The sequence below is a fragment of the Arvicola amphibius genome, chromosome 2, assembly GCF_903992535.2.
Source record: "Arvicola amphibius chromosome 2, mArvAmp1.2, whole genome shotgun sequence".
NCBI classification, from domain to species: domain Eukaryota; kingdom Metazoa; phylum Chordata; class Mammalia; order Rodentia; family Cricetidae; genus Arvicola; species Arvicola amphibius.
This window is the reverse complement of record NC_052048.2, coordinates 144,358,133-144,501,656: the sequence shown is the minus strand read 5'-3', so window position 1 is coordinate 144,501,656 and position 143,524 is coordinate 144,358,133. Positions and strand designations below refer to the sequence as shown.

The 143,524-nt window shown below is 45.9% G+C and overlaps 1 protein-coding gene across 3 annotated transcripts; it reads left to right on the top strand.

Moving 5' to 3' along the window:
* Window positions 1-26,217: 26,217 nt before the first annotated feature.
* Dnajb6 (DnaJ heat shock protein family (Hsp40) member B6) lies at window positions 26,218-128,297 on the top strand. Of its 3 annotated transcripts, XM_038317946.2 has the most exons (10): window positions 68,100-68,237; window positions 86,673-86,763; window positions 92,143-92,252; window positions 93,893-93,952; window positions 94,998-95,108; window positions 105,671-105,802; window positions 107,321-107,462; window positions 108,526-108,596; window positions 123,135-123,419; window positions 126,964-128,297. In XM_038317946.2, the coding sequence occupies exons 2-10, from the start codon at window positions 86,699-86,701 to the stop codon at window positions 127,044-127,046; spliced, it is 1,059 nt and encodes a 352-aa protein (XP_038173874.1). In that variant the 5' UTR covers window positions 68,100-68,237; window positions 86,673-86,698; the 3' UTR covers window positions 127,047-128,297. The 3 variants fall into 3 exon arrangements, with proteins under 3 accessions (XP_038173873.1, XP_038173874.1, XP_038173872.1); XM_038317945.1 differs by lacking the exons at window positions 68,100-68,237; window positions 126,964-128,297 and adding an exon at window positions 26,218-26,731 and having other exon boundaries at window positions 123,135-123,673; XM_038317944.1 differs by lacking the exon at window positions 126,964-128,297 and having other exon boundaries at window positions 123,135-123,673.
* The last annotated feature ends 15,227 nt before the right edge of the window (window positions 128,298-143,524 follow it).

Below are 143,524 nucleotides of genomic sequence, written 5' to 3'. Positions count from 1 at the left end.
GCCCATCAGCATCTACGTCAGGCAGGAGGAGAGGAATGGACCATCACTGCCCACCCAGGAAGGAAACAGCTGTCACGTGAAATGGCAGCGTCGGTCTGGCACGCTCCACGAAAAGACACATCTTCGTGTGTGTGTGTGTGTGTGTGTGTGTGTGTGTGCAGGAAGGACAGTGATATTGGCATGCATATGTATGGAGAGCCACAGGGCTCTCCAGCCCAGCTAACTGGTCCACACCTGGAGAGGCCATTTGCAGGTCTCAGAGGAAGCTTGAGGTTCACAAGTTCTTGTGTTAGTACTCCCTAGGCCTAGGTCAATCACCTGTCTTCCCAGGTGTCCTCAGAAAGGGGCCTGTAGCAGCAGAGACAGAAAGGTCATAAGGAAGTGCTTAAGGCATAGGATGGCTACTGGGGACAGAGCCTGTAGCTCGCTGGGGCTGTGAGAGTTCTGGAAGTGCTTTGCTTTGCCCGGTGCCTAAGAGGGTTGGTGCAGGCTGGAGGCTCAACAGACTTAAGTTCTGACTCAGCCTTCACAGGCAGGGTGTGGCTGCTCATGGGGATTCCCAGACCCAACCCACAGAGCAGTCTTAGGCTGACTGAGGTGCCTCAGGGTATTTGCCTAGACGTCTTCAGCCAAGAAGACCATAAAGAGTGGCTCACCTCTTCCAGGAAGGCCAAGGGCCTTAAGGTTGGCTTTTTTTCTCAGGGGTTGTAGGTCCTAGAGCTGGCTAGCCCTGATCAACCTTGGACACAGGAGTGGGAGAGGCTGTGTGTTGTTGTGCCCCTCCCCCATCCCCCCCATGCACACTGTATTCTAAGTACACTGCACCAAGGCCGAGTGGGTTGGGGGAAGGGTGGATGATGAGCAGAGGAGACCAAGTGTCATTTCCTGCCTAGCACCCTATTGGTAACTCATTCTCCACAGCTGTACGTGATACCTCCTCACAGAAGAAGTACCTGCCCTGACTGACCCTCAGCCCAGCTCAGAAAACTTCCTGGGAGTTTGTCTTCTTAAGAAACTTCTTAAGAAGACAGGGCTGCCTGGCTTGGTGGCTCCTGCCTTTAGTCCCAGCATTGGAGAGGCAAAGGCAAGCAGATCTCCTAGTTCAAGGCCAGCCTGGTCTACAGGGTGAGTTCCAGGCTAGCCAGGGAAACACAGAGAAACCCTGTCTGGAAAAACCAAATGTATTTTAAACACACACACACACACACACACACACACACACACACACGTTATGAATGGTTTGGGCCAGATATAATACCACACACCTTTAATCTCAGCACTCAAGAGTCAGGCAGGCAGACAGAGGCAGATGGTTTCAGGCCTGATTTACATACCAAATTCTAGCCGGGCCTACACAGTGAGACGCTGACTCAAAAACTAACTAACTAACTAATTAATTAATGATAGGGACTGGAGAAATGGCTGAGCAGTTAAGAATACTAGCTGCTCTTGTAGAGGACCCAGGTTCAGTTCACAACACCACACTGTTGTTAAACGTGAGTGGGACTGCGCGGGTGGGAGACAAACAGATACGCCACAGTGTGTGAGCGTGGAGTTTATTGAGATAAAAGGAAATGGGAAGGGAAGAGAAAATGAGAGAGACAGGGCGGAGGGAGGGGGAGAGGGAGACAGAAAGCATCCTGCTGAGAGAGAATGACAGAAAGAAATGGAGAAGAGAGTGGCCGGAGCTTGTCTCTTAAAGGGACCTTTGCGCCTGTGTACAGACAAGGACCCTGAACTGGCCAACGTACTGCCTGGGTACATCCCGCCAGACAGGGCAGGCCAGCATAACGCCTGGATGCTAACACACATGGCGCTCACAGCTCTCTGACTCCAGTTCCAAGGGTCTGACGCCCTTCTCTGGCCTCTTTGAGCACTGCATGTATATGGTGCACAGACACGCAGGCAGGTAAAGACCCATACACAATAAATAAAAATAAACAATAAGCTGGGCAGTGGTGGTGGTGCACGCCTTTCATCCCTGCGTTTGGGAGGCAGAGGCAGGAGCCTGGTTTGCAAAGCAAATTCTACAACTGCCAGGGCTAGGCGGAGAAACCCGTCATAAAACAAACAAACGAACAAATGAATAAACAAATAAATAAGTAGGAGCTGGAGAGAGGGCTGAACAGTCAGGAGCACTAGATGTTCTTGCACAGGGGCTGGTTTGGTTCCCAGCACTCACATGCCAGCCTATAATCATCAGTAACTCCAGTTCCAGGGGATCTGACGCCTTCTTCTGGCCTCCATAAGCACTGCATAGACATACATATGGGCAAAACACACACACACACACACACACACACACACACACACAAAATAAATCTTAAAAATTAAGAGTTTGAAGCTAGCCTGGTCTACATAGTGAGTTTCAGGACAGCCAGAGCCTCACAGAGAGACCCTGACTCAAATAAATAAACAAACAAATATGATTTGGTGTAAACTCTGAAAAAGAAAGGGAAGCTAACTAGTGGGTGGGGTAAGCAAAAAGGGAGTCCCTGATGAAGGACACAGCCTATCCAGAAAAGGAGATGTATAGAAAGAAAGACAGAAGGCCGGGGTACCCAGGTAGGGTGAGCAGGCTTCTGCTTGCCTTGGGGTTCCCTGCCTGACAAATTGGAGTCTGCAGTGTTTTGAGCTGGAGTTCTGTGGCTGGAGATAGCTTGGTGGAGCGCTTGCCTGGCATACATGAACCCTACTGCCCATCTCCAACACTATAAACCAGGCATAGTGGCTCAGACCTGCAATGTGGTGCCGACCTACCTCAGAAAAAGAAAGAAAAGATTAGGAAAGTTGAAAAGTTTCTGCATCCCAATAAGCCTCTCTGCTGATGCAATAATCCAAATCAGACCAAATCAAACCAAGTTAGAAAAGCCCAGGTTTAATGGATACAAACACTCCAGAATGGCTTTTCAGCTCAGAGAAGAGGCAGGAAAGATTGGAAAACCATGTGTTTGTTCTCTGGGGGGGGCAGTTTAAATACCCTGTGGGAGTGGTCTTGAGCATCTCTGGGGAGGGGGGTAATCGTTTGGCAGGTTTTCTCAGGGGCAGAGTATAGATTTAGGAAACTCCCAGGGTAGGGGGCTTGAGGTGGAGCTTCCACGGGATCATTCCAGACTCTTAGGGGTGCTGGTTCATGTCTGGTTGCTTCCTGTGGACATGGGACATCGAGGGAGAGAGTTGGGAATGGATGGGCTCATGCTTAGCAGGAGGTGTGGCTAGAGAGGCATCTGGTTAACTGCCATCCTGGAGACCTCGGGCAGCTGTTCCTTGAGGGAAATGAGAAGACAGGTGGCTAAGAGAAAAAACAGAATTGTTCTTATTGGCCCTATGAACAGGGCTAGCCATGGGAAGGGTGATTAATTGCCACAGAATGGGACAGAGAAGTACCCTGGAGACATGAGAGCAGACATGCCCTTTAAAACCAGATTTCAGTTGCTGGGTAGGTGCCCATTTGAGCCTGGAGATGTGGTACCAGTGGTAAAGTCCCATAAGCCAGTGCAGATGCTGGCATTATCTGGAGGGCCCTCTGTAAGTTGGTCTTGGCCCAGACAGCAGGAGTGACCTGTAAAATATGCTTGAAAATGTGTGGGGTCAAAAAAGGCTCTGGAGACTTAGTTTTCATCAGACCAGATTTCTTGACACAGCAGCAGAACTTCTCCCAGAAACCTGCAGGTATCTGTACGACAGCTGGAACAGATTTACACCTTGGTGTCATAGCAAAAGGCATCTATGGCTTTAGGTTAAAAGGCATGAACATTTTAGAAGATAATGAAAGGAAAGTGGGAACTCTGAACCTCTGGAGATCCACCTGAAAGCTGTTAATTCTGGACTATGAAGCCTGTGAAAGAGGCACACCTGTCTGTACTTTTAGCAGAAAACAAATGAAGTAATGAGCTACCAGTACCCTAGTCATCATATACCGTCAGACAGATTTCAGAGGGATAAGTAAATGAGCAGAAGTGAGACAGCTTTTCCAGCTCTCCATGGTCTTTGGTGAACACTAGTCTCAGGAACAGTACTTACTGTTAGTTGATCAGTCCAGGAGACCTGACAGATTTTCCTGTGGGGTTCAGTCTACCTGTCCTGGCAGGATGGGACGATCAACTCCCCAGTGTACTGTCATCCATTCCAGGCAGGGTCCAGGCAGCTGATGAGGTGAAAGGCAGCTTTGTGCTGTGTGGGTGGCTTTGCCATATCCAAAGGCAAGCCTCCAGGAGGGAGGTCTTCTGCAGCCATTCATCTTCTTGAAGGTGATATAGGATGCTGCAGGAGCTGGCATGTCTCTCTGTCATAAGAAGCTCTTTTGTTAAATGCCATACTCTCAGATCTGTAAAGGCACTTACCTGTCAGTTGTACCTAAATTATTGGACAGGAATGTCTCATTGGTGGGGCCAGTACACGTAGGTGCCCTTACTAAAGACAGTGCTACAGTTTCTGTTTTGACCTCCACAAAAAAACGGCTGTTTACATTTTTCCAGAACTGTTGTAATCTGGAGTTACAAATGTTACAGATTTTAAAACAAGCAAACAAAAGTGAGGCCCAATCTTGCACTATGGTGACTATGGTATCCCCTCTTTTAGAGCCCAGCTCCAGGCGAAGTCCACCCATATGACCATGGGCCAGTGAGCCACACCCCAGACTTACAAAGGCAGAGGACCATGGGACAGGAGCCTCCCACCTGGATCTGGCCAGCCACTAATTGTCAGAGCTCAAATGACCCTGGGCTGACAAACCAAAGTAGGACACCTCTCTAGCTCTGAAACTTTAGTTCTCCTATCTGCAGAAGAACCCTTGGCAGGGAACCCCCCAGGTCTGGTGCCTGGCTTGGAGTCACCAGGACCCAGTCCTAGAGGCTAGTGTCACCCCTGGTGCTTGTAAGGAACAATGGATACTATGTACGAAGCACTTCCAGCTGAAGACCCCGGGAGAGGGGCTAGCTTGTGTTTTATTGCCACAGTGCTGGGATGGGATCCAGGGTCTCCTGTGGGCTAGAGCCCCCACCACTGTAGTGTGAATCTGCGGGGCTGCGTCCGGCCACCCGGCCACCGGCTAGCTTTACACCCAAAATAATTACACGGAAACTGTATTCTTTTAAAACACTGCCTGGCCCATAGTTTCAGCCTCTTATTGGTTAATTCTCACATCTTCCTTTACCCCATATTTAGTACTCTGTGTAGCACCACGAGGTGTGGCTTACCAGGAGAGATCTTAACCTGCGTCCATCTCGGAGAGGAGCAGCATGGAGACTCACTATGGTGACTGCCTGAAGCGTCTCTCCAACTCTACTTCCTTGTTCCCACAATTCTGTTCTGTCTACTCCACCTACCTAATTTTCTGTTCTTAAAGGGCCAAGGCAGTTTTCTTTATTAATTAACCAATGAAAGAAACATAGACAGATAACTCTCCTCCATCACACCACCACCATGGAGTTGTCCTGACACTACTGTGGGTTACCCAAGGGTGTCCTCAGACCTCACGCAACCCTTGGGAGAACCCTGGTGATGTGCGAGTCTTTTGATTTCCCTACTGAATGAGTTACTTATCATCAGGCTACGCATGGGAGGGAGCCATAACAGCCCCATCTCCCGCCAGCAAGGCTGCTCCACCAACCCCACACTCAGCCCCCACCCTCCCACACCACCCCCAGGGCCCAACTTCGGACTCTCCTGTGATAGCAGAGGAAATTTGCTGGACCAAAAACAGAGGTGCCAGTTCCTACAGAAAACCCCAATGGTTTGGCTGATGAGAATTTTCCCAGTGGCCCCACTGTAGTGACAGGCAGCCAGACCCAGCCTACTAAGGTCTCCTTCAGACCTCAGGGCAAGGAGAAGCCACCATCAGGATACACCAGGTCAGCAGAGGCCACATGGCAGGATGGGTGGCTACCTGTGGTCTTTGGCCCAGCCGACCTTGTTGGGGCATTGATTCACAACTGTTAGACAGTCTATGTAAACACTCCCTCATCCAAGTGTGAAAGTTCCATTTAACATCTATCCTGGTTAGCCATGTCAGCTTGACAGTCTAGAGTTATTGGAGAGAAACCTCAACTGAAGAATTACCTGGAGCAGATTGGCCGGTGGTCATGTATGTGGGGACCTGTATTGATCAGTACGTGATACAGGAGGACCCAGCTCATTGTGGGAGGTACCAGCCCTGGGCAAGAGGTCCTGGACTATGTAAAAAACCTAGCTAAGTGAGCCAGCGATTAAGTCAGAAAGCTATTTTCTGCTTCAGGTTTCTATCTTGCATTCCTGCTACTACTTCCTGCACATGTAAGCCAGACAAACCCTTTCCTTTCCTACTCTTTTTTTTTTTTTTTTTTTTTTTTTTTTTTTTTTTTTTGGTTTTTCGATACAGGGTTTCTCTGTAGCTTTGGAGCCTGTCCTGGAACTAGCTCTTGTAGACCAGGCTGGTCTCGAACTCACAGAGATCCACCTGCCTCTGCCTCCCGAGTGCTGGGATTAAAGGCGTGCGCCACCACCGCCCGGCCCCTTTCCTACTCTTAATATCTTTCAGTCATAGCATTTTATCACAGCTTTAGAACGGAAACTAGCACAACATTAAAAAATATTAAAAGGAGCTGGAGAGATGGCTCAGTGGTTAAGAGCACTAGCTGCTCATTCAGAGGACCTGGGTTCAATTCCCAGCATCCACATGGCAGTTCCCAACTGTGTAATTCTAATTCCAGGGAATCAGATGAGCTCTGTGGGCACTAGGCATACATGTGGTACAGAGACATATACACAAATAAAACACCTATATGCACTTATGCATAAATAAAAACAATTAAATCTCAAAACAGTCAGGTGTAGTGGGTGCATGTCTTTAATTAATTGAAAGGCAGAGGCAGGTGGATCTCTGTGAGTTCAAGGCCTGACTGGTTTACACAGTGTTACAAGACAGCCAGAGCTACATAGTGAGACCCTGTCGGGGGTGGGGGGGAATCAAAACAAAATTTTAATTAGTGTGCTCTTTCAATAATTTGATTATTTACTGAATGGGAAAATCCCCAGGGACCCAAAGTCCACAGTAAATTCGGTCATATTTTACTTCGCATTTTTGCCATCCTGAGGAAGGAACCCAGTAAGTCCCACGTGCCAGGCAAGCTCTGAACCACCAAGCTATGTTCCAACCCCCAGTAACAGTTCAAGTGAGTTTGTGCCTAATTAATTAGAACAGCCTAAGCATTCCTTGTCATGCATTTGTAAGCATCTATTATTCGCCCACAGTCCAAGTTTGCTACGTGTGTAAGCTTGTGAAGCCGCAGTGAGTCAGCTACGGGTCTCTAGGATTGCTGTGTTTAGTGAGGGTCTCTGTCTTCCTGGGACTGCAGCGTGTTGAACCCAGACAGCCCAGAGGGGCAGCAAGAGTCTTCATTAGGTGCAAACAAGCCTCTGGAACTGTGACCCCTAAACGCTGTGTTGACCTTCCAGTCTCATTGGGAAATGGGGCTTATGCCGAGTGGGTAGTTGGGATGAGGTCATGCTGGTAGCCCTGAGTACAATGACTGCTTTTCTTCTAGGTGGAGGGAAAGCTGGGGTGTGGCTCAGCAGGAAAATGCTTACCTAGCATATATGAGGGCTCTGACCCAGCTCTGAGTATTCGAGTTACTTTCTATTGTTGAGATAAAATATCATCGCCATGGCTGGAGAGATGGCTCGGTGGTTAAGAGCACTTGCTGCTTGTTTAGTTACCAGCACCGGTGTTCACAGTTCACAATCCCCTGCAAATCCAGCTCCAGGGGATGCGATCCCTCTTCTGGTCTCTGTGGGTAGCTGTACACAGACATATACATACACGCACAATTTTTTTAATGACTAATATCAACTTAAGGAAGAGTTATGGCTATTATTATTATAGTTTTTCAAGACACAGTATCTCTGTGTATCCCTGGCTGTCCTAGAACTTGTTCTGTAGATCAAACTGGACTCGAACTCAGAGATCTGCCTGCCTCTGCCTCCCAAGTGTGGCTATAATCTTTTGTTGAGTGTTTTGCCTGCATGTATGTATGTGTGCCATGTGCTCACAGAGTGTGTTGGGTCTCCCGGTGGAGGGTCTCTGTGTCCTTCACAAGGGAGGCAAGAAGGCAGGTTGCCATAATATAATTCAATAGGAACGAAATAAGCTAATACAGATCAAACGTGATGACATCGAACTCTTTGTAAAGTCCATAGAGCTGGGTTCTATAGACTGCCTGAGAAAAACTCATTTACAATAAGGGTCCCGAGCTAGAAAATTCTCTAGCCACACAGATAGCACAAAGGCCACCACACTAGAAAGCACATTTACTCCAGCTTTCTGGGCAGAAAACAGGTTTTGCATTCCTTCCTTTGAAGAAACAACCCTGTGTGCTTAATATCCCAGGCTCCCTTAGTACATGCCTGTGAGCACAAAGACCTCCTACACCCTGGAACTGGGTTACAGGTGGTCAGCAGCCATGTAGGTGCTGGGAACCAAATCTGGATCCTCTGCAAGACCAGTCAATGCTCTTAACTCCAAAGCCATCTCTCCAGCCCAGCTTAGAGCGTTTATTCTGCTGCTCCACAGAGCATAGCTTGTCTAGCACACATAAGGATGTACAAACTGGCATGATCACTGTGTGGTACGGTTAGGAGGAAGGTTTTTATAGATATGAGAGAAAGCGCAGCCAGAGGCATCTGGAAGAATCTAGAACAGAGAGAGAAAGTAGACTGAACATGGACAGAAGACTGGACATGGCCAGGGCTATCTGCAAGAGGGAGAGAATAGCAGGGGAGAGAGAACAGGGAAGAACATAGTGAGAGGAGCAGGAGAAAAGCAGAAAGAGAAAAAAACCATACCGAGACTAGCAGGTTCTAAGGAGAATGAGTAGCTAGCGGGAAGGAACCCATGAACTGGAGGAAGTTTAGGGTAGAGGTGGTGGTGAGCAGGGCTAGGGTGCTAGTGTAGACTCTGAAATGTAGAACAGGTTCTTGTCATACTGGGGGAGCCTGGAGATCAGCGTGAGCTTTGAAATGCTAATAGGCACCAGAGGTAGCCATATGTGGTGGTTTGAGTAGGAATGGTCCCCATAGGCTCATAAATTTGAATTCTTGGTAACAAGGGAATTTGAGAGGGATTAGGGGGTGTGATCTTGTGAGTGAGGCCTTATTGGAAGAAGTATGTCACTGGGGGGGGGCACTTTGGGGTTTTTGTTTGTTTGTTTGTTTTGTTTGTTTTCGAGACAGGCTTTCTCAGTGTAGCTTTTGGAACCTGTAGACCATGAACTCACTCTGTAGACCAGGCTGGCCTCAAACTCACAGAGATCCAGCTGTCTCTGCCTTCCAAGTGCAGGGATTAAAGGAGTGTGCCACCACCACCTGACTGGCTTTGAGGTTTTAAAAGCTCAGGCCAGGCCCAGTGTGTCTCTCTTCCTGTTGCCTGTGGATCTGGATACAGAACTTTCAGCTACAGATACAGAACTCTCAGAGGTAGGTACTCTCTAAGTCATGTCCCTACTAGCACTGGGGTATTTGTGAGGGGTGGGGACAGTGGTGGTGAAAAATATTTATTTCTATGTATGCGCTATATGTGTCTATGTGCATATACACACGTGCAGGTGCCGGAAGAAGCTAGAAGAGGTTGTCAGATCCCCTGAAACTAGAGTTACAGGTGGTTAGTACCTGCCTGTCAAGTGGGAGGTACTGTTTCCATCCCTAATACTGCATGTCCTAGCACATCCATTTTATCCTAGCACTCAGGAAGCGGAAGCAGGTGAATCTCTAGAGTCCAGCGTCAGCTGGTCTGTTTAGAGGGTTCCAGAGCAGTCAGGGCTGCATAGTAAAACTCTTTGTCGGTCTTCATTAGGGTTTCTATTACTATGACGAAACACCATGACCAAAGCAACTTAGTGGGGAGGGGTTTATTTGGGTTATGCTTCCACAGAACTGTGTGAAGGAAGTCAAGACAGGAATTGCAACTGGAGGTTGGAACTGATGCAGAGGCCATACAGGGGTGCTTATTACTGGCTTGCTCCCTAGTGGCTTATTTAGTCTGCTTTCTTATAGAATCCAAAAACACCGGCCCAGGGATAGCATCACCCACCATGGTCTGGGCCCTCCAACATCAACCATTAATTAAGAAAGTGCCTTACAGCGAGATCTCAAGAAGACATTTTCTCAGCTGAGGGTTCCTCCTTTCAGATGTCTTTAGCTTGTGTCAAGTTGACATAAAACTAGCCAGGACACTGTCCCAAAATAAAAACAAAAGCCTGGTTTGGGGTAACACCTTTAATCCCAGCCCTTGGGAAGCAGAGGCATCAGATCTTTGTATATCTGAGGGTAGTCTTGCCTTCAAAGCAAGTTCCTGGCCAGTCAGGGCTACACAAAATAGGGAAACAAATCAAAACCAAAACCAAAACCAAACCAAACAACAAAAATATCGTGTATACATCCTTCCAAGTTGGAACACATGATCTCTGGTTCTTCCTGGGGGCTTCTGTAATTTTTGTGACCCCGCTGGTGGGTCGACCTTACTACCTCCTGCCCTGGTCATAAGCACTTGGGCCAGAAGAGAGGGTTTTGCTCCATGACCAAAGCAGCAGAGACTCCAGCACCTGTCTAACACACCTAACTCTGCCCACTTGTGCAAATACATCCAAGACTAGCTTCCTCCTAGCTGGGTCAAAGGTCATGCCTGTTTTCCTCTTACATTAGTTGAAGTTCACACCTCACATTGACTCCATCACTGACCTCAGACATAGGCAGATACTGCTATGTCTGCTAAAACAAATCTAATTAAGAAAAAAGAAAGAGATTCCTTGCTTGAACACCGTGTAGACAGATGCCGCAGAAGGGCTAGGGCGGTGTAGGGAGGAGGTGGAATCCGACGGCTGAAGGGAGCAGATTTTGAGTGGTGGGAGCACTCTGGGTTTGGACAGTGAGGACCACTGTATAGATTACCCAACCTATAAAACACAGCAAATTGTATATTTAAGAGGGTGATTTTGAGCTGGGTGGTAGTGGCAAATACTTTTAACCCCAGCACTCAGGAGGCAGAGGCAGGCGATCTCTGTGAGTTCAAGACCAGCCTAGTCTACAGAGTGAGTTCTAGGACAGGCTCCAAAGCTACATAGAGAAATCCTGTGGGGGGAGGGGAGGTTTTTCTGCATGGGAATTGTTATGGTTTTGATCCCTGGTCCCGTTAAGAGGCAAGCCACGCCTACTCCTGGCCACCCCTGACCTCTTGTCACCATCTTAGATTCTGTCCTGTCCCCTCTTAGAGCACACGTCTCCCCACTTTTCTCTCTCTCTGTCTCTTTTCTCTTCTTCTTTTCTTCTCCTTCTTTCCCTACTCTCCTGCTCACACCTGCCCACTTGGGTGGCTCTCCCGGACCGGCCCCGAGCTGTCTCTGCCCGCTCACCACATGGTGGGACCAGCCTGCCCAGGATGAGCCACCACTTGTAAAACGCCCGGGGATCTTGCAGCTCCCAGAGCCCGCTACCTGCCTACTGCAGCCTGGGACCTGCAAGCATTTTTTAAAAATCATAATAGGAATTATATCTCAATTAAGAATTTTAAATAGGGCCGGCAGTTGTGGCACACAGCTTTAATCCCAGCACTTGGGAGGCAAAGGCAGGAGGATCTCTGTGATTTTTGAGGCCATCCAGGTCTACAAAGTGAGTTCTAGAACAGCCAGGGTAGTTCAGTTACACAGAGAAACCCTGCTTGAAAAACAAAAAACAAAACAAAACAAAAAAAAGCTGGGTGGTAATGGCTTACACCTTTAATCCCAGCACTTGGGAGGCAGAGGCAGGCAGGTTTAACACTAGAAGTGTTTGCTGCTTTTATAGAGAACCCGGGTTTAGTTTGCAGCACCCACATGGCAGCTCACAACCTTTTGCCCCTTCAGTATCAGGGAATCCAATACCTTCTGACCTCCATGGGCACCAGGAAAGCATGTGGTGCACATTCATACATGGAAGCAAAACACTCACACACATAAATGAACATTGTAAGAAATTTTAGCCAGGTGGTAGTGGTGTGCGTCTGTAATCCCAGCACTCAGGAGGCAGAAACAGGCAGATCTCCATGAGTTCCAGGCCAGCCTGATCTACAAAAGTGAGTTCCAGGACAGCTAGGACTGTTACACAGAGAAACCATATCTCAAAAACAAAAATAAAACAAAAACAAAAAATTAAAAGTAGAGCCCTGTGTAGTGTATATAATGGTCTATCCTGTCCCTTTAAGAGACAAGCCTCACCCACCCACCTCCAAGGCAGGCAGATCTTCCTCCTGCTTCAGGCCTGAGCTCTCTCCCTTTCCATCTCTCTCCCAAAAGAGGCAGCTTCTGCCTAGCTCCCTTCTCCCCACTTCCTCCTCCCCCTCCTCTGTTACTCTCTGTCTCTCTCTCTGCCTCTCTCTGCTCCTCTATAACCCACTAAATAAATATCCAACCTCTCTCTGCATAATATGCCTATCTGGCTCTCTCATCCGCCACGTGGCTCCCTGCTTCTCGTGGCCCACTGCCCGCTGCTGCCACTCAGGGACCTGCACTGTTTTAAGAGGCAGCTCCCTGCCTGAGACCCGGCTGCCTTCATGGCCGGCCATGGTCCCGTGCTTACTGTCCACTGCTGCCACTCGGGGATCCACAGGGTTTTATTTTTACCATTTCAGTGTGTACATTTTTAATTCTAGCACTCCCAGGCAGGAGGAGCAGGCTGATCTCTGAGTGTGAGGCCAGCCTGATCTACAAAGAGAGTTCTAGGACAGCCAGAGCCACATAGAGAAACCCTGACTCAAAGGAATGAAAGCCCATGGTAAGACTGTCTCAGAAAACAAGACTCTGGGCTGTGTGAGAGCCAACGTTATGTGTTCAGTTTTACTCACTGTGCCTAAGAGAACTGTGAAACAGAATGCCTCTGACTTCAAGCCCTTGCCCAAAGCAGACAGTTCCTGAAATGCTGGAGGCTGCGGTTTATGAGAGATAAAAGCCACATGTTTTCACTACCCTAAACAAGTTTCCTTGACCCAACTACACTGGTTGTGCTTGATTGCATACGTGTGGGAGGTACACAGGAAGAAAATACACCAGGATGTACCCTGGACCCCAGTTGGATGGGGATGGGAGGTACACAGGCAGGAAATACATTAGGATGTATGCTTGCCCCTGATTGGACCTGATGGGAAATGTGGTGCATTGTTTTCGCCTTTTTTTTTTAAGATTTATTTATTCGTAGTTTTCTGTCTTCATGTATGCCTACATGCCAGAAGAGGGTGCCAGATCTCATTACAGTTGCTTGTGAGCCACCATGTGGTTGCTGGGAATTGAATTCAGGACCTCTGGAAGAGCAACCAGTGCTTCTAACCACTGAGCCATCTCTCCAGCCCTGATTTTACCTGCAAACCATGACTTGGGGCCGTTTTCTGGAAACCCAGAGCTGCACCTGGCTAGCGTCCATCAACCTGGCCAGTATTTAATTAAGGTTTGCTTCAAATGTGGCTTTAAGCTGTCTTCTTTTTGATGGATGGAATTAACAGCTGGAGAAATGTCTCAGTGGTTAAGAGCTTTGACTGTTCTTGGAGAGAACCCAAGATTGATTCCCAGCATCCTCACGACTGTATCTCCAGTTCCTGAGGTTCTGATGCCCTTTTCTGGCCTCTAAGCATGTGATGCACATATATACACACATGCAGGCAAAACAACCATACACATAAAAAAAAAAAAGGCAACAACAGAATGAAAAAATAGACAAAATAGACATGGCATGAATTTCCCCTAAAGGCTGTTCCCACCACAGGGCTGTTCCCACCACAGGGCTGTTCCCACCACAGGGCTGTGGCAGAGCTCAGGGCTGTCCTTCTCAAAGTCTAGTACTTTAATATTTACACTGTTTCCTTCCTTCCTTCAATAAATAAATAAATAACAAATACGAATCTCTTCTATTGAATACTACAAAACTTGTGTTTAGGACGAGGAATTCAAACATTGTTTTGTTTGAGACAGGATCTCCCTATGTAGACCAGGCTGGCCTGAACTCAAAGTACTGCCTGCCTCTACCTCCCAAGGGTTGTGATTAAAGGAATTCAACTCCAGGACAGGCTCTAAAGCTGCAGAGAAACCCTGTCTCGAAAAAAACAAAAAAAAACAACAAAAAAAGGAATTCAAATATTTTATCTCCCCTATCTTGTAAGACTTTTATTTAAACATTTACAAATAATTTAATCCTTCCCCATGCATACACAGTAAAACCTTTGCTTACACAAGGCCCAGGGCTCTATTCCAGGAATTTGTTGACCTGAGGCAGTGAGCCCATCTCCCCTGCCTCCTTCATTTCCTGTGCATCAGGTTTTGTTTTCCAGACTAGCCAGTTGAATCAGATTGTGAGGTTGAACCCTGGCCAATGGGGAAAAGACACAGGCACCACTTAACTTGGAATGAAAATCAGAGGTACTTCTCTGTCTCTGTACCATCTTCCAAATACACCCTCTTGCTCGAGAGGAAAGTTTGCTTTTTCCAGATTCTTCAGTTGGAGTAGTGGTCTCTCTCTTTGCAACACTGAACATATTTTGAACCTACATCCCTTCCTCTCTCCCTTCCTCCCTCCCTCCTTCTCTCTCTCCCTTCTTTCCTTCATACTGGGGAGCAAAGGCAGGGACAATCACAGCCTGCATGCTAAGAACGACCCCTACAGGCTGGGCCATGGTGAGGCATTCCCTTAATCCTAGCACGCTGGTGAGGGGCACAGAGGCTGATGGATCTCTGAGGTTGAGTTCCAGAACAGCCAGGGATACACAGAGAAACCCTGTCTTGAACGAGAAAGAAACACTCCCCCCACACACCACTGAACTTCACTCCAGTCAAGTGTTACAGCTGTTGTCCACCTCTTCAGTAAAAACTTCCACATTTATAGGCACGTCTATGATTCCTGATGGAGTAGAACGTATGTTTGTGAAGTTTTTATTACATTTTTTTATTTACTGCTTGAGGAAACAATATACATTTTTATTTGTATTTTTTTTATGTATGTGTGGCGTGTATGCCATGCATGCAGTAGAGGTCAGAGGCTTGGTAGCAAGTGCCTTTGCCTGCTAAGCCATCTTGCCAGCCCTACATACTTCTTTCTATACAGCCAGGGCTACACAGGGCTATGTATGATGTGTATGAGTGAGGTTTTGTATTTTGGAGATAGGGTTTCTCTGTGTAATTGCCTTGGCTGACCTAGAACTCACTTGGTAGACCAGCTGGCCTTAAATTCAGACATCCACCTACCTCTACCTCCCAAGAGAGCTGGGATTAAAGGCCTACACCACCACCACCCAGTAAGCTCTTGATGTTGTTCTGTGAGGACTGCATGGTTATTGTTCTGGTGGAAGCTCCACCCCAAGCCCCTCCCCATCTCTCTCCAAACCCTGCTGCATCTCAGAAAGTCCACCAAATGACGACCCCCCCCCCACAAAGATACTCAAGACCACTCCCACAGGTTATTTAAACTGCCCCCCAGAAAACAGACGTGGTTTTTCCGTCTCTCTTTTCCATCTCCTCTCTGGGGGGCTGGAAAATCATCTAGGAGCGTTTTACCCATTAAACCTGGGCTTTTAGGCCAGGCGGTGGTGGCGCACGCCTTTAATCCCAGCACTCAGGAGGCAGAGGCAGGTGGATCTCTGTGAGTTCGAGACCAGCCTGGTCTACAAGAGCTAGTTCCAGGACAGGCTCTAAAAAAGCTGCAGAGAAACCCTGTCAAAAAAAAAAAAAAACAAAAAACAAAAAACAAAAAGAAAAAGAAAAAGAAAAGAAAGAAACCTGGGCTTTTTCTAATCCGGTTTGATTTGGTCTGATTGGCGGAGAGGCTTAGCGGCTTGATTTGGTCTGATTGGCGGAGAGGCTTCGCTGGGCAGAACTTTTCAGCTACCACAGCTGCTTGGCAGTCCCAGCATCTTGACTTGGCAGACCCCAATTCTCCAGCACCCTTTACTGTCATTTCAAATGGTTCTCACTATTACATCTTTCCCTTCCCATGGGCTTCTATGGAGGATAAGGATGTGTATATTGGCAGCCTCTTCAAACAAAATAATTCTTTTGGAAAAAAATCCCCGCCACCATAGAATCATATAGCGTGCTAATTCTGCCTACTCCCACACAAGTTAACACCAAGCTGCCAGACAATTTAGGTAAGTAACATATGCTTAATAAATAAGTTATATTTACTGTTAAGTTTCTACTGCAAAAGGGATTTTTTTTCTTTACTTTTTTTGTCTGTCACAAGTATAAATCTGGCTAAGTTAAAACTGGTTACAGTCAAGCTGGAGGACTCTGGGTAAACCACTCAGCTTGGCTCCAGCTCTCCAGGCAGATCCTGTACTAATGTCATTGTAGTCATAACTCAGACCAAATAAACAGCCCTCAAGTGCTCAGAGATCTGGGGAATATGGCACTTAAAATTATTAATTAAAAAGTCTTTTTATAATAGAGAGACATGGGTTGGCTCCTGGCACCACCCCGATCTCCTCCAAAGGAGATGGATGGGAACAGAAGAACCTTGCTTCACAAGCGGCAGCACTAGCCACTGAGCAAAACTACCTTTCACCCCAACTGCTGCAGAGACCTCTTCAGACGGTGGATGCCAGGACACTGGGGAATCCACTGCCTCAAGTTGCCTAAGACAAAAGTAAAGTCCTCCCATGAATTCTTACTCCACAGAAGCCTGTGGGATCTTCTGGAGCCTTGCAGGCCTTCCTCTTTCAGGCAGGAGACAGATGTTGTCCTGAGACCTGCCCTCAGTGACCATGGAGGAACCTGGGGAGTGGCTGTCCAGGCGGACATCAAGTAAGTCTCTGTCATTGTTTAAGCAATAACCCAGGTAAAATTTATCCTTCTCAAGATTTCTGATGCATTCTGACAACTGGTAGCTTTGCCAGCTGTCTTCTCAGTCCTCTGTGTAAAATTCAGGCCCCAGGCCTCCCTCTCCTAGAGCCAATAATACTAAGACTCAGGAAGAGACAGACTCACAAGACAGAGGTCTCCTGATGCCCTGATGGTGGGGAAGGAACAGGTACTTTGAGGGTGGCTTACGTGAAAAGCTTGAGGATCTAAGGATGCTTTAGGGTCTGAGAAGATGTTTTAAGGTGTGTAAATGCAAACTGGTGAGGTGTGTAAATACAAGTTATAGAAGTCTGAGGAAAAGACTTAAGTGCTGATAATCTTTTTTTTTTTTTTTTTTTTTTTTTGGTTTTTCGAGACAGGGTTTCTCTGTAGCTTTGGAGCCTGTCCTGGAACTAGCTCTTGTAGACCAGGCTGGTCTCGAACTCACAGAGATCCGCCTGCCTCTGCCTCCCGAGTGCTGGGATTAAAGGCGTGCACCACTGCCGCCCGGCAAGTGCTGATAATCTTAACATTAATCAATAAAATTCTGATAAGCCATTAATCTAGCTTTAGTAGAATACTACCAGATTTAAAATTCCCTTTGGTGGTTTCCAGATGACAGACCTCAAAGATACTTTTTATGGGGCAAAAGACATCGGTCACGGTCATTTCTGGAATGGGTATACTGCCATTTATACAACATCCATTTCAATACAGATTACAAACAGTAAAAATGCTAATGTGTCTAACGCTTTCACAAACTCAAAGAATTCTAAGTTTCAAAAAGCTGACTTGGATGCCCTTCGAAAAGATCAGACATACTCAAGATAAGTACTGTCAATCAACAGCCAAAGCCCTCACCACTGTTCCCCAGTCTTGATACCCCTGTCCCTCAATTACCAGGACCTAAGGAAAAAAAAATTTTCCTAAACTTAACCTTGTCCTCTGCTCTGCCAACATCTTGCCAGGTCCAAGAGTTGCCAGGCTGTTCCACAAGCCTGGCCGGCAGAGTGAAACACCCAGTTACCCTAAGATGTGGCCAGCATCCCAGCTTTCTCAGGTCCCCAAAGATGGTCCATGCCCTAGATCAGCAGGAAGCAGTCTTGAAAACAAGGCCTCCCTATCTCCATCCCACCTGCTATCCCCTTTAATCTTCTCACCTTTTTATAATAAGAAAAGGGTGGAGATGTTAGGATTCAGGCATGATGCTGGCCCCTGTCAGCTAGCAAGATGCACCCAGGCAGTACCCTGGCCAGCCCAGGATCCTATGGCTGCTACATCACTATGTAGTCTGCATGCAGGTGCAAAAGAGACAAGTTCTACACACTCCCACTCTCTGCCTGCTGTTCTTCTGAAGAGGCAAGCAGGTCTCTGCCTCTCTCTCTCTCTTTCTCTCTCTCTCTCTCTCTCTCTCTCTCGCCTCAATAAACGTGACACTCAAGCTCTGTCTGCATGGCATATTTGTGTCTCTCCTGCTGTGAGGCCTCTGATGCTCACCTGCCAAGGTCTCTCTCGCCGAATCATTATACTCCTGCCTCTGCCTCTGGGAATGCTGGGATTTAAAGCATGTGCCACAGTGTTGTTCTGCACATGGAGGTTAGAATACAACTCTTCAGGCCTTGTTCCATCCTTCTACCATGTGGGATACGGAAATGGAAGACGCTCATCAGGCTCGGTGGCAACGCCCTTGATGCACTCTAGGTGAAGATGTGTCGCCATTTTACCTTGCCTTCCTAAGATCCTTCTAGTCAGTTTAATAAAAAGATGAGTGTCTAATAGTTAGTCAGGCAAGAATAGGTGGGACTTCTGGGGGGAGAGAGGAATTCAGGGTTAGAATCTAGGGGTGAAGATTTTGCCAGCAAGACACCGAGGAAACCTGTAACCCCCACTTGGCGGGATCAGCTATTCAGGGTCCTCTGAAGGGGCGCTAACCTGCAAGACATGGGCTGAAGAAGAGGAAGGAAACCAAGCAAGATTCTATTGTCAAGGTCTCCGTTTATTGGGGTGAAAGTTACAGCTTATATACCCTTGAATGGGGTGGAGGTAGGCAGGCAGGAACTCTGTCAGGGTAACTGAAGGTCATTAGCCAGCACCTGGAGTAAGCCGAAGCATGTGATCCAGTAACACTGGAGTAAGGGGTGGGTTCTGTTAACAGATAGCTCTCAAGATAGTTGGGATGAGGGGTGGGTTCTCCGTAAACATCTTTAGGGCAATGACCTCTACTATCCTTTAGGACAATGGTCCCTGACAAATCTATCCTTTAGGAAAATGGTCCCTGACAGAAACCAGACATATGGAATGGAGGAAAGGTAAACAGTCATGTGACAGAACGTAGATTAATGATAATGGGTTAATTTAAGTTATAAGAGTCACCAGGACAAGCCTAAGCTAAGGCCAAGCTTTCATAATTAATAATAAGTCTCTGTGTCGTTATTTGGGGGCTGGCAGTTCAAAGAAAATCCTACAAGAAAGACTAGCAACACACCCTTACTCACTAAGCCTTCTCGCATGCTCCAGAGGTGTTTCATATTGCAACACTGAAACTTTTTTTATGTGTATGGGTGTTTTGCCTACATGTATGTCTGTGTACTGTATGTGTGCCTTTATGCCTGCAGAAGCCAGAAAAGGGAGTCGGATAACTTGGAACTGGAATTACAGATGGTTGTGAGCCACCATGCGAGAGCTGGGAATGAACCTGGGTCCTCTGGAAGAGTAGCCAGTGCTCTTAACTGCTGAGCCACCTCTCCCGTCCAGATATTGAAACTTTTTTATTTTTTTATATGCACTGATATTTTGCTTGCACACATGTCTGTGTGAGGACGTTGGATCCTCTGGAACTGGAGTTACAGACAGTAGTGAGTTGTCACGTGGGTTCTGGAAATTGAATCAGAAACCAGGGTCCTCTGAAAGAGCAGCCAGTGCTCTTAACCTCCGAGCCATCTCTCCAGCCCAGACAGTGAAACTTTAACCTACTGTATACCAATCCTCCTTGCTGCTCCCTGACCCTTGGTCACCTTTTAGTTTCTGTTTCGTTATCCCAACTACCTTTGAAACTAATTTGACACAAGTGTCAGAAGAGGTCACCGGCCGGCCGCAACCCAACCGGCCTCAGTGCCTTTACCCCCACTTTGCCGAGAAGGGTGTGCTCCCCAGCTGTAGCCTTGCCCTTGCACCTTGAACACCTGCAGCTGCCTCCTGGCCTCCTTCCAAGCCCAGGTAGAATGACTGGAGCTGATGAAGCCAGGGCTCCTAACCCCAAGGAAGTCAGCCCTGGAGTAGATAGATCAGTGAGTCTTCAATCAGAACTTAGCCTCTCATATCCTGCACCTGAGACTGAAGACAAACCCATCCTAGTGCTGCTGTGATCCGAGAAGGCCCGCCTCCTTCCAGCAGCCATGACCCTGTCTGTGACCCCAGCAGAGCCTGTTGTCCTACACACACTCCCAGAGACAGGGGCAGAATTTACTGAGTAACAAATTCGCCAGCTAGGTCAGTTTCTTTGGTGGCTGTCATTCACTGGTTACTACTGATTTTGATAGGCGTGGCCTGGGCCATCACAGGCTCTTATTGGTGCTCAGTCTCACTTCGCACGTTATACCTCAGAGACTGCATTTATGAATGCTACAGAACAGCTGCAAGAGGGCTAAGGAGGCCGTGCCGGAGGGAGAGGCAGAAAGCAGGTGCAAGATGGAACGGGCAGCGCAGGTGGGCAGATAAAGGATCCCTTAAGGCTGTAAGGGATCCAGTGGAAAACTGTTGGAGGACTGGAGCCCAGAGCAAACTGCGGACAGAGCTGGCATGAAGTGAGGCGCAGGGAAAGTCTGACGTTTCAGGTGGGGATCGTGCCTAACTGAAACACACACACCGCGCGCGCACGGACACACACATAAACCACACACACACAAACACACACACACACACACACACACACACACACACACACACACACACACACACACACACACCGCCAACAGAGTCAGGAGCTGCCTGACTCTTGCTCTGGTCTGATGAGTCCAGCAGGTGCCCCTGTGTCCAGTAGGAGGCGGCACTGCTTGTATGTGGTGTGTGAGAGACGGTTGTTTCTTCTGTTAGTCTGGGGTCTTCAGTAAATCAGAGGTCTTTTTTTTTTATGGTTTTTATCCACCCATGTATCCCTGTGTTCCTGATACAATTTGATAAGTTCGTATGTGACAAAACTTAGTGTGAACCAATTAGCTAACAGTTTGAGCCGCGGCTGCTTCCTGCACACCGCAGAGCCATCTGCTGCAGTATTGGCACTCAAAATAGAGGGAAATGGGGCTGGAGAGGTGGCTCAGCAGTTAAGAGCACAGGCTGCTCTTCCAGAGGACCCCGATTTCATTCCCACCACCCACATGGCAGCTCACAACAGTCCTGGGGGATCTGACACCATACCACTGCACATGAAATAAAATTTAAAATTAAAAAACAATTTTTTTGAGGCAGGGTTTCTCTGTGTAACAGCCCTGGCCTGGCCTGGCAAAATGAATTATTTTTTTTAATGAATTATTTTTAAAAATAGAGTGAAGAGCTGCTTTCTAAAATGTAGTCATTCTGGACACAACATATCCTGTAAGATGTTGTCCTAAACAAAATGGAGAAACTTGAAGCAGGGTACAATCAGGTCATCTCACCCACCATGCAGCCTCAGGGTGGTAAAGGGTGAAGTCTGGAGTCTTCAGATAAGCGCCACTGGTGGTTGGGCCGCATTCTGTGCCCCCAGGATGGTGTAGAAGGACTTTGTTTCACCTTCACTAACTGGCGAGAAGGGGAGCCAGTTCCCCAGACATTGTGGTTTTTCTTTCGGTCCATACTCTCCTGTTCTCTTCCTCCGGTGTGGCTAGAGACTGACATTGGTGGCAATAAAATACAGTTTCACCCTACAAGTTCCAGTGGGTCCCCATGAGAGCTCAAATTCTGTGTGTTCACTGCTGCCCTGTTCCTTCCCAGGAGCTGTCTTAGGTTGGTCAGCCTCTAGCTTCTCAAAGTGGGACACAGGAAAATTTGCTAGAAAGGGGGGGGGGAAGGCAAAATTCAGTGAGAAACTCCAGAAATGGCCCCATAATTCTGTTTCCACATCCCTACAGAGACCCACAGACAAATGCCCTGAATGCACTCTGCTATTGGATCCAGGAAGATTCTCACTCACGCTTAGCAGGAATAAATCCATCCCCTGGGGGTATGTCTTAGAGACTTTACTCCAGCGTGAGTTCTCTCGGTCAGCCTGGTTTACACAGAGAATTTTGGACCAGCCAGGGTGGCATAGTAAGATCCTATCTAAAGGGGGGAAAATGAATGAATTAATCATGGAAACTGTCATGTGAGTGGCATTTGTCGCCTACCAGGCTGCCTGAGCTTGAGAGGAACTGAGTGGTGTTGAGAAGTGAGGCTACCCTGAACTGGAGAGCAGTTTTAGGAAGCAGACCACACATATCCCAATATAAATGGAGGGCCAGGCTCAGGCTGCCATGGGTCATTTGCTCCACAGCAAAGAGGGGCCACCAATATCTCTACAGGGCAGAGAGAGTAACAGCGTACTTAGCAAACACTTTTTTTTTTTTTTTTTTTTTTTTTTTTTTTTTTTTTTGCAAGTGGCCACGCAGCCCGTAGGAAATCTCTTCCTTGGGAATTAGATGTGATAGCCTACCTCAGCCCCAGCTTTAGGACTGGAGGTGTGCGAGATCCCTGGAACACCCAGTTGTCAGAGGACTTGGGTCAGATCCTGTGGGAGACAGCGAAGGGCAATAAGAGGACTTTCTGGGTGCAGTGGCTCATGACTGTAATAATCTCTGCACTCAGAGAACTGGGCAAGACTGCCTGGAGCTCAACAGCTGTGAAACAAGACCCTGTCTCAGAAACAGAAAGGACCACTACACAGGGTGGCACAGGCCTTTAATCTCAGCCCTCGGAGGCAGAGGCAAGTGGATCTCTGAGTTCAAGACCAGCTTGGTCTACCAAGTGGGTTCCAAGCACAGCCAAGGATACACACACACACACACACACACACACACAAACCCATCTTGAAACACAAAAGACAAAACAAACAAACAAAAAAACAGAAAGGACTAAGACCGCTCAAGATGGAGATGACAGAAGATGAATCCACCCTGCAGCTTCACCTTCTTCATGCCCATTAGATTCTCATGAGCACTGTAACCCTGGAGGATCTTCAACACAGATGTGGCCTCTGCAGAGAATCTCTAGTCCCCATATCTTTCTTGACCCCTGAGGGTCAGATCACCTAGAGTGTCCTGATCCCAGGATTGCTGCATTGGATGGAGTAGGAAAGATACAGTACTGGTTTGAAGAATGTTTCCTTCCATGCAAGAGATGCTCAGTGGTTGTTGCTCTAGTGGAGGGCCTGGATTTGTTTCCTGGTACCCACACAGTGGCTCACAACCATCTCCTGGAACTCAGAGATCTGATGCCCTCTTCAGACATCCTCAGACACCAGGCATGTACATGGTATGCAAACATACATGCATCATACATAAAATAAAGAAATCTTTAAAATAGTTGGGTGGTGGTGGCGCATGCCTTTAATCCCAGCACTCAGGAGGCAGAGGCGGGTGAATCTCTGTGAGTTCGAAGCCACTCTGGTCTACAGAGTAAGCTCCAGTACAGCCAGGACTGTTTCACAGTGAAATCCTGTCTTGAAAAACTAGAAACAAACAAACAAACAAATAAAGCCAGGCACGGTGGCACATACCTTTAATCAGAACACATGGAGGCAGAAACAGGTGAATATCTGTGAGTTCAAGGCCAGCCTGACCCACAAAGGGAGTTCCAGAATAGCCAGGGCTGTACAGAGAAACTGTCTTTAACTCCCCCTCCCCCATCCCACAAAATATCCCTGCTTGGAAATGGGATCTTTCATATATAATGAGTTAGAATTAGATGATAACCAGGCATGGGGGGGTTATATCTGCAATCCCAGCACTTGGGAGGCTAAAGCCAGATGGTGGCCATGAGCAAAGCCAGCCTAAGCTACAGTGTAAAACTAGTAGAAAAAAAGACAAAAACAAAAGCGAAAAACTCTGGGCTAGAGAGACGGACCAGTAAGTTATAGTCCTTTGCGTGCATGCCCGAGGACCAGGTTCCATCCTCTGACTCCACAAGGTGACAGGAGAGGAAGCTGACCTCCACATTCCCATGCATGTGAATAATAAACAAATAAATAAATAGGGATGGGCCGTGGTGGTGCACACATTTAATCCTAGCACCTGGGAGGCAGAGGCAGGTGGAGCTCTGTGAGTTCGAGGCCAGCCTGTCCCTACAGAGCTAGTTCCAGACCAGGCAGAGTCACATTATAAATAAATAAAACCAAAGAAGGAAAAAATGATGTCATGCTGCCTCAGGGTAACCCTAAACTCCAAGGCCATGTGCATCCTGTGACTTGAAGGAACGTTTAGAAGGAAGGGGGTGCAGACAGACAGAACAAAATAGACTGCTACACCTGTGAGTCAAGAGTGATACCAGGGCTGGAGAGATGGCTCAGCGGTTAAGAGCATTGCCTGCTCTTCCTAAGGTCCTGAGTTCAATTCCCGGCAACCACATGGTGGCTCACAACCATCTGTAATGGGGTCTGGTACCCTCTTCTGGCCTGCAGGCATACACACAGACAGAATATTGTATACATAATAAATAAATATTAAAAAAAGAGTGACACCAGAGGCACCACAGAGAGGGTAATGCAAACTGGACTGGCAGGAAAGGGGAGTTCGCAGTGGCATGTGAGTCTAGGACACTGGGGGTGGGGAGGGGAGTACATAGACGAGAATAGAGACGGAGCATGCATCGATAGAATGGAAGTGACTCCCAGGAAAGACAGAGAGAATGTAGGATAGTTTTTTGGGGTTTTTTTTTTTGTTGTTTGTTTTTTCGAGACACTAGCGCCTGTCCTGGAACTAGCTCTTGTAGACCAGGCTGGCCTCGAACTCAGAGATCCGAATGCCTCTGCCTCCCGAGTGCTGGGATTAAAGGCGTGCGCCACCACCGCCCGGCAGGATAGTTTTAAGGAAGGGAAACCTTTTCTTCTCCAAGTTGTTTTGGTCATGGTGTTTACCACAGCGACAGAAAGCAAACTAGAACACACACACACACACACACACACACGGTTGTGCTATACACCCAGGCAGGGGATGGTGTGCTCTGCAGATGGTAATAGTGTGTTAACGAGAGTATAATGTTTTCTCTTCTTTTGATTATTGCTTGAGTAAATATTTTGCAAGATTGTTTTCAGGAGGAGGGTTGAGACAAGTTTTCTCTATGTAGTTGTGGCTGTCCTAGAACTTACTCTGTAGACCATGCTTGCCTCGGACTCAGAGATCAGTACCTGTAGTACTGGGGTTAAAGGCCTGTGGCCCCCTATTATTTTCATTTTTTGTTTGTTTTTTAAGATAGGGTTCCTCTGTAGCTTTGGAGCCTGTCCTGGAACCAGCTCTTGTGGACCAGACTGGTCTCAGACTCACAAAGATCGGTCTGCCTCTGCCTCCAGAGTGCTGGGATTAAAGGCATGTGCCACCACCGCCCGGCTATTTTGATCATTTTTAATTATGTGTATTTGCGTAAGCCTGTGTATAAATATGTGCATGGGAGTGCGGGTGCCTGCAGAAGCCACAGGCTCTGGCTCTCCCTGGAGCTGGAGTTACAGGCAGTTGTGCGTCACCTGACATTGGTTCTGAGAATCAAACTCAGGTCCTTTTCAAGAGCTCTGAACCAACTCACCAGCCCCATACCCATCTATAAAGAGTGCTGGTAAGGGAAGATGAGAGATGCCGTTCAATGGTAGAGACACTTGCCAAGCTTGCACAGGGCCCTGGGTTCTGTCCTCAGCACTGCAAGAAAAGGGAAAGAAACCGGGAGGTGATGGCGCATGCCTTTAAGCCCAGCACTTGGGAGGCATAGGCAGGCAGATCTCTGTGAGTTCGAGGCTAGCCTGGTCTACAATAGCTAGTTCCAGGACAGGCTCCAAAGCTACAGAGAAACCCTGGAAAGAAAAGTGACTATTGTACGTGAAAGGACACTCATTTCTGGCAATGACAATATTATTTGAGGGGTCAAAGGTGCTCACCTCTGCCAGGCCTTTTATTCATGCTAGCTCCCTTAATCCCTAGTCAACACAGTTCCCACCTTGTATGTTTTTGTTTGTTTGTTTCTGAACAAATTTTAGTCCCTTTAATGAGCTTATTAGATGAAACTTCTTGGAAGCTATTATTCTACAGTGGGCTTCTATAACATGCTCAATAGACCTGCCCAAACCTAATGCAAAGTCACTCCTGCAGGACAGGTGCCAGGACAGCAAACTCAACTTTGAACCAGGCCAGGTTGCCAAATATCAGAGATTGCAACAACAGATGTAAAGGGACTGGTGGTTTCCAGTCACTGGGATAAGGAAGCACCTGCATTGGATGCCCTGGAGGAGAAAAGTTTTTCCTACAGTCCTCACACCGCTGTGCTTCTGAAGCTGCTGTCTGCTCTGCTCTACTCACTAGGCCCCTTCCTGAGTCTTCAAACGAGAGGAGCCTGGCTGCAGAATCCTTTCAGTCAGTTTCAGGGCTGGGTATGGCTCAGCAGCAGACCCTTTGCCCAGTGTTTAGGGAATGGATGTGCCTCCAGCATGACCAGAATGAAGGAATGGCAGGCATTTATCCTGTGGCACTATTGAGTCCAAAATTGTGGAATGGAGGAGGTACATAAAGCTCTGGCCCCTGAAGCTCTGGGAGGGTCTCTCCTGCTCTGCCTGCCAGGCAGAACTGCTATCTGACAATTCTCAGCTGCCTGGCTTCAAAGCCCTTCTGTTCTAAGGATGGAGTCACACTGAGATAGACCTCATACTGCTCCAGGATGGCCCTGTCTTTGAACAAAGGTCACCACAATCTGAGGTGCTGAAGGTAGGACCCCCACTTATCTTTTTGGGCTACACTTATCAGCTTTTGCTGCCAGCCTGAGGGTCTTCTTAAAGATGTCTCCTGCCCAAGCTGGGGAACTCCCAGAAGTCATCTCCTGGTGAGCCTCCACGATGCTGGCTGGAGAGTATTGATCATCATTCCTGGAACTTTGGGTTTAGGCAGAAGGATGTGTCTGCAGTTGTTATTCATATAGCTGGGGGTAAGAAAGTCCTATGTAAGGCAGGGACAGCCACAGGACCAGAGAGCACTGTGTCCTTTCACCTGTTTAAGCTATCCCCCACCCTGGTGTGTGTGTGTGTGTGTGTGTGTGTGTGTGTGTGTGTGTGATTCTGCTCCATCCCTTCCCAGGAGCAAAAATTTTTCCCCATTATTTCCCCCGCTCCTTCAATCTAGGGTTCTGCTTCAGTGACCACGCTTCGTGTAACCCTGAGACCTTGCTCCTCAGGTTCATGCTCTCTCTCATGTTGCCTCCCTTCGTCCAGCTCCAGCCTGCACTGCTGCATCTGCCAGGGGTCCTCAACTGTAGCTTTTTCACCAAGCTGACCGCTCAGCGTTGCTGGATCTCTATCTAAACAACATGGACGTTGGAAGGGTCTCCAGACCTCTTCTACCTCCTCACACCCTACTCTGCCTACCCTCAGGACAGTGTTGACCTTTAACGTGTATAGCTAGACGGTGGGTGGGACCAGGTGGAAATATCTAGTATTGAGCTTTGTTATTTGCACAGGTTTCCCGCTTGTATGTGCTTAAAAGGGGCATCTGGGAGCTCTCAGTACTAGAAAGCATTGGCTCTTCCTGCGGGGCTCCGCGCTGACTGAGCTCTCTGTCTCATGTATGTCTCATGTATGTCCACCCCTGTCAATTTGGCTGAAGACAAACAGGATCCTTAGCTTTTTTTTTCTTGAGTCACCCTAGAGTATCCGAACATGAAAACCTTTAAGGCAGACTACCCTCCAGGCTAGACCACATCCTGGAGCAGAAGGAATCATCTGTTGAGAGCCAGAGATCCCTTCGAGAAGCTGAGACAGTTTAGAGAGACAGGAAAAATGAGAAGGGAGACAAGGAACAGGCCCTAGTCTACCTTTCCTGCTGGCAGAGAGTCAAGGAACTTCACACAGCTGATAAAGCCAAATTTGCCTGCAAGGCTAATGTGTGTTTCCCAAAGACATCTCAAACATGGATGGTACAGACAGCATTAAACTATGCTTACTTAGACTGTGGTTAGAACCTTGAGTTTAACAATATGATTCAGCTGAACTGTGGTGGCACAGACCTTTAATCCCAGCATTTAGGAGGCAGAGGTAGGTGAATCTCTGAGTTCAAGGCTACCCTGGTCTACAGAGTGAGTTCCCAGACACAGAGGGCTAGACAGAGAAACCTTGTCTTGAAAAACAAAAACAAACAAACAAACAAACAAAAAACAAAGGAAAAATCAGTATCCCTCCCTCCCTCGCTCCTTCCCTCTTTCCTTTTCCTTCCTTCCTTCCTTCCTACCTTCCTTCCTTCCTTCCTTTTTTCTTCCTTCCTTCCGTTTTTCTTTCTTTGAGACAGGGTCTCTCAACATAGAACTCCCTATATAGATGGAGAGCTGCCTGCCTCTGTCTCCAGTGCTGGGATTAAAGGCATTTGCCACCACCGCCCAACAAAAAAAAAAAAAAAAAAAGAAAGAAAGAAAAAAAAAAAAAACAAACAAAACCCCCCAAAGCCCCAGAAGGTCTACCCATAAGATGTAGTGTGGGATGTTCCAGGAGAAAAGTCATCAATGGCCGTACTCACTAGGGGCCCCTGCATTCAACAATACTGATGTACCCGCTGGTTGGTGCAATCCTGACCTGACTGTTGCGGGGCAGCCACATGCTTTGTGACTGGATTTGAGGCTTGCTCCACAGAAGGAATTTTACACCCGGTACTGTAAACTTCATCCAAAGTCCAGGGCTAGGGAGACCGTAGACTCTAGGTGGGAAACTCACTGTTGTTGACTTGCTAAATGGACATGTTATCAAACTGCCTTCTAAATGGTTCTATTTACATGCCCAGACCAGTGCTGCCTTCAGCATTGGTCAAAGAAGCTTCTGTCCTGCTGTGGGAAGCCATGGATGCAGAGACTCACACCTGGTCAGTGTGCTGCAAGTGACTGTGAGTAGCTCCAAGTGGGAGATGTCAACCTTCTCCACACCAAGGCTCAGGAGCATTTTAGACCAAGAGACAAGAAGAAAAGTGGCTCTTGGGGATGGAGAAGTGGTTTAGTGTTTAAGAGTGCTTACTGCAGCCAGGCGTGGTTGGTAATCCGCAGGTGAGAATAACATCACTACCACAAGTTAAAGTCAAGTTTGGTATTTTGAGACAGGATTTCTCCGTGTAATAGCCCTAGCTGTCCTGGAATTCTCTCTGTAGACAAGGCTGTCCTTGAACTCAACAGAGATCTGCCTGCTTCTGCCCACAGAGAGCTGGGAATTAAGGCAAGCACCACCACCACCACCCAGCTGAGACAGAATCTCTCTGTGTAGCTTTGGAAATTGTCCTGGAACTAGCTCTGTGGCCTAGGCTAGCCTCGAACTCACAGAGATCTGCCTGCCCCTGCCTCCCGAGTCCTGGGATTAAAGGTGTGTGTCACCATGCCTGGCTTGAAGCAAGCTTTAATTAAATACTGATCGAGTGGATGGGCTCTGGCCAGGTCCATACCTAGATTCCTGTGAAATGGCCCAGAATCAAGTTTGGCAATGGTTTAAGAAGGAGAACCCATAATGCATTGTGTTTACCATAGGTTCAATCAGGGGCAAGCATACATCAGAAGTACCTCCAGCCTGTGAACCTCCAGCCCACATGTGATTAATCACATCTAGTGCATATGGGTCAAACTTGTCTAGGGAAATGAAAAACATGTGGCTTGTTATCTTCCATAAACAATAGCCTCCAACATTTCAGGAACTTGGGCCAAGGGGTTGTAGATCAGAGGCATTTCTGTTTCATGGATCTCTGAGGTGTAGTAATTAAAATTTAAAATGTAACTTTGGCTCTCACAGTGGTGTACTTTAATACCAGCATACAGGAGGTAGAGGCAGGTGGATATTTGAGTTCAAGGCCAGCCTGGTCTACAGAGCTAATTCCAGGACTACCAGGGTTACACAGAGAAACCCTGTCTTGAAAAGCCAAAAAGAGGGGACTGGAGAGATGGCTCAGCAGTTAAGAGCACTAGCTGTTCTTCCAGGGGACCCAGATTTGATTCCCAGCACCCACATGGCAGCTCACAACTGTCTGTAACCCCTGTTCCAGGGGATCAGATTCCCTCACACAGATATATGTGTAAAAAAGTGTTGGGCAGTGGTAGCCCACGCATTAATCCCAGCACTAGGGAGGCAAAGTCAGGTGGAACTCTGTGAGTTCAAGGCCAGCCTGGTCTACAAGGTGAGTTCCAGGACAGCCAAAGAAATGCAGAGAAACCCTGCCTGGAAAAACCAAACCAACTAACCAAACAAATAAACAAAAACAACATATAGAAAAAACAGCAATGTACATTAAACAAAAAGAAAAAGAGATTTTTATGTATATGAGTGTTTTGCCTACATGTATGGATGTACAACATATCCTTCTAATGCCCAAGGTAAGGAGGCCATGTTAGGATTTATGTGGCAGGTGTGTTATGTCCAAATCCGCAAAGTTCCCCAAAAGCCAACAAAGGAGACGGAGTCCCGTGTATATAAAAGCAAAGAGCCTTTATTTTATGCAAGTTTGCAAACTCGGTCTCTCTGCAAGCCCAATGTATTGGAGTAAACGGAGAGCCCCGAGCTCAGTTAGAGTTGGGTTTTTATAGTAGTAAAGGTGGGGCTGAGGGGTTTCTGAGGTTCAGGACCCCTGATTGGCTGACATTGGCTGGGTGTCCTGGTGAGTGTGTGCTGGCAGGTAGTCCTATCTACAGCAGTTGGAACGTTAGACATTTCCTTTGGATCATCTGTTCTTGGGTGGTGCTCAGGTAATCTTAGTTTATGGTCCTTCTTGCAACCAGGCACTGCTTCAGGTTAAACTACTGAGACTCAGGCCTCCATTAACCTTATCGATGGCTGAGTCCTACTGTGGCAGGTATTTGCAAGTATTTATTTATTTATTTATTTACTCATATTGGTTTTTCGAGACAAGGTTTCTTTGTGTGGCTTTGACTATTCTGGAAGTAGCTCTGTAAACCAGGTTGTTTACAGAGCCTTTCTTGAGCTCATAGATATTTTCTTGCCTCTGCCTCCTGAATGCTGGGATATAAAGCTTATACTGCCGCTCTCTGGTTTTGCAAGTTTTTTCTTATAATAAACTTCATACAATTAAAGTTTTATACACACTCACACACACACACAACACAACTCAATGAACTTCTCTACAGCTAGAATGATCATTCAGAGTACAAGCTATGGAACTACACATTAAATTATATATTATATATATTATATATGTATATATATATATATATATAAAATGTTCTTTTCTTATCTTAATAAAATAGCCAGCATCAGGAGCATAGTTCACTTATAAAGTGTTTACTTGTATATGGAAGGCCTTGAGTTCAATACCCAGGACTGCCAAAGTAAAAAGGAGAAAAGAAATAAACTAGACAATATTGCTTCACTCTGCTTGCCCTGAAAATTTCTTTCTGCATCTTAGCCAGGGATCCCTGAGGGCCTAGGAAGGTTGGGTGTGTGTGGGTCCTGGACTGTGGTTGGCAGAGCTGGGACTATATCTTCCCAGCATTCATTGGCCATCTATGGATAGAGGCCTTCTCTCCCTTCCTCCTTTGAAATACCCAAGGTCCTTTCCAGATGTGTGCACTTGTCTAGGGCCAAGGAGAAGGTTGCTCAGCTGTCTGGGAACCTGTCTTTAAAACAAATCAAGATGAAGTGAAGTTCTAGAGGAGAGTCACCCTGTGCAGTGTCCCACAAAGCCATTGGCCAATGAGAACTCCAGTCGCATGGAGAGTTGGAATCGTGTTACAGGTTTGGAGCTATCTTTGGCTCACCTAGTAGTCCTTCAGTGACCACCTAGGTGTGCCTGCCGCCTAGCATCCTTATGAAATGTACAATCAAGACCACTAGCTATGTATCATCAGCTACGAGGCCTATGACAGTCTTCTGGCTTTGCTGTGTCTGGCCTACCTGATGTCCCCACCCATGGATCTTATTTATTTTTGCTGTTTTTGTTTTTGAGATAGTGTTTCTCTGTGTATCAACCCTAACTGTCCTAGAACTTGCTCTGTAGACTAGGCTGGCCTCAAATTCAGATATTCTCCTACTTCTGCATTCAAACTCTGGGATTAGAGGTGTGAGCTACCACCACTAGGCTACCATGCACGTGTTTCAAAGTGTCCTAATTTATGATTTCTTTTTTTCTGTTACTATGAAAACATCTTGAAACTGTTACTCCATCAAAACTTAGTATTTGGGGAAATAAATTGAATGTGTATTCCTAGCCACATTCACTAATTATTTGACTTTAGAAACTTTTATCCCTTTGAACAAGCTGTGTTTTCTGTGTAGACAAAGAAATCCTCACCATTTCTATAGGGGGAGGCAGCCAAGAACCATTGCCTTCCCTAGAGCAGGGGCTGAGGGAGGGGCTGTGCCCACGGGGCCCTAAGGAATGGTGAGATTTTTTTTTCTGTTCTTGAAGCCTCAGATTGTTCCCGTTTTTGAGTGACATTTCAACATAAGGCTTATTTATTTATTTACATATTTGCCGTGTGTGTGTGTGTGTGTGTGTGTGTGTGTGTGTGTGTGTGTGTGTGTGATACCTGTGAATGCAGTTCTGAGTGTGCAGGTCAGAGGACAACTTTAGGTTGTTGGTTCTGTCCTTCCACGGTGTGGTTCAGAGACTGAACTCAGATTGTCAGCCGCAAGTGATTAGAGACCGAACCATTTCTCCAGCCCTTAAGACTTATTTGAAAGTAAATGTGTCTTCTTTCCCATTACCCCTCCGCGGTTGTGAGTATTGTTGCCCCTCCCCCAATACACAGCTCTTGGAGCGGCGTCACACCTGACCTGGTCTCTCCAGAGCCCCGGTGAAAGGTGCCCGGCTGTTGGGCAGTCTGCACCTTTATCAATGGGTGTTCTTGCCTCCGGAAATGCTCCAGGTGATTTTATGGTCCTGCAGCTTCAATCTGCATAACAAGACATCCTTTATTCGCGCCTTAATCCCTTCCCTCCGTTTCCCCACGCCTCTTTCAGCAGCACCCCCAGCATTCTCTAGACCTCCACTGGAAGGATTCTGAACCTCAACCTCCGGCCCTGCTTTGCAATGGTTTTTGTGGGATTCTGCATATGCGCATAATTAAACTGTTTTTCTCCTGTTAAATAGGTTGTATCAATTGACCCCAAGACTAAAGGCAAGGGTTCTGGTGGAGCCGGATGCTTTAACTGGTTGCTTTTCTTCCTTTGTAACCAGTGACCATCACTGAAGCCCGATGGTTTGGCCGACCTCTAGAGTTTGAGTTCTCCTCGTGACTTAATTCTCCCTGGGGCTGACTCCCTGGTATTTTCTGTCGTATGGGTGAGTCAGTACTGAGCCAGCCAGAGGCAGAGACCTGATACACTCAAGACCTGAAATTTGCTGAAAAGTGACACTTGTTTAGAAGATTCTGGAGATTGGGGATGAGTAGAATTTCCTGACTGTGGAGAGATTAAAAAGCTGCAAATCCAGAGGCAAAATTGTCATTCCTGAATAGCCAGTTGTCACTCACCCTCGTCTCTTGACTTTACATTCTAAGACTGTGTGACTGGAGGCTGGATGTAGTGGCACACGCCTTTTTTCCAGGTCCCAGAAGGCAGAGGCAGGTGGACCTCTTGAGTTCAAGGCCGGCCTGGTCTACAGTCAGCTCCAAGACAGGCAGGGCTACGTCAGAGACCCTGTCTCAAAACAAACAAACAAGATTTTCCTGTAATTTTTAGGACAAAAGCACAGGCTCAGCATCCTCTACAAGCTAGGCTGGAACAGTCCTACACACCAGTTAAAGCCGGATGCAGTTTGTACAGTGTGGCCACAGAAACAAGAGGAGCAGAGAGGGATCCAATGACCTACAAGTTTATCTTAAAGGTACTGACATGGGTTTTAGGTTTAAGTGGAACAGAAATTGGAGCACAGGGAAGAGTCTGCACATTAAGCAGTTCCAGTCACAGTGGAGTGACCCCACACATCACCGCCCCAGTTCTCCAAGGTGCTCCCCACAAGCTTTTTCCTGTCTTCAATTGGGAAAGCTCACCTAGCTCCGACAAAAAGATGGCTTTTGCTCTAGGGGGCAGCCTTACAGTCTTACCCTTGTGGGAAAATTGTCCTCCCCAAAGTGGCCTCAGCTTTAGGACATGTTTATCTGTTTATTTGTCCCTTCAGCCCAAGTAAAAGACATGAACACAAAAAATGAAGAGATGGCTCACAGTTTTGTTTTAGGTCCAGCCATGGTCTAGCTGTTGGCACACGCCGTTAATCCCAACTGCCAGCCAACAGAGACAGCTCCCTTATCCTGTCTGCTCTGGAATCATGATACCCTCCCACCCCCACACCTCTACAGAGGCCTCTGTAACTCATGCATCTCCAGTTCTTTTGGTCCTTCCCTGCCACACTACAGGCTGGAGTGATGTTGACTGACAGTTTGGGGGAGCCTGATCAGATGGTGTAAGGCTGGTGTGGGGTGGCAGTGACGCTCTGTGCCGAGGTGGCCAGGAGAGTCAGTCACGTGAGCCTAACAGGAGATCTTACGACTTAGGTGTTCTTTTCAGGATCCTTAGTCCTGGGTTGGGATCACCAGAGGCGGAGAAGATGAGAGGCATTGTTGGACTTCATCACTTGTCACCTTGGCACCCTAACAATGAGACCATTGTGACTTCATTCTCATGAGTGAACAACACGGGCTGCTGTAATTTTCCCACTTTAAAACAATTTTTACTCTGAATTAAGGGAAGTGGAACTTTTCTGTTCTCAGGCTCCATTTGAACCTGGCTGTCCTACCGTACAATTCTTTCTTTTCTTCTTTTTCTTTCTTTCTTTTTTCTTTTTCTTTTTGAGAAAATATTTCTTTGTAGAGCCTTAGCTGTCCTGAAACTTACTCTCTAGACCAGGCTGGCCTTAAACTCACAGATCTAGGAGCCTCTCCCTTCTGAGTACTGGGATTAAAGGCGTGTGTCACCACCGCCTGGTGCTCTCTCTTTCTTTTAAATGACTTATTATTTTTGCTTTACATTCATTGGTGTTTTGCCTACATGACTGCATGCTTATATGTATGTCTGTGTGAAGGTATTAAATCTCCTGGACCTAGAGTTGTAGACAGTTGTGAGCTGCCATGGAGGTGTTAGAATAGAACCCAGGTCCTCTGGAAGAGCAGCCAGTGTTGTTAACCTCTGAGCTATCTCTCTAGCTCCTACTGAGATAGAATTGTTTTGTTTTGCTTTGCCTTTTTATTTGTTTGTTTGTTTTTGTTTTTTTGTAAAGGTTTATTCTAACCGGGCAGTAGTGGCACACACTTTTAATCCCAGCACTCTGGAGGCAGAGGCAGGTGGATCTCTGTGAGTTCAAGGCCAGCCTGGCTTACAGAGCAAATTCCAGGACAGCCAGGACTACGACTACACAGAGAAAGCCTGCCTTGAAAAACCAAAGGAAGGAAGGAAAGAAGGAAGAAAGGAAGGAAGGAAAAGGTCACACACAAAACTATAAAAAACAAAACAAAGCAAATAGCCGTGAACCACACTTAAGGCCATGAAGCATATGTGACCAGCAAACTTCTAGGAATTTCACAACGAAACTGTAAACTCTGCTTCTCAGTTAAACCACCTGACTAGGGACTGGCGAGCTGGCTCCACGGTGAAGAGCACTGACTGCAGGTGGTAGTGCGTGGTGCGCACGCCTTTAATCCCAGCACTTGGGAGGCAGAGGTGTGCAAATCTCTGAGTTCAAGGCCAGTCTGGTCTACAAAGCAAGTTCTAGAACACCTAGGACTGTTACACAGAGAAATCCTGTCTTGAAAAACAAACAACAACAACAAAAAGTCAAGAATCCAGCCTTGCCTGGGTAGAGGTCTCTTAAAAAAAAAAACAAAAAACAAACAAAAACTTTTATTCTTAAAGACTTAGTAGCTGGGCAGCTGCGCGTAGCTGTGCGGAGACCTGCGGAACACGTGTGACCAGGGCGGCGGGTGAACAGGCGGTGCAGCGGCGGGTTAACGGCACAGACACAGAAAATAGACATAAAAGCTTTATTAAAGGAGAGAGGGAGAGAGAGAGAGAGAGAAAGAAAGAGAGAGAGAGAAAGAGAGGGGGGCGCGTGTGCACACGCAAAAGGGGGGCCGTGAGGAGAGAGGGAAAAGATTGAGGATGACTCCAAGAGACCAGAGGTCGCTGGGAGTGGGCGTGGAAAGGGGCGGGGACCAAAAGAATAACATTCCCGGGTATTTCTTACAATAAAAAGCAAAAATTAGACATCACAGTTTGAAGGAATTGGGGCGGCGAATTGTCAAGATTGCTTCCGGCTGATTGTAGGCGTCGTCTTTGGGGGGGAACCCGACAGAAGGCTGGGTGCTGGTCACATCCTGGCATAGCTGGTCTCTTTGCTTCTGACCGGTGTCTGTGGCATGGAAATGTCTGGTGTCTCTAAGGTACTGGCAGAACAAAGAACAAAGTTAAGGAGAAAAAATTTTTGGACCAGGGAATTGAGCGGGTATCTGACCTGTTTACGATGGATTTCTTAATTCAACTCCCTGGAACTCACAAGAACTCCTTGGGTTTGTAAAAACAGAAGTTTTAAGAGATAAATTTGTTTTGAAATTTGTTTGGTGAGGTGACCTAGTAAAACCTCAACCTGGTAAAACCTCTCAGCTGTCAAACTGTCAGAGATCTTTGAGAAGGATAAGATTTTACTTGAGTTACCGATTAAAAAATGACAGAGAACTTACTTGGTTGGCACCCAGAGCTACTCTTTTTGGGTCCTCCATGGTCGCTGAAGGTTGTGTTTGACCTTTGTTATTTAGCGCAGTCCTGTCAGGTTCCAGAAGACTCTGTGGGCTAAGAAATCTGTAGGAAGACAGGCCTACCTTGACCTGAGAAGCTAGGCTTGTCAATTCCAGTGATTCTGTCCACGTCTGGAGGTCTTTGGATGAAAGGCAGTTTTGCCTAATGGTCAGCACTCGGCAGTCGAAGCAAACTGCAGGACGTTGTTCTGCCGCGTCTGTCTTCTTTGGAGGGAATAGAGAGCTGCTGCTAGGAGCCAACCTGTCTCTTTTTGTTATGAAAAGTTTTTAATAATTAAATATTTAAATATCACATTCCCCAGATCTCTGAACAGTTGAGGGCTGGATTAAATATAGCTGTAGTATATTGGCTCTTAACAGGTAAGATCCAGACTTGTAAAAAGGCAGAAAGAAACTGCTGGCAATGGAAGGTTAATGTCAGAATTGACAATGGTAGAGAACAGCTTAAGGCATTTTTGTAAGAGACTTAAAAGTACATACCAGTTTAAAATATGAGATTTAGGATTTTGTAATCTGAAATGAGATGTAATGAACAATTATTATACATAGAGTGAACAGGAATTAAGCAACGTGGATGACTCTGATGGGCCCTATCAGAGACATACCATTTGCACAAAACACATGTAGCAGAGTTAACAGGAGAATTTTAGTGAAGACCTGGTGAAGAGGCAGGGTGAAATTGGGAGAGCTTGGTCACCTGACCTGGCTCTCAGCCAAGATGGTGGCAGCCACGTGTTGCGGGGGGGGGGGGGGAAAGTTACAATTTTTGAGCCGTGGGGACTTTAAGTTTAATGAGAGGGACCTAAAGGCATGATCTGCTCTGTTGCTGAGCCGCCATGATATAACAGAAGCCGCAGAGGGGAGGGGCAAAAGGCTGAAACCGAAAAAAAAAAAAAAAAAAAAAAAACAAAAAACTGCACCACGCCACGGCTGGAATTAAAAAAGCCGGCTGGAAGTTTAAAAGCCGGAGAGCCGGTTGCTATCCAGAGCCAAAATCGTGAAAACCCGCGGGAAGCACCCAGGCCTATATCAGAACGTCTTCTGAAAGAAATATAGGCGGGATGCAGAGCCGTGCGAACACCCGGGTCCTGTGACCTGAGTGCTATGACCTAGCTGGATTCTGGCGACCCAGAACCCAGAGAGGTCAGAGGGAGCCGCTCCGAGTGGCGGTTAACCGTTGAGAGAAGAAAAAAGTAAAGAAAAGAAGTGGAAAAAAAGATAAAACTGAGGACCCGGTCCTCAGTCGAATGCACCACACGGAAAGCGTGCAGTGCTAAAGCACGGGCGGACTGGGCCCCGGGACCAATCCACAGGACCCTGGCAAAGGAAGCAACCGTGGGGGCGGGGTGGGGGGGACACTCACCGAGTGAGCCGGGAAGTCGGTGGCGAGAGTGGAAAAGCAACCTGGTTCGGGGGTCACGTGGCACCAATTTTATTCTTAAAGACTTAGTAGCTGGGCAGCTGTGTGTATCTGCGCGGAGACTCACGGAACACGTGTGACCAGGGTGGCGGGTGAACAGGCGGTGTAGTGGCGGGTTAATGGCACAGACACAGAAAATAGACATAAAGCTTTATTAAAGGAGAGAGGGAGAGAGAGAGGGAGGGAGGGAAGGAGGGGGAGAGAGAGAGAGAGAAAGAGAGGGGGGGCGCGTGTGCACACGCAAAAGGGGGGCAGTGAAAAGAGAGAGAGAGGGAAAAGATTCAGGATGACTCCAAGAGACCAGAGGTCGCTGGGAGTGGGCGTGGAAAGGGGCGGGGACCAAAAGAATAACAAAAACAAAACAAAATAATAACCCACAAAGACTCAGGCCATTTCAGGAAGCAGTGTAAAGCTATTCTTCTGGCCTGTGCCCTCCATCACTGCCTCTGACAAAACAAGTGACTCTAAAGAATTAAAAATTTCCCAGTAATTCCATAAGAGAAAGGGATGGCTGGCGCCCTGGCACATGCCTGAGGAGAACCTGTCTCTAGGCAGAGACTTCACTCAGTCCTGACAGCTGAGATGATGGGTCAGTGATGGGCGGGACCACACTACAGCAGGACTGCTCAGTGCTCATCGTTCACCGTTGCCCTGTACTTTAACCCAAACCTCAATGGGTGTGGTACTCAGGCCTTTAATCCCGGTACTGAGGAGGGGGCGTGGATCTCCGTGAGTTTGAGTTCACCTTGGCCTATGTAGCTAGTTACAGAATAGTCAGAGCTATGAGACCCTGTCTCAAGCAAAGAAGCCCTAAACCATACAACCATACCTTAGCACCCTGAAAACAGTTTTGGGAGGGGTGTCGTAGGATCCCTCTGTTTGTCCTTCTTCCCATTGTGGCCACACTAAGTTAATCTTTCCCTGCTTTCTGCTAATAATTGCCTGTTTAATTGTTATATGGAGGATGACACCAGCTTGCCAGAGCTGCTAGGGCCCAGGCTTTAACCTTCACATCTCTGAGTGACAAGACACAACATTCGAAACAGGAAGTGAATCAGGGCTGGGTGCTGTTCAGAGATAGGCCTTACATCCTGCTTAGAGTGCCAGAGGCCCTGGGATCTAACCTCAGCCAACATAACCCCTCTAATAATAATTAATAAAATATAATACAAAGAGAAAAACAAATTGGAGGGAATTATGTGCCATCATACACAAGGAACTGATTGTATGTTTTATTCCCTAGTGCTCGGGAGGCAGAGGCCGATAGACCTCTGAGTTCAAGGCCAGCCTGGTCTACACAATGAGTTCTAGGAAAGGCAGGAAAACACAGAGAGACCCTGTATCAAAAAAACCTACAATAAAATAAGATACACTGATAGAAACATCAGAGGACTCCCGGCTGCATGTCTCCGCTGCTGTATAGAAGCATTCCTAAACCTTTGATTAGTACAGAATAGGGTTAGGGTTTTCTTAAGACGTCCCAAAGGGCTTTATCTGTTCATCATGTCAGGGATGTGACAAAGGGGTCAAGGAATGGCTAAAGATAGCCCGAGATAATTGTAATTAGGCCCTGTCCTGCAGCATCCCACATGCTGCCCAGTTGTGGAGGTTTTAATTAATCAGTTGCTCCAGACATAGTTTCTTCCCAGGATTCTCTCGCTCCTGCTATAAAAGGACACACACCTATTAGGGATAAGGAAAGAGGCCTCCCCCCACATCCCCTCCGAATCCAACTCTATCAGCAGTCTGAGTTCTCCTGGTCTATGAGGATGTGCACCAGGGCACATGCCGAGCAAGCCAAACATCAAGGTGCAGTCCATGTGTGAGAAACCAGAGTGGAAAGTGCTTGAGTCCCCAGTGTGAGGGCAGACAGCCTGGGCAGCAGAAGCCTAAACCGAGTCTAGTGTCTGCAGTTTTAAGTCTTGATCTACCATGTCTCTTCCCATTGCCCACCCTGGGGTGATCTCTGTTAGGTACCAAACCTGGGAGGAGTGACTGAGGTGTCTATTTAACATATCAAAGCAGATGCTGGCCACCAGGTTCTCCCTGCAACCCTCAGTCTCCACTTGCTATAGGGCCCTCCTGGCTAGCATAGCCAACCTCTTACCCTGAATTCTCCAGCCCAGGGGGCTGGGCTTCTCTTCCTGATGTAGATGTAATCCAACCATTTTGGCTACCCGCTGTCCTTTTGGTTTTTTTGTTTTTTTTTTTTTTTCTGTTTTTGTTTTTTCAAGTCAAGGTTTTTCTGTGTAACAGCCCTAGTTCTTGAGGACCAAGCTGGCCTCAAACTCACAAAGTTCCACCTCCCGAGTGCTGCTGGGATTAAAGGTGTGCGCCACTGCAGGGCTCTACCTGCTGTCTTTGTACCTTTGGACTCCTGACTGCTGCACCTGGATTCGCCTCTCTCTTCTCTCCCTTCCCCTCCCCCTCTCCCCACATGGCACAGCTCAGTCCTGTCCACTATGGACTCTCCCAGACGTCCCTGCCTCTGGTTATGCTCTCCCACATGCAAACCTTCTCCACCATACCTAGGAGCCATCACGTTTTCTTTCCTTTCCTTTTTTTTTTCTTTCTTTTTTCCCTCCAGACAAGGTTACTCTGTAGTTTTGGAGCCTGTCCTGGAATTAGCTCTTGTAGGCCAGGTTGGCCTTGAACTCCCAGAGATCTGCCTGCCCCTGCCTCCCGAGTGCTGGGATTAAAGGCGTGCGCCACCACCACCCACCACTGGGCCTTTATCTTCCTTTTCATTTGGTCTTCTTCCCTGAAGAGGGAGAAGCTCTCCCAGGAGTCATCCACGTTTACGGCTCCGGCTGCTGCAGGTGGATGAATAATCATGAGAAAGCAGTCGACAGGGGCTGTATGGGGGACACTCCACAAGGTGACTTGTCTGGACTATGACTGGGGCTAGAGAGGACTGGGCAGTGAAAACAGATCAGGGAGGCGGCGAGCGAGCCCCGACCAGGGGAAAGATCACCACCGACACAGGATTCTTCTCTGATCACACTTTATTGAAGCGCTGCTTGGTTGAGGGAGAGCTGGAAGCAGGGGGGCCCCCCCGAGCGGGCTGGGTGGCGGCTTATATACAGGAGGACGGGGCGTGTCTATGATTAGGTGACGTGGCAGAAAAGGATTGGTGGAAACCTGTTGCTAGGCAGATGTGGCGCGAAAAGTTCGCGCCACATACTGTTTACTTTAGCCCTCGGCGCCATCTGTAATGGCGAAATGTAAGTGCGGCCGCCACAGTTCCCCCTTTTAATTTATGACATTTAAAGACAGTCAAGGCTGAGGTCAGAGGACCTTACCCTGAAAATGTAGACATGTCCCGTTTTTCTCAGGGATGGGAAAATAAGCGGGACTACCCATATGCATAAGGTCATGATCTCCTGAGTGGATCTACTCAGTGCACTCTTAGGTGCAAAACCTCCTGTCCAGGACAACACCCCCAGATTCAGGGGAACCTCATCGATCCCTCTTTCGAGTGCAATGGCTCAATGGCCTTCGGGTGCAAAAGCAGGGATCAGGGTCAGGAGTCCTGTAAGATGCTGATCCAAGCTTGGGGGGAGTTGCCGGCCTCCAAGGCTGCGAGGGCACGTGCAATGGCCACCTTTTCCCGTTTCCTTACCCGAATCAGCCTTAGAATCAGAAACAACGCCAATATCACTCCCGAAGTTAATATTAATCCTAGCACGCCAACCCCTGCCCATTCCTTAATATATGAAAAGGTATCTACCAGCCAATCTGTAAATTCCCCCAGCGAAACCATAGTCGCCTGGTTTGATTCAAAGCCAAAATCTTCAAACTAAAATTGGCTTGCAATTGTTCCAATTCCCTTGTCCAATTGCCATTTAGATATTGAGAAATCGCTCGGGATTCATTAAGGGTAGCAGTATAGGGGGTAACACACAAGTGCTTAGTACGATCCACACAACCAAAGGTAACTATATCAAACATTTCTAACATATTTTTCCACCAAATCAACTCTCTTATTTAACAATAAAATACCTGACATTAATTGATGGTTAATCTTTTCTGTATATACATAGCGTCCGAGGTTTTTTGTACCACGGAATTGATAATAGTAACTGTCTGAACTTGATTGGCCATAGCTACTCCTGCAGTAACAGCCGCAGCAGCAGACACTGCAATAGCCATCACAATAGTTGCTGTAATGCCAAAATCCCTTTTCCGGCGAACCAGGGTGGCTAATGGGAAGTTCTTAGGATTGGCTTTTACAGGCAAAAACACAAAGGTAGGGATGCGCAAACAATCGCACCTGAATGGTAGAAATTCCAACATTGTGACAGAGAGCAATTATCCTTCTTGCAATCAACTGCAGTATTATTTGAACTCCCTGTAGTATTAAACAAAAGCCAGACAAAGGGAGGATCCAGGCAAACTCTGGTTTGCCGTAGAGTAGTATTATGTTTTTTCTCTACACTAGTTATATTAATTTCTTTAGAAGTGTGATTCATAATCCCTGTATAATTATTTAACATAATTATTCCAGAGCGAACAAATGTAGCAAATGGAGACAACTCAGTTATAGCTCCTCTGGAATTCATAAGTATCTATGGTGTAAAGGGTGATCCAACCTTTATTATAAGTTTTCTTTTAACCTTAAAATGGTTAAGATTCCTAAGAACCCATCCAGAATTATTGTAAAACTTATCATATCGTCCTCTGCAATCCACAAATTCAGGGGGATAGCTCAAATCATTACCAGAGCATCTAGGGACAGACCAAGAAAAAATATTATTACTAGTATGATTACTATTGCCAACCTGTGAATCACTATTATTAACCTTGCTAACCTGTACCCAATTGGGCGTTGTAAGGTTGCAACTGATCCCATAAGTGGTAACATTAACAGTATCATTGGAACCGGAATAGGAGCCAGATCCAGATTTAGCTCCAGATCTGACCTGAGGCAGGGCTACGCTAATGGCTTTTACTCAAAAAATTGGGGGTATCTTCTAAAATGGATCTCTAGCTACAGTAAGATTCATGGCATCTAGCAGATGCAGTCTGAGATAGAAGTGCTCTGATTTGTGGTAAAACATAAAGTTCCTGCTAGGGGGCACTACAGTTTGATTAAATTTTTGTTCCTGTTCATCCACCTTTTTGCAAACTAAGTTCATTGGCAACTATCAACAAAAAATTGTGGCATATTGTGGACTCATTGTGAACAGGAATTGGAATGGGCCATGTACGGGCCACAGCCTAGAAATAAGATTCTTCAGATTCAACGGGAACCGGCAGGTTCACCAACAGGATCAGGAGCAGCAACATCTCCTTGCTCTTCGTCAGGACTGTTCCAGTGTTGTCACGATTCTTGTCAGTCTGGTAGTGGATCCCACCCCGGATCTGGCCGATTCTGAGGAAAGACACAAACAGCTCCCCTGGACCTCTGTATCACAGGGTCCGGTCCATACCATTTGTTATCAATTACATCCTTCCATTTTACTAATTCTGTATTTCTGTGTCTGTGGTCCATATGTCTTTCCGCGGCTGAACAGCCATTGGAATCCAAGGTCAGAAAATTAAATGTAAAGAGAGCGAGAGAGGGCTGGAGAGATGGCTCAGCGGTTAAGAGCACTGACTGCTCTTCCAGAGGTACTGAGTTCAATTCCCAGCAACCACATGGTGGCTCACAGCCGTCTGTAATGAGGTCTGGCGCCCTCTTCTGGCCTACAAGAAATGTTGTATACATAATAAATAAATAAAAAAAAAAAAAAAAAAAAAGAGAGCGAGAGATATTCTATCTCGCGGGGATGCGCCCTCGGCTATTCCCCCTTTTTGTTTTTGAAGCAATTCCTTAATGGTGCGGTTAGCCCTTTCCACGATGCCTTGTCCTTGTGGATTATAGGGCAAACCAGTAATATGATTAATTTCAAAAATAGAGCAGAACTGTTGAAAACTTTTAGAGGCATATGCCGGGCCATTATCAGTTTTTAAAGAATAAGGCTTGCCCCAAGCAGCCCAGGCTTCTAGGCAATGGGTCCTTACATTAAGGACCTTTTCACCACATAACGGGGTGGCATGTATAAACCTGAACAAGTGTCCACGGAAACATGCAAATATTTTTGTTTGCCAAATTCTGAAACATGAGTAACATCCATCTGCCAAAGGGTAAGTGGCTTTAACCCACGTGGATTAACCCCAATATGAGGCGGATGATGAAAAACCACACAGGAGGAACATTGTTTAACTATCTCACGCGCTTGTCGCGAGTAATATTAAAACTTAAGGCGAAGGGTATTTGCAGGCACATGAAACTTTCTATGAAATTGTTCAGCCGATTGCATAGGATCCAGGGCAACTAAAGCCATTTCCCTGGTAGCCCTATCAACCATATCATTAGCTTCAGTCATAGGTCCAGGAAGACCGGAATGAGCTCTAATATGACCGATAAAAAATGGTTTAGCACGTTGAACTATACAACTCTGAATTTGTAATAACAAAGATGCAACCATGCTACTAGGTTTAACATATGCAGCCACTTCCAGATGTTTTACAGCATTAACTACATAGCATGAATCAGAATACAAATTAAAAGGCTGATGGGGAAAGGCCTTAAAGACCTCCAACACTACTTGACACTCCACGACTTGGGGTGCTCCAGAGCGAAATTTCAGAGTAACAGGCGGGGAGCCATATACCATATAGGCTCCAATTCCAGTTTTGGACCCATCAGTAAAAATAGTCAAGCCATTATTCAAAGGAGAAGCACTGGTAATCTTTGGAAAATATACAACATTCTGTGCCATAAAGGACAGCAATTTATCAGACGGATAATGATTATCAATAACGCCTGAATATGAGGAAATCAATACGGCCCAATCATCAGTAGTCCCTGTCAAAACCTCAATTTGATCTTTTGTATAGGGCAATATTAACTTCTCTGGCATTTTTCCAAAGGACGTCAAGCTGAACCTCACTCCCAATAATGCCTGTTGTGCCACTAAATCAGGATAATAGCTTAACGTGCGCGAACCAAGTGTATGACCATGTATCCACCAAATCGGGCCTGTCTGCCACAATACTCCAGTAGGATGACCAACAGTGCGCAGAATGCAAAGCAATAATGGTTGTTCTGGATCAAACCGAAGAACCTGCGCTTGTTCTATGGCCTTTTCCACTATCTTTAATGCTTCTTTTCCTTTGGGTGTAAGCTCTCTAGGTGACGTTACATCAGGATTTCCTTCTAATATTGAGAACAACGGCTGCAAAGCTTCATGGGTAATGGGGAGATATCCTCTCAGCCAATTTATATCTCCGAGCAACTTTTGAAAATCATTTAAAGTGCGTAAATGTGATGTACGAATGCAAATTTTTTGTGGAAAAATCTGTTTTGGGGTAACACGGGCTCCTAAAAACTCTACAATACTTGTCTTTTGAATCTTATCGGCGGCAATAATCAGCCCCTTTTGTTTTAAGGATGCCTCCAGGGCAACTAATGCCCGTTCTAGCATATGCTCTTGTTTTGCTGCCAATAGGATATCATCCATGTAATGGATCAGCCTAACTTTGGGAAAACTACGTCTCACTGGTTGTAATGCCTGATCCACGTATAGCTGGCACATGGTGGGACTGTTGGCCATACCCTGTGGTAAGACCTTCCATTGATAGCGTTCATCAGGCTGTTCGTGATTTATAGAGGGAACAGTAAATGCAAAACGATGTTTATCTAAAACATGCAAGGGTATAGAAAAGAAGCAATCCTTAACATCTATGGCAAAAACAGGCCAATCTCTTGGTAAAGCACTTAAAAGAGGCAACCCTCTTTGGACAGATCCCATGAGTTGCATCTGTGCATTAACTGCTCTAAGGTCATGCAGCAGCCTCCATTTTCCTGATTTCTTTTTATGATGAAAAATAGGGGAATTCCAAGGAGACACAGAAGGTTTCAATATGACCAAGCTGAGTTGTTCTTTAACTAATATGTGTGCGGCCTGGAGCTTTTCCATAGACAGGGGCCACTGAGGCACCCAAACGGGTGTATCTGTGCCCCCAGGGGATGCGTAACGCATCATCAGTGGCCCCTAGGAAAAACCCAAGCCCTTCCGATCAGATTTGGGAGTGGGCAACACGGGGTCACTTCGTCCTTGAAGGCGAGCCCCCAGCCCTTTTCCTGGCACAAAGCCTTGTGCCTTCATGACATCTTTACTCACTTGAGAATAATCATTGGTAATTATCAATTTTAATTGTTGTTGTACATCCCTTCCCCATAAATTTAAAGGGAGGTCTATGACAAAAGGCTGAAAAGTGCCTTGACTGTGTTCCATCCTCCAATGCAATTGCTTAGCACTCATATCTGGAGTATTTTGATATCCTAGACCCTGTAAGGTTTGTGCAGCCGTCTGTAACGGCCACCCTCTTCGGCCAATCCTGTTTACGCATCACACTTCTGTCCGCTCCGGTATCCAATAGGCCCGTAAAGAGCTTTCCTTCTATTTCTAGGGTACACATGGGCGATCATCAAGTCCTATAGACAAGCATGCTAGCTCAACCCCAGAGGAGCCGAACCCTCGCTCGCCCCTCTCTTTCTCACATGCGGGAAATTTTTCATGGTCTGATCGAAGAATTAACAATTGTGCAATACGATCTCCGGGTGCAATCGAAATGATGCCAAACGGAAAATGACACATTACCTTAATAATGCCTTTGTAGTCAGGGTCGATCACTCCAGGTAGCACTAATAACCCTCTAAGAGTACTGGAGGATCTTCCTAAGACTAGTCCCACTGTTCCTTCCTCTAGAGGTCCTGACATATCTGTGTCTATAGCTTGAACACCCATACTCTGAGTCAGTACCAATCCGGTGGTGGCACGGAGGTCCAACCCTGCGGAGCCTGTGGTGGCCCTTCTGATGACTGGGGTGGTCTCATGTTTGGCTCCTGAATTGCCCCATAAATTCTCGGGCCCTGGGGTAGTGGGCCCTTCTGCCCGTTTTTTGACATGGCTGATGTGGCATTGGGTATGGGCTGTCCATTGATATCCTTTACGGATCGACACTCATTCGCCCAGTGTTTTCCCTTTTTGCACCGCGGGCATGTGCCCGGCTGTCTCTGACCTTGGCTCTTTTTATGTGTGCCTTGGGGGCAATTTTTTCGTACATGCCCCGGCTTCCCGCAATTAAAGCAGGTACCTGATCTTCCCTGCCTCCTGGAGACTGCTAGCATAGCAGCCGCTAGACCAGCATTAGTTAGAGGGCCGCCTATCTCTCGGCAGGCCTTAAGCCAAGCATCCAGTCCTTTATTTTTCCACGGCATGATGGCTCTCTTACATTCTTTAGTAGCCTGTTCAAACACTAACTGCTGAACCAAAGGCATGGCCTCTTCGGCTTCACCAAACACCTTCCCTGCGGCTTCCATCATGCGAGCTACGAACTCCGAAAATGGTTCAGTAGGGCCTTGAATAATCTTCGTAAGATTGCCCGTTACTTCACCTCTTTTTGGTATCATTTTCCATGCTCTTGTATAGATTTCATTAATTTGTTGATAAACCTCCACTGGATAGGCTGTTTGATTAGCCGTCCATTGCCCTTGCCCTAATAACATGTCTGCATTCCAGGGAGCTCGATTTGGCGTTTGCGCATTTACTCGAGCCTGAGTGTGAGCAGCTTCTACTACTATAGATCTATAATCTAGATATTGACCTGTAGAAAGGCATGCTCTAGCAATTTCCCACCAATCTGTTGGTGTCATAGCTCTGGTGGTCAACCGAGTCAGTAATGTGCGGGTATACTGCGCATTAGCTCCATAAGTCTTTGCCGCTTCCACTAAATCTTTTAACTCTTTATAAGGGACTGGCTCATGATATCTTTGTTGATTTTGATCCTCAAAAACAGGAAATACCACCACTGAAGGTGGATAATGCACAGCTAACTGCGCAAGAGTGCCCCTGTCAATGAAATGGCAGCTACTCTTGGGCTGCACGTAAGGAGGGGGAAACTCTCTAGTGGGCACTTTTAGAGCTGGCCCATATCTCTCCTCCTCATAATGTGCATCTTCCTCCTCTAAGCTCTCCTCCTCTGCCTCTACCAGCTCCTCTTCAGCCAGCTGCAAGGCTGCGAATTCATCCAGCACCGGATACAGGGGAGGTGCTGAAGGTTTATTTATCTTAGGATCCTCCTTTTCTATCTTTCTTTTCCCCTTTTTTGTTCCTTATTACCGTGCACTTTTCTTCAGTATCCTCCTCTGTCTTTGAACCTGCTTCTGAAAGGCTGTCCTGGTGTCTTGCCAACATTTTCCTTCCTTCTCTTAACTCCTCTACATTTTTTCCGTCTTTCAAACAGGAGTGTACTAATCTCCAAAAAGGATAAGTTCCCTTCCTTAATTGCCCCTGTTCCTTTGCTGCCTCCAAATCTTTGCCTAGCTTTCTCCAGCAATGCAGATTTAGATCCCCAGACACCGCAAACCACGGCGCCATGCGATCAATATCCCCGACAATCACCTTTATGGTGGATTTCGAGATTTTCAATCCTCTCTCCTGTAGTAACCGCTGTATGGGATCTACAAAATCGCATGCACTGGAGACAGACTGATCGTTGCCCATCTTTGCTTACTTTTCTACAAGAGGCTTACAAAAGGGCAGAAAAATCGCCTTATCTGCCACGGACTTACTTTCGCTTTAGATGTTGCAGCAGCGACACTCCTCTCCTGGTCTATGACAACGGATAAAAATGCAAAAGGCATAAACCACTACAGCAAAAACAACCACTGCTAATGCAAACCACAAAGGACTAATTCCTCCAAGAAGCATACCTGAGGATACTTACCGGCGCCGACCGCTTCGTGTGTAGAGTTCTGAATCCTCTTCCCCCCCGTGTGTGTCCGCCGAAGTTCCCGGGTTTCGGCACCAGCTGCGGCGAGCGAGCCCCGACCAGCGGGGAAAGATCACCACCGACACAGGATCCTTCTCTGATCACACTTTATTGAAGCGCTGCTTGGTTGAGGGAGAGCTGGAAGCAGGAGGCCCCGAGCCGGGCTGGGTGGCGGCTTATATACAGGAGGACGGGGCGTGTCTACTGATTAGGTGACGTGGCAGAAAAGGATTGGTGGAAACCTGTTGCTAGGCAGATGTGGCGCGAAAAGTTCGCGCCACATACTTGTTTACTTTAGCCCTCGGCGCCATCTTGTAATGGCGAAATGTAAGTGCGGCCGCCACAAGGGAGGGCCGGGGACATGGCTCTCAGCAGGAAAAGGAGTTTGTTGTGTAACCTTGAGGACCTGAGCTGACTCTCCAGAGCCCACACAAAGCAGATGCCATGGCATGTGTCTAGATCCTCAGCACTCTTACATTGAGATGGGAGGTGGAGACCCCAGAATTTCCCAGAAGCTCACAGGCCAGCTACTCTGGAGAATACAGAGTGGCAGAACAGCAGGAGAGGTCCTGTTTCTATGAGGTGAAAGAAAGCAGATTCTTAAAAGTTGTCCTCTGAGTCGGGCGGTGGTAGCGCAGGCTTTAATCCCAGCATGCAGGAGGCAGAGGCAGGCACATCTCTGTGAGTTCAAGGCCAGCCTGGTCTGTCTACAGAGTTAGTTCCAGGACAGCTAGGGCTAAACAGAGAAACCCTGTCTCATAAAAAAAAGTTGTCCTCTGTCCTTCCTAGGAATGTTGTGGCTCACACAGGCTCACACACAGACAAAACAAACCAAAACGACAGCTGGGCATGGTGTTCCATGTCTTTAACCTTGAACCCCAAGACTCAGGAAACAGAAGCAGGTGGATCTCTGTGAATCAAGCCAGCCAAGGCTTCATAATAAGACCCTGTTTCAATGTCAGGTGGTGGTGGTGCGCACCTTTTATCCCAGCCCTTGCGAGACAGAGGCAGGCAAATTTACGAGTTTGAGGCCAGCCTGGTCTACAGAGCTAGTTCTAGGATAGCTAGGGCTATACAGAGAAACCCTGTCTCAAAAATAATAAATAAATAAATAAATAAATAAATAAACAAACTGTTTCAAAACAACTGAACTAGGAATGTCCAAGCTGGTGTCAACTGACTGACTACATCCTATGAATGAGAATAAAGCGAGCCTTTAATGCCAGCACTTGGGAGTTCAAGGCCAGGGCTGTATAGTGAGACCCTGTCTCAAAAAAAGGAAAAGGAGAGAGAAGAAAGGAAGGACGAAAAAGAAAGAAAGAAAGAAAGAAAGAAAGAAAGAAAGGAAGGAAGGAAGGAAGGAAGGAAGGAAGGAAGGAAGAAAAAAAGAGGGCGGGGAGGGAGGGAGGAGGAAGAAAAGAAAGAAAAAAGAAGAAAAGGAAGGAAGGAAGGAAGAAAGAAAGAAAGAAAGAAAGAAAGAAAGAAAGAAAGAAAGAAAGAAGCAAGCTGGGTGTAGGGGCTGTCATCTCAAAACTTGAGATACCGGAGGTTTGCTGGGAGTTTTAGCAACATCCTACAGGGTGAGACCCTGTCTGGAGAAAAGCCCCCAATAGCCACTGCAATCTCAGCAGTTGGAATTGAAAGCAGGACTATCAGGAGGTCGTCATCTGGGTGCATGGGTATTGTAGCTACCCTGGGAAACACATGCCTCAGAGCACGGGATCCCCCATTCACTGGCCCAGCTGGAGGCAAAGGCCCTGTTTTCTAGTCCACTTGGGGCTCCATCACTATAGTTCATCTTTGCGGCATTTGCTATGATTTACTCTGCTGGGGTCCCATGCAGAAGCTCAGCCCAAGAGCTAGCAGTGAGGTCACAGAGGACCCCCCACACCTGTAGCTAAGTTATATGATAAATACTTGGGAGGGAAAGATCACACCTATACCCTGATCTCAGTGTTCTCACTTCTTTTTTCTTTTTCTCTTCTTTCTGTTTTTGGAATTTAGGAGAATTTTTTTAACTTTTTTTTTTTTTTTTTGGTTTTTTGAGACAGGGTTTCTCTGCAGCTTTTAGAGCCTGTCCTGGAGCTAGCTCTTGTAGACCAGGCTGGTCTCGAACTCACAGAGATCCGCCTGTCTCTGCCTCCCGAGTGGCACCACCGCCCGGCTTAACTTTTTTTTTTAAAATACAATCTTTTCTCATTTTACATAGCTATCCTGGTCCCACTCCGTCTCCTCCTCCCCCACCATCCACTCTTCAGAAAGGGTAAGGTGTCCTATGGGGAGTCAACAAAGTCTGACACATCCCTTCGAGGCAGGACCAAGAGCCTCTCCCCTCTATCTAGGCTGAGTAAGGTATCCCTCCGAGGAGAATGTGCTCCAAGATGCCAGTTCAAGCACTAGGGATAAATCCTGGTCCCACTGCCAGTGGCCTCACAGACTGCCCCAGCCACACATTCAGAGGGCCTAGTTTGATCCTATGCAGGTTCCCCTGCTGTCAGTCCAGAGTCAGTGAGCTCCCACTAGCTCAGGTCAGTTTCTGTGGGTATCACCATCATGGTCTTGACCCCTTTGCTCATATTATTGCTCCTCCCTCTCTTGGGCTGGTCTCCAGAAGTTCGGCCCAGTGCTTCACTGTGGATCTCTGTATCTGCTTCCATCAGTTGCTGAATGAAGGTTTTACGATGATAATTAAAGTAGTCATCAATCTGATTACAGGGGAAGGACAGTTTAGGCATCCTCTCCTCTGTTGGTTAGAGTCTTAGCTGGGGTCATCCTTGTGGACTCCTGGGAATTTCCCTAGTGCCATGTTTCACACCACCCCTTTAATGGCTCCTTCAGTCAAGGTATCTCTTTCCTATCTCTCCCTCTCTGTCCTTCCCCCTTCTTGAGCATCCCAGCCCTTCATGTTCTCCTCATCCCTTTGCTTCTCCCCCACCCCTGCTCCCAAGTTTCTCATGAGATCTTGTCTGTTTCCTTTTCCCAGGGGGAATCCATGTATGTCTCTTAGTGTTCTCCTTCTTTCCTAGCTTCTCTGGGATCGTGGACTACAGGCTGCTTTTCCTTTGCTTTAAGTCTAATATCCACTTAATAGTGAGTCCGTACCATGTTTGTCTACCTGGGGATTTAGGAGAATTTGCTTTATTTTGTTTCCTATCGAAGATAGTTAGCCTGCTAAGGGCCGGTATTCCAAGAATCTTTCCCACCTTGTGAAACCTTTCTCAGCATCTTTTAATCTCTCCAACCTGGTAAAACTTTACACACAAGTACTGCTCCCTTCCTGGAAGGAAGGCCCAGAGTGGCCAACCCTTTCCCACTTCCTCTTTGTACTAATTCTTTTAAAACTAGCCAGTCACAAGACTGTGAGGTCAGATTGTTCCAGCCAATGGAAAAGACACAGGCCGCACCTGTGGTAGGATGAAAACCTAGTGAGCTTCCTAGCCTGGTGTACTTGCTATCCTGGTTTGGGTCATGTTTCAAGACAGGGTTCCTCTGTGTAACAGCCCTGACTGTCCTGGAACTCTCTCTGTAGACCAGGCTGGCCTCCAATTCACACAGATCCACCTGCCTTTGCCTCCTGAGTGCCGGGATTAAAGATGTGCCCCACCACCACCAGCTTGGCACACCATTTTTGTAAAGAGAAATTAGCTCTGCTCTTGTGTCTTTGTTGGTTCAGGATATTGAGGCTGAACTCAGGAGCTTATGCACACTGGGCTCACCTGCATGTTTGATTTATGCTAACAGATCCATGAGCCCCCTTTTCCCCAAGTTTGGTCATGGGCTGTTGAGTATGGTGGTTAACACCTGTACTCTCAGAACTAGGGAGGCCAGGACAAGAGGGAAGAGGGTTACTGTTGTTCTTTTCTAAATGCTATGAAGTCCCAGGTGGCAGCTGTAGGCAGGCAGCGGACTCTGCGAGCAGCCAGTCCCAAGGCAGAGATGGCTGCCTGTCCCATAGCGAGTCGCCCAAGATCACCAGGCAGGTCACAGGGGGTCCCAAGCAGGCGAGCTGGTCCCGCCACGTGGCGAGTGGGAAAGACAGCTCACAGCGGGTTTGGGAGAGCTGGCGGCGGGTGTGGACATGCAGCGGGTAAGAGGCACATAGACACAGTAGGCAGACATAAAAGTAGACATTTTTACTTAGAGGAGAGGGGGAGAGAGAGAAAGAGAGGGAGGGAGTGAGGGAGGGAGGGAGAGACAGAGACAGAGAGAGGGAGGGAGGGAAGGAGGGAGGGAGGGAGAGAGAGAGAGAGACAGAGAGAGGTAGGGAGGGAAGGAGGGAGGGAGGGAGAGAGAGAGAGAGAGAGAGAGAGAGAGAGGGAGGGAGGGAGGGAGGGAGGGAGAAGAGAAAGGGAAGAGGGGAGAAGCGGAGAAGTTGGGAGAGAGGCAGAAGCGAAGCTGCCTCTCCAAGAGAAAGATGGGAAAGAGAGTGAGCTCAGGCCAGAAGCTGAAGATCAGCCTGCCTCAGCAGATGGGGAGGGAGTGGGCATGGCTTGTCTCTTAAAGGGACCAGGGACAAAAACCATAACAGTTATCTCTTCCAGGACTACATAGCAAGATAGCAGCACCCTGTCTCAAAAAATAAAAATAAATAAATAAAATGGAGGCGACAGTACCAGTGAGGTCTGTCTTTACACTGCCTCCCACAACAGCCTAGGATTTCTTCTCAGAGACCTCTATTCAAGTGAAGCTGGGAATCCTTTTTCTTTCTTTTTATTGATATTTATTGAGCTCTACTCTGCTCCCCTCCCTGCCTCTCCCTTTCCCCCTTCAATCCTCCCCCCAAGGTCCCCATGCTCCCAATTTACTCAGGAGATCTTGTCTTTTTCTACTTTCTACTTCCCATGTAGATTAGATCTATGTGAGTCTCTCTTAGTGTCTGCATTGTTGTCTAAATTCTCTGGGATTGTGGTTTGTAGGCTGGCTTTCTTTGCTTTATGTTTAAAAACCACCTATGAGTGGGTACATGTGATAACTGTCTTTCTGTGTCTGGGTTTCTTCACTCAAAATAATGTTTTCTAGCTCCATCCATTTTTCCTGCAAAATTCAAGCTGTCTTTATTTTTTTCTTCTGTGTAGTACTCCATTGTGTAAATGTACCACATTTTCCTTATCCATTCTTCAATCACAGGGCATTTAGGTTGTTTTCAGGTTATGACTATGACAAACTTTTTTTTAAAAGACAGGGTCTCATTATACAGTCTTGAATGGACTGAACTCAACAAAGATCCTCCTGCCTCTGCCTCTGTCTCTCCAATTCTGGGAGCAAAGACTTTAATGTAGATTTGAAAACTTGGGGTTTTTGAAAGAGAGGCACGCAGGGGCAGGATAAGCCATGTTTATGTGAGGCAGGTGTAGAAAAATGTCTCACATCCCTTGGATGCTGGAGCTACAGGCAGCTTGTGAATCGCCTGATGTGGGGAGTTGGGACTTGAACCCAGGTCTGTATGGAAGAGCAACAAATGTTCTTAATCACTGAGCCATCTCTTCAGACCTTGTGCTAGGATTCTGTTTTTGTTGCTGTTGTTTATATTTTATGTGCTTTGGTGTTTTACCTGCATGAATGTCTGTGTGAGTATGTTGAATCCTCTGGAACTGGAGTTACAGACAGTTGTGAGCTGCCTCGTGTGGGTTGGGAATTGAACCCGGGTCCTCTGGAAGAGCAGTCAGAGCTCTTAACGGCTGAGCCATCTCTCCAGACCCTGTGCTAGAATTCTTAACTATCAGCTGGCAAAAGGCTTCAACCAGATTCTGGGGTGAGGGGCTTCTCTGCCTTCTCACCGCCTCATTTTGTCTTTTTGTGCTGCCTCGGTGTTAATGGGCAGTCAGTAGTAGAGGGGCCTCTTGTGTTGACGGGCAGCCAGGAGGAGAGTGGGGTGCCCTTGCTGCGCCCTGCAGTGTACCAGAACACACAGATATTCCACTTGTCACTAGGTCCGGCTCTTTGGTTCCTGCTAGTGGTGGGGAATTGAGAAATGGGAAGGCAGGAGAGGTGGAAGGGGTAAGGGAAGGATGGGAACTCTTGTGTCTGCAGGTTTCATTTCAGTCCCGCACAGCCATTTCCCAGGGCTGAAAGTCAACTAGAAAACAGAACTGTCCAAATTCCACCTTTCACAAAAGGGGAAGTGTAGTGTTTGGGAGCCCTGGGGTAGAACAAAAGCAAGGAGACAAGGGGCCATTCTGGAGTGTTCTGGCTGGTGAAGTGTATCTTGCATGTGCAGAAGCAGCCTAGGGTCTGTGAATTCAGGGCACAGACCCACATTTTCTCTCTGCTTGTCACTCTCAGGGGGTGAGAAGGTGGCCACCCTTAGTGTTCTGGGGACAGTGTATCACTTTCTTTCCTGTTCTTCGGAGCAATATCAGCTAACTCTGCTACGCAACTTCTCATCCTTTTGGGTGCTGAGCAAGTGGGGGATGGGGTGAGAATCCAGAACTGTGAAGCCATTGACATTATCTTGGAAGCTCTTCTCTGGTCTGGATGATGGAGTCTGGTTCTGCCAATCTCCGGGGCCCCGTTTGCCTCAGAGTCTGGTTTATTTCATGCCGAATGAGTATCACTATAGAATGGACTCTGCTTAGAACCCTATGAGAAGAAAGAAAGAAAGAAAGAAAGAAAGAAAGGAAGGAAGGAAGGAAGGAAGGAAGGAAGGAAGGAAGGAAAGGGACTGCGCTTGGGAATTTCCCACAGTCTCAGAGCTTTAACTAAATCCTGGACTGTCTAGAATTGTGTGGATTTGAAATTTTCCCTCAAGAGGTATTCAAGAGATGTATGGTCTGTGCCTGAAATCTTGACTTGTGAGGTGGAGGCAGGAAGATCAGGAGTTCAAGGTCATCTTCTGCCACAAAGGGAGGCTGGGGTCTACCTGGGATGTGTGGAACTCTGTCCCAAAGAAACCCAAGTCAGGCTTGGTCATTCATCCAGGCTGTTGCTGGAGGATCCTTAAGAGGCAGTCAGAATGCTTTGTTGTCTGACATAGCGTTCTGCTGGGGGCTCTGTGTGGTTAGTCCAAATTTAAGTGTTTTCTGGGAAGCCGCTGACAGCTCTGATAGATGAATGTGAACAATTTTCCCACAAGCTTAAAAAGAGACAAGGGCTTCCACTGTGAGCCTGTCTTGGGCCACTCCAGTTCTGCTGGTCCTTCGTGCTGAGCCTCTCACATTCATGAGTGTGTGTTGGATGAATAAGTGCACAGATAGCGAAAGCGAAGGAAGTCAAGGTTGATGGACTCTGGACTTTGGGGACATGTTATCCACAATAATCTTTGCTTGAACAGCTCTGGCAACAGGACTCTCATAACTTTCTGACTCATTTTGAAAATTTTGTTTGCTCAGAGGCGCACGCACACATGTATGTGTGTGTTGCAGGGGATTGAGTCCAGGGCCTTGAGCATGCTAGGACTGGGCTCCAGGGCCTCTAGCATACTAACACTGGGCTCTAGAGTGTTGTGTGAAGTTTTACTTCTTTGTCTTTCTGGGGGCCCACCACCCAGCCCCTCAGCTATACAGCAAGCCATGGAGTAAGAATGAAAGTAAGATTTACAGAAATAAGAAAAGGAATGAGCCCAGAGATAAAAGGTAGATGGGATAATTTAAGTTAGAAAAGCTGGCAAGAAAGAAGCCAAGCTAAGGCTGGGAGATTATAAGAAAGAATAAGACTCCCTGTGTGATTTATTTGAGAGCTGGGTGGTGGGCCCCCAAAAAACAAAAGAGTAAAGAATAAAATAACCAACAACATTTTGGCGTACCAACGTGGGCCGTATTTCCATGTAGGGCCTGAGAAAGCTGAAAAAGAAAATTGTGTAAGGCTCCTTTAAGAGTTTATGCCTGCTGGGGAGGGGCGCAGGGCTTGAGCAGCCAGCACATTAAGTAGGAACAAAAAACTAAGCAGAAGTGCCTGCTACAGTACAGGCATTGGCATTGGCATTGGCATTCTAGAGCGCTAAGAAGGTTGAAAGCCATTGCTGGTCAGTCATGTACCTCTGACCTGGTTACAAGCTTTAGGCTTGGCTTTTACGACCTAATCAGAAAAGCTGACAAGAAACAAGTCAAGCTGGGCGGTGGTGGCACACGCCATTAATCCCAGCACTCGGGAGGCAGAGGCAGGCGGATCTCTGTGAGTTCGAGACCAGCCTGGTCTACAAGAGCTAGTTCCAGGACAGGCTCCAAAGCCACAGAGAAACCCTGTCTCGAAAAACCAAAAAAAAAAAAAAGAAACAAGTCAAGCTAAGGTCAGGCATTTATAAGTAGCAATAAACCTCTATTTGGGAGTTGGGTGTTGGGCCCCCCAAAACCTAAAGAGTGAAGGGTAAAACAACCTACAACACTAGGGCTTTGAACATGCTAGGACTGGGCCCCAGCAGTTTTGAGCATGCTTGGCCTAGGCTCCAGGAGTCTTGAGCATTCAGGGACTGGGCAGGTAGGTTCTCTGTTGGAATTCATTACAAACTCTCCCACCTCCTTTGTTGGGGGTCTTCCCACTCTATTTACCCTGCTGAGCTTCTGGACAGAGCAAGGAATTGGAATGATTAGTAAAGCATACTCCAAAGTGGAGTGGTATGGGAAGTCCTTCTAGCTATGTGTTGCTTTTGTTGGTTAATAAAAAAGCTGTTTCTGCCAGTGGCTTAGCAGTGTAGAAGGAATGGCAGGGCTGCGTCCTGCCACCCGGCTAGCTTTACCCAAAATAATTACATGGAAACTGTATTCATTTAAACACTGCCTGGCCCATTAGTTTCAGCCTCTTATTGGCTAATTCTCACATCTTGCTTTAACCCATATTTAGTAATCTGTGTAGCACCACGAGGGGTGGCTTACCAGGAAGATTCTTAACCTGCGTCCATCTTGGAGAGGAGAAGCATGGCGACTGCCCATGGCAACTGCCTGAAGCGTCTGCCTTCTCTCTCCCAGAATTCTGTTCTGTCTACTCCGCCTACCTAATTTTCTGTCCTATTAAAGGGCCAAGGCAGTTTCTTTATTAACCAATAATAGTAACATAGCAGAATAGAGCTAGGTGGGAAAACTAAACAGAATGCTGGGATAAAGAAGGCAGAGTCTAGGAGAAGCCATGTAGCTTGGAATCTTGCTGGTAGGCAACAAACCTCATGGTAAAATATAACATAATAGAAATAGATGAATTTTTGCAGGAAAATGGATGGAGCTAGAAAACATTATTTTGAGTGAGATAACCCAGACACTACATTCTGTAGTATTGGTACACACAGACAACCAAACTATAGCAAATACATACAAAAATTTTTTAAAGAAATTAAAGATGGCTAGCACTATAGTTTGGTGGTAAAGCTTAGCAGGCTCAGAGCCCTGGGTTCAGTGGTGGTGGAATAAGTAGGAGACTTATGCAGAGCCAGCCTCTGATTTTTACTGCAAGATAGGGTTTCTCTGGGTAGCCCTGGCTGTACTGGAATTCAGTACAGAGACCAGGCTAACCTCAAATTCAAATATCTGCCTGCCTCTGCCTCCCAAGTAAAAAAAAAAAAAGCCAGCAGTTCTAGAGAACTGTCCTCCCTTACTTTGTGAATTATTTTGTTACTATCACCTCAAATTATTGTTACTTTATCTCTAATGACTTGTGGCCCTCCTGAGGCTTAGCTGGAGCCTCCTGGGCCCAGCCACTGGATGCATACTCCTCTATGAAGGTGGGATGGTTTGTTTCCCTGCAGACTGGGATGAATTGGTGCATTGGGTTTGTGGGTATCAGAACTCTTCCCAACAGCAGTTTAATGGTATGTAAGTTAATGAAGGTCAGAGAGGCAAAACATCACCATATTGTCAATGGGCTCATTTTGCCCTCTGGGTATTATGCCCATCACTCAGACAACCAATTTTACATATGAGAAAAATTTGTTCATGATTTGGCAAACTAGTTACAGGAGGCCCAAGTCTCAGATCCATGTCCCTAGCACAAGGCTTAAAGTATTGCTAGGGAAAAGAACCATGGGGATCTGAGGCAATGGGAAGGCTACCAAAGAAGAGGAAATGAAGGAGTCCTTGTGTAGAAACGGTCTGAGCTGTTTTCAGTCTGGCCTACTGCTGCCCAAAGATCAGCACTGAACCCTGTACAGGCCTTAGACTACCACTGCTGCCTTCTCTGTCAGAGGAAGTTTCCTTCCTCACCGTGCCATCTTTCTGTCTTAAAGGCTTCTTCCACATTTGAATGACCTTACATTTCTTTCTATTTATTTATTTTTATTTATTTAGAGACAGAACATGATTTTGAGACAGGGTTCTTGACTGCTCTGGAACCTGCTCTGTAGACCAGGCTGGCCTCGAACTCAGAGATCATTCTGCGTCTGCCTCCCCAGTGCTGGGATTAAAGGCTTGTAACACCACGCCTGGCTTTCTTTTATTTCGAACACTTATCGTGGAAGCAAGGTTTCACTATATATCTCTGGCTAACTAAAACTTGATATGTAGACCAGGCTTCCTTTGCCACATCTCCTGGATGCTAGGACTGAAGGTGTATAACACCATGTCTGGCACCTTTCATTCTATTTTGTTTATAGACAGTCTCACCATATAGCCTTGGCTGTCCTGAATTCACTATGTAAACAAGACTGGCCTCAGACTTACACAGATCTATGTCCCTCTGCATCCTAAGTCCTGGGGTTATGGATGGGCACCATCAAACCCAGCTGGCCATTTTATTTATTTATTTATTTATTTATTTATTTTTCCCCACAAGAAGCCGTCCGTGGGACACACAGTTCGCACAAGCAGCACACAGACTATTTATTTATTTTTAAGACAGGGTTTCATTATGTAGCACTGGATGTTCCAGAACTTTCTTTGTAAACCAGGCTGGTCCCAGAATCACAGTGATGCATGTATGTCTGCCTCTGGGATGCTGGGATTAGTGTGTGCCACCACACCTGGCTTTCTTTTCGAGACAGGGTTTCTCTGTGGAAACCTTACATTTCTGTAATGTAAGCCTGTCCTGGAACTAGCTTTTGTAGACCAGGCTGGCCTCGAACTCACAAAGATCTGCCAGCCTCTGGGATTAAAGGCATGTGCCACCACCGCCCAGCCACACCTGGCTTTCTATCTTTTTAATTTTGAATTAGTGCTGGGGATCCAACCCAGTATCCCCACACATTAATCAAAGCTCTTCTACTGAGCTACTTGCCTAGTAGAGTTACTTTCTGATACCCAGAAAAGAATTTCCCGAAAGGAATCCCGAGAACGTGGAATAGCTTGCTTTAAAAATAGTACACTATCTTTTTTCCTTTCTGCCACCCATAGACATGGTCTCAGCTTCTAGCATTCTCCATTCACCGAGGCCTTACATTGCCACTTGCCCTGAACAACCTTCCATGGTGCCGCTGCCTGTGCTAGGAGTATGCTGTCTGCGCCACTGTGCTGTGTCTGGAGCCTATACCGGACCAGCACAGCCCTATAGCAGAGCAACAGCTAGGAGATTTCCTCCTGATTGAGGCTCCTTCAGGGCCAGCCTGTCCTTCTAAGATGTATGTGTTCCTGGGATTGACAGTCGTGCTGGTCATTAAATGTGGTCCTCATGCCTAACCCTTGGCTTTATTTTAAGCACATGTACAGATGTACAGAGTGCTGAGTCTGTCATTCATGGTTTTTCTTAGCTAGACCTGGTACACAAACCTATAATCTCTTTCTTTTTTCAGACCTATAATCTTAGGACTGCTGAGGGACATTTGTTTGCACTGACACTCCAAGACTGCCAATAAAGTTTACCTTGAGTCAGGGGACAGAGTCAGCAACTGGTTGATCGGAATTAGCCATAGAGGTTTTGGAGGTCCAAGATGGGGGGGGTAAAGGAAGATATAGGGAGGGGCTTAAAGATATTTACGGTCTTTTTCAACCTGAGAAACGTGGAGAGTTAGGGTCAGCTGATCATTCCTCTGCTGCTCTTTGGATCTATCAGGCTTTTTAGCCCAGTATCTCGACTCCCGAGTTTTTATTGAGAATAACTTAGATAAACGTATCAACACACTTCCTCCAACAAGGCCACACCTCCTAAGAGTGCCACTATGAGTCTATGGGGCTGTTTTCATTCAAAGCACCACATACATACAATCTGTTATAATGCTCGCCATCCTCTGGCCTGTGAGGTCATAAAGTTGATCTTCTGAAGGATAATTCTGTGTCATCTCCTTTCCTGATCCAAACCATGAACTGCTTGCTGTTCTTTCCTCATTAACAGCTACCATTAGGACCTAAGTTCAAATCCCTAGAACCTGTATCAAGCCTAGACACAGTAACTTGATTATCTATAATTTCAGTGTTCCTATGGGAAGTTGGGATGTGAGACAGGAGAATCTTTTCAAGCTCTTGGGCAGCTAGCCTGGTGTATTTAGTGGAAACAAACAAACAAAACAAAAAACCAAAACAAAGAGATGCTGTGCCAAACAAGGTGGGAGGCGAGGACCAGCACTCAGTGTTGTTCTCTGTTGGCCACACACATGAACACATACAGACCAAAAAAAAAAATCAGTTTAAAAAAACTTAAAAACCAGCTGGGTGGTGGAGCATGACTTTAATCCACCTGCACTGGAGAGGCAGAGACAGGAATCTCCATGAATTCCAGGCCAGCCTGGTCTACAGACAGTGAGTGCCAAGACAGCCAGAGCTGTTACACAAAGAAACACTGTCTCAAAACAAACAAATGAAAAACAAAATAAAGAAAAAACAAAACCAAAACAAACCTTAAAAACCATAAAAAGATGGGGCTGGAGAGATGGCTCAGCGGTTAAGAGCATTGCCTGCTCTTCCAAAGGTCCTGAGTTCAATTCCCAGCAACCACATGGTGGCTCACAACCATCTGGAATGAGGTCTGGTGCTCTCTTCTGGCCTTCAGGCATACACACAGACAGAATATTGTATACATAATAAATAAATAAATATTTAAAAAAAAAACATAAAAAGAACCATGTCCTGGATATATTTCATGTCTTTAAATATAGCCCTGTTTCTCCTACTGATGTTTTTATATTTTGCTGTATTGGTTATTTTTATGTCTTACATGCAATCTACAGGAAGGAAAATCTAATTATTTGCAAACTTCTGACCTCTGTGTGTCTTGCCTTTTCTTTCCACTTCTGCACTTACTGCCTTAGGACGACTTTCTGTGTTGTTAGAGCAAGGATAAGTTTTACAGTTTGATGAAACTGCCAAACTGTCTTTTGGGACCTTTATTTGAAGTCTGTGGATTCAGGGAGGGCTGGGAGGAATGTGTGTGTGGAGGGGGGAGGGGAGCACACATGCATGTTTATCTCCAACTCCCCTGTCACTGGTACCCTTTCTCAGGGCTAGCCTTCCCTTTCCTGAGTTCAGAGGCCAGGGATACAGCAGTTACTCCGTGTGAGTAAGTGTCTAGCAATGAGCTAAACACGCAAGTGACCTTCAGCCAAGCCCATTATCCCTGCTTTACAGATGAGGGAAGAGAACCCTAGGGAACAGCTGGGTCCCCCACTCATCCTTCTGGAAACTGCAGCTTGGTCATTGTTTGGCTTTTCTCACTGTGAGCTAGCCAGAGCTTCTACTACCCGGAAGACGGGCTCTGTTCCCTTCTGTCTGCCTCCTGTTGTCCCTGTTGGAGCGCTGCTTGTCAAGACAAATGCTCCCTGGTCCAAGGCCTGTTCTTTGCTTTTGTATTTTGTCTCTGTCTCCTCTGCAAACACTTTCCATTCAATCTCGGTCCTTTCTGGTTCCCGTGGCTGTCACCTTACTCCACTGTCTGGGTGACATTAGCCACGGTGTCTTTACTCTCACTGCCGAGCTCTGCAGTTTTTCTTTTCTTTTTTAGCCAAATTCACTCATGTACCCCACATTTGTTTAGTGTTGAGTCTTCACACCCGTTCTCCCCTAACTGTTGGAGGCTCTTGGTGGGGTTGGTTTTGCACCAGATATCTATGTATTATTTATTTATTTATTCATTCATTCATTTTGTAGGGGGACAGGAGGCTATCTTTGGCTCTCCTGCCATTGTACTATTTAAAATCCATGTACCTGCCCCTCAAGATTAGCTCACAGTGACTGAAGAAACTTGTTTGGATGTGAAATGTCATGTGATAGTTCTATCAGCATCCAGATGGAAATAAAATCCCATCAACCTGTTGACAGAAAAAGTGACATGTGACTGTGACTGAGTGTAGCGAAAAAACTCTTGTCTTTGATGAGATGATCTTAGGCTGTATTATGAGATGGCAAATACTTGTGTCATTTCCTCCTTTTATATAGACATTATTAACCTACTGAAAAAAATAGAGAGAGCATTGTGTCTGATTTAAATGTTGTTTTGTTTTTATGGTTTTTTTGGGGGAGGGGAAGGATTTTATTGTGTATTCCAGGCTAGCTTCAAATTTACAGAGGTCTGCCTGCCTCTACCTCTCAGTACTGGGGATTGAAGGTGTGCATCACCACCATGTCTATTTTTTTTTTTTTTTTTTGGTTTTTCGAGACAGGGTTTCTCTGTAGCTTTAGAGCCTGTCCTGGAACTAGCTCTTGTTTGTAGACCAGGCTGGTCTCGAACTCACAGAGATCCGCCTGCCTCTGCCTCCCGGGTGCTGGGATTAAAGGCAAGCGCCACCGCCGCCGGGCTGGTAATTTTTTTTTTTTTTAAAGCTCATTGGTAAAGTAATTGCTTAGCATTTAAAAAAGTCCCTGCTTTCAACTCCCAGGGAGTACACACACACACTCAGTTGGAGACTAGTCTCAGTCTAGTTTTTTTTATATTTCAAATGAAATTAAGAACAGAAATTTGGCCTTTAGTCCCAGCACTTGGGAGGTAGGGGCAAGCAGATCTCTATGAGTTCTAAACCAAACCAAACCAAACCAAACCACCACCACCAAAAACAAAACAAAACAAAACAAAACAAAACAAAACAAAAAACAAAAAACAAAAAACCCTAAAAACCAAAAAACCCGAAGAAATTTGGCAGATTACAGACCACAAACATGTAAAGTTGTAAGTCAGCCACTCTTGAATGACTGAGAACCATGTAACTCAAACACTCCTTTTTCATCCCTGGCCATCCCTCTTATAAGCATCCCTGTCTCACAGAGATCTGCCTCCTGAGTACTGGGAATAAAGGCTTGTGCCACCATGCCCGACAATTTACACTTTCTCTAAAGTTTACCTCCCTGCCACACGACTGCTTATTGGCCATCTGATCCCTATGCCTGCTCAAATGGCATGATTTTCTGAACCTTCTCTTCTCCATTCTCTGCCTTTGAGCAGCAGCTAAGTTTTTACATCTTGCTTGCTCTGGGATTTCTCTTTTAAATAAAAAATTTACCTTATGTTTTGTTCACACGTGTGAGTATGCACTAAGTGTCTGTCTGGTGCCTGAGGGATCCTGTCATTGTGGGTGTTGAGAACTGAACCCAGGTGCTCTGCAAGAACAACAAATGTGCTGGGTTGTGGTAGCAAACGCCTTAATCTCAGCACTCGGGAGGCAGATACAAGCGGATCTCTGTGAGTTCGAGGCCAGCCTGGTCTACAAGAGCTAGTTCCAGGACAGGCTCCAAAGCTACAGAGAAACCCTGTCTCAGAAACAAAACAAAAGAACAACAAATGCTCTTAACTACTGAGCCATCTCTCCAGACTCACTCTGGTCTCTTTTAAACTCTAATTAAACTTTCCTTTTTCATTCATATATATCTGTGAGTATATATTCAGAAGGATGTGTGTGTGTGTGTGTGTGTGTGTGTGTGTGTGTGTGTAGTTATATAGTTTTTGAGACAGGACTCTTGTCCCAGGCTGGTCTGGAACTCACTATATAACTGATATTATATAAGCTTGAATATTATTCTGCCTCTACATCCCAAGAGCTGGAAGGCCAGATGTGTGATCCTAAACCTGATTCAGGATAATGAATGCATTTATTTGCAACTTGGACAAATTGGAAAGACTCCAATAGTTTCTCTTGTCCTATTCTGTGCAGTGTTACAATGCTATAGAAAAGATGAACTGTTCGAGACCAGCCTGGTCTACAAGAGCTAGTTCCAGGACAGGCTCCAAAGCCACAGAGAAACCCTGTCTCGAAAAACCAAAAAAAAAAAAAAAAAAAAAAAAAAAAAAAAAAAAAAAAAAAAAAAAAAAAAGAAAAGATGAACTGAAGCCAGGAGCTAACTACACATGTGCTGCTCTGTGGAATAATACCATCTGGGGAGGCAAGTTCTTCTTGTCTTTGCTTTCCTCTAGCATGGGTCCTGGGGTAATTTTATTTCCTTGGGTATCTATTGCTCCAAGTCTGACTGCTGAAGAAGGGGTACAAGGGTCTCTGAATTTTTCCTTCCCCAACGGGGCATCTACCCTGTGTACTAAATCACACCCTCTGTGAGCAAGGTTCTGAGGAAGAAACATTAGTACCAACAATGGGATGTTCAGTTGTCTAAAATGAGAACATGTTATTGGAGGACAACATTAAAAAGCTTCTTTATCCTCTGAGGTCTCTAGAACTGACCTATCAGAGGGCAAAATTACAATGATCTTTCTTTTCATGACATCACAAGTTTCCTTTGAATTCCTGATTCTCCTGCCTCAGCCTTCCAAATGTTCACTCACGGGTACATATTACAACAGTTTACTTTTTTTTTGACACAGTCTCTCCATGTAGCTAGCTGGTCTCAAACTCAGAGATCTACCCTCTTCTGCCTCCTGAGTGTTGGGATTAAAGGTGTGGGCTACCATTACTGGCTAATTTATTTATTTATTTATTTTTCAAGATAGGGTTTCCCTGTAGTTTCTAGAGCCTGGCTAACTTATTTTTGAGACAGGGTCTCAACTCTGTAGTCCAGGTTGATCTTGTTACGATAATCCCCCTGCTTCAGTATCCTAATCACCCAGTATCTCAACTACAGCGTGGTTTAACGATCTTATTATTTTTGAGACAGAGACTAATTCACATAGCTCAGATCACCATGAACTCTCGGAAGTCCTCCAGAATGCTGGGATTATAGGTGTGTGCCATCACACCCAAGCACAATCTTAACTGACTTTGTTTTCAATTCAATTCAGGCAAGGATTCCTTTGGTAGTGTTTGATGGGCTGATCAAGGAAAGGCCAAAGAAGGAATAGAAAACGAAGTCATGGGCCTTTCAAAGTTACTTTCCTAGCATAATGAGCCTAGGAGACCCAGCAATAGAAAGACAATTTATAGGTAAAAGCGAGGTTAAAAGACAGAGGTAACTTTATTATTATGTCAATTGAAACTGGCCAGCTGGGGGAACTGTTTTCTAGGGAGGGCAGTTTCTTAGTTAGGGCTACTATTGTTGTGATGAAACACACTGACAAAGCAGTTTGGGGCGGGGGTGAGGGTGGGGAAGGGTTTATTAGGTTTACATTTCCTCATCACTGTTCAACATAGGAAAACCGGGGTGGGGGTGAAATCTGGAGGCAGGAGCTGATGCACAGGTCTCGGAGGAGTGCTGTGTCCTGGCTTGCTCAGGGTCCTTTCTTATGGAACACAGAACCAACTGAGTAGGGTGGCCCTATCCACAAAGGGCTGGGCCCTCTCACGTCAATCACTAATTAAAAAAATGCCTAGGGCTGGAGATGACTCAGCAGTTAAGAACACTGGCTGCTCTTCCAGAGGATCCACGTTCAATTCCCAGCACACACACACACACACACACACACACACACACACACACACAGAGCCACTTAGAACTGTATGTAATTCCAGTTCCAGAGGATCTGACACCCTCACCCGTACGCGGGCAAAACACCAATCGATGTTCATAGAACAAAAATGAATTATTTAAAAAAAGTTTCCTACAGGTTGCCTACAGCAGATAATTTTCTCAATGTGGCTCTCTCTTTCTGATGACTCTAGCTTGTGTCAAATTGATATTATAATACCCAGCATGAACAGGTAACAGTTTAGTTTCTGTTTGACTTTTGATCTCAGTGATTCCATTTTGAATTTTAGCCCAGCCTGTTTCCCTAGTGAAAAAGCTTAACTCTACAAAAGTAACCTGTTGTAATTTTTAATCTAACAAGCCTATTAAATAGATGGGCAGTAGGCACATTAACAAAAGAAAAGCAAAACAATATTGTGCTCATGAAGGTACTATATGAACATCAATATTTGAACTCTTGTTAGAGTCAAGGCAGACTGAGTGCGGTGTTGACCCTCGTCCTTAAGGTCAGTTGTTTAGTTTCGGAGGTTGAGTCTTTAGGCTAAGGAGCCTGGCTTGGGGAAGCCACATTGGAACTACTTGTTTCTCATGACTAAGTAGCAGAAATGTGCAAAATGCCTTCTGTCTAGCATCTCAGGTAAACTGGGCTTGGTGGAGGTTAGTACTACAAAACCAGCGATCCCAGTTACTTTCCAGTCTTGAGATGGAAAGTTCAAGGTCAGAAGTGGAAATTCAGGGGCGTGGCACCCTGTCTTAAAATAAAAGAGGGTGGGGATAGGGCTCACGGGTAGAACGTTTGCTTAGCACGTGCGGGGCCTTGGGGTCAATGTCATTGGGGAAGAAAATTCATTCTCGAAAAACAACAAAACAAAACAAAGGGAAAATTCTCTGTGGTGAGAAGGTTGTTGAAAATCAGACTCTGGATTCTACTTGGCATTCCATGCTGGTAATGATGGGGCTTCTTATGCCCCCAAGTGATTAAGGCTGGGGACAGGGGGACTAAGGATTGAGACTGCTGGTCGGACTGACCGAACCTCGAGTGTGCTAGCCTTTCTTCCAAACCTCGGGACTACAACTCTCCACGTCCATAAGCCGTGTGAGTCACACTAAGCTATCTTTGATCGCTATCTCCGAACTTTCTGGGTCAGTTTCCACCAGCGGAGGCTGTGAGCGTCCTTCCTCCCTGTCTGCTTCAGGGCAACCGCAGGCCCCCGGGTCAGTCACTCAGGGTCGCCCACAAGTCGCTACCGGCTTTGGAGGCTTCCAGGCCCTGAGGTAGCGCAGGATGGCTCTTCCCGCTCTACTTTGCTGCCTTCGCCTGTAGAGAGACTCTCCTGAGTTTCACCGTCCAAGGCTGGCGGAATCTTTCAAATGCTAAACTGGCGCTGTGGAATCCGACGCGAATCGGAGCGGGCAAATGCTGGCGCACATGCGTGGCTTCAGGTCCGGGCGGAAGTCGACGTCGCCGCGCCGCCACCGCATGACGCACTTCCTGTTTGTTGTTGGAGAAAAGGAGAGAAAGGAAAGCGCGAGGAGACGCCGCCACCGCCGCCAGCGCAGCTGTGCCAGAGCCGCGAGGAGACCGGCCGCCCGACTTCCCCCCCCTCCCCCTTGCCGGCCGCCGCGTCCTCGGTGAGGGACCTGCGGAGCGGGGTGGAGAGCAGGGTTGGCCGTGCGGGAGAGGGGAGGGCCGGCGACTAGGTGCGGATAGGGTGACCTGCTCGGCTCCTGGGACGGGGGCGCAGGGAAGCCGGGCCGACAGCGGGGCCGGGACTGCTCGCCGGGCCGAGCGGGTTCCAGTCCAAGCTTGGGCTAGAGTCTAGGCCTGAGGCCTAAGTTGTTCCTGGTCTGGGCCGCGGCTAGACTGGGTCCGTGGAAAGCGTCTGCCGTGCCGGATCAGGCCTACCCCGGCTCCTCTGGCTCCCTTGGTCTGCAGTGGCGGTTGGGCCCGGCACGCGCGACCTCCGCCGCAGAGCCACAGGAGCCGGCGAGGCTGGTGTCACCCTGTCCTGGCATCCTCAGTGCATTCTGCAAGCGGGGGTCAGGTGGCGTGCGAAGAGCAAGACTCCTATGGGAGGCGCGATCGCCGGCCCGGGCTGCCTAGGGGACCGGGTAGGAGGGCCGAGGAGGTTTCCAAGCTCATCCTGGGACTGTTGGAAAGTTTGCTAGGTGACCTACCTGGCTCAGTTTACTTCCAAAACCCGTTTGCTGTTAGATTTGCTGTGGGTTTATGTAACTAAAGTTTATGTAACTGAAGTTTACATTAAGTCTTAATTCGCTTCGGTTGTGTAGACATGGGAAGTAGTCTACACTGCAGACCATAAGATTGTCTGGAAGAAAAAAATTGGAGATGGCGATTTTTATTTTACAGAATGGGTTGTTTGTCAGAAGTTTAAAAGCTTGTCTACCGGAGTTATGTGTGGACTGTAGAAGTGAACGGAGGGGATGGGCCCACCTCCTTAGGCACGCCCAAGCAGGTGGGGAGTGTCCGTCCAGTGCACCCACTTTGTTTTTATTAATATCTTTATTGGAACCATAGATTTGTGGTCAGATTTTATGGTTAGTAACTCCACTGTATCCCCTCTTTCTAGGCTCTGTAATCTAGGGAATTGAACTCGGCCTTTTTGCTTGCTAGGGAATTCAGGACTTCTTTAAGGCAACTGCTTTAGGAACTGCTTTAGGAGAAAAGTTAGACTTAAGCAGCCAGAGGAGGGAACGGCCCCAAAGAAAATGCATCCTGGACGTTTGAACTTTGTCTGTTGGTTGTGAAGTAAACCTTACACCAGACTTCAAAGTACCTGAAAGGAATTGGGCGCATGTGTTCCGGGACTCTTTCCCCCTTCTCTTTGGGGTGTCACGACCACAGGGAGAATTGGCCTCCGGTGTGTGATCACTACAGCTGTGAGCAGTGCAGGCACTTGTATTGAACTGCGTGTGGAGCCTTGGAATCAGGGAAAATAAGAAATTTGGGGGAAGAAATGCTGTTTTTGCGCAGGTATGGGTGGGGGGTGTGATAGAACAGTTTGTGGAGTAAGTTTTCTCTCCCGCCGCTGTTTTGCACAGGCAGACCTCTGACATTTTGGCTTTTCTTGTGTCTGCGTTTTGAAGGAGGAATTGGCCGTGTGTGTGTGTGTGTGTGTGTGTGTGTGTGTGTGTGTGTGTGTGTGTTTTGTTTTGAGACAGGAATTCTGTATAACCTTGGCTGTCCTGCAATTCGCTCTGTATTGAACTCAGATTTGCCTGCCTCTGTGCTGTAATTAAAGGGTGCCTCACCATACCCAGCCAGGTTGGTTTTTTTTAAAAAGATTTATTTATTATACAGTGTTCTGGCATTGAGGGCACCAGATTTCAATACAGATGGTTGTGAGCCATCATGTGGTTGCTGGGAATTGAACTCAGGACCTCTGGAAGAGCAGCCTGTGGTCTTAACCTCTGAGCCATCTCTCCAGACCCCAGGTTGACTTTTAAAATACTTTCATTTGTGTGTGTATGTGAAATGTGCATGCTATGGCACAATAGTGGGACTCCTTCATACATCTCTCTCACATACATGCTCTCTCCTGTTAGTACCAACCTTCTGTGTATATATATACACAGATATGTTTATATACAATATATATTAATATATATTATAATATATATGTCTACAGAACCAGATCTGAACTTGTGCTTTTTTTTTTTTTTTTTTTTTTTTTTTTAAGACTTTAGGGTCTCCCTGTGTAGCCTTGGAACTCAGTGATCAGTTTGACTCTGCCTCGGTCTCCAAGTGCTGGGATTAAGGTGTGCGCTACCATCCCCTACTTTTTTTTTCTCTTCTACTTTTTTTTTTTTTTTTGCTACAGGCTTCACTTTTTAACAGCTGGCTTATTCTCCTATGCCTGGCATAGTCAATTTTCTCCTTTCATGCATTACTTGGGTGGAAGTTAAGTTGCCAGACTTGTTGAACCTAACTATTTGGCCAGCTAACCCAGCTTCATAGCCTGAGAAATTGGCCTTTTTTTCTTCCTTCCTTCCTTCCTTCCTTCCCTCCTTCCCTCCCTCCCTCCTTCCTTCTTTCCTTCCTTCCTTCCTTCCTTCCACCCCTTCCCCCCCCAGGGTTTCTCTGTTTAATGGTCCTGGCTGTCCTGCAACTAGCTCTGTAGACTAAGGCTAGCCTCGAACTCACAGAGATTTCCCTTTCTCTGCCACCTGGAGAAGTTGGCTTTTTAAGTTGGTTTTTGTGCAGTGGAAGATGGAATCAGATCATTTTGATTTTGTTTTGTTTTTCAAGACAGCGTTTCTCTGAGTAACAGCTCTAGCTGTCCTGGAACTTGCTCTATAGACCAGGCTGACCTCAAACTCAACAGATCGCCTGCCTCTGCCTCCCGAGTGCTGGGATTAAAGGCGTGCGCCCACCACCGCTGGCCAGACCACTGAGTTTTAGAGTGGAACACTTTGGTAACACCTTTCATTCCAGCAGTGGGAGGCAGAGACAGGCACATCTCTATTGAAGTTCAGGACAGCCATACACAAAGAAACCATCTTGGAAAAAAGAAAGAAATTATTGCTTGAGGCAGAGACAGACAGGCCAGTTTCCTGTGTTTCAAGTCTCACCTAGTGAGACCTTACCTCAAAATCAAAACAACCAAGAAACAAAAAAACAAGCAAAAAACCCCATGCAAAACTGCCTTTAATCATAGCACTCCCGGAGGCAGGAGTTCAAAGCTATCCTGATCTACAGAGTACATTGTAGACCAGTCAGAGCTACACAGAGAAACCCTATCTTGAAGAACCAAAACAAACTATATATTGTTATTGATGCCAGCGTTAGATGTGTGAGGTATTTGGGTTAAGGACAAATAGTATACTGGGGTGGTGAATATTCTTGCATACTGTGAAGACCGAATTAGGAATTCCTCTGAATAGTGGCTCCCCTTTTTAAGCAGGCCTGATAGTATTAAGTGATAGTACCATTTTCCTGTTAAAACCAGCAGCATTGAGTCCATAACAACTCTTAAGTTTTTTATCCAGCAAATGCAAAACCCAGATTAGGGTCAGTCCAGTTTAGCACATCCCAAGAGTTTTTTTTTTTTTTTTTTTTTTTTTTTTTGGTTTTTCGAGACAGGGTTTCTCTGCAGCTTTTTTTTTTAGAGCCTGTCTTGGAACTAGCTCTTGTAGACCAGGCTGGCCTCGAACTCACAGAGATCCACCTGCCTCTGCCTCCCGAGTGCTGGGATTAAAGGCGTGCGCCACCACCGCCCGGCCACATCCCAAGAGTTTTGAAGAAGATACTGTCCACTAGATACCTGGTATGACAGTGTCTTTTATATTGTTTAATGCTTAAGGATGCTGAAACACTCTCAGATCACTTCTGATACTTTCCTAAAGAGCAAGTGAATATAACAGAATCAATTTTCTACTTGATTTTATTTTCCTCCCTTATTTTAGATAGAGGGTCTCAGATACTTCAGGCAGGTCTGGAACACGTTCTGTAATGAAGGATAACCTTGGATTCCTCTGCCTCCATTTTCTCAAAGCTGCTGGGATACATAGTGTATATCACTATGTCCAGCTTTGCAGTATTCTTAAGACACGACTTTCAAGTGGTCCTGTGTTAAATTCACACAGGACACCATCTGGTGGTGAAAGGACAGCAATTGCAGATGCTGAGTGTGTAGGAGGGATTAGAGTGGTGTTAAATGTTCTGCTTTTTTTCCTCACAGAAAGAAGTTAAGAGAGTTTATTTAACCTTGGGAATAAAAACAAGGTCAATGTGGGTTTTCTAGTATTTAAGAGGGTACAGCTGGAGAATATTAGGCAGAGGGCATTTAGGCTTCTAGAGTGAGACCCCTACTTCATTAAGAGAATAAGCAAAAGTCCGAGGTTAATGAGACGGACAGTGAGCTGATGAAAAGAACGAGACAAATAATAATATTGGGCTAGTGAGATGATTCAGCAGGTAAAGCCACCACAACCTGAGGACTAGAGTTTGATTCCTGGGACCAACATAGGGGTGGAAAGAGAGAATTGATTTCTTTTTTTTAATGTTTTTTTAAAGATTTATTTATTATGTATACAACATTTTGCCTTGATGTATGCCTGCACGCCAGATCTCAGTACAAATGGTTGTGAGCCACCATGTGGTTGCTGGGAATTGAACTCAGGACCTCAGGAAGAGCAGCCAGTGCTCTTAACCTCTGTGCCATCTCTCTAGCCCCGAGAATTGATTTCTTAAAGTTGTCTTCTGGATGCCATGTGTGCCCCTCCCTCAATAAGATCTGCTAGGAAGGAGAAATGGGCCATTTTCTCCTGTGATCGCAGTATTGCAAGCAGGTACTTTGCTTTCTGAGTGCTCCCCAAGCGTACTTAAAACTGTTAAAATCCCTTAAACTTCAACTCTGCTTAAAAAGGAAAACTAAAAGCCTGGAACTGACTTAGTAGATAAGTCAGCTGGTAGGAATGCTTGCCTGCCTGCCTGCCTGCCTGCCTGCCTGCCTGCCTGCCTGCCTGCCTGCCTTCCTTCCTTCCTTCCCTCCCTCCGTCCCCCCCTCCCCCCCCTATGTTTTGAAACAGGGTTTCTTAGTGTAGCCTTAACTGTCCTGGAACTCACTCTGCAGACCAGGCTGGCCTCAGACTCACAGAGGTCTGCCTGCCTCTGCCTCCCGAGTGCTTTGAGACAGCGTCTCTGTGTAGTCCTGGCCAAACAACGGGCTAGCCTCAAGTTCACAGATGTTCTCCAGTCTCTGCCTTCCAAGTGATGGTATTAAAGGAGTGTACCACCATGTCTGGCTTAGGAATTTTCTTTTATTAGATAACAATGCTGTTAATATAAAGTTTTCTCAGACTTTTGGATAATTAAGGGAGGTCATACTTGACTACTTCCTTATTACTCTGCTACCTGAGAATGCAAAATGCTAAAAATACTTTTATCTCCTAGGATCACAGTGTTCATCCAGGAGGTTTCGGTTATATCTATTTCTAAAGCTATTTGGACATAGCCTGGTTTTCTCTTACAGTGACTTTCTAAATCCAAGTCATAAGGACTCTATCGGGATTCTGAATAAACAAAGGCCATTGCTTCTGGCTTCAACACTGCTGGACCGTGTTGTATAAAATGCTTGAGTATTTTAGGAATGTTGAGCCTTCAGAAGGGTGGTTTCCTTACACAGCATGTGACATTTGTCCCCTGTGAAATTTTTATTTGGGGGGGGGGAAGGGGAATGACTTGGAGATTAAAATGAGGACCTGATAAAAGCTGTACGTGGCTGTGTGTTTGTGATTGTGCAGGCCAGAGGTAGCCATTCGGTGTCCACATTGCTTTCAGCATTTTTTTTTTTTTTTTTTTTTTTTTTTTATAAAGGTCTTCCATTGACTCTGAGTTCGAGGCCAGCCTGGTCTACAAGAGCTAGTCCAGGACAGGCTCCAAAGCCACAGAGAAACCCTGTCTCGGAAAAAAAAAAAGGTCTTCCAATGAACCAACAGTTGGCTATATGTGTCTGCCTCCAGGACTGCCACACTGTAAATGTGGATGCTGAGGATCTGAACTCAGTTCTAACTGCTTGCTTGGCAACCACTTTAATGATCTAGGAATCTCCCTCTACCACACCCTTACCTCCCAACTCCAGGATTTTCCCCTGTGGTAAGCTTTGAGACAGGGTCTTATTAAGTTTCAGATTGCTCTCAAAAGTTGTTTTTAAACCTTTTGAGTAACTTTGATTACATACCTTCTAGATTGAGAGTTACTGTTTTTGTTAATGTTTCCATGGCTTGGAAATCCACACCTGCCTCAACCTTCCTAGGTGCTAGCTTTTTATTGGCCGGCTTTACCTGGCTTGCTTCATATTTACCTCTTACATCTATTTTGTCAAGCAAATAGTACTGTATTAAGTTTGTGTAATGCCTTAACATAAATTGAACTCCCTTTGTGACTTTAAATTATTTTTGTTCTGAAACAGGTTCTCACTGTGTGTAGTGCTGGCTGACCTGTAGTTGAAATGTATACTTGGCTAACTTTGGAACACATACTTGCCTTACAGGTGCTTAGATTAAAGACGTCTTCCACCATGCCTAGTAAAATTTTTTTATTATTGTTGTTGTTTTTGGAGGCATGGTCTCTATGAAGCCCTGGCTGTGCTGGAACTTGCTATGTAGACTATGCTAGCCTCGAATTCAAAAATATTCCTTTACTTTTGCTTACAGAATGCTGGGTTTAGAGATGTTTACCACCACACCTGGCCTACTTTGTTCCTTTTTTAAGAGAAGATAGGGTGGTGGTGATTTCCCCTCTTTAGACCCAGCACTTGTGAGGCAGAGGCAGGTGAATCTCTCCCAGCCTGGTCTACAGAGGGTGTTCCAGGACAGCCAGTGCTACACAGCAAAACCCGGTCTGCAAAAACCAAAAACAAGGAAAAAGAGTAAGAAATGAGAAAAGATGGCTGAGTCTGTAGTGGCTATGTTCTTGAATTGCCTTACTCTGTCAGTGTTGGTCTTCCTTTGTGGGGAAGAAAGACAGCTATCTTTGTTGGTGACCTGGATAAGACTTCTTTTTCCTTTGTATTTTCTTTTTCCTTCCTTCCTTCCTTCCTTCCTTCCTTCCTTCCTTCCTTCTTTTTTTTTTTTTTTTTGAGACAGGGTTTCTTTGTATAATATAGCCCTAGCTGTCCTGGAACTCACTTGTTTTTTTCTTTCTTTTCTTTTTCTTTCTTTTCTCTCTCTCTCTCTCTCTCTCTCTCTCTCTCTCTCTCTCTCTCTCTCTCTCTCTCTCTCTCTCTCTCTCTCTCTCTTTCTCTTTTTTTTTTGAGATAGGGTTTCTCTAACTTTGGAGCCTGTCCTGGAAATCACCTCATTGACCATGCTGGCCTTGCTGGGATTAAAGGCATGCGCCACCAACCGCCCAATCCACTAATACTCTTAAATTTCTTACTTTAGGGCTGGAGCAGTGGCACAGTTAGCTGGTACTGTTGTTGCAGAGCAGCTGAGTTCACTTCCTGGCACCCACACTCAACTCACAAGTACCTGTAATTTAAACTCCCAGACATTCAACTTCTGGCCTCCTTAGGGACCTGCCCTCATACATAAGTTAAAAATAAAACAAAATCTTTATAATTTACTTTACCTGAAATCCTACCATCAGAGTGTTTTTTTTTTAAAATTGATATTTATTGAGCTCTACATTTCTCTGCTCTCCTTCCTGCCTCTCTTCTCCCCCCTTTAATCTTCCCCATGCTCCCAATTTACTCAGGAGATCTTGTCTTTTTCTACTTTCTACTTCCCATGTAGATTAGATCTTTGTAAGTCTCTCTTAGTGTCCGCATTGTTGTCTAAGTTCTCTGGGATTGTGGTTTGTAGGCTGGCTTTCTTTGCTTTATATTTCAAAACCACCTATGAGTGAGTACAGGTGATAATTGTCTTTCTGTGCCTGGGTTACCTCACTCAAAATGATGTTTTCTAGTTCCATCCATTTTCCTGCAAAATTCAAGCTGTCGTTATATTTTTCCTGCTGTGTGGTACTCCATTGTGTAAATGTACCATATTTTTCTTATCCATTCTTCAATCGAGGGGCGTTTAGGTTGTTTCAAGGTTCTGGCTATGACAAGCAATGCTTCTATAAACATAGTTGAGCACATGTCCGTGTGGCACGATTGAGCATCCTTTGGTTATATACCCAAAAGTGGTACTATTGGGTCTTGAGGAAGGTTGTTTCCTAATTTTCTGAGAAATCGCCACACTGACATCCAAAGGAGTTGTACCAGCTTGCATTCCCACCAGCAATGCAGAAGTGTTCCTTTTTCCCCCACAACTGTTTTTGGTCTTGGCCATTCAGGTGTAAGATGGGATCTCAGAGTTGTTTTGATTTGCATTTCTCTGATGACTAAGGATGATGAACATTTCCTTAAGTGTCTTTTAGCCATTTTAGATTCCTCTGTTGAGTTCTCTGTTTAGGTCTGTACTCCATTTTTTTTATTGGATTATGTCATCTTTTGGTGTCCCATTTTTTTGAGTTCTTTGTATATTTTGGAGATCAGACCTCTGTCTGATGTGGGGTTAGTGAAGATCTTTTCCCATTCTGTAGGCTGTCATTTTGTCTTGTTGACCGTGTCCTTTGCTTTACAGAATCTTTTCAGTTTCAGGAGGTCCCATTTGTTAATTGTTTCTCATAAGTGCTGTGCTGCTGGGGTTCTATTTAGGAAGTGGTTCCCAGTGCCAATGCATTCAAGTGTATTTCCCACTTCCTCTATAAGGTTCAGTGTGGCTGGCTTTATGTTGAGGTCTTTGATCCATTTGGACTTGAGTTTTGTGCATGGTGATAGATATGGGTCTATTTTCATTCTTCTACATGTTGATAAACAGTTATGTCAGCACCACTTGTTAAATATACTTTCTTTTTTCCATTTGATATTTTTTGTTTCTTTTGTCAAAAATCAGGTGTTTTGAAGATGTGTGGATTAATATCCGGGTCTTCTTTTTGGTTCCATTGGTCCTCCTGTCTGTTCTTATGCCAATACCAGGCTGTTTTCAGTACTGTAGCTCTGTAGTAGAGTTTGAAGTCAGGGATTGTGATGCCTCCAGACGTTCTTTTATTGTATTGTTTGTTTGTATTTTATTGTATTGTTTGTATAGTATTGTTTTGGCTATCCTGGGTTTTTTGCTTTTCCAAATGAAGTTGAGTACTGTTCTTTCAAGGTCTTTGAAGAATTTTGCTGGGATTTTTGATGGGCATTGCGTTGAATCTGTAGATTGCTTTTGGTCATCAGAGTGTTCTTTAAAGATATAACTGGGTGTGGTGGTTGGTGCACAACATAGTAGTTCATGTTCGAGGCCAGCCTGGTCTACAGAGCGAGTCCCACGACAACTAGGGCTACTCAGAAACCCACCACCCCAATTATTTTTTTAAAATTTCTGTTATACATGTTAGTGTATGGATTTTGGACACATGTATATCACAGCATGCATGTGGTGTTCAGAGGAAAACTAATCACTGTGTGGGTGTGGTATCTGGGGATCAAAGGCAGGTAGGTTTTCAGGTTTGTGCAGCAAGTACCTTTACATGTACGTGGTTTGTGGTCTTGCTGGTCCCAACAGTGTTTTAAGTCAACCAGGAGTGGTTTGCCACACCTGTATTTACGGGAGATACTGAAAAGTTGATTTCTTTCTCTGAGTTAGAACCTTGTTAGTCTGAACACCTTAGATTTAGTGTCTGTTTTTCTCTCTTCCCATACCTCCCACACCCACACTTAGTGTTTTTTTTTCCCCTTTGGTGGGGGATTCTTTTTTTTTTTTTTTTCTTTTGAGAGATCTGGTAGCCCAGGTTGTTCTTGACCTCCTGATCTTGGTATGTCTGAGACTGTTATAGATGTTTTTAACTTTTAAAAATAATTTTGTTTGAATGTTTGCCTACATGTATATATGTGCACCACGTACTTGATTGGTGTCCAAGATAATCAGAAGAGGTATTGAATCTGTTGGAACTGGAATGGGAGAAGTTGTGGATACTGGGACTTGAACCCAGGTTCTCTAGAAGTGCAGCAGTGCTCTTAACTACCGAACCATCTTCCCATCCCCCCTTTTTGAGACAGGTTCTCACTGTGTAGCCTTTGACTGACCTGGAACTATGTAGACCAGGCTTGGCTTCAAAATATATTGTCAGGTCTGTCTGGAAGAAGTGAGAAGTTGGACAGGACAAGCAGGACCTGACCCTGGCGTTGGATGTGGGAGATATTATAATGAGTAGATTTAGAGAAAGGTTTCACAATGCCACTGCTAGTTGAATTATAAGACAAGCTTCTGGCAGGAGTTTCTTCTTGGATAAACTAAAATAGCTTCAGACAAGTTGTGTCCTGGATCGAAAGGACTAAGTGTAAGTTTATAAGTTTAATAAATGAAGATTTGTGGACCTTGTACTTGATACCACCTACTCAGGAATCTGAGGCAGGTGGACGGCCAGGTCATACAAGAGCCCAAGGTCAGCCTGAACAATTTTTTAAAAAGATTAATTTATATATACAGTGTTCTGCCTACATGTATGCCTGTATGCTAGAAGAGGGCACCAAATCTCATTGTAGATGGTTGTGAGCCACCATGTGGTTGCTGGGAATTGAATTTGGGACCTCTGAAAGAGCAAACAGTGCTCTTAACCACTGAACCATCATCTCTCCAGCCCCCAACCTGAACTTATTACTGAGACCTTGTTTCAAAGGGGCATGGGTCAAACTGGTCTAACTAAGTGGTATTGTGCTGTCTGGCATATGGGAGGTCCAAGTAGAATGCCTAGCACCACCAAATGCCCCTCCTCCAACACAATGAGATATCTGAGGGGCCTTGGACATCCCCTCCCCCCCTTTTTTTTGTTTTTTGAGACAGGGTTTCTCTGGCTTTGGAGCCTGTCCTGTAAGTAGCTCTTGTAGAACAGGCTGGCCTCGAACTCACAGAGATCTGCCTGCCTCTGCCTCCCGAGTGCTGGGATTAAAGGCGTGCGCCACCACCACTCGGTTTCTTTCCCCCTTTTAATTTTTTTTAAATTTATTTATTGAGCTCTACATTTTTCTCTGCTCCCCTCCCTGCCTCTCCTCTCCCCTCCCCTCTTCAATCTTCCCTCAAGGTCCCCATGCTCCCAGTTTACTCAGGAGATCTTGTCTTTTTCTACTTTCTACTTCCCATGTAGATTAGATCTATGTAAGTCTCTCTTAGTGTCTGCATTGTTGTCTTAAGTTCCCTGGGATTGTGGTTTGTAGGCTGGCTTTCTTTGCTTTATATTTCAAAACCACGTATGAGTGAGTACATGTGATAATTGTCTTTCTGTGCCTGGGTTACCTCACTCAAAATAATGTTTTCTAGTTCCATCCATTTTCCTGCAAAATTCAAGCTGTCGTTATTTTTCCTTCTGTGTGGTACTCCATTGTGTAAATGCACCACGTTTTTCTAATCCACTCTTTGATCGAGGGGCATGTAGGTTGTTTCCATCTTTTAATGTATTGAGACAGGGTTTCTCGTTAGCCCTGGCTGTCCTAGAACTAGCGCTGTCTGGTTGAGCTTTGACATTGGAATTTCAGACATTTGGGGAACAGTACATTGGGAATGGGCTTCTGGTGGGGTGTTTTGGATTCAAATAGAATAACACTTATTCCCTGCTAATGTCCACCATGTATTTGGTTATTGGATAACATTTTAGTATTTTACTAATTTGGTTTGGTTAGTTTAAATTCATCCTAAGTGGATCAACTTTGAGAGTTCACATTGTAGAATAATGTCTTAGTATTAGTCATGAATACTTATTTGATGTGTATCTTGGCAGGCTAACGTTAGTGAAATATCCTCTTGTAGAATTGGGCCAACCTGTTGGTCTTTCTTAGGACAAGTTCCTTGCTCTTATTGGCACTCCAGTGGCAATCTTTTCTCAGTAATCTTGCATCTTCATTTCTGTTTGTTTGCACATGCTCTTTCTTTGGAGTTTTATCTTTGTTTGTATTCATTGCTGGCCTGGACTTTGCTTTTTTGATCTTCAGTTTTTTGCTTCATGCAGTCATCTTGGTAGAAGCACTGTCAACCAAAACCCCATCCCCCAAACTTAGTGGTGCCTGGCCCCTGCTAAGCATCCCTGTATTGAAAGAGTTAAAACTGGAAAACAGTCAAAGCTTGGTTTTTAGTGATTTCAGCAGGAAAGTCCAGGAGTTAGTTGGAAAACAAAAGGGTAGATAAGTATCATATAATAATCAAAGCTGTAGGTCTTACCCCTCCTTCCCCTTTCCAGACTATGGACACAAGCTTGACATACTGTGTGCAAAGCATGTATACTTGTCCAGTCCTATGCATTTTGGGCAGGTACTTTACTATGGAGTCTTTCCCTGTAGATGATACAAGCATGAAAAGGTACTTAATTACAAGGGCAGAAGTCTTTTCTGTTGTTATTGTGACATATACCAAAGTAAAGTTAGCCCAGGGTGAGCTTGAAGTCCTTTCCCCAGGTGTATCCTCTGGAGCGGGTGGAATTAAAGGCCAGTGAACCTCTAACAGTTCATTTTTGGCAGTGCTAGGTAGAGGTAGAACCCAGGCCTTCTGGTATGCCAGAATAGCCCTCTACTCACTAAGTGACACATGGGTGAAAAAGATGGAGCAGGGACGGAACTGTTTCTGAAGCTGATGGTAAGGTCAAAAGGAAAAGTGGTTTCACCTCTGGCTGTTGAGCTAAAATTTAGTATTTTGGGTGGAATCCAGGGCCTCGAATATTTTAGTCAAACAATCTTCTAGTCAAGTACCCTGCCACCAGGGCTGTGACTCTCCCCTCCCCCCAGTCCAGAATCATTTATGTATTCTTATTTATATATTTGAAGCAGGGTCTTATGTAATAAGCCTAGGTTATCCTTAAAGTTGGCTATGTGTAAAGAATAACCTTATTCTTCAGATCTTTTCTCTACCTCAGTGTTGAAATTACGGGTCATGAGTTGCCGTGTACCGTGCCCTCTTGTCTGCTTTCAGTGCGCTTGAACCCAGTTACTGAGCTTCGGGCAAGGGGCTGGAGGTTAAAATACACAGACACACACAGAGAGACAGCGACACGGGTCATCCTTGAATTCCCCAAGAATGCCCCCTTTATTGTGTTCAGGGGCAGATTATATAGAGATAGCCACGCCCCAGCCAAACCCACCAGAAACCACTCTCCTGCCATCAGGAACTCCTGAAGGTCTCGTGCTCAGAGCAGCTGTAGGCACTCAGATCAGGGGATTACAAGAAATTCAGAATCTGGTGTCTCACTGCTCCCAACAATGAGTTGCTGAGAATTAAACCCAGGGTTCAAGCATCTGCCATCCAAACTCCCATCTTCATTCCAAGGTCTTGAATATCTGTCACAGTCTAGCAAGTGGCTAGGTTTATATGTCTGTACCACTAGTTTGTGCTATGATGAAGTTTCTACAGCCTACCCAAAGACTTTCTTTTTTGACTGTCCACCTGCCTCAGGCTATCACCCTACTGTCTGGGGGTGGGGGTGGCACCCTTTCCTACTAGGGAGGTTCTTAGTTGGGTGCTGCTGCCTTCAAGGGGAGTTTGAGCAATGTCTTTTTTGGTTTTCGAGACGGGGTTTCTCTGTAGCTTTGGAGCCTGTCCTAGAGCTAGCTTTAGTAGACCACTCTGGCCTTGAACTCTCAGAGATCCGCCTGCCTCTGCCTCCGCCTCCCAAGTGCTGGGATTAAAGGCATGCGCCACCCCCCCATCCCCTCCCCCACCCCCCGCTGAGCATTGTCCTTTTGCGGCGGGGAGGGGGGGGGAGGAAGAGTAGATAGTATAATTATGATCTCTGGCAGCCTCCAACTCAGAAAGCCACCTGTGACACCCTCCCCCCCCCCCCACCACCCAGGCTGGGATCAAAGGTATGCATCATCATGCCTAACTTCTAGCAGTGTCTAAAATGGTCACAATTTGCATATGTGGGTGCTTTGGTACCTGAAGAGTTGAGGTCAGATACCCACTAAACCTAAAGCACAAGGAATAGACAAGGTACCTGATCCATAGACTCAGGATGAGAGGAAAGGGAATGAATAATATCTTGACTCTTGTTAGGTATTTTTCAGGAGACCTTTGTTTTGGCTTATTTTTGGTAGTTTCAGACATGCTTTCCCAACAAGTTGGATGCCTCCCAGTAGAAATGTGACAGGAATCCAGAGGAATTGTTTGATTGGGAAAATGATTAATTTATTTATATATATAAAGTTTCTTTTTTTTATATAAGATCTCACCATGTTATTCTGGCTGGCTTAGACCTCAGAGATCTGCCTGCCTCTTGTTTCCCCTGTCTGGAATTAAAGGTGTGTGCCACTATGTCTGCTTAAAAAAAAAAAAAACTTTGCTAACTTGTGATTCCTAAGCTTTACAGTATGATTTGGTTGTGCTGTCATAGTAGAAATATTTGCTAGCAGGAAGAAAAAAAATATGTTTTGTCATCTCCATCACTATTTTTTGAGAAAGACTACTACCTATTTAACCATGACTGGTTTAGAACTTGTTAATGTAGAACAGGCTGAGTTCAAAACTCAAAAAGATCCACCTGCCTCTGCCTCCCGAGCACTGGGGTTCAAGGTGTGCTCCACCACACACCCCAACTACAGTTTACATTTTTGGTAGTGCAAATGTACATTGAGTTTTTGTTTGCTAGTATTGATGCTTGCTTAGAATTGTAAGGTAGTTTTAGAGTTAAGTGTTGGCACACAGTGGTGGCAGACAGCGTTAGTTCTAGCACAAACAGCAGGCTGAGGCAGGTGGATCTCTTGAGTTTGAGATTAGCCTGGTCTACAGATAGATTTCCTTCTGCACAGCTAGGGCTACACAGAAAATCTCCTGACTCCAAAACCAAAGCCAAACAAAAAGTCAGTTTTCTGAGACAGGGTCACACGTGTCTCTGGTAGGCTACAAACCTATATGTTTCAGACTGTGCCCCAAATCTCTGATCCTCCTACCAAGTTGGGAGAGCTCTTAAACTTTCTTTGTGCTTTTCTTTTTTTTTTTCTTTCTTTCTTTTTTTTTTTTTTTTTTTTTGGTAACTCCTTCCTGCTTATACTGGACACTAGTCAGTACAATTAGTGATTGATTGTTCTCTTAATTTCACAGTTGACTTAGTGTAGAGTCCCTTGTGGCTGGTATTGTCTTGTAAATTGCACTTATGAGTCTTTGTCTTCACTGAGAAGAGGGTGGCCCAGAGGCAGGAGTAAAGGCTGTGGACCACGCTGGCTGAAGAGAGGAGCCGGCGATTTTGGCAAGAGTAATAGGTACTATTTGTGCATAAATTCTTATGTGGTGGGTGTAACAACATTGGTGAGGCAATGAAGGTAGAATTTGCTAAAGACAGAGACGTTGTGTGATAATGGGGAGGCTCAAGAGTTAAGTTTTGTTCATGTTCTATTTGAGACAACCTGCTCAGGATCCAAGTGGCTATTTTGCACAGTCATGTGCCTGTTTACTGGGGTTAGGCTTCCATTTGAGACTCAGGGTGTTCTATAAGGAGAGATAGATGGTGAGAGAAGACTGGAAAGAGATTTGTGTAGTATGGAAAACTCTGAGATACTGGTGGTACTGGGAGGCCTGAGTTCTGAGTTCCTGAGCTTACATTAGGTGATTTCAAATGATACATAGGACAGAAGTAGAAATGAGTGATTCAAACCTGTGGAGAAATTGTTAACTGGTATTGACCTTAAATCTGAGTCCATTTCAAGGGGTTTGTTGGTTGGCAAGTTGGCAGGTCTAGCAAAGTGTCAGAAGAGATTTCCAGATTGTTTTAGCTGAAGGGGTACTCTTCATTTAAGATAAACAGCATTTGTTGGGCAGTGGTGGTGCACGCCTTCAATCCAAGGACGCAGGAGGTGAAGGCAGGTGGATCTCTGTGAGTGAGATGGAGGCCAGCCTACAAAAGCCACACAGAGAAACCATTTCTGTACACCCCCAAATGCTTCTTCATATCCTTTGCAGCTACAACCCTCTAACACTTAATTGAAGTAGGAAGAGGTGTTGGTTTTCCTGCTGTTTTTGTTTACCAATTGTCCCATTTGGTTTCTGGTAGACAGATTGTTGTACTATTGGGTTGTGTGGGGGTCTCTTGAGCGACTGAGTTTGGTTGGTTAGTGGTGGGGACTATCTACACACACTTTGCTAGCAATCCTTATGTGCTGTGTCAATGTAACTTTGTGCTAGGAAGGAGGAAATCTTTTATAATTGGTCGCTCACTGCTTTGTCTTTGTCCTGGGAATTGAACCTGGGTCCTGCAAGAGCAACATTTACTATTTAACTCCTGAGCCTTCACTCCAACCCCTAATATATGTACTTTTGAGTCTCACACTTGCTAGAATGGCTCTCTACTATTGGACACATCTCCAGTCTTTATTTTGATATTATCTGATAGTTTTGTGTTTATGTTTTTTTTTTTTTTGAGAGCTCTGAGCTCTGAGCTGCCCTGGAACTAGCTCTTGTAGAACTAGGCTGGCCTCGAACTCAGAGATCCACCTGTCTCTGCCTCCCGAGTGCTGGGATTGAAGGCGTGCACCACCACCGCCTGGCATTATATGTATAATATTGAGGCAGTGTCTCATTGTTCAGCGAGGGCACAAGCCTCTGAAGGGTAGGATAATGGGTGTTTGTCACCAGTGGTATTTGTTGTTGTAGATTCTGCTTTTCCATTCTCAATGTCAAAGCTGTTTTTCAAGGTCTTATATTTTCTGTAGATTCTTGGAAATTTTTCTTGTTTTCCTTTCCAAGGGTGATAGCCCTTTGAGGAATTATATTACCTGTAGGGCTCTCAACAGTAGCTGCTGCTTTCCTCTCCCTAAAAACAGTAGTTAGAATTAGTTAAAATTAGTCTATACATGTTGAATAAGAATTGCATAAGGAGTATTTAATCCCAACACTTGGGAGGAAGAGGCAGAGGCAGGTGGATCTCTGCGCTTGAGGCTAGCCAGCCTGGTCTACAAAGAATTCCAGGGTAGCCGGGGCTACACAGAGAAATTCTGTCTGGAAGAAACAAAACAAAAAACACTTCGGTGCTGGAGAAATGGCTTAGTGGTTAAGAGCACTGTTTGTTCTCCAGAACCCGGGTTTATTTCCCAGCACCCACATGCTTCAGTTCCAGGAGATCCGACACCCTCACACAGACACACATGCAAGTAGAACACCAAAGCACATGAAAAATAAAAAGAAATCACTAAAAAATTAGAACAAGAATTGCACAAGGGAGTTGTGGTTGGCTTTCTCAATTCAGAAAGTATAGAGGTATACACATGGGAAATTTGGGGATTGGTAAATGGCTCATGCAAGTACTGGGATTAAAGGTGTGACACTATGCCATGCTTTATTTTTGTGAGTGTGTGCTCACACCCATAGGCAAGAAGAGGACATTGGGTTACCTGGAGCTGTCCTAGACACTAGGAAGAAACTCTGAAGGGGCTGGGCCCTGAGCTGTTATTTCTGGAGAGAGTGATCACATGACTTGCAGTGTTAGGGAAAGCACGGTTAGAGAGCAGTGAGAGAGAGAGCATATACTAGAGGTAGTTAGAAGTGTTGCTCTGTGGCAGGCGGAATCTGCAGGCCAGGAAAGCTGTGCTCTGTTCCTGGCTGTCAGATGAAGGCACGGTCTGTAGGATAGCATTAGGGCAGTGTTGTGTGTTGGTTTGGTAGTTGAGTACTGGACAGAGTAGTTACATATGACTGGTCAAACATGTTCTCTTCTGGGTAACTGCATCCAAGGACTGCTGCCATTTCCATGAGACAGGTCTGAGGAAGGGTGCTTCTCAGTGCAGGGATAGTGTGTTTGTGTTCTTCCTTCCAGTCTTAACTAATGCCTGGTACAGGAACTCATCAGAGGAGGAAATTAACCAAATCTCCTCAGGTGTATTATAGTCTAGGAAAGCAGATGTAGCCAGTCCTTTGTTTAGTCCTTTGTTCAAGTGACACCTGATCTTAGCCTCAGAGCCTAGTAACCTTTTCATATCATAACTGAGGCTATCGGGTTATTTCCAAGCATTTTTTTTTCCTATGTAGATTTTTGAGAATGACCGACACCTCTTCCCCTTTTTCCCCCAAAAGAATAAACTTTCTCTACGTATCCCTGTCCTGGAATTTGCTCTGTAGAACAGGCTGGCATCGAACTGAGAGATCCTATTGCCTCTGCCTCCCAAGTACTGGGATTAAACGTGTACGCCCCCCACCTCCACCTCACCACACACACACACACACACACACACACACACACACACACACACACACACACACACACACACACACACACAGGGTTTTTATCTGTTTAATAGCTCTCGCTGACCTGGAGCTCAACTTTGAGACTAGACTGGTCTTGAACTCACAGGGATTCACCTGCCTCTACCACACTCAAAAGGTAGGGGCTGCCACCGCCCAGCTTCAAATGATTCTTCTTGAACACAGTTTCTGGACATGGTCCTACCCTATACATATATGGGCTAGTAGGTGGCTCCCAGAAATTCTTTCTTGGCCAGTAGGTGGTGGGAAGAAATTACCTTTTACCTGTTCTTTCACTTTTCACTGTGAATGGAGAGTGTTATGAACCACTTTTTTTTTTTTTTTTTTGTTTTTATTTTGCAGGATTTGTTCCAACAATCTGTTAAAACATGGTGGATTACTATGAAGTTCTGGGCGTGCAGAGACATGCCTCACCTGAGGACATTAAAAAGGCGTAAGTGTTCATTTCTGAAATGATAATTCTGTACCATGGTTTGTTATTGGGTAATGTAACTTGTGTCAGCCACTAAACCTTTTATTTTCCTTTTAAAAATTAGATTTATTTTTTGTGTGAACGGCTTCTATTTTTTATTTTTTAAAGAAGGTGGATGGTTCTTAGGTTGACTTCACATGCATGTATGCACATACACACATACATGGGTGAGAAAGAAAAACTTGGTAACTCAAGACTGTTAAAATAAGAACATCTGCATTTCCATGCTAAGTGACATGCTTCCACCCCCAATTCTAACCCAGGCCTGTTGTTTCTGCTGAACTCTATCTGTAATTCTTAACTATGATGTTTCAAAGGGTTGGTGTGTTGCCAGTTGAGTCTCCGTGGCAGTTTATTTTTGTTTGTGATGAAACATTCTGAAAGAAACAGTAGAAAGCAGTTTCTTTCTGCAGTTTAGGACTTCTGCGTGTGGAATGATGCTGTCCCTAGCCTTCCCACATCAATTAATTTAATTAGAGCAGCACCCCATTGATGTGTTTATCTAAGTTCTATTACCAGTGAAAACTCAGTCTGATTGGAGCAAAAACCTGATAGAGCAAGAAAGCAGTAGAGGATCAACTAGCTGACCTGCTCTCCACACTTCCAAGATTGAAAAGTGTGAAAAATCCAAGCCCCACATCCCTTCTTTCCTGTGTATCTCTCTCTGTCTTCCTGGCTTCTCTATGGTTAATTCCAGTTGGCTAGTGGCTGACTCTGCCCTCCTGGTTCAAGATTTTTTATTAGAATAGTCTCCAGTGTGATAAAAAATTTGCAATATTTCCCCCTTTTTAAGAGGAAAGGTTTTTTAACTAACAAAATAAAACTATATACAATAAGAACAATTATCAAATTTAATAATAATAAAAAATGTAAAAAAACAATTATCAAGTAAGAATTATATTCACTGTGTTTCAGTCTATTTGTATTTTGCATATTTGTATTTTGCAAATTTGGAGAAAATGCTCTTTTTCATCTTGTTGAATCCAATGTTTTATACCTAAGCCACTTTCCACCATGACTTGTATTATCAGCCCAAAATATCTTTTTAGATCTTTTATTTATTTGTTTGTTTGTTTGTTTATTATGTATACAATATTCTGTGTGTATGCCTGCAGGCCAGAAGAGGGCACCAGACCCCATTACAGATGGTTGTGAGCCACCATGTGGTTGCTGGGAATTGAACTCAGGCAATGCTCTTAACCTCTGAGCCATCTCTCTAGCCCTCTTTTTAGATCTTAAAACATTTCTTAGATAAACAACTTAAGCTTTTATTTCTCTCAGCCTTATAAACTCTCATCTCTTGTAACTTTTTTTTCTGAATTTGGCAACAAAGAAAATGGTATAATTACCTAGTCTTTAATCCCATCAGAGACCCAAGAAGCAAAATATTACCCAAGTAAACAGGCAGTGCATAGGAAACAACTTCCCAAACTATATAAATGACAGAAGCAGCTGGCTGCCTGGATAGTCACCCAAGGTGTTCTTCTGCAACATTGGGATATCCTTCTTGGGCCTACAGGCCTAGAATATCTGATAGACTTTTCTGTGAGGCAGGAATTTGGAAGGACTGTCCTACTTTTGTCCTGCTTGTCCAATTTGAACAGCCCACTGTCAGCAGTTGAGGCAAGGGCAGTTTCTTGTCCAGCGGCTAACTTTGCCACAATGAAAGCCAACTCAAATATGAAGGTTCTTCAATGTCTACCATCTTTCTCTTTTTACTTACTTACTTACTTATTTATTTATTTATTCATTCATTTATTTATTATGTATACAATATTCTGTCTGCTTATATTCCTGAAGGCCAGAAGAGGGCACCAGACCTCATTACAGATGGTTGTGAGCCACCATGTGGTTGCTGGGAATTGAACTCAGGACCTGTGGAAGAGTAGGCAATGCTCTTAACCGCTGAGCCATCTCTCTAGCCCTTTTTTTAAAAAAATATTTTATTTATTTGTTATGTATACAATATTCTGTCTGTGTGTATGCCTGCAGGCCAGAAGAGGGCACCAGACCCCATTACAGATGGTTGTGAGCCACCATGTGGTTGCTGGGAATTGAACTCAGGACCTTTGGAAGAGCAGGCAATGCTCTTAACCTCTGAGCCATCTCTCCAGCTCCCACCCCCCCCCCCCCTTTCTTTTTAAAGTAAATTGGTGCTTTCAGGAGCAGATGTGACTCACTGTCAATGAAAAGCCTTATTTTATTAAAACATCTTAAATGCCATATTTTGTGGGCCTCTGAAGTGTTTGAAGACCATCATATAATAAAATATATGTTTGATCTTGGAAATATACCTAATATGGCTACAAATTTGATTGTTAGAGATTACTACCGACCTGCATTTCTTAACCCTCCTAAATAGGCTGTAATAATAGCTATCAAGAACTAGAACTTTACATTTTTTTTAAAAAAAATTAATTATGTATACAATATTCTGTCTACATGTATGCCTGCAGGCCAGAAGAGGGCACCAGACCTCATTCCAGATGGTTGTGAGCCACCATGTGGTTGCTGAGAATTAAACTCAGGACCTTTGGAAGAGCAGGCAATGCTCTTAACCACTGAGCCATCTCTCCAGCCCCTTTACCTTACATTTTTAAATGAGCTGCATAAGTTCAATATCTTAAACAAGAATAGAAATAAATATATATATATATATATATATATATATATATATATATATGTTATAACAAAAGTAACCTTAAATTTGTATTAATATACAAAAATACCTTAAATGTGAAATATTTGAGACTAGTAGTTACTTTTTAGTGTAAAAGTCAATTCAGTAATCTACCTTCTTATCCTGTCGTTCTATATTCCCTCTTCTTTCTTTTCATAAAGAGATCCCTGAATCTAACTTCCTTTGCTTAGTCCCTCCACCCCATGACCAATAACAACTTGCAACCAACCACCTCAATGATTGATAGCATCCAAAATCCACCGAATGACCAAAACTCCTCCCTACCTCTTGGGAATGTAGGCATCATGTTTTTAAAATTGCTCCCTGTTTTCTAGGTGACAGCATCTTTAAGGGGACCCTGAGAAAATTGAGATAATGGTCAAGTTCTCGGTCAAGTCCTTGGAGAGTTAAGTGTTGCCCAGTTTCAGTGTGATGGGACTGTGCAGGACTTCTGAAGTTCTGGCTGGAGTAGTCTGAGGCTAGACCATCTTTTTTATTTTTTTGAGACAGGGTTTCTCTGTGTAGCTTTAGAGCCTGCCCTGGAACTCAATATAGACTAGACTGGTCTCAAACAACAGAGATCTGCCTGCCTCTGCCTCCCCAAGTACCTCACCACTTGACACCTATATATTCATACTCATATTCTCTCTCTCCTCTCTCTCTCTCTCTCTCTCTCTCTCTCTCTCTCTCTCTCTCTCTCTCTCTCTCACACACACACACACACACACACACACACACACCCCCCTCTCAGGTATTCTCTGTTTAACAGCCTTGGTGTCTGCCCTGGAATTCTCTTTGTTGATCAGGCTGGCCTTGAACTCACAGAGATCTACCACCTATCTCTTCTAATTGCTGGGATTAAAGGTGTGTACCATCATGCCTGGCTGTATTATCTTTTAATAGTGAAGATTTTTTTGTGCATGATCAAATGAAAGGCATATGTTTTTTAAATTCTGCATGCCAGAAGAGGGAAACAGATCTCATTACAGATGGTTGTGAGCCATTATGTGGTTGCTGGGAATTGAACTCAGGACTTCTGGAAGAGCAGACAGTGCTTTTAACTGCTGAGCCATTTCTCTCTCCAGCCCTGCCATTTGTTAGTCTATAGGTTAGTTTAAATTGAATAACCTCGTTGTTTGAACTAGTGCTCTTAACCACTGAGCCATCTCACCAGCCTCCACAATGGATGATTTCTACTTCTGCTTACTTGTTGTAGTTGAATAAATAACAAAGTTGATATATGCATCATCTAGAGTAAATTCAGTGGTTTCAACATATAAAAAACAACTCTTCCATGTTGAGAATAACTCAGTGAAGAGACTCTATAATTCTCACTTTTGAATGGAGTCTTAAGAGCTTTGAGTCACTTGTTTTTCCTGCCTTAGAAAACCTACCTTTCAGCCAGGTGATTGGTGGCGCACGCCTTTAATCCTGGCACTCGGTAGGCAGAGCAGGCAGATCTCTGTGAGGTGAGGTGGAAGCCAGGCTAGTCTATGAAGTGAGTTCCAGGACAGTCTCCAAAGCTACACAGAAAAACCGTCTCCAAAAACAAAACAAAACATACACAAATCTGCCTTTCCTGATTTATTTGCATCAGTATAGAATGTTCCTTGAACAGTGTGAGGCAGGATCCAGTTCTTTTTATAAACTGAAGTCTCTTGCTTGTGGGATATTTGCTCCAAGTTGCTACCAAGGAGATGACTGCAAGCTCTTTTTAAAATGTTCATTTTCTGCCCATAGTGAGGTGATTTCAGCATTAGTAAAAGGTACCACAATTTCTTTTGGGTCTATTCCTGCTAATTGATGAAGTCTCAATTTTTCTTTCAAAATCAATTCAGAAACATTTTCTACATAGGTCTTTATTTTATTCTGTTTGTGTGATAAAAATATTCATTCTAAAATAGCTTCTCTTCGTAAGAATTCCTATAAAGAGAATGACTAGAAGGTAAAATACAATCAAGTTCAAGATCCAGGAGATACATGTGGGTCCTTTAGTTTCTTTCCCAGAGCCAATTCTCCCCCTCAAATCTCACCCCCCCCTTTTTTTGGTCTATAAAAAGACTGGCCTCGCTCATACCACCCCAGGCCCCAGAGCCAGTTCTTGGACTATTTAAGTACTTATCACCTTGTAAGTTTTGAAATAAATTGCTTCGTTCTTGAATTGTTAATCCAGTATGGGCCATAGCCAGCTAACATCTTCAGCAATTTTTGAAAAATCATTAATGTACTAAAGCTATTTCTTTGGTTTAAGGTTATGTCCCCCCCCCTCCCCCTTTTTTTTGTTTGTTTAATTCCTTCCAGACAGGGTTTCTCTGTAGCTTTGGAGCCTGTCTTGGAACTTGCTTTTGTAGACCAGATCCGCCTGCATCTGCCCTCCCCCAAGTGCTGGGATTAAAGATGTGTACCATCACCGCTGGACTTTTTTTTTTTTCCCTTTCTCCTTACCCTTTTTTTGAGAGAGGGTCTTACTGTGTATAGCCCTGACTGGCCTGGAACTCACTATGTAGATCAAATTGGTCTCAAGGCACAGAACAGACTCTTTTGCACTTTGCCTTTCAGTGCTGGGATTAAAAGTATTCACTACCACACCCAGCTGCTTATGTTAGTAAAGTTTTATGGACTTCATGTGTGCTCATTATACACCCATTTCATCTTTCCAGGTATCGGAAACAGGCACTTAAATGGCATCCGGACAAAAATCCTGAAAATAAAGAAGAAGCAGAGCGGAAATTCAAACAAGTAGCTGAGGCATATGAGGTGTTATCGGATGGTAAGTCAGTCTGAGCTTGTGAAGGGCTCTGAGAGGGGCTGAATCAGGACAGGCCTTTCCAGAGATAGCAGAGCACAGACACAGGATTTGTTTGCTCCCACCTTGATTGCTCCCCTTTTCGAAAGGTTTTAGTTTTCCTGTGGCCTTGCATCTGGTGCAGTTAACCACCAGTGCTGGGGAGCTATAGGCTATGGGAAGATGTTCCTAGGGCTGGAGTTAAGAGGGAGAGGTTGGGTTTAAGAACTCTTGTGTCCACTCCTGATCATCTTGACCATATCTATATTGTTTTACTGAAGGAGGACTTTATTAATGGGATTTTGCTACTTGGATAATTTAGACTTTGATTCCCTTCTTTATAGCTTCTTTATAGCATAGGAGGGGCTGGAGAGATGGCTCAGAGGTTAAGAGCATTGCCTGCTCTTCCAAAGGTCCTGAGTTCAATTCCCAGCAACCACATGGTGGCTCACAACCATCTGTAATGAGGTCTGGTGCCCTCTTCTGGCCTGCAGGCATACACACAGATAGAATATTATATACATAATGAATAAATAAATATTAAAAAAAATAGAGCATAGGAATTAGAAGGGTTGTGTTTTGCAGTTAGGTGAAGGATTGATTAGCCGCCAGTTAGGGCAGCCATCAAGTTTGTGTTTGTGTTAAAGGGAAGATTTTGTATCTGCAGGGCTGGGGACAGAGACTGGGAAAGTACTGCCCACATCCTAAGCACTATCCTGCTTGGTGGCCTGACATGAGTCAAGGCAGAGACTTGACTTGAAAGGGTTAGGTACTGATTCACTAACCAGAGGAAAGCACAAATAGGTTACTAGCTTTAAAAATCTGTTTCTAGAAGGAACCTGAGGTAAAACTCACCACACCAGCTTACTGTATATAACCCCTTCCATTTTCTGTACTCTGACGTGTCTTCTTCTTTCTCACTTTTAAAGGTAGTCCAGGAAACTACTTCAGAAGTATCTATCTATCTATCTATCTATCTATCTATCTATCTATCTATCTATCTATCTATTTTTTATTTATTTATTTATTTATTTTTACTTATGAAGACACTGATAACGGAAATCCTACAAATTTGGTCTTAATACTGTTGGGACTTTTGAACTCTTGTGACTGGAGCATGGACGGACCTCAGAGTTTTGCCACTGTTTTTATAAGGGCTCTTATTAAAAATGAGTGGTTCTTATTTGTTTCCCCTGTTGTAGAATGAGACTTCTTGGTGGGGGGGGGGGGCGACGACAGAAGGATGAATACAAGTGGCAGCTCTGCTTTTGCTGTCCTACTCTGGGAGTGCAAAGGAAAACAGGGTGTGTGTGGATACCAGCACAGCACCTGTGAGCTACCTGTGCCTTGCACAGCCAGTCTTATGGAGGTGCTTATCTGCTTTCTACACCACTCTTAAAGTTCCCTGGAATTTGTATTGTAGTAAATCACCTCCAAGCATTTGTAGCGCTTAAAAGTTTGCCAACTTGTGTTTCAGGAAAGAGGGGAGAGATAAGTAAGTCTCCTGCCTCTTTTCTATTAAACTCTGAACCTAGATTTAAAACCTGGGAGAAGTACTCACTGAATTTTGAGGGTTTGAAAGAACTTGCTCATAATGACTTTTTTTTTCCCTTTCAAATTTAAAGCAAAAAAGCGGGACATCTATGACAAATACGGCAAAGAAGGATTAAATGGTGGAGGAGGAGGTATGTCAGTGGATTTTCTTTTTGAAGACATAGGTCTTGACCAAGTTGTCCTTATTTGTTGAGTTCATGTGATTTGTACCTGATATTATCATCAGTACACATTAGCCTAGAGAGTGGTAAATTTGGGTAGACATAGAGAAATGCTTATAATCTTAGCACCTTGGGAGACTGAGGCAGGACAGTGCCTGTCAATTGAGTGCCTGGTGAGTTTCAGGACACTGTGTGTGATTATAGTCCTTGTGTTTTGCCTCCTTAAAAAAGAGAAGAAAAGAAAAACTGAACCAAAAGAGACTTAGATAGGAGCTTTGAGAGTTTAGGGCCAGTCTGCTTCTTTTACATAGTGAGACCTGTCCACACATTTGTCAAATTAGGATATTTATGTTGCGGTATGTATTGTGATAGATAACCTTACTGTGTTTTCATCTTAGGTTTAAGCAGCGCATACTGCCTGTCTTATGAAAATGGTGCTCAGTAGATGAGTTGCTTCATCATGGTCCTTAGAATTCTTGCTGTGGGGTGCTGGAGAGATGGTTCAACGGTTAAGAGCACTGGCTGCTCTTCCAAAGATCCGAGTTCAATTCTCAGCAACCACATGGTGGTTCACTGCCATCTCTATGTAATAAGATCTTGTGCCTTTTTCTGGCCTGCAGGGATACATGCAGACAACACTGTATACACAATTGATAGATAAATCTTAAAAAAAAAAAAAGCTTTGACCTAATATGCACAAATTGTACCTATGGAGAAATTGGTGGAGTATAAATATATTATTTGCTTTGGCTTCATAAGCCTTTATGATTAGTGGACAATATGTTTTGGAGATGGAAGCAGTTCTGTAGACAGATTGGGAAAGAATTAGACCTGCGCACACAAATATAGTCAATGCTAGGCGAGTCCAGTTAGCATATAAGGCTTGTGGTGTTTAGAATCCCAGATGTATGGAATATCTTCTCTTTTAGACCACGAAGCATACAATGATTGATGAACAAATGTTGCTTAGAAATGCCAGAATTCAAAGGCTAAACACTTTACTATGCTTGTATAGGTGGAAGTCATTTCGACAGTCCGTTTGAGTTTGGCTTCACATTCCGGAATCCAGATGATGTCTTCAGGGAATTTTTTGGTGGAAGGGACCCATTTTCATTTGACTTCTTTGGTAAGTAACTACTTTGGTCCATCCTCTTGTCTGGCTTGGTGAGGTCTTGTGGTGCCCCTTGCACTTAATACTGTGCCATGTTACTAACCTTTATTTTTACAGACCAGTGGAATCATTTATTTTCTGCCAATCGTTTCAGAGCTTTTGAATTTGTGACTTCAGCAATAAAAGAGTTTAGTGTATTTTTTCCCCTCTTCCATGTGTATTGTTGTATTTTAGTTCGTTTGTTTTTGCCTTCCAGTGAATTCATTTTGGGACAAGACAGGATGTTGGAAATCTGATCTTAAATGTTTCATCTTTTTTTTAAAGAATTTTATTTCTTGCTTGTAGTGTTAAGAATTTGAACCCAGGACCTTGGATATACTGACTTCTCTTAGCTCTGAGTTACCACCACTCCACGAGCTAGCTAGTTTATCAGTTTGTGAGTTTGCGAGATTCACTAAACATCATAGATGCTGTTCAGAACATACATGTTCCATAAACACAGCCTTTTCTAACTTACTGCAGTCCACTTTGGAGTTGAGAAGAGGGGTTGCCCCTAGAGCAAGACTGGAGGAATCAGGAGTGTTGAGGATGATGTTGTTAAAGGAGATGGTGTTAGGTGAACAACTGTTGGATTGTGGGAAATAGATTCTCCCATCTTGTGCTTTGATGCCCGACCCTATGCCTTTTCCATATCTTTGTTGGTTGCCGGTTACTAGCGATGTTCTGTATTATTGAGACCTATTTGAGTGTTTGACAGGGAAGGTCAGGGTTGGACGTGTGGTTGCTGCCTCTTGTCCGGGTGCACTGAGAGGGAAATACATCCTGTGTGGCTGAAGAGACTCACATCATCAGCAACTCCACAAGGGAAAAAAGACAATTTTGTCTACCAGTAATACCAGAGGGAGACAGGTGGGAGCCCTGCGTGACTTGTTGTAGGTGTGAAGAGGAACAAGTCACCTGGATCTGGTAGGTTTTAGACTTTTCATGTTGTGCTCCTGTAGTAGATCTCAGTGTGTGCCTGTGTGCTTTTGATTGGTGTTTATATCTTGCCTTCCCTTGGGAAGGAAAACAGTGAATGTGTCAGAGAGAGCATGCTCATTCCTAACTGAAATGAAATAGGAGTAAGGTCTTAGGAGTAGGAGAAAGGTTGCTGCAAGTGAGGTTAGGGATGGAGTGGTTTGATAGAAGACCATACAGAAGGTTCCCTTCAAACAAATTAGTAAGTGTGACACCAATAACACAAAGATTGTCGGGCATTTAAAATTACAGATTAAGGACTTGCCCACTAGTAGTACACAGTATGAATATGGCTCAGCAGGTAAAGACATCTGTCACCAAACAGGACCTGAATTTGGTGCGTGAGTATTTGTACAGGAACACACTAATAAATAAATGTGTGTTTAAAAAGAAGTAATGATTTAAAGTCTCTAATTCTAGTATTTATGTACATACTTCAGACAAAGCCATGAGTAATTTTTAATAGGATAGAAGTGAACATTATTGTATCCTTTGTTATCTGAATGTTGAAGTGCAGATGTAGCTCGAAGAAACTAAAACCAGCTAGATGTGATCATGGCTGCAGGACCAGCTCTTGACAGCATACTGCATTCCAAGGCAGCCGACTTGCAGTATTCTGTCTCAAGAAGCAAGAACAATAAAAAGTTAGCCATTAGTAAATTCCACCTTGTTTTGTGGTGGGACAGAGTGGTGTTGGATAATGTTCTGATGTCTTTGCTGAGTAGAACAGCTTGTCTGCTGCAGCTTGGCCATTCATAAGATGAAGGAGGCCTACTTTTCTTTTTCTCAGGAGGTTAGGCCTCCTCTTGATAAAGAAAAATTGAAGCCTGTTGTGCGGTGCACATTTTTATAATTCAGAACTTGGGGAAACTGAGGCAGAAAAATCATGAATTTGAGGCCGTTCAAGGCTACATAGTGGGTTTTTGTTTTTGGAGTCAGGGCTTCTCTGTGGTACTGCCTTGGAACTTGCCCTGTAGACCAGGCTGGCTTCCAACTCACAGAGATGATTCCCCCCGCCTCTTCCTCCCGGTGCTGTTATTAAAGATGAACAACACCATGCCTGGCTACATAAGTCTTGTAACCAACAACAAAAGACTAAAAACAACACAACTCTCATCTGTGGTGGATGTTAGTGTTGGATGCTTCCCTGGTATGTATGAACCCTGGATCTGTCCCTAGCACTGTCACAACAAAGAAGTTTGTGTCTGCATGCCCACATGCTCGTTCCTCTTTAGTCAGGTACATGGTCCGTGATTGTTTGCCTTGAGAAAAAGAATCTGATATTCCATCTAGCCTTTGGACAGTTCTTTTATTTTGAAGGTATATAATAGAGCTTTTAATTAGACAAGCTACGTTTTTATCAGTAGTGCAAGAATGTATTAGGCTTGCTGAGGTCTGTTCTATCTCAGGTTTCGGTCAGGTAGGCACTCCCTTCCTGCATTGCCTTGATGAGTGTGGCAGTGATACTTGTTCAATCCATTCTTGTAGGTCTTCTAGGGGACTTCCATTTTCAGGCAGTAAGGATTTTCGCACAGGAAAAGAAGCTGCTCCATGGCTACTACGTGTATGAGGTGACCGTGCAGCCTGCTGGTGGTATGTGGAGTGCAGACTGGGTCCTTCATGCAGGGCTGGGGACCTAGTGCATGGCCAGCAGCATCCAGACCTTGTAAACCCAGTCACAGTCTCTTGATTGTAGCCAGCTAATTTTCATTTTAAAGTTTTATACACCGAACTTCTATATTCCTCCTATATTTTTGGGGAGGGGTTTGGTTTTTCAGAGTAGTTCTAGATCTATTGTAAATATGCTGGATATAGTAAAATGTAGTATGCTTGTTTTAGCTACTGGGAGACTGAGACAGAAGACAGTCCTGAGTTTGAGGCTATTCAAAGTTTTATAGACCTAATCCCTAACCCTTTTCTGCCTCCCCAAAAGTCATTTTTAAGATTTTGTTTTAAAGCATAGTCCAGGCTGTTCCTGTATTCCTGGTCAGCCTTCCATGTGCTGGGATTGATCACACAATGTCCTTATGTTCGGTTGTAAGGTACTGTTGAGCTATCTATACTGTGCTCAAAATTTTCAGGTCTCTTACTCTGGTGATGGGGTCCTCAGATTTAGAGTCTTACTTAGAGCAGGAAGATGCTTTGGGATCCTGCAGGAGATGAAACACCTTTCTCTGTGATCAGCCGCTTTTTCAGGAAGGCCTGTATAGGCACTTCCTACAAGGAGCTCAGTAGTGGAGTGGATGTACGTGGAATGGCCTTTACATTTCCCAGACTATGGGTCTCACCCACAAATGAGCCTTTCTTGAAATATTGATTGAAACAGGATGTGTATTAATTTGAATTAGGATGATCTATCTCTTCATGTGTTTTACTAACCCAGAACAGCACTACTTGTGTCCTGGTTATGTAAACCTAGTAGTGTAAGACCGACAGTTAACCAGTCAGTAGTGGTCTTTTGATTCTTATCAGTCATGGCAGGAAGTATCTCTTAGAGAACTGTGGGTTGCACGCCACATTTCATTTTCGTTCTCACTTTAGAACGTCCAAACTGCCTTTGTTGTTGTTGGCAGAGGGTCTGGTCTCTCCTCTCTCTCCCTTGACCACTTAGTGTGTTCTTTCTTCAAAAAGTCTTATGAACTCTGGGGAAGGAAGGAATAGGCTACTGGAAAAGCCCAGGGTGAGGAGAACCTTGGAAAGAGACCTTTTGGGGGAGGGCGATTGTGTGGAGGGTAGTTTTCTGAGCCATAAATTTACTGTAGTGAGTCAGTCATTTTACTCCCCAGGATTCGAGGAAGTGGCCAGTGAGGACTTGGAGCCTAGTGAAGAACTAGACCAGCCCTGTTTTGAGGAGTCAGTAGAAGACGCCCTGAGTGACGAGCACAGTGAGGTTTTGGATGTGATATCCAGTGAGGAGCTGGACCTTAGTGAAGATGAGTCAAGTGAAGGCTGTAGCTGGGGCCAGGGCGGACTTCTCAGTGAGGACCTGGACCTCGTCTCCAGCGAGGAGGAAGCCAGTCTCGGGGATGCCGAGGAGCTCAGCGAGGAATATGAGGAGCTGCTGAGCGAGGAGGAGCACAGTGGGCCGGAACCCGAGGCGCTGCTTGTTCAACAATAAACAGAAAGAAATGGCCTGGGTCTCTATTTTATAAGAAGATTTATTTTATTTAAAATTTATCTAGAATAAAAAGAAATTGCTTCTATCACCACCATGTTGTATGTGGTTAGATTACCAGAGTTGACCTGGAGACCAGGGAGGGGAGGAGGCCCAGATGCTCCAGCCAACACTCTTTGTAGGATGACTGGGCTAGCAGCCCAGATTGCTGTAACAAAAGACTCAGTCGTAGTGGTTAAACAACAAACTTCTCAGTGTGCAGGTCCAAGGTAAAGGTATGCCAGGGTCTCCCCTAGCTGAAGCAGGTGTGTTGTGGGCAGCTCTCAGGTGACTCTGCACACCGACTCCCAGTCGAGTTTCTCCCGTGACCATGATGATCCCTGGTCCATGAGTTCATTTGATCCTGGTTACTTCAGGGAGGTAGCTGCTAGTAGGAGCTCTGCAAGACTCTGAGTTGCTTAGGTTTAAATCCTAGCCTATAGTTTAGGATCTTGTAATAAACTAAGAAGTTTATTACTAGACTGGGGATGTTCGAAAAGTTGGAAGTTAAGAAAAATGTAATGCAGAGATGAGAGTGGAAGCAATACTGCACATGGTTTGTTGATTACATCTTCGGTGTGATCACAGACGTCCTTAATTGTTTAAGGACAAAGTACAACTTGTGGGATTTGAGAGTTTAGGATAAGATTTTAAAGTCTATAGAAGCATGTTAGACCATTTAACTTCCAGCTAGTTATTAAATACAACATCACTGGCTTTTAGACTACAGCTTGCCTGTATCTTTCATTGGCTTCCTTGCTTGTTCTAAAGAAAAATGGGACTGTTGAGGTGTGAGGCCACATTAAGTTAGAGATTGATAATAAACCATGAGGAAGGAGGATGGAGGCTGCTTTGGTGATGTTTGTAATGAACTGGGTGATTTCAAGAGTGCTGAATGAAGTAGAGGATGTGATATTTGAAGTTTTTTTTTTTTTTTTTTTTTTTTTTTGAGGCTTGTGTTCTTTACTTAGGAGTCTGACACCTGGCCACTCTCACAGTATTTTTGAGATTTTTCTGTAGCATTTCCTATTCAGCATTTAACCTCCCTCTCCTCCCTCTCTCAACCAAGTGTGAAGGAAACAAGTACCTTTTTTTTTTTAATTTTTTTTTTTTTTTTGGTTTTTCGAGACAGGGTTTCTCTACAGCTTTAGAGCCTGTCCTGGAGCTAGCTCTTGTAGACCAGGCTGGTCTCGAACTCACAGAGATCCGCCTGCCTCTGCCTCCCAAGTGCTGGGATTAAAGGCGTGCGCCACCACCGCCCGGCTAACAAGTACCTTTTTTGGTTGCATATTTAATACATATAATTGAGACAGGGTCATTCCACGTGGCCCCATCTAGCCTGGAATTTGCTATGTAAACCAGCCTAGTCTCAAACTCAGTAGCCTGCCTTTGCCTCCCACGAGCTAAGACTAAAGGGGTGGGCACTACACTTGGCTTAGTCTACACATTTTTATGTTGTGTTCATGCCATCGGACAACTCATGGAAACTCACAGGTGAGCATAACAACCTTTGAGTGTCCATGACTTTGTGAGTAAGTAGTTCAGCCAATTTTCAGCTCTCTGCTGTGGATTTAGGGAACAGTAGCCTTGTCTTGCCCTTTAGTTTACATTAAGGGGAAAGGTAAGCAGCAGTTTCACATGTGAGAGAGAGCAGTTAGCACTGGGGGGCAGTTCGGTGATAATCCTGTCTCCAGGGCTCCTCATGAAGTAGACCAATTGTACACAAAATCACTTAGAAGTTGGAAGTGACTGAGAATTTAACATACTTGATGCTGTCCTGGGTGCCATGTGGTTTTGTGTGGTCCCTTGCTGTGGTTTTTGTTTGTTAGTTACGAGTAGTAATTTTGTACTCTTGAAATGTAAATGTACTTGTAGAATTGTAGTTGCAATGAGTAAGTGCTTTAATTTGAGCTCTTAGGCAGTGGGATTAGTGTTTGCCCTGTGTGTCTCTTTAGAATGACTGCCATTTTTTTCTTTTTTTCTTTTATGTGCACTGGTGTTCTGTCTGCATGTATGTCTGTGAGGGAATCAGGTTGCTTGGAACTGGAGTTACAGACAGATGCCGTGAATCTATCCCAGGTCTTCTGGAAAAGCAGCTGGTGTTCTTAAGTGCTGAGTCATCTTTCCTGGCCTGTCGTTTTCCTTTGTCTTTGCTTGAGAGCTGGTTTTACTATATGACCCTGGCTAGCTGAGAATTTATAGCTGTCCTTTTGCCTCCTTATCCCTAGGATTAGGTGCATGTGCACCTGCTTAGCAGTTTGGGGTGAGGTAGCTCGCAGAGAATGGCCCAGGCTGGCCTTGGAAGCTCTACTTCTCAAGTGCTGGGATTTTAAACCTGGGCACCTAATTGGTAATTTATTTGGTAATTTATTTGCTTTTAAAGTAACACACAGTTTTGTTAGATGTAAGGAATACCATGGTGTATTGTATGCTTTTATGTTTTTTTTTTCCCCCTTGATTCTTGTCGGCTTTTGTATTTGGGTGTTGGCTATGGAAGCACAGGGATGGAGTGTTTGGCCTGTGAGACACTGGTACATTCTCCCTGCTGTGGAGCTGTGTTGATTGAGTACGTACATGATTTTGCTCCTGGGCTTTTCCATTGGGAGTTCACACCAGCATTAGATTTGAAGCTAGCAGCCCCGCAAAATTTAAAATGTTTCACCAATCTAACACTTAGGCTTTTTGTTACCTTTTATAATACCCAATGTGTGTGTGTAGTTTTCCCCTTCCACTTAGAGATGTTTTGTTAGTCATTCTGGAGTGCTGGTTTCTTCAGTGTCAGAAAGCAGGACCGCACAGAGTTTCTCCTTAAAACCTTTTAAAAATTTTATGTGTATGGGTGTTGTCTGCATGTATATGGGTGCATACCTGGTGCTTGAAGAGGCCAGAAGAGGAGGGGAGTCTGACCCCTGAGATGTGAATGGTGAGCCAGCACGTGTATGTAAGGGAATTGAACTCCCTGGGTACTCTGGAAGAGCAGTCTGTGCTCTACCAGCTGAACCATCTCCAGCCCCTCTTAAAAAGTATTGTTATATTAAAGTGTGTCCATGGGGGGGCGGCTGTTGGAGGTCAGGACATTTTGCAGTTTTCTCTGGTACTCAGGGAGGCTGTGTTTATCCACGGAGGTGTCTTAGCAGTCCTCTTGCTTTCACTCTTTGAGACAGGGTCTTACTGTGTAACAGCCCCAGCTGCCTTCTGACTTGTGATCTCATCAGCTTCCTGAGTGTTACTAGAGGATACATATATTTTTAACGGATTTTATTTATTTACTATGTATACAATGTTCTGTCTGCATGTATACTTGCATGCCTGAAGAGGGCACCAGGTCTCATTACAAATGGTTGTGGTTGCTGGGAATTGAACTCAGGATCTCTGTAAGAACAATCAGTGCTCTTAACCTCTGAGCCATCTCCCCGGCCCCACCCAACATACGTTAAGCAAGTGCTCCACCACTGAGCTACACTGCGGACCCTAGATAATCCAGAACAGTAATTAAGGAGAAATTGCAGGTTACAACCCTGAGTTTAGTATAAATGGGCCCTTTTATATTTATGTATATTGTTTTGTATCCTTATAAAAACAATAACAAAATAAAACTTAAGCACTTTCAAAATAAAGATATAATTGGAACAGGCATAAGCTCCTTAGCCAATAAAAACATTTGCTCTGCAGGCCTGATGACTTGCTACATCCATGGACACGTGTACACAGAAATAAGATGACAACGTGGTTAGTTTTAGATAGGCTGTGGAGAATTTTTCTTGCTAATGATGTGGGTTGACCCCAGCTTGTAAATTATCACATAATGTGATTTTAATGCTTTTAATTGTGGTGACAGTCCAGGATCAGAGCCCTAGGCTGGCTTCAAACTTAGCTGTGTTGCCAATGCCTGAGCATCTGGTCCCCCTGCCTCTTCTAAGTGCTGGGTTCACAGTTGGTGGGCATGGGACCTCTAAGGCCTTGTACTAAACTCCAGTCCAGATATTTTAGATACTTTTTTTTTTTTAAATACAGGGTCTTGCCAGGTGGTGGTGGCGTCATACACCTTTAATCCCAGGTAGAGGCGGGCAGATCTCCATGAGTTTCAGGAGCCAGCCTGGTCTACCAGAGCTAGTTCCAGGACAGTCTCCAAATCTGCAGAGAAACCCTGTCTCGGGGGGAAAAAAAAGACATCCTGCAGTCACAGTTCAGACAGCCCTTTACTCTTGGGCAGAGAAGTTCCTATTGGTGGACACAAGAAGTTCCTTTCATCCAACCATGTCAGACCTTGGAAGAAGTTAGCTGACATGGACCATCGAGTCCTGTTTTCTTGAACTCAGCTTTAGGCAGAGCTGTGTAGTGTTGAATTCTACTTGGTCTTAATTGTAAAAACCCGGAGTCAGATATCCGGGTCAATGCTGAAAGATCAGAGAAGGAGTCAGCCAGTATAGAAACCTTTTACCTCTACTGAATCCTCAGACCGAATGGTGTCTCTGTGAAACCTAGATTGAATCCTTCTGTCTTATTCCTTTCTCTGTCCAGCCAGCTGTATCACTTCCCATCACCACCTCCCTAGTGCTGGGACTAAAGGTGTGAGCCATCACCACTTGGTTCAATCCGTCTAAAAGTGTGCCATCATTGTCTGGTCTCTATGGCTGACTACTGTGGCTAGCTTGGCACTCTGAACTTCAGGCAGGCTTTATTTGTTAAATATAACTTGACCAGCTTAAGAGCTGCCTGGCCAGTCTTATTCAGAATAACCTTGACCAGCTTGTGCCCCTGATCAGTGTCCATCCCTGGCTTTCTGGAGTACCCCAAGCCTTTGCTCTGGTTCTTGTGTTCTAATCCTGACCTTCCTTTTTGGAGGAATGGCTTGTTATAGACCCTGACCGGAACCTGGACTCACTGGGATTTTGTGTTCATCTGACTGCAGGCAGACCCAGTTCTTGTTTTGTTCTCTTGTCATTTATACGTATATGACTCTTTCTGTATGCAGTTCTGTTTGAAAGTATGTGATTTTTCACAGATTTTTCACTTCTCCTAGGGGAAATAAAAGCACTAAGGTAAGTTTAAAAAGTAGTAACTGGGCTGGAGAGATGGCTAGGCTCACAGCCAAAAATAAAAGGTATTAACTATAAATACTATATTGTTAGTTGCCATAATAAAAAACGGAACTTGCTGCTGACTTTAGACTGTAGTGCTGATACATGTTAGATGTAGAGTATTATTGCTGAGTCATTGATTCGGTGCTACTCCCCCACCCTGTTTCTCTAGCCATGGCTGGCTTGGAACTCCTGTAGACCAGGCTGGCTGCTTCGAACCCAGATCCTCCTGCCTCTGCCTCCTGAGTGCTGGCCACCATGCCTGGCTGTTTAAGCCTATTCTTTTCAGGAGCATCATCGTGTTTTCAGTTAAGTGATGGTCATTTGTCACAGGCAGAGTATTTCATGATTCTACTGGTCTTAAAAATTTAAGATTCTTGTGTATTCCTATGAGCGTCTTGCCTGCCTGTGTTGTGTATCACATGGGTACTGCCCCTGGAGGCCAGGAAAGGGTCTCGGTATCTCCTGGAACTGGAGTTGAGATGGTTGTCCACCTCCGTTCCATGTAGGTGCTAGGAACTGAACCTGTAAGATTCCTTTAACCTCTGAGTCAGCTCTCTGGCCTTATTTTGTAAAAATTTCTGAGCCGTCACATTGAACAGAAATGGAATTTTTGGGACAGCTTTATCAGGCTTACCAGCAATTAACATCCACCTGTTGTTGCTCTATTGGAGCTTTTGTAGACCAGGTTTGTCTGGGGTTTAGAGATTTGTGTTTCAGCTAGGACTAAAGGTGTGGACCACTCTAAATTACTTTGGAGAAAGCATCTCTGGCTATCTGGACAATTATCTAAGGTTGAAGGCTGGAGAAATAGATGGCTCTTTCCTTGCAGAAGATTGGTTTCAGAACTCAAGTTAGGCATCTCACAACTGTCTTTAACTCCAGCTCCATGGTGACAGGATGCTTCAGGCCTCTGCACATGCACCCAACAAATACAAAGATGTGTGTACAGAAAATAATTCAAAAAGCACACATCAGATTTGAAACTATTTTCTGAGGAGCCTAATTGTATGCTGAGCAAAAAACTTTGTTGAATGGCCTTCTGAAGGTTTGATAAAGAGCCAGGTGTTTATGGATACATTGTTCTCGTTATGAGTCTGGTCATTTGCTTTGTGGCATTGGATTTTTTTTTTTTTTTGAATGACAAGCAGTTAGTGGAAGTGTTGGGCATGTGCTCCAGACCTGCTAAGAGCCGTTCTCTTATTAAGTAAGGTATTTGTTCCTATGGGCTAATGTATATCAAGACATTAACGTATTTTTCTTCTTAGAAGAAAAAAATAAACTTGAAATTATTTTTATAACGCAAATTTTCATTTGTTTCTTAGAAGACCCATTTGATGACTTTTTTGGGGGCCGAAGGGCTTCCCGAGGAAATAGAAGCCGAGGTACAGGCTCGTTTTTCTCTGCCTTCAGTGGATTTCCTTCTTTTGGAGGTGGATTTCCTGCTTTTGATACAGGTATTAAAGCCCTAGATTACTGAGTCTGAACAAGTCTTTTAGCTAGCACAGTTTGAAGTTAGTAGGGGACTGGGTAAGTGGGTCTCTCTGTGCTTGGAAATCTATTTCCTGTCCAGAGGGTGGGTGTGTAGACAGTAATGCCTGTAATCCTATGTTTGACCCTGGATCCCAGTTGAGTAAGATTCTAAGGGGTCAGGCTGGGGTTTGCAATGATACCTTGTCTCAGCTTAAGAAAAGCCATGACCACTATTGTGGGAATGTGGGGCATGTAGTTTCCCCTGCAGTAAGATGCTTATAAGGTTTTGCCCCAACTGTGAAGCACACACTGGTTTTTTAAAGTCTGTATGTAAGAAAACAAAGGGCATTATTCCCATTTTGGAAAAAAGTTCTATTGTTTTACATGAGTAATTGGGCAAATGCATGCCATTTGGGTTTGTTTGTAGACCAGAGGGAGATTTCCTTCCACATGGGTTCTCGGTATGAAACTGAGGTCATCAGGTTTTTGTTTTGTTTCGTTTTTCAAGGTAGGATTTCTCTGTGTAACAGCTCTAGCTATCCTGGAACTATATCTGTTGGCCAGGCTGGCCTTGATCCGCCTACCTCTGCCTCCCAAGTGCTGGGACTAAAGGTGCATGCCATCACTGCCTGGATCGTCATCAGGTTTTAATGGCAAACTTATCTATTGACAAATCATGCATCTGGTTGAACCTTAGAGTGGTTCTTAACCTGTGGCTTGTGACCCCTTGAGCTTGTCAAACAACCCTTTCACAGGGTCACCTAAGCCCATCAGAGAATACAGATATTTACATTCTTATTCTTAACAGTAGCAAAATTAGTTATGTAATAGCAATGAATATAATTTTATGGTTAGGGTTACCACAACATAAGGGACTGTATTAAAGGGTTGCAACATTAAAAAGGCTGAAAACTACTACTCTAGAAAATCATTAGTAATAATAATATTGGAAAAAGTAAACAAAAACCCAAAAACAAAAAAAGTAAACAAAACTATTGATTTCTTCATTTTGATGCTCATTTCCTGTGGGCATCACCAGTCTTAGAGCTTAAATGATTGAGACATGCCTAGGAATGTGAGCTGTATGGTGTGAACATTTGGGAAACAAGAAAAGTTCTAAGCCAGGTGGTGATGGCACACTCGAGGCAGAGGCAGGCAGATGGCTTTGAGTTTGATGCAGCCTGGTCTACAGAGTGAGTTCCAGGACAACCAGGCTACACAGAGAAACCCTGTCTTGAACCCCACCCTCCAAAAAGTTAGAGATTATTTGTATTTGTGTATGTGTGGGCACTTGTGGGGAGCATGTGCCATGCACAGAGATGGGGAGGGCATTCAAGTCTCCTACTGTGGCGGCAGGGGATCAAACTCCGGATGACCAACTAGTTCCTTAACCCACCAAGCCATCTTACTGGCCTTTGAGGCTTAATAAGTTTTGAACTTAGTAATTTTTGCATGAATACTTGACATATGCTGCCTTTTAACTATTTTCTGTTTCTCCGTAGGATTCAGTTCATTCGGGTCACTAGGACACGGGGGTCTCACTTCATTCTCTTCAGCATCATTTGGTGGCAGCGGAGTGGGCAACTTCAAATCAATATCAACTTCTACTAAGATAGTTAATGGCAAAAAAATCACTACGAAGAGGTATTTATTAATGAATCTGTTTACTTTTGAGGTAGTGATGTCACCTAGACCAGAAACTCATTCAGATTTACAGAGAGCCACCTGACTCTTCCCCCAGTGCATTAAATGCTCAGTCAAGATCTTGAAGTTTTTGGTTGCAATGCTGTGGTTAGAGGTTTGCGACACCACTATTGTTCTTGAAATGCAGAATCTTGCCCACAGAGGGCAGGTGTCCTACAAACTGGATCTATATCTCTAGCCCTTATTATTTTTCCACTCTTTTTCAGTTTTTGAGACTTGGTAGACCTGGATGACCTTGAACTCCTTAACTAGTTCCTTAACCCACCAAGCCATCTTACTGGCCTTTGAGGCTTAATAAGTTTTGAACTTAGTAATTTTTGCATGAATACTTGACATGGGCTGGCTATAGTGTATATCACATGAAGCTTAGTATTTGTTCTTAGTTGTTGGAGTCTAGTAGCACAGTGTTTCATGTGCTTGCTCTGCACATCTCCCCGAGCTGAATTTCTAAATCAGCTAAAGCTTTAGAGCCTTTTGCTTTCACTATTTGCCTAATGTTGACTTTTAGGCATGCCACCCTGATCCCGTGTAACAGGCTCCCTGTTGCCAGTGTTGCAGTGTTCTTTCCCGAGTAGGAAAACTCTAATGGAGCAGGGCTGGGACCACACCCAGCACAGCGCTGCTCTATGTGTATAGTTAGCAGGTGGATTTACAGTATTTAGAGAGTCCAAACTTAGTTTTGAAAGAACATGAAATTTGAAAAAGAACTGAAACACCCTCGCTTCCCCCGCTCCCCCCTTCCCCGACAGGTTTCTCTGTAGCTTTGGAACCTGTCCTGGAACTCCCTCTGTAGACCAATTTGGGTGGCCTCGAACTTATAGAGATCCACCTGTCTCTGCTGGGATTAAAGGTGTGTGCCACCACCGCCTGGCAAAAGAAACTAGAATATTATGAAAGCTTGTTTTGTGTTTGTAAGGACTGAGCCTAGGGCCATAAGTTTGCTAAGCAAACTCTTTCTGCATCCCAATTGAACAGAGGTTTCTAAATGAATCATTTCTTACAGAATTGTGGAGAATGGTCAAGAAAGAGTAGAAGTTGAAGAAGACGGACAGTTAAAGTCCTTGACGATAAATGGTAAGGAGCACCTGCTACGCTTGGATAACAAGTAATTCAACGCACGCATTTAACAGAAATGTTAAACCATAACAAGCACCATTTGAGGAATAACAGGAACTTTTTTTTTTGAAGATTTCAAACGAACTCAACTTTCTGTATAACTGTACCTAATCTAAAGTATTTATAAAACAGCTCATCGGAGCCCCTATTTGTCATAGACTTTTGAGTTTGTTGTTGGGACCACAAAATAGGACCATTTTTTTTTTTGTCTTTAAAATTGTTGTAACCTCTGTATGCACTTTGCTTTAAACAAAACAAAACAAACCGTAATCCGAGGTGAGCCCTGTGACTCTTGAGTAGTGCTAGGACGAGACTGTTCTCTGACACCAGCATGGATCTGCTTCCCATTGTGTTGAACTGTGAGTGAGTAGTGTCAGCCTGCTGTGAAGCTAACGTTGCCAGATGAACCTTCAGCAGAAATATTTCAATTTTTATTTTCAGTATTTAGTAATTAACGCTATTACTGCATCAATGGTAATACATTTCTGGTTTAGTGTAAATTAAGGATGTTTTCTAGTTGTGCATGGATGCTGGCAAATTCGTCAGTTCTGAAAATTGTTTAAGTATGTAATGTTAAGCTTAGGTTTAAGAAAAACTGGTAATTTGGGTCTTTGTCATTTGCTTAAAAAAAAAAAAGAAAATAAATGCGAATGTGTTTGGTGCATTCTTTCATGAGCGGGGTCTGCAGCCTTCTTGTGTCTGTGTGATTTTGTGCCTGGGCTTCTAGTATCACTTTTGTGCTTCCTTCAATCGTGATGGATTCTGACTGGAAGTTACATATAGACCTGTCTTCAGAGTGTATGAAGACTGTAAATAATGACCAACAATTTAGTGTGGTGGGGGTGGGGGTGGGGGTGCTCAGAGATTATGTGGAAAGGTCTATAAATAATGAGAAACAGTTTTGTAATTTGTTGGGGAGTAAGTTTTGGGGATTCGATCCAGGGCTGGGTACAGGCTAGATAGGCAGTTACCACTGATATCCCTCATCTTGTCTTTTTGAAATATCTTCTAAGCAGCTTAGACTAGTCTTGAACTTGAGCTTCCTGTCTTCACCCTACATGCTGGGATTATAGGCATGCTCCATCATGCCTTGCTATTATAGATCTTAGTGTAGCAGTTTGTGGGAGGAAAGGAACCAGTCCAGAAGTTTTCATTGAAAACTGTTGTAGTTTTGATATAGCTTACAGGCTATCACTTCAAGGCAGTGCACATGAAACATCATGATATGATTAAAGAGCCAACAACAGTAAACGTCTTGTTTTTCAGTCTGTAAAAATAACCTTTGGTTATGACAGTTCTAGTTAAAAGTTATGTGATATTGAACATAACTTGCATTTAAGCCCCCACCCTATCATTTAAGAAGTGAGTAGTGTGTAGATTCTGATTGTTGCAAAAATTTCTTCTGGGACTCTGAGGACTCTTGACACTGTCTGAAATAAGGAATAGCAATTTTACAAACTTTCATACCAGAGAAGAAAAGTTTTATCTCCAAGTGCATACTTAAAGGGAATGATCTAAAGATGGCAGAGGATTTAGTGCACTTGACCATATGTTAGGAATGAGCTGATTTTGACTACAATGCCTTTGGATAGGGTGGGTATGCAAACACTGCAAACCTGAAGACAGTGAGTACGTATTGCTTTGCTTCCCAAATAGTTTGTGACCAGAAAGCCCGACATTAAAGACATCGAGTAGGTACCTTGACACAGGATGAGACAGAAGAGAAGCTCTGGCGTTGCCTAAGGATATGGGAATGAAAAGGAGTGAGGAGACAGCAAGTACTTGGCCTCAATTTTGCATTTGCATATGTGTGAGTACACTGAGATGTACTTGAAGCATCAGAGGTGATGTAGCTGTCCTAGAGTTCAGATGGGTAATGGAGGAGTAGGGCATATGGACCAGTGCTTGATACTTGCACTTGGTAGCTGTTGGTCTGTTCCTCCATCACTTACTGTGCTGACACACAAGCAACTTGTTAAAATAGATCTAGTTCCCAGAGAGCTATCCCCAGGGTAGATGCTACTTTGGGAGGGCTTTGAATTGCTGTGTGGTGGTGGTGTTATTTAGCAATGACTTACTAAATGAAAAGGCCCCTTTGCCACTTTGAAAAGAAAGATCTCACTTTAGTGTTTGGTCTTAGAAAATCTGACTGAAAGCTTGTGGGGGTATGCTCAGTTCTTGTACAGGGACATCCTCAGAAGCTGACTGCTATGTGTAGAGTCCTTGCATAGGAGGTTCCTGCCTGAGTTCTGTAAAAATTTTTCCCCCACTTGTTTTCTTCTCTGTCCCCCAACTTGGTTTGAGTCAATTCAGTGAAGGAATATTCTCCACTTTTTTTTGTTTGTTTGTTTTGTTTTTTTGTTTTTGTTTTACACAAAAATTCTAGGGTCAATTCTGAGCTGAGTCACTGATAGGATATATAACAAACAGTAATATGGAGTGGCTTGCGTTGTGGACATTAAGGGCAGATTTCAATAGCAACGTGTAAAAATCTGGCCATACACCAAAGTTCTTTACTTGTGTGGGATCCTTCCAGGTGCTCAGGTTCGAGGTCCAGTGCACGATCCTCTAGGCAACAGCGCTAGTTTTATTCATTATATATATGTGTGGCCTCTTAAGGAGCAGCCTCTCTTCTCTCGTCTTTTTGGGGGTGGTGATGGGAGAGAGAGAGTCTTGTGTTGTTCTGTCTTCAGCCCATTCCCATCCCCTCCCCGCAAGTTCTGGGATGATCTCCATGCATGCACTGTCACCCTCCTCTTGTTGTGTTTTGTTTTTGAGTTGGTCTCATTATATATGTAGACTTTATGTACAGCGTGGTCTGCATATATAGTATAGCCCACACAGCTCTCAACTCACATCCCTGTCTGACTCCCGAGTGTGCGCCGTCACTCCCAGCCCTTTTGAGGGGGCTGGGTTGAGGTGGTTGACTGTCCTAGAACTAGTTCTGTAGACCAGGCTGGCCTCAAACTCAGAGATTCTCCTGCCTCTCCCTCCTAAGTGCTGGGATCAAAGGTGTGTGCCATCACTGCCCGACTGCCAGCCTTGTTTTTTTTAACTGTGTTGTGGGTAGAACCCAGAGATTTGTGCCCCAGCCCTCTTCCAGAATATAGTCTCAGATTCTTCTGTTACAATTTTTGTGTTTGTAGTTTGTCCTTTCTGCCTTGTTGGGAGTTGAGGAGACAAAGCCTCACTGTTTATTAGACTGGACTCAAAATTCTTCCAGTAGCCACTGCAACTTCCCAAACACATGCCACAGACCGGCTCAGGGGAGCCACTCAGACCGTGGGAGAAGCAGGGTCTTGGTAACAGGAAGGCACAAGTTCGGCGAATGACAGACACAACACACAAGAGAGTGCTTGGAATCTGCTGCGATTTTACTAAATTCTTGTTTTCATTATATAGTATTCAAACAAAGAACAAATCAGAAAGTCATATATCATTGGTTGGCACAGTATGAAAGCTTCTTTTAGTCACATCAGCAATATTTAAGAAAAGCATATTATCAGGGACAGGTGTTAGACATAAAGCATCCTTAGAAGAGGAAATCTTATCCTTGGGAACGTAAACCTCAGACAAGTAGTTTCATCTAAGAATAGAAAGTTTCTGTCTCTATCGCTATCATGGCCTTTCCTCTAACACTTTCTTTATCTCATCCAGTGACCAAATATGCCTAATCAGTTCTCTGCACCTGTTGAAATATACTTTTTAGTACCTTCTTATGCAGCAGACACCATGGGAGTTGGGATCTAGCAAGCCTATCCATAAAATTCAAAGTAAAATATATAATACTCTTTGTCCATCAACATTAACCCATCTATTCCCTTGCTCATCATACACCCTGTGTATGACAAAGGTTCTTCTGTAGTCCTATACATTCCTATACTTTGCTTCCCTATCTCGGAGCTGTTCCTGAAGAGATAATCCTTGCCTTGTAGATATAGAATATCATTATTATAAAAGAGATTGTGCAACGCCCATATCGCGCATAGCCAGCTAATTGAGAAACCTGTATGCCCTAAGGGTGGCCAATACCAGCTGTCTGCCATTGACCTCCAGGAAGCCTAGTCACAAAGGACACGTCGCTCCTGTCCGGCATAATGACATATGGCATGTCACACAGACGACACGAGTTAGTGTGGCAACTACACCTGACTTGCTGCTTGAGTTCATTTGAATTACTTGCATGTGCCCTGGAGATGGTAGGGTACAGTCCTTGGATTGCTTGCCCTAGCATGCACCACCAATACTTGGATTTCATCTATCTGCTAGCACAGAATAAATCATAATGTCAACCTCAGCTATATAGAGAGTTTCAAGACACTGATGTATGAGACCATGTTTGGCATGAGGAAGAATTGCCTTGGCATGTTGAAATACCTTTCTAAAAGCTTTTCTTTAAACAACCAAAACAACAAAATCAGCTGGTGGTGGTGGTGGCACACACTTAATTCTGGCAGAGGCAGGCAGATCTCTGAGTTTGAGGCCAGCCTGGTCTACAAAATGAGTTCCAGGACACCTAGTTCCAGAGAAACCTAACTCAAAAAAGAAACAGGCAAAAAAAAAAAACCCCAACAAAACAAAACAAAAAATCATTTTACATTTGTATTTGTATGAGCCTGTTTTCCCATGTGCAGTGTACACATGAAAAATTCATGCGTGAATGTTGCCTGCATGTATGCTTGTGCACTATGTGTATACAGTGTCTTCAGAGGTCAAAAGTGGCAAGATCCCCTGGAATTGGAGTTATAGACAGTTGGCTAATGGTTGCTAAGAATTGAGTTCTGGTTTTCTGGAAGAGAGGCCAATGTTCTTAACTGCTGAGCGCTCTCTCCAGCTCCCATTCTTGATTTAAAAATATATATTACATATAATTGTAAAACTAATGTCATTCGTTAGGTGTACACTTTTAGGCAACAGGGTTTAAAATAAACTGTATGGGTATTATGCCTACATGTAATATCTATGCACATGTGTGTTTGTACTATGCATGTCTAGTGAGTGCCTTTGGAAGCCAGAAAGGATTGAGGTTACCCTGAACTGGAGTTTAGAGTTATAGGTGGTTGTAGACTGCCATGCGGATGCTGGGAATAGAGTTGAATCCTTCAGAAAATGAGCACTGTGACTACTGGTCCTTCTCCACAGCCCCAGGGTTAGGTTTTGATTTTGTGTCTCTGTGAGCATGCACATGTGAGTGTAGGAAACTCATGGATTCCCTGGAGCTGCAGTTGTAGACAGTGTTGAGAAGGTTGCTGTGGGTGCTGGGAACCAAGTTCAGCCCACTGACAACAGCATGTTTTGTTACAGGCTGCTTTTAGAAAGCGTAGTGCACAAAACAGTGTCCTTTCCCCCAGTTTTGGGGAAATAGATTTCTGAAATTTATCCGTTGTCTCTGGGAGTTTTTGAAATAATAGGACAGTGTTTCCATTTGCCCTCTGGTAACCAGAATCTAGAATGTACCTGGGAGGCAGGGGGGTATCCCCCCTCCCCCGTTCTTGATAGTCTTACTATGCAATCTGTATTGATAGTAAGTACATCAAGGAATGGAAACACAGGCTTCCTCTTAATTTACCAAGATTGAACCCAGATTTGAATCCTCTACTTCTCATCTGTTTTCTTTCTCCACTGGCTCGTCTGTAGTCAGTATGTGTGTGTGTATCTGTCCTGTGTCTCCCTATCCTACAAGGGCTATGCTCTCTATTTATCGAGCATCATGAAAACATGGCGCTCTTCAGAGACTTTCAGGTTTCATAAGGGAAGCCGTTACATTAAGAACCGAACTCTTATTCTGAGAGCAGATTCATAGTCCCCTCCTGTGTCGGTCCCCTCCCCTTACCCCCAGTTTCTCTGTTTAAGACTGGCTGTCTTTGAACTCTGCTCTCCTCTGCCTTTCAAGGCATATGTCATGACCACCCAACATTATTTTGGTTTTCAGAGGGCAGATTTTCAGCTGCTGACCCATTTCTCTGGCTCTGAAATATGTTTTAAGCTAAAGAATTTTAAGTAGCAGCTGGTTTATGTCCAGAACCTGTTTCCCTTTCTCTGAGCATGTGGCACAGGGCAGTGGAGTCTGGCTTGGCTGCTTGGGTACACAGCTGCCTCGCCTGGGTTTCCCATAAAGCCTGGCTCTGGTCCTAGAGGGCACTCCAAGAGGCATTCAGGAGTGGCCACAGCTGTGGGGTGTGGGAAGTTGCTAAGCAGCACTGTCTTGTGCTAACTGACAACATTTGGCCTCAGTCTTGGGAACAGTTGGTGTTTTTAAAATGCCCATTAAGTCCCAACCCTGCCTGCCTGAGGACTGACTTAGTTATGACCACCCTTACTCAGGGGTTTTGAAGGATATGAGCAACATAGTTTTAGGGGAACAGCATCGTATGGAACAGATAGCTTTTCCGTGTAGAGGATACCAGCTCCACTGGGACTGCTGGAAGTAATTTATCTTTGTCCACTGTGACTCAGGAGCTTCAGGATGCTTGTGACACACACAGCTCCCAACAGAAGCTGGGCATCTCTTGTCATCAACTATGGTGCTTTTCATAGTTGTTAACCACAGAGGCAGGGTCTCTATCCTCACTTGGTAGCCTAGGCTAGCCTCAGTTGTGGAGCTCGTGTCTTAGTGTCCTAAATGCTGGGATTACAGGTGCACGCTGTTCCATCCAGTTCACCGGTTATTTTCAGTATCAGTTTATGTATCTCTGGCTTCAAAGATCATATTTAGTAAGTGGCTTTTAGAGATTGTTTGTAAGTCTGAGAATGTGATTCAGCTGTGTGGTATTTTTCTAGCCTGTGTTAGAAGTAAACTACATCCTGTTTGAAAGTAATGCCTTCAGGATTCCTTGGCTCCTAGGTCTCTGTGAAAATGTTGTTTGTACCTACTTGTATATTTCCTACTTCTCCATTTGCTTTAACCCAGGTTAGATCATGGCATTCCCCAGGCTAACCCTGCTGGCCTTGGCACATAGTTTTCTCCCTCCCTCCCACCCCGTTATTCCAGGCTGCCCTTATGCATTCCTGACTTGGTTTCCCCCCTTTGGCTGCTGTGTGCTTGATTCTCTGTTCACATGTGTGTCCTCTCCCAGTTGCTCCCCATTCTGTTTGTTCATTTGAGACTGACGGCAAATAGCTCTTTGTTCCCCTTATTTGAAATTTTACGACTGCGTTTAACAACAAGAATAGATCGTGTCAACCCCGTGCCTGCCACATGCCAGGCATCAACTGTGTGACTTCATATTGTGGACCAGCAGGTGATGCAGGTGAACTCTCAGGTTACGGTGGCATTAGTGAAATTGACTCTTCTCATGTCCTTGGGGAGATGGCTGTGTGAAATCATCAGGAGTACACTCACATTCAGCTGGACTCGGTGGCATCTGAAGTCGTGCCACACTCATGTGACAGCTGCCGAGTATTTCTGTCACAGCTTCTGGATGACCTCAGTCTCTTGGCTCAGGACACTGGCAGGTCATGGGTCTGTTTTAAAAATTCCATTTAACTTGTTCAAAAGCAGGATATTCTCTGGTGTGTTCCCCAAGTGAAAAAGAAACATGAGCTCATAACCAACCTCTGTACTCCAACAATTTGGATATTTACATAAATTTGACCTGGGATGTGCTCAGTGTATGCTTAGGCACTGGCTTGGATCCCTAGCACCAAGACAACCCCATTAAAATAACGAATGGAGCTGGACGGTGTGGTGCACGCCATTCATTCCAGCACTCAGGAGACAGAGGCAGGCGGATCTCTGAGTTCTGAGGTCAGCCTGGTCTACAGAGTGAGTTCCAGGACAGCCAGGACTACACAGAGAAACCCTGTTTTAGGATGAAAAACCAAACAAAAAGTTAACAACAACAAAAAAAGAAAAAAGAAAAGGTCCTAAGAATTGGCTAGCAGAACCGCCAGATTTGTAATCACGTATGAGTGTTTTGGCTGCATTTATTTCTATGCACTGTGTGCATGCTTGGTGCCCATGAGAACCAGGCTACGGATTGGGTACACCAAAGCTTGTGCAGTGGTGAATGCCCAGAGAAGAGAGAGTGCAGTGAACAGCTAGCATGGGGGACTTGACAAAGCCAGGTGCGGAAGCGGTTCGGTGACATTTGGCACTTCTATCTAGATTGTTCTCAGGAAGGAACTGGTGATTCTGGGTGGGATGTCCCTTTGTGCCCGAGAGTTACTACAGAGAGTGCTGTGATGGCTGTGTTGCCCAAGTCTGTAATAATTCATGCTGGCATCTGTCCTGAACCTTCCCTACTGCTAACACACTACCCAGAAGGCTATGTTCTTGAGTCTTGGTGGTTTCCCTGGTTTTGAAGGATTGCCAGGAGGACCTGGCGTTTGTTTCAGTTGTGGAACATTTTTTATTAAATTACCATCGCTTGTATGTGCATGTGCCTTGTATCATATACATGGAGGATAGAAGACAACATGCAAGAGTCGGGGACTTCTGGGAAATTCAGGTCATTAGGCTGTGTGGCAAGCACCCTTGCTCTGAGCTTTCTCGCTGCCTCTGTATAAATCTTAAACACGTTATTAACATTTCAAAGCAGGAGGCTTTCTTGTGTGTGAGATGAGTTAAATGTAGCGAACTCTGGGATCCTCCCTGACCCACACATTTCCTCCTGGACATGTTAAAGCTGGCTGTGGGGTCTTTTGCAAGTCAGGTTCTCAAGTTGCCTATTAGAAGTTCCTAATCAAAATATAACTTGGTTCCTTGTATTGGGCCTCTCATGCGTACAGGCCTTCAGAAATCATCACCTCACTCTGCTTCCAGGCACATAGCCTTAAAGGTTGGTCCACTGATTGTGTCTATTTGCTGCTGGGGTATCTGGGATGGAGCTGGGGTGCAAAGTGTTGGTTTGTCCCAGGGTGGAGGAGGAAGGCTTCAAACCACGCAGGTTTGGGCAGATTTCTTGGGTCCATCCACCTTTCAGAGGAACCTGAAAGGTGGGACAAAATCTCTTGCTTGAGGTGAGGTGAAACTGCTTGTTTGTGGAGTTGCCCTTCCTTCCCTAGGCTTCTGATGGGTCTTGTCAGTGCACTTCTATACAGTCAGTATCTGATAAGGGGACAGAGCAGAGCTGGTCAGTCTTTAAATGTGAATGCTGTCCAGTCTCAGACACTGCAGATTCTGCCTCCCTTGCTGTTACAGCTGCAGCAATGCTGCGCGTACCAGACCTGCACATGCTTCAGTGCTGCGCGTACCAGACTTCTGCACATGCTTCCCCGGATGAGATCAGTTCAGCAAGCCATAGTGTGGGCCGGGACCACATCTTCCTAATTCAAAGAAGTTACCAGTGGTTCTCAACTTTCCTAATGCTGCAGCCCTTTAATACACAGTTCTTCATGTTGTGGTGGCCCTCGACCACAAAATTCTATTTCATTGCTACTTCATAACCATAATTGTCCTGCTGTTATGAATCTTAATATAAATATCGGGTATGCAGGATATCTGACATGCAGCTGCTATGAAAGTCATTTGATCCCCAAGGGGTCATGACCCACAGGTTGAGAACAGCTGGTTTATGGTGCTGTTTCTTTGGATATTTCTTTCATTTTTCTTTCACGGATATTATGAAGTTCACCCTTGTTTACAGGATTTCAGTCTTAGTTTTTTGGGTCCTGGGTATGGATCCATGACCTCACATTGCTAAATTAGCACTCTTCGCCCCCCACTCCCACCCCAGCTACTACTGGCAGCCCTCGCTCTACTTTTCAAGACTTGGTCTTCCAGCCACAGAAACAGCCTAGGGTCTAGGAGCTTATCCAGTATGTGTTTTGAGGGCCCTGCGGATGAGCTCTGAGCCCCACTCTCGGTGTTATGATCCAGCTCTGCCTGATAATTGAGGCCTGATTTGGCAAATCTGGAGAGGAGTGGTGGGTGGCAGTGCCACGTGTGATTTTACTTTCCTAAGGAAGCCCACCAGCATCATGGCCAGGACACAGCCACTCACTGTGTCCTCTTTGCAGGGGACCATCCTGTCTCTGCAGGCTACACATGAAGGGTGCCGAGTAAGACAAGGAATGAAGTCCTTCCTGTGATAGTGGCTGTTCAGGGCAAAGCATTACTTCTGTGTTCTGTGACGTCTCCCTGGCTACTCTCTGATGGGGCAGCAGTGGATTGTGTGTGTGTGTGTGTCCAACTCTGCCGTGAAGGTTGCGGTTGGAAAGAATCAACCAAGTAGACTGAGTGATGCAGTTTGTGCCAGGAGATGAAGATGGCAGGGGTGGTCCTCACCCACCTACCAGCTTCTCAAAGCTAGTAAGACATGTCCACATTAAGGGATAAGGATGAATGGTGTTGGAGCCTAGATGCTTGCTGTCATTTTGACGGTGGTGATGTATGTGGGTTCCCACTATAACAGGGCAGATAAATCATCAGAACTCTAAGCCAGCATCCTGTGTGAAAAACAGTTTAGTTTCCACGGACTGTTGTTAGATGGGCCGTGCTCCTGGGCCCATAGAACACTTGTCCAGTACTTCTGCTTATAGGGTAGCCATGAAGACAAAGACCAGAGGGTTCAAGAGAAGTGTTTCTGAAGCCAGACCGGAAGGAACACATCTGTCTCAGGATGGTACCTGCTACTCCTTTGCTGTTGGAGCTTGCAAACACAAAGCAGTCTGTCCACAGAACCATCTGTATTGGGGCTAGGTCCAGGCTGGGCGCTGGAGTCAGCCCAGCGTTGTTCCCAGAGGAGTCAGGCTTGGTAATGTCCCAGACACCAGTGGTCCTGCTGTGTCTGCCGTATTCCAGACTGCTAAATGGAGAAGCTTCAGGACTCCTGTCACAGCAGCCAGTTCATTGATTTTGGGGTGATTTGTGAGGACAGCAGGCTGGAAGGAGTGCTTGGATAAATACACGGCAAATGAGCCCTCCTAGGAAGTGCACAGTGAGAAAGCCGGAGCAGAGAAATGACCTGGGTATTTCCCACCTCTGTTTCCGTCCCCGGCACTTCAGTGTGAGGGACCCTGTGGCCCATGTTCTCCAGGGCTGGTCTAGGGGATTTCCTAGTGGGGATTTTCAAGAAAGCCCTGAGAGCTGAAGGGCCCTCTGAGCAGGAAGGTGACAGCCACAAGAGGGGTTGTGGGCATTGGCCAAGCACCACTGGGCCCTCAAGCACAGACAGAGAAACCACATGTGCCTGGATCCTGAGCTACTGGTTTGGTAGCTTCCTCTCCTGAGAACGGTGAGGCACAGTGTGTAGTGTGTTTGCTCGGCTTCCTGCTAGTCGTCTAAACTTAGTTCTTTTTAAAATTATTACACATTTGAGTGTGTGTATGTGTGTGTGTGTGTGTGTGTGTACGTACGTGTGCATGCATGCATGCACCAGTGTACGAGTGGAGACCAGAGGACAACTTGAGATTTGGTCGTCTCCTTCCGTCTCGAGGGGCCTGGGGATAAGACCCTGGTTACCAGGCTTGCCTTGGTTGCAGAGCACCTTTACCCTCTGAGCCATCTTGCCCTTTGCCAGTCCTGAGACAACGAAAGCCAGTGTTCTCTGCAAGGTTAGTTGTTTCACTCAACAACAGTAAACAGAGCTCTTTGATGGTACGCTGTGTATTCCCAGCCTGGGGGAGGTAGGGGTTTGGAGTGCAGAGAGCCTACAGGGAAAAGGAAGTGGGCCACCCTCTCAAGTGACTGGCTTCCTGCTAGAGATGTCCTAGCCAAGCTCTGGAAGCCAGAAGCGGGAACTTGCCCAACCGGGGTGGTGAGCTTGTAAGATTGTTCCACTGAGGGCCATTGCCTGTAAAATCCGTCTGGGAAACTTTACTTATTTCTGTTGGGGTTGAACCTCGTTGGGTGTGTCTAGGTGGAGCCTGCAGATCCAGCAGGACTGTTGGGAAGGGTGCTCCTGAAGCAGAATATGGGGGAGATTCCTGTCTCCTCTTGTGACTGGATGCGAGCCTGGTAAGACCTGGCTCTGGGCGGACCCAAGGAGACCCATCCTGGTACTGAGGTAAGTGAGAAGAGCAAGAGGCTGCTATCCTGAGGCTCGGCACTCCCCCCCCCCCCCCAAAAAAAAAAGGTTTGTGGTGGGTATCACACACATGAGAAAGTGGTTTCCTTCATGAGTCACACGTGGTCAACATGCTTGCCCTCCCTTTCTCCTTCCACCATTCTCCCTTCTATCAAATATGGGGTGTGCTCAAACTGTAGTCTAGACTGGCCTCCAGTGTCATTCTGCCTCAGCTTCCCTTGTTGGGATTACAGGCGTGCACAAACATGGCCATCATATGTTTGTTTACTTGTTTATTACGGTTTTTCTAGACAGGGTTTTTTTGGGTAGCCTAGGCTGTCCTGCAACTTACTCTGTAGACCAGGCCGACTGGCCTTGAACTCACAGAGATCCACCTGTCTCTGCCTCCCAAGCGTGGGGATTAAAGATGCGCACCACCACCGCATGGCTCTTACTTATTTTTAAACATTCAGTAGAATGAATTCACAGGTGTTCTCTGCTCTGGAGAGGACAGTCTGGCCTGGCGTCTCTGTGGCCTCTGGAGAGGACAGTCTGGCCTGGCGTCTCTGGTCTTTCATGTGTTTCTCTGGGCACCAAGGGCTGTGTTGAATGCTCAGTCTCTCCATATGTTGGGGTGACTGGCTAGCTGTGGGGCACCCCAGGGATAATTGGCAATACCCCCAAGGGACCAGTAAGTTCACATTATCCTCCTGCATGCCATCATTTATGTCAGCCTGATTCTGACCCGTCACCACTTACCTGCCACGTTAGGGTTGAGTAGTCAGGAAATGTGTTCTGGTTTGGGTATTTCAGAAACCCATGGGGTGGTGATGGCCTCTGTTGCTCCCCAAAGCATGCCTTTCCCTCAGCAGTCTTGGGAAACAGTGCCTTAACATGGGGTGCATGGTAATTTTCCTCTCTGATGGTCCCAGATCTCAGGCCGTGGTCTCATTCAGAGATGTTTCTTGTCTGCAGATGAGTCTATGGACTCACAAGCTTGACCATGCCACATCTTGCTCTCAGCTCAGTGCAGGAAGTGTGTGACTCAGTAAGATCCCCAGGCTCTAGGCCATCCCAGGACATGGAGGATGGGTGTGAACAATGCCGTCGAGATTGGCACCTCTGGACAGGCTATTGCTGCTGGCTTACCTTTGTGCATGGTTGGCTAAATGGAAGCAAAATGGTTGGGGAAGATGGTCTTCACTGGATGCCTGTAAACAGCCTTGACAAAGCTTGCAAACTCAGTTTTCTGGATTCCCCCCACCCCTCAGGTTTTTTGAGACAGGGTTTCTCTATGTAATAGGCCTGGCTGTCCTGGAGCTTGCTTTGTAGACCAGGCTGACCTCGAACTCATAGGATTAAAGGCGTGTGCCACCACCACCACCATTGGGTTTGGGAGTTTAATGAACCTTGTGGTGACTGTAGTCCCAGGAGTGATACTTGACCCCAGTTTTAAGATTCCTTAGAAATGTGTTTCATTGTGTGTAGGGCTGCTGTCTCCACACAGTGGGAAGATAGGCAGGTTCTCTGTTACCTATCAGGCATGGCTTCTCCACGTGTCTGGCTCCAGCAGAGCCTGGGTTCATGGGAGGCGTCCAAATGAGAACTGATCTACAATACTTTACATATTTCCTTGAGCAAGTGCCTCCCAGTGCCAAAAGGAGCAGCTACCTGCAGGGTGGCAGTGCCTGTCGTGGTTTGCCACCAAAGGAAGGAGACTCCTGCAGGCCTCTTGCTGAGTTGACACACGGACTGTGAGAGTTGGTGGCAGGGCAGCTGCTCATAGGTGAGCAGAGGTTCGCCCTCCTGGCAGCTGAGTGAGAGAGCCACTCACTGCCTTCAGCTTTAGGGTTGGTACAGAGTGTAACAATTCAAAGTTCCAGGGAATCAAAGTCAGTCCTCTAGTTGTTGCTTTCTTGTTTTATTTTGAGTATTCATCTAGCGTGTAAAACCTTCAGAGCTCTTTTCTGTTTCTCCAGAGAGAGCAGCCTTCTCAGTGATGATGGGAGTGTGTGTGTGTGGGGGGGGTGATGAACTGTGCTGCAGACCTGGCTGGGAGCTCTCTGGGAGATTGCCTGCGGCCTGGCTCTACCCTGCAGGCATGGTGGGCAGAGAAAGTGCCCGCGGCTTCTGCAGTCCTAAGCCACGTCATGCTTGTGTAGAGGTGCTGCGTCCTTGGTGCTGGCCTATGGACATGCCTGGGCTTGATCTGGTGCCTTTCTGCAGGGCTGCATTATCTGGTTGGCAAGGACCATCTTAAGCAGTATCTGCCAGGCCTTGTATCTTGATCGTACACTCAGAATCTAGATGATGGCATTGCAGCAGAGACAAGACAGTCGGTTTCTCTGGGATTGCTTTATATCCCCCTCTGGGAAGAGAGTGTTCAGGCCCAACAGTGCAGTGACAAGCATGGACAGTTTCTGTTCTTAGAGAAATATGGTTGATGTTAGAGATTGGAGCCGTCTGTGGGGGAAGAAGGTGGGTGAAGCCTTTTGCTCCCAAGGGAGGGTTGCAGCTCACAGCTCTCCCTGGTGTGCTGTGCTTTCAGGTGTGGCCGACGAGAACGCCTTTGCAGAAGAATGCCAGCGGAGAGGCCAGCAGATACCAGCTCTGGCCCCTGGCCCGGCCCCAGCAACAGTCCGGGCTTCTTCCCCGGCCCGGCCCCCGGCCCCAGCTCCAGTCCCGACTCCGGCCCCTTCTGTCAGCACCCGCACACAGAAGCCACCCAGGCCTGCCCCAACGGCCAAACTTGTGTCTAAAAGCAACTGGGAAGATGAAGAGCAGGACAGGCAGCAGGTTCCTGGCAACTGGGATGCCCCCATGACCTCAGCAGGTGTGCAGAAGGGAGCTGGTGTGGAGCACCCCCAAAGTGGTTTGCCCCCAGACCCCGGACAGCGAAAACAGCAATCAGGCCTATGTTGCTGCATTCTGACCTGAGCAGGCTTGGGGAGCTGGGGGAAGGTGCCAGGCCTGCTGAGCAGGGGCAGAGGAGATCCCTGCACCCAGCTCACCTCCCACAGCTGCTCTATGGACAGCCTAGCTGCGTGGTTCAAAGCCAACCCCATGATTAAAACAGGGGTCCCAGTATTCCGATGTGTATGGAGTATGTTGTCTGGGTTTAGTTGACTGCTGAGGAAATGCTCGGTGCTGCTTCTGTCCCCAGTGGCTCTTTTTTATAATTTTGTTTGACACTAGATCTCGAGATTTGTCACTTAACCTGATTTGCCCAAGGCCACTTGCACACTTATGTTAGCTTCATTTTGCAGAAAAAAAGATATAGCCAGGTTCCCAGTAGAGTGCTCTCAGGTGAGCCACTGGTGAAGGTGGAGGCCTGGCTCCTCCCTCAGTGCTCATGATGGGATCGTCCACTGCCACTGCCCGGCTCTACCCTTAGCCAGGAGCATTTCCTATAGAACATTCTGGATGGTCAGCATGTACACATAGAGCTTTCCCAGTCAGGCCCAAGCCCCCTATCAGTGTAGTTTTATTGCCTGGAAGAGAGTCAAGCTTGTGCCTATGGCCGCACAAACTCGGCAGCCCAGACTGCAGAGATGTGGCTTGGTTGTCCATGTCTGATTGTGTTGCAAAGTGCTCCAAGTAGGAAACAGAATGGTCAATTCTTTTGCTTCCCAGAACTTTGTATTAAAGTCAAGCCCCCAAATCCCTTTAGGTTCTCCTCAGAGGAGAATGCAGAGAGCCCTCTAGGGTTTTACAAGCAAAAGAAAACATACTACGTAGAGTCCCCAATGGGTAAGGCATTGCTGGAACTGGGCAGCAAGCATATAGTTACCCTGCTGTGGGAGATGCCAGCAAAAACAGATGGGCGACTGGGACATGAGCTTTGTGCATCTGAGTGACAGATGGGCAGGATTGCCTGACTGCATAGGAAGCTTTTGTGTGCCTCAGTGGCTATGGACACCTCCCAGTGTCCACTCCCAGTGCTCCCAGGAGAACTGGGAAGGGTGGTGGGAGGTCAAAGCAGCAGACTTGTAGATTTTACCCCTCCCCCACCTCCCCCATCCCCTTCGTGTTCATTTGTGAAGGAATCATAAGGCTGACCCGTGAGTCAATCTCCTGGTTTCTAGAAGGTGCATAGGGACAGGCCTGCCTGCAGAACTTGTTTACAGGTGCGCAGGCCTCCTACCACAGGATCTGGACAGGAAGTGTGACTGCAGCAGATGGCCATTCTCTTGCCTGTTAAGCAAAAAGTGATCAGCCAAGGCCGAAGAATCTGGAGACAGTAGAGTTGAGTAGTAAGAACAGCAAATCACTCTCCCCTTGTTGCTTGGTCAGTACTGATCCAGATATTTTCTGTGTATGTGTGCGAACTAGTGAGCCTGTAGAAATTCTTGGCTTGAGAGTCTGGAAAAGCTGTGAATGAGGCTATCGTCTTGTACATCCCTGAGTCGAGTCAGAAGCACCTGCCAGCATATGGCTCTGGGTGTAGCTGGTGCTTCCTCTTCTCTGTCCCTTTGCTCCCCATGTTTTTAAGGAACCATGCTTTTATATAGAAAAGTGTGAGCAGCCTTCACTTATCTCTTCTATAGGAAAGTGTGAGCAGCTCTTCTCTTGCCTTCTATAGAAAAGTGTGAGCAGCCTTTCTCTTGCCTTCTATAGGAAAGTTTGAGCAGCCCCTTCACTTACCTTCTTACTCAGAAATGATGACTCATTTTGAAGTGGGGTTCTCCAGATTGCCACCTGAGCTACATGAGAACTTGGGTTATCAACAAAGTGAAAACAAACCCGTCGTGAAGAACATTAGAAACTTAGCTACGGTTCAAAAGCGGTTTCTGGTTTCCACAGCGACAAAGCCGTGACCTTTGGGCAGCATAGCTTGACTGCAAGCCACTGTCCTCCAGGCAACACAGAAAGCTTTGCAAAGTCTGGTGCTGTGCTGTTGGGATCAGGAGGATTAAGACCATACTTTTCCTCTTAAAATTCCGAGAGCCATGTTGAAGAACTAAGATGATCTGGACCAGGCTTCCTGCCTGTGTAGCCTTCAGTGGTTTTTGCCTAGTTTTGTAAGTCTTGGGCAAGTTTGAAACTTTGTGCAGAATTTCCTAGTGGCAGCTTCCATTGGCTGTCGGCCAGAGAGCTGTCAGGTATAGTCTAGATGAGCCAGGCCGGTTGGCATCAGGATGGGGAGTTTCCTCAATGAAAGCAGTTTTCACTGAGGTGTCTTCATAAAGAAGGACTTTGCAATTCAGGCCAACTTGACATGTTAGTCCCCCAGGAGTTTCATGGCTTGAACATGTGTGTGTGTGTGTGTGTGTGTGTTTATGTGTGTAACTGGATTGTCCATGTGCTAGGTAAGTTCTGTGTCCCTGAGCCTTGGATTTAGTATGTGTTACATTGGCTTTTTTCTTTTTTCTTCTTTGTGGGCTATTCTGTGACCTTTAAAATTTGTTCTGCTGCACTTCTTGGAGAAGGGATTTGTGGCATTTTTCATTTGTGTATTCCATACACAGCATTGGTCTGTGAACTGTGAAGAACACATGGCCATTAAAAATGGCAATTATCCAACATGAGGAAAATCATGAATGAGGGAGTAGACCTATCCTTCCTTCTTGCGGAACTTGACTCTGTGTGGTGTGGAGTGCAGACCTCTTCACAGGGCACGACTTGTAATTCAGAGAGCTGGATCTTGCATCTAATTCTGCTGCTGGCCTGCATCTTTGCGCCACCGCCTGCAAAACTAATGTGCTAGGATTTTGGTGGATCTCACTGTGGGAATTTTGAGGTGTTATTGGGCCTGTTCTAGAAGTTGGGGATCTGAGATCTCTTGTGGCTCTTCTTCAACATGAGGCCCACATCCCACCTGCTTCACTGTGGCCAGGGTCTAAGAGCTTCTGCAGGACTGAAGGCAGAGCCCTTCATTTCTGGCTCATTGGAAACGTCCAGAGACTGAGCCTCCATCCATCTACTGTGGCCTTGGTTGGTAAGGTTGTGCTTATTAGCTTTAATGACAGGAACAATGACAATGGTTTTGTTTTCAAGGAAGGAAAATGGTCTGCCAGGGAGAGTGGGCTGTCCATTGCAGAAGGGAGCTGTGGAAGGTCTCTGATGGACCTGGCAGAGTAGGTGGCAGGGCTGTGCATTCTGCAGGTAAGGCCTTGGCAGGGCCTCTGAGGACTGAGATGGAGCCTGTTGCACAGAGCTGGTTCTGTGACCGGGCTGCTGGGTGAATGCAGGACGCTTGCTGTGAGTAGCACACTGCGTGGTGGTCTTCAGCCTGCTATTCCAAACAGTTGGTGTTTTCACGTGGACAGCATGAACTGTTCTGTTGTCTCTGTCCGTGGGGAAGTGTCTAGTGAGTGACGCGCCTCATGGGGAAGCAGTTGTTGGTGTGCAGTGTTTCACAAGCCATGTTTCCTTAGGGCTCAAGGAAGGTGGCAAGAGGAAGAAGCAGAAGCAGAAAGAGGACTCGAAGAAGAAGAAGTCGACCAAAGGGAACCACTAGGCTGAACTTGGCGGCAGCCGCTGCAGCCGCTCTCGTGTGTGGTGCGCACGCGCACGGCAGCGGCATCCTTTCGGTGCCGCTCCGCTTAGCAGGATTATGGACATGTGCCCACGGATCGGTAGGATCAGGGGTGTTGGAGATGGAGGTGACAATCTCGGGTGGCCCGCATAGTGTAAGCTTGTGACACATCCTCAGCCTTGTAACTCTGCTTTTCCCCAGCACTAAATCCGTAGCATTTTCCTCTTGAGTTGTAAGGATCTGCCTCATTCTTTTCAGCAGTCCGAGCCCTGCTCCGCGCACTGAGGTGTTTGTAGCTGTAGGAGTCCAGTAGGGCCCAGTAGGGAGCTGGGTATGTGTTCATGACTGTCCTCCGGCGGCGGTACAGTGGGCAGTTTTAGTACAGCAGAACTTAACAGGTAATGTAAGCTGCGCCTTGAGCCATGGGTTTTAGGGTGCTTTTGATTCAGTACTCTGGCAATATAGGCCATCATGAGCCACTTCAGATATAGTCTTTCCTTGTACTTATTGTTCAACTCTTAATCTTCTCCAGGTAGTCAAAAACTGACACCAAATGTAGTTTAGTTTTTGGGAAATCTCATCTTTTCTTCTTGCAGAAATATTTGCCCTTCAATCAACAGGTTTTGCCTAGCAATACCATTTCTAGCTTTCATAGGTCAGTGCCGCTGGCTCTTTACACAGCCACACAGGTGCATACAGAAAAATCAGCTACCAAGCAAGAAGCTTGACCTCAGTTCTTCAGATTGCAAACACTGCCCCTTCACATCGTCCTGTCACAAATCCATGCCATGCTATCACCCAACCTGCCGTTTGCACTGTGAGCACCAGGTAGTTCCGATGCCGTCTCATTTCTGGACTACACATGCCTCTCTGGGATGTGTTCCTTCCTTTCGGCCATGAGGATCTGTTGCTTGGACTTTGTCTCCTTGGAAGAGAGGGCATCATTAAAAGTGTTGGTGGACTTGAGATGCCAGCAGTTGGGTCCAGCAGTGTGGAAAGGGGGAGTTTTGTGAGTTATAGGCCCTGCCATAGCTAGGAGCCTGGGGCAGAGTCACCTGAGGTTTGAGGGGATGGCCACTAAGTGTTTGCTGTGTTTGCTTGGTTTCGGTGGGAGGTGGTGTGGGCAATTACCATGGAGTGTGAATTGGTATTAATGTGTGTTGTGGAAATGTGACCCACAAGGCATAATGTGTTTTAGTGCTACCAACGTAAATAAAATGTAAACGTCACTGAGTCCAGCTCTCATGTGGTCATTCCTTGCCTGCCAGTTGAACTGTTACTATGAAGAACAAAAGCAGATCTTGCATGTTTTTTTTATACATAGTTTTATATATTTTTACTTTGTGTGTGTGCAAGGGTACGCTGTGGTGCATTTGGCAGAGGAAGTCAGAGGACAGCTGTGGGAGTTGGTCCCCTCCTTTCATGTGTGCCTGGGGCCCAATGTAGGTTGTCAGACTTGATGGCCAATACTTTTTTTTTTTTTTGGTTTTTCGAGACAGGGTTTCCCTGTAGTTTCTAGAGCCTGTCCTGGAACTAGCTCTTGTAGACCAGGCTGGCCTCGAACTCACAGAGATCCGCCTGCCTCTGCCTCCCGAGTGCTGGGATTAAAGGCGTGCGCCACCACCGCCCGGCTGATGGCAAATACTTTTAACCACTGAGCTATCTCACCAACTCTTACATTTCTGATTATGGAAGATAAAGTGACATATTTGGGACAGAGGATGTGTTTGTGTTCCATACAAAGAACAGTTGTGAGCGTGGCTTTATGAACACCAGCAGCCTGAGTGAGCATGCTGGAAGCCTGGAGGAGAGGTCGCTTCTCATCCTGGCCCATGACTATAACAGTGTATTGCTCAAGTCTCCAGTACTGAAGGGGAGGTGCTAGGATGCATGTGTGAGAGACCACTTTAGGTAAGGCTCCTTGGCTGCCCTTCCCACAGCCTACCTGTTGATGTCATGGTTGCTCCTTTAAGGCGAGGCACAGGCGTGTAGCCAGTAGGCACACAGTGTTCGTGTGCATGTGTTTAGCCTGGCTCTCCAGAGGAGCTCAAGTCCCAAGGGCAGTGCTTCCCTGTGCTGCTGCAGTGGGACAGCCAGAAGGGAGGAGCCAGCGCCTGTGCAGGGCTCACTGTCAGCCTAGGCTTAGGTGAGGAGACCCAGAGAAAGGCTAGGGCTGCTTGGTGCACACCCGGGTTGGGGCACTGCACAGTCAGCCCTAGGTGTTCAGAAGTTTGCAGTGTGTCAGTCAGTCCAGGCTGATCACTGCCTCTTGGTGTGCCAGTGCAGGATCCTTCTAGAGAGGTAGCAAGTGTGGTACACCCATGCTGCTTGGCAAACGCCCGCGCATCTCAACCAACACTGTGTGTGGGGGCTCTTCTCTGGTCTTCTGGGCCTGCCTGGTACTGCCTGGTCCCTTCCGCTTTTGGTGATGGGCTTCAGAGCCCACCCTCTGAGTGAGTATGATCATTTTGAGCACAGTGAAGGCCCAAGGTCTGGACCACAGTGTCTCTCTCACAGCTGCAGGGCAGATAGAGAAGCCCGGGAAGTGATGCTGTTGTCTGGAAAGGCTCTCTAGTTATTACCCAGGGTTTCAGCAACACTGCAGAGCAGGCTGAAGTCTGAGCTTGAGACCAACCTGATCTACATGGATAGTTCCAGGCCAGTAAGGGCTACTTAGTAGGACACTCCCTTTTTGCCCCAACCCCCTTCCCCCCCCCCCCCCCCCCACACACACACAGAAGAGAAGTTGTAATATATGGCTTGAACAAGGTTTTACTTTGCAGATCATCTGGGAGGGGACCTAGTTTATTCCACTGACTTCTATATTCAGTCCCTGCCTGTACCCCTCCTCAAGGGTCTTCACTGGTGTGTGTCCTACCTGGCATTGGGAGTCATCTGGTAGCCTCGGATCTATGTCTGGAGCACCTCTTACCACTGGTGAAGATTCCCCTTTCCAATATTCTGCCCTAGAGATGATGCTGAGAATGTCCTGTGTGAGTGTGCTCATGACCATTCCATCCAAAGGTGACGCTGGGTCTGTGACGAGCTACTGCCCCTGAGATGTCCCTGTCAACTGACACCCAGGATGGTGCCACCCTGTCTGAGAGTCAGCCCAGCGTTGGTCATAGGTTATGTCAAATATAGCAGGCTCCATGTGGACAAGCTATCTGCTTCCCCAGAGACCCCAGATTGAGAAGAGGCTTGAGCCTATGGCAGTGGCCTCCCTCTGCTGCCTTGGACAGTGTCTGTGGAGCTTTCTCTAGGCAGGTGGTGGCATCGCCTTCCTCAGGAGTGCCTGACATCTTTCATCTCAATGGAGAGTGCTTCTCCATCACTGTGCTGCAGCCAACCCAGGGCTGACAATCAGTGGTGGCTGACTCCAGCTAACAAAGCAGTGGCCTGCCAGCTGAGCTGAGTACCCAGCACTCGGAAGGGTGCTCAGCACTCAGCTGAGTACCCAGCCCTCCACTCACAGCACCCTAGCCACCCTAAAAGGTAAAGTAGAATCAGAACACTTCTCATCCATCAGTAGGGAATAGATAAGCGGGTGAGGGAGGGGCTCTGCCTTTGGGGCGCCCTGGCTGGACATTGCTGAGGGCCAGTTATGGAGAAGCTGGGGGTTGGGAAGGGTCTAGTGCCCATGGCTTCTGTATCCAGGCGAACTGAGGTGCTTTGGAAAGGGCAGAAGTGAGGGTGAGAAGGAACTGCAGCTCTAGTTCGTTGTGAGGGAAGGATATTCCTCCGGGGAAGCCCGAGGGTCTGACTCTGCTGTGACCCCGTGGTGGGTGGGGTCTGTGTGGGCTAGCTCTGCTGTGCAGCCTTGTCCCTCTCACTCCATCTCTGTAAGCTGATTAAGAACCAAACATCCCCTTCCTCGGCTTCTTTGACACACAGCGGAGGGTTGTGATGGACACTCAGGTACAGGCTACACATGTGCAAACCACTAGAAAACAGCCCACAGCCAGATAGCTTTGCCTCGAAGTGCTTTTTCTAGTGCTCAGAACCATCAAAAGTGGAGGCCCTTTATCACCTGTCTAAAATGTTGCCTTGTACCGCTTTCCCCCTCTTTTTAAAAAAACTTAGTTTTTATTTATTTTATTCATATTGCTGGGTATGGTGGCACATGCCTTTAATCCAGAGGCAGGGTTTCTTTGTGTAGCCCTGACTCTTTGTTCTGGAACTCACTCTGTATACAAGGCTTGCCTTCAACTTGGAGATCTGCTTGTCTCTGCCTCCTGAGTGCTGAAGGTGTGCCTGGCTAAAATAATTTACTTACTTACTTGCAGACAGACAGACAGACAGACAGACACACACACACACACAATGTATATACATCTATCTATCTATCATCTATCTATCTATCTATCTATCTATCTATCTATCTATCTATCTATCTCTATCTATCTATCATCTATCTCCCCAGAGATGCTTAAGAACAGACTGTTCTTCAGAAGACTCAGATTCAGATTTAATTCTCAGCACTCACATGGCAGTTCACAACTGTCTGAATTCCAGTGCCGAGGGACCCAATGTCATTGTCTGGTCTCCATTGACACTTTGCCAGACATGCATGTAGGCAAACCACACACATAAAATATAAACAAATAAATTTTAAATAGGCAGTCTTCCTAATAAAATGTGTGTGACACGACATGTCAATTTAAGTGTATCCTCTGTAGCCTTAACCTCCACCCAGCTCCAGAATAATCTCTTTCTTTTTCTTCTTAAACTTTATTTTCTACTTTATTTTATGTGCATTGGTGTGAAGGTATCAAATCCCCTAGAAATGAAGTAATAGACAATTGTATGCTGCCATGTGGGTGCTGGGAACTGAACTAGGTCCTTTGGAAGAACAGCCAGGGCTTTCGATCACTTCAGCCCCCAGAATGGTCTCTTTCTAAGCTCTGACCTAATGACATATTGACCAGCTCCTGAAACCAACTATTCACAGGGTCTTACTGTGTAGCTCTGATGGCCCGGAACTCACTGTGTAGATAGAAGTGTACATCATCATGCCAGGCATGTTCTGTCATGTATGTGTGTGTGTGTGTGTGTGTGTGTGTGTGGTGTATGCATGCATACACGTGTGCTCTAGAGAGCTTACTGCTTGACAGACAGTGAGCAAGGCTGGATGCCTGGCCTGACTCTTTTACCAGGGCCATCTGCACCAAGCTCTTCCTTTCAGGGCTACTTTGCTGTTTGCCTGGTGTTGGGGATGGAACTCAGGACCTCATGCCAGAGAGCTGCACCGCAGAGCCAAGTACCACAGCTGTGGTTCCTGAAGGACGAGGAGGGACAAGAAGTGCCTGTAATGGCCATGGAAACCCAGCCTAACTGACTGCAGGCGTCTGTGCTAAAGACAAAACTCTAGACGTGGTAGAGTCTAGTGCAAGTCTGGTGCACTGAGAGAAGAGGTTAAGCACAGGCAGATAGAACAGTGGTTTCTGCAGCATAAGCTTGGAAGGTGGCAAAGGATACCGCATTTTCCTCTGTTCCATGTGTAGTTGGAGGATGGGCTGGACACAAGGTGGGCTGACTGTGCAGCCTATTTTCATGTGTATTGTAGGGATACCATGTGCACACTTTAGATGCTCAGCCACTCCCAGGATTCCGGCATCTCCTGGGTGGGTGCACTAAGTGGTGGCTTCGGTGGTATCTGCAGGATGCTGACTGGATGAGATTGCTGTCCAGCAGCTGCTCTACCTGCTATGTCAGGGCTGCCCCTGCCTGGACTGCAGGCTGTGGATTTTTCTTGGAAAGCAGAGAGCATATTGTGTGGCCATTGTAGTGGGGTTCAGATCACAAATTTATTTCCCATGGTGCAGGAGGATGAGTCCAAGGTCAGGGCTGGTTCCTCCTGAGACCCTTCTCGTCTTGCAGATAGCATCTTTTCCTACTGTCCCTCTGCATTGTCTCTCTCGATCCTAAATACTGTCAGGAAATAACTACCTGTTCTTCCTGCCAGCTGGTCCAGTACCATGCTCACTGTACGTTCTGCCAGTCTGGAGCCAGCTGGTCCAGTACCATGCTCACTGTACGTTCTGTCAGTCTGGAGCCAACTGGTCCAGTACCATGCTCACTGTACGTTCTGCTAGTCTGGAGCCACACTCAGGCTTTGCTTGCCTCTTGCAGCTTCCTTGACTGGTGATGGATCCTCCAGATGGACAACCATGGTTTGGGGCCTTGGAACTTGGAGTTTGTCCAGCTTCGTCCCTCAGCTTTTGTCGTGGATCTTTGCCATCCCCACAATGTGTATTCATAATAGACAAGCAGAATTTATGGCATAAAAATAAAGGTTTTTACTTTTGTCTGATGGATTAGCCTTTGAGCAGTGACATGGGATGGCACTGGTTACATGGGACAATAAATCTTCCTGATACTGGGAAAGTGACTTTGATTTATGTGATCGGTGCTCACCTGTGTAGGTTTGGGCAGATGGGCAAGCGTGCCCTCTGTCTTTTTGACTGGTGTGGGGCTGGCTCTCGGAGGCCAGCTTGCCCATGAGTACCACAGGGTGGGTAGCCCCAGGGAGGGTCCTCCCAGTCCATCACAAGGCTTTAGCATGGGTGTGTGTGTTGTGGCACAATCATGCCTCTGCTCTTGCTGTTTACTGGGTGTCAAGGCTAGGGTCTAGACTGACCCACGGCAAGCACGCATTCCAGTGGAGGAAACCCAGCTTTGCAGAGCTTTGGGAAGTCCTACCTTTCGAATAGTCACGGTCACTTCTGTAAAGCCCTTGTGAAGCCATGCCGCTCTCCTCTTCCATGGTGGGATTTCATCCCCAAACCCTCAGCAGTGTATTGATCGATTATTGGGTGTACCTCCCTCATGTACTGTTATACTGGATGACTTTTCATTTGGCCATATAATCTTGATATATAAAATATATCCTGGGTGCCTCGAATTCTCCAAAAGGCACCGGAGAAAAGACATTCTCTTCCCTTGGGTGTCAGCGGGAGCAAAGCCACTGCTTGGCCTGGAGGCTGGAAATGCTGAGCTCCAGATTTTCCACTACCACAGTATTTTTTGACCTAGCCACCTTAGATGTTATCTCTAGGACCCAGAGGTTCCCTTTAATCAGCTAACAGTTGAGGAAAATACTAATGCAGACCACATGCCACCCACCTTCCTCCCGCAGTGTATACTGGTTACCATGGTTACCACAAAGGCTGTATTCCCAGCCGTCATGGAGCGGAAGTGCTCAGACTGTGCACAGCACTGCCACATTTCCTTCCTTTTCCCACATCTGTCAGCTACAGACTTCTAGCTTAACTAGCCGCACTAACATAGTTAACACACCAACTCCCAGACTCCCTCTCCCCTCTCTTAGAAATCAGCCCCTTCCTCTGTTCACCCTTTTCAGAAGTGCCTGGGAGCTTCACAGCCCCCCCTCCCCCCCCCGCCCTGGAGACATAAGTAAGTCAACACTTCGTCAGCCTTATCTGCCTTCTCAGCCCGGAAAATGCCTGGGGTGTCCTTGCTATTGCCAGGGAATCGCTGATTGTGTCTTTTTGTGGTCATATAAACTGTAAACCTTCTGGGATGAGGGAACACTGAGAGAGGAGAACACTGAGAGAGGACTTTTTTTTGAGAAATGAAGAGACACGAGAAGAAGTCGTGTGTGAGCTGATTCGCTCACCCTCAGAGCCCTTTAGCCAGTTTCATGTGCTGTAAGTATCCTGTCTGCACCCCGAGGGAGCACCGAGGTTGGTACTTGTGCTCCGAGATGACAGGTCCCTGGGTTCCGCAGACAGCCATGAGGGATTAGTATACCCCAGCCCTGTACTGCCTGTGGTTTGTGGAAGCCCACAGTAGCGTTCATGCTGGGTGGGCAGCAGGCAACTGGCGACACAACTTAGCGTTCTCTCTGCCCAGACGCCGCCGTCTGTGCTGCTTTAGTGCTCTTCCCAGAGAGTCCAGTGACAGCCATGTTCCCAGCACCTGCAGGTGTTCTGTTGGGGGTTGGGGATCCTGGGATGACCCCTTTGGGCGGATGGCTAGAGCCTGTGGCCTCCTCCTAGGAGAAGATTCTGTGTGAGTCTTCAGCAGGCTGGGTCACCAGGCCACAGAGCCTTGGTCCTCCCCACCAGCCCTTTGACTTAGGAAGGCATGGCTGGCTCTGGAGCACGGACCTCCCTGGAGAGGGTTCCTTTTCTGTCCTTTATCCCTGAGACCAGGGGCAGCCTTTAGGTTCCCTGGAGCTGGGACCTGGTGTGAGGGAGGGCGGCCTGCTTCTGCATCTGTTTGTGCTGCTGTCTGCTTCCCACCATACAGTCAGGCCCCAAAGGTCTGAGAGGTGGGAGCAGAGCCAGGCGAAGACCATTATTTAGGAAAGGAGCACAGCACATAAGAACAGGCAGGACCTGAGCATAGCGCCATTGTGTTCTGAGCCCTGCAGCCTGTCACCCAGCGTGTCTTGAGCACTCTTCCTTATGACAGACTGCTCTCAAGCGCTGCCCCTCCCTGAGGTGTTCTGGTTTCTGCAGATTCAAAATGGCTCTTGAGAAACTGCACACCCTGGGGCCCCTGGATGTGATCCTATGGGGACTCCAGTCTTTGCAGACAGTCAGAGGTCTAGACAAGCTTCTGTTTGCTTTAGAGTAGACATTGGGGTCGTTGTTAGCTGTAAGAGAAAGGGGTGGGATTGAGACAAACACAGACGCCTATCTGAAGACAGCAGCAGAATGTGTGTGTGTGACAGGAACCCGGCCACCTGGAGCCTACTGAGCTTAAACTTTAAGAGAATAGGTGTGACTTCCAAGTCTGGGGCCAAGTGTCACTGCAGCCTAAGATACAAGGCATGGAGTGCATGCCCTGGGCATGCTGCTGTCTGCTGAGAGCATGTGTGTCTTCCGTGTCTTAGTTCCTAAGTGCCACTACATAAGCACATTGGTTGTTTAATATCATGTGTGATGTGTTTATGGGGCACACTCATGCCACAGCACACATGTGATGGTCAGAGGGACAACCTCATCGAGTAGGTTCTGTCCTCCACCTTCACATGCATTCTGGGGATCAAACTTGGGTTGTCAGGCTGTGTGGCAAGGGTCTTTAACTGCTGAGCTATCTCACTGGCGCTAGCCCTGGATGGATCCTTCTTAAGGTGGGGTTTTGTACTGCTCAGACTGCCTCAAACTTGCTTTATATTTTATTTATTTATTTTTTTAAAGATTTATTTTTTTATTATGTACACAACATTCTGTCTGCATGTATGCCCATATGCCAGAAGATGGCGCCGGATCTTATTATAGATGGTTGTGAGCCACCATATGGTTGCTGGGAATTGAACTTAGGACCTCTGGACGAGCAGCCAGTGCTATTAACCACTGAGCCATCTCTCCAGCCCCTTGCTTTATTTTTTAAAAAATTTATGTGTGTGTGTGAGTGTGTGTGCATGCACATGTGTGTGTATGCATGTGTGTGTGTGTGTGTGTGTGTGTGTGTGTGCATGTGCGCGTGTGCACAGGTGGCCACAGGGGTCAGAGGGGGACATTAGGTCTGAGTTGGAGTTCCAAGTGCTTATTAACATAGGTGCTGAGATCGGAATCTGATAGAACAGTAATTACTCTTAACCTCCAAACCTGGTGTCCAGCCACAAATCAAATATGCTGTGAGAAAGTCCCGTATGTCTGTGTAGCTTGGTGACAGTTTTTATTTCTACACCAAAAATTTTAGTGCTGCTCAGAGAAAACAAAACCTCTGCCCAGTTCTTTCAGGATGCAACATTTTAAGTGGTCACAAGAGGGCGCCTCAACAAAAGAAAATAGGACCACGTGGATCAGCTTCTGCTTCTGAAGATTCATACCAGCATGATCACACGTTTGTGTATGCACACACTGATACCTGTGCTCACATACGCATGAATGAGCATACAATTCACATATATTCTCACAGAAACATGGAAACACACACACACATGCTTACGCAGGGCACTTACATGCACACATGCATGTACACATAGTACACATGTGAGTGCATGCACTCACATACGCGCACACAAAGGCATACATGTTTGTCTGCTCACATACATGAACATTTCTGTTCATGCATGTGAACCCTTGCACGTGTGTGTATAGGAGTGAGTGAGTTTGCCTTTAATTACGCTCAAGTTACAGGAGGTTAAAATGACCCCCTTATGCTGTCTCCTTGGCAGTTTTATTGAGGAGTGGGAGGTTTGCTTCCAAGAGCCCCTACTCAGAATTACAACTAAATCTCTATGTAGACCAGGCTGGCCTTAGACTCAGAAACCCACCTGCCTCCACCTTCACAGTGTTAGAATTAAAGGTGTATAAACCACACCCAGGCTCAGGTTTTGATTAAAACAACGAAACTTTTAGTTGTGTGTGTGTTGTGGTGGGCAGGTAGACACGGTGGGCTTACAGATATCAGAACTCAACTGAGTTGTCTCTTCCACCAAGTGGGTCCCAGGGAGCGAACTCAGATGGTCGCACCTGAGTCATCTTGCCTGCCCTCTGGCTTCACTTTTGAGAAGGTCAGTTGACTTATGATCGACAGGAGACTAGTTGGCCAAGTCTCCCGTGAAGCTTGCTGTGAGAGCTGAAGCCATGCAGTAGCGGTGGGCTCTCCAGCACCGTTCTATGTAAGTATGGGAGCTGTGCTGCTTTGGGTGGGCACGCCCCAGCTGCCTTCAGGTAGGGGCGCAATAGACACAGTGGGGGGTGTGGGGCAGGGGAGGGGTCAGCGAGAAGGACATTCGCTTTCTTCATTTACGTGCTGGCCACCTTGCTCCTCAGTTTTTAGCTGTGTTCATGAACAGCTGTAAATGCTCTACACTCTGGAGAACGTAAATCCATGACAGACTCAAGCTTGAGATTGTGTCACACAGTGCCAGGCTGTTGTGTTTCTCTGTACCTCTGTTAAACGTGGGTGTGCATCCATCCAGATGCTAGCACTGTATAGGGCTGCTCTCCTGTGGCACCTTTCCTCTGACAGCCTCTGGTAGCTCTCTTCAGTACTGGTTCTGTGTGTTATATCCAGGTTAGTCAGAGTTGGACTTCATTAGGTTGCAGCTCAAATGTCAGGTCATTAAACAGAACTGTATAAAATAAATTGTCAAATTATGAGCACTTGGATGATACAGTAATTGCTTTGAAATAGATACTTTTGTTGCCACTTTCAAGGACACATATTAAACAGAAGTTTCAAATTTGTTATGAATAGCAGTAGGTTGTAACTATCCTAAGAAATCATGCAACTTGAATCTAAAATATTACCAAAGGCTGATTCGATAGTCAACTAAAATATAGTATTGTGGGCTGGAGAGATGGCTCAGTAGTTAAGAGCATTGCCTGCTCTTCCAAAAGTCCTGAGTTCAATTCCCGGCAAACATGGTGGCTCACAGCCATCTGTAATGAAGTCTGGTGCCCTCTTCTGGCCTGCAGACATACACACAGACAGAATATTGTATACATAATAAATAAATAAATAGTCCCAGAGAAGCTCCGAGAACCGTGTGTGTGTGTGTGTGTGTGTGTGTGTGTGTGTGTGTATGTGTATAGTATTGCTAAAAGGATGCTTATATACTTAACACAGGTCAGTTCTTTGAATCTTAGGAGCCATTTACAAGAGTCTAAATGGTAGCTGTGGGACAAGTTTTAAAAGCCCAAGTTGAAAAAGCAAGGCCTCTTCTTTGAATTGAGAGATTAAGCTGGAACGGAGCAGCCTGTGGCAGTCAATTCTGAGTGACAGACTCACGTCGGCTTGACGTTCCCCTGTCGCACGCCATCTGTGGCCACTGATGAGGAAAGTGGTCATCAACACTTTGAAGAATTTCCAGGAGCTGATGATCCCCATGAGGTCTGCTCTGTTGGCCGCTGCGACTCGCCCGAGCTCAGTGATGAGCTGGGATCACGCCTTAAGGGAAGAATTTGGAGGTTTCCTTTTCCACCATGGTTTTCAGTTGAAAATGTTTTTCTGTAAAGTGGAGAGGGACTTTTGGGAGCAGGTATAAAAAGCGTTCATCCAGAGAATTGCCTTCCTTCTTGGTGGAAACCACCACCCAGGGGTTGGCCAGCTGAGCTGAGTCAGGCGCCCATCCTCGGGTGAGCAGTGTTCACATGTGGTACCAAACCTGTGTGGCTGCCAGGAGACACCCTCCTGGTGGACCTGGAGCCGCTTGTGATGCGATCACCACAGACCTGTCTACCAGTCCAGAGCCTCCGCTGCTGCAGCCCGTAGCAGCCAGGGGCGGCGAGAGCTACAGTTCTGCTCAGGGACAGTGGCCGTGCCTGCTCGGGTGTCAGAAGCTCTGAGACCAGTGGCACGGGGGAGTGGCACTGCAGGTGATGCTCCCAAGCAGAAGACGACCTCTTGCCTCTCACCAGTGAGGTCCCTGCATGACATTAAGTCCCTTTCTTGTCTATAGCAGAATCAAGCTGACCCAGCAGGCCCAGGGAATCTGGCAGCTACTCCATTGCTGGCAGAAAGGCTTGCTTGGGTACTTAGAGGTGGCTGGTCCTGGAGAGCAGTTTCGGCTCTCCAGGGGGCAGTGCCATGTTCAGCATCCCCACAGCTGCCTTATCACATGTGATTCAGGACACATAGCCTCAAGGTTGTGGTCAATGATTCAGGACAAAGTACCACCCCTTCTCCCAATGTATTTCCACTCAAAGGAGCTGCTGAAGTGGGGGTGATCCCTGAAGATCATCAGATAGAAGTCTCCACCTGAGATCAGCAGGACAAGCAGAGGCTGCTGGGAGGTGAGATTGCTGGGTGGGAGTGAGCAGGTGTCTGTGCAGTGCAGGGCCTTGCCCCTTGTGTTGGTCACATCTATAAAATGAAGCAGGTACAGCAGGACCATCTGCCCTGTGCTACTTGGGGAAGCTGACTGGGGGGAGGGGACACTGAGCTCAACTCTTTTTGTTCTTGTGTTTTTTTCAGACATGGTCTCTCTACATAGCCTGGGCTGTCCTGGAACTTACCGCGCAGACCGGGATGACCTTGATTCCCAGAGATCTGCGCGTGCCTCTGCCTCCCGAGTGCTAGGATTCAAGGCGTGTGCCACACCTGACTGAATTCACTCAGCTTTAACTCACTCACTGATTAGACTTCGTTTTCTGAAGTCAGTGCATGAGAAAGGAATCCCAAGCCCATGCTCACACCTATGTCAGGCCTTGAACTTGCAATCCTCTTGCTTCAGCCTTTAGTAACTAACATTAAGGTGTAGTATATCCTGGGCTGGAGAGATGGCTCAGTGGTTAAAAGCACGGACTTCTCATCCTACCATTTTTCAGAGGAATGTGAAGTTAGCCACTGTCAAATGAAGAGTCGGGTTCCATTTCTGCGTGGACGTCTGGTAAAGTGGGGCAGCACATGAATTCATCCATGTGAGGGCTGCAGTTCAAACCCCACTGCCTTCAGGAAGTGGTAATAGCCTTCAGACATGGAGTCCCCCAAGGGCCAAGATGTCTCAACCTGCAGTGCTGATTAATTTAGGGCATGACTGATCAGGAGTCTAATACGTGCAAGGTAGGTCGGCAGACTCAGACTCCCTCCCCTGGGACCAGCCTGGGTATCCCAGAGGATGGGAGTTTGAACTCCAGTCCCATCAGCGGGATGAGGCTTGCTGACTCCATGCCGCAGTGAATGGGCACAGTACCAATTTCTGGGACTTCTGAGCATTCTGTGATATGTAAAGTTCTTGTGTACACTCACCATTTTAGTACCTGTCCCCCTGCTTCAGACCTGGTATGGTGGCCCAGAGGCAGTGTTGATTGGCTGAGATGAAGGGTTTAGCCTGCAGCACTCTTGGGTGGAGGGGCAGATGGCATATATGGAGTGAGTGATATTGTGGGGTGCTGGGAAGTCCTAAAGGAGGTTGGGGATCAGGAAAAGGGTACCCTAAATGATGTAAAGATGAGTGAGGCTCTGGTTGGGGAGGGACTCACAGGCCTGTACTTGGATTCGGGGGCTCTCGGGCAATGGATGGCTCCAGAAGAGGCTGAGCACCGTGCTCCCTATCTGAGATAGTATAGGTATGGCCTGCGCCAAGCTCTAGGCTGGACAAGCGCTGCCCACCCAAGGCTGAGCAGGTGCTCTGTGCCTCTTTCATGTTGCGGTGTTAGTCAAGTCCCCACTTGCCGTGGAGTGTGCACATGGCTGTCCTGTGGTCTTTAGAGAGTCCCAAGCAGCAGACAGATGGCAGCGCCCATTTCTCTAGACAATGTCTGAGCTTCCCTGATGTCCTTCAGTTAACAGCTGCCGGGGCAGAGGCTGGTATTGTCCTCCACTGTACCTGCTTCCTTAGAATTGGCCCCAGCTTGCTTGGTCCTGAGGGCTTGTGGGTGGAGGCTGAGGGCAACTCAGGAAAAGACACTGAGAGGTGGGGCTAGTTCCTTCCGTTTCCCCTCAGCTGCTACCCTTCAGTCCACTCTGTCAGCTGCCAGGAGAAGCAGACTGAAGCTGGATATGCAATTTGTCCTTCACCAGAACCAGCCCCGTTTGTGGTTCTGAGTCCCCGATCCCATGCCTTGTCCTTGCTTTAGGATCTAAACTTTTCCACTCTACTTTCTGGTTTCTAGGCTACAGAGTTAGAAACATCCTTGTTCAGCTGGAGCCAGTTAGGCTCTTGTGATATGGGTTGAGTCTGGGGACATTTTTCCTGGGAGCCATCTTTCAGAGGCTCGAAAGTTCCTCTGGTTGGCTTTCCTGCCTCTTGGTTCCCAGTCCCAGGGGAGGGTGTAAAGTGCAGGGCCCTTCTTGGTTTCTCGTGAACCTTCCAAAGCCAAGAGTCAAAGGTCATTTGCTCAGCTTCCCTGGCTGGAGAGAACTGAAGACTGTCTTCCTGCTTTGGGCAGCCCTGACAGCTCTCTGGGGATGGTCAGTGCCCCCCACACTGTGTTCTTTGATCTGACTGTCCGAGAGGTTGACTGAGTCTCTAGACCCACAGTACCTGCTTGTCTGTCTTTGAGGAGAGACTGACAGGTCACCTGCTCAGAGAAGAGGGGCTGATTCCATTCAGTGCCAACTTTGAATTGGGAAGACTAGAAGAGAGAAATGAGAAGAAAGAAAGGAAGCAGAATAAAGAATTGCTTTGGGCCAGGCAGTGGTGGCACACACCTTTAATCCCAGCACTCAGGAGGCAGAAGCAGGCAGATCTCTGAGTTTGAGGCTACCTGGTCTACAGAACAAGTTCCAGGACAGCCAGGACTACTCAGAGAAATCCTGTTTCAACACACACACACACACACACACACACACACAAAGAAAAAAAAGAGAATTGTGCCTTTGGCAGGAGGATGTTACACCGCCCCTTTAGCTCCATGTCCTTTTGGAAGGTGATTGCCCTGGTCTTGCTGCCAGGCTCTACCTAGGGACACCAAGTCAGCTCCCTTGTGTTCTGCTTTCTTGAGCCCCCTCCCTGGAAGAGGCTTGCCATGAGGCCCCTCCCCTATTTTCTTCAGGGCGGTTTTTCTTTCTACCTGCACAGTGCCCTTGGTAAAGAGCTGGAAAATATAGAGGGAGATTAAAGAAGTCCAGGAGTGCCAATTCCTGCCTCACCCAAACATCACTGCGGTTCCCTGGAGTCCCTCCTGCTGCCCTCACACCCACATATGGACAGGGATGTGCCATGAATGACAAAAGCTGAATCCTTGTCTCTGCATGTTTTTGAACCTTGCCTTTCTGTGTAAGTGTGGGGTCATTTTTCAAGCTGTTAGTCTCTCTAAGAATTTTGCTTAGAGTTGGGGATTTAGTTTAGTTGTAAAGTGTTCTCCAAAGCCCAAGAGCATGAATTAAATCTGTAGTATCAAAACAAATAAACAGAAACCTAGTTTTCTAGGAATTCATCTGTCATTCTGGCCCCTTGAATAGGGAGAATAGGGAATTCAAGGTCATTCTTGGATGCATATTGAATTTGAGGCCAGCCTATGCTGCATGAGACCCTGTCTCACAAAAACAGAATCAAACACACACAAAAAAATCCCCAGTAACGGGAGCTGAAGAGATAGCTCAGCAGTTAAGACCACTTACTGCTCTTGCAGAGGACCTAGGTTCAATTCCGACCACCCATGTCAGGCAACTCAATACAAGCTGTAACTCCAGCTCTGAGGGACCCAACCTACTCTTCTGACTTCTATGGGCACCTACATGCATGTGAGCATGCTTATACACACACGTATGCACACACATGAGTATACATAATTAATTAAAAATAAAAACAAATATTTTTTTGTTTTTCGAGACGGGTTTTCCGTAGCTTTGGAGCCTGTCCTGGCACTAGCTCTTGTAGACCAAGCTGACCTCAAACTCACAGAGATCTGCCTGCCTCTGCCTCCCGAGTGCTGGGATTGAAGGCGTGCGCCACCACCGTCCAGCCCTTAAAAACAAGTCTTAAAAAGAAACAAACACCACCACAGCAAAAACATTGTTTAGTGTCAGATCTTTGCTCCCCTAGTAAATCTTGTCTTAGTGGACATTAAAAATACTACTTATTTTTATTT

Excerpts from the sequence above, each read along its gene's own strand:
- Dnajb6 (XM_038317945.1), top strand. The coding sequence starts at position 86,699 with ATGGTGGATTACTATGAAGTTCTGGGCGTGCAGAGACATGCCTCACCT. Across the intron at positions 105,803-107,320 it reads ATTTCCTGCTTTTGATACAG|GATTCAGTTCATTCGGGTCA; the intron begins GTATTAAAGCCC and ends GTTTCTCCGTAG. Across the intron at positions 107,463-108,525 it reads AAAAAAATCACTACGAAGAG|AATTGTGGAGAATGGTCAAG; the intron begins GTATTTATTAAT and ends CATTTCTTACAG.